Source organism: Manis javanica, chromosome 17 (genome assembly GCF_040802235.1).
Source record: "Manis javanica isolate MJ-LG chromosome 17, MJ_LKY, whole genome shotgun sequence".
NCBI classification, from domain to species: domain Eukaryota; kingdom Metazoa; phylum Chordata; class Mammalia; order Pholidota; family Manidae; genus Manis; species Manis javanica.
Genome location: NC_133172.1, coordinates 14567169 through 14683891, shown reverse-complemented (window position 1 = coordinate 14683891; position 116723 = coordinate 14567169). Strand labels below are relative to the sequence as shown.

Sequence of the window (116723 nt, the reverse complement as noted above, 5' to 3'; positions counted from 1 at the left end):
TACTCCTTTTTTTCTTTTTTATATTAAGTGCTGAGAAACTAAGTCTCTTGTGACTGCTTTAACAAATAGCTACAAACTTGGTGGCTTAAAACAGCAGCAATTTATTCTCTCACGGTTCTGGAGGCTAGACGTCTGAAGGAAGTATCAGCTGGGCTGAAACCCAGGTGTCAGCAGTGCCCCAATCCTTCTAGGAGGCTCTCTGGGGAGAAGCTGGGCCTTGTCTCTTCCAGCTTCTGCTGGCTGCAGGCCTTCCTGGGCTTGTGACCTCATCCCTCCAACCTCCAAGGCCAGCATCTTCCAATCTTTCTGTGCCATCTTCACATCGCCTTCTCCTGTTTGTGACAAATCTCCCTTTGCTTCTCTCCGATAAAGGATGCTTATGATTGTGTTAAGGGCCCCCTACATGATCCAAGATACTGTCCCCAGTTTAAGAGCCTTAATTCAATCACATCTGCAAAGACCCTTTTCCAAAGAAGGTTACATTCACGGATTCCAGAGATTAGGGTATGGGTATCTTTTGGGGAGCCATTTCAGCCTACCACATAAACTTTTTTTATTGAATCATTCAGCAAGAATTTACTGAGCACCTACTGTGTGCCAGGCATTTGTCTAGGCATTGGGGATACAGCCATGAACAAGACAGGGATCCCTGGCCTCCTGGAGCTGACAATCCAAGGTTGTACTGTCCAAAATGGTAGCTACAATCCCTGTGTGACTCTGGAACCCTTGAGATGTGGCTAGTCCGAATTGAGACGTGCTGAAGTGTAGAATACACACTGGATTTTGACGATTTAGCACACACACAGATTTAAGCATCTCAATAACTTAACAGTATTGATCACATGTTGAAGTGATAATATCTGGGATGTAGTGGGTTAAATCTAATACGTCATTAAAGTTAATTCCACTTGTCTGTTTTTAGTTTTGCTTTTTAATGTAGCCACTAGAATATTTAGAATTACATATGTAGCCTGCACTGTATTTCTATTGGACAGTGCTGTTCTAAGGGGAGGAAGACTTTATGGATAATTAACACAGTATATCATACGGTATGTTAGAAAATGATAACTTCTATGGAAAAAAAAAGATGGGGGTAAAGGAGTGTATTCATTTCCTATTGCTGCTGTAAAAAAATGATCACAAACTTAGTGGTTTAAAAAGACACAAATTTATTATCTTGTAGTTTTAAAGGTCAGAAGTCCAAAATAGGTCTTGGTGGCCTAAAATCAAAGGCTGAGCTCCTGGGGCCCAAAATCAAGGGAGGTTCTAAGGCAAAATCCATCCCTTATGTCCCTTCTTCTGCTTCTGGCTACAGAACACATCACCCTGACCTCTGCTGTGTCATCAACCTCTTCCTCTGCCTCTGACCTTCCTAGAAGGACCCTTGTGATGACATTGGGCCCACCTGAATCAAGGATATAATCTCTCCATTTCAAGATCCTCAATGTGATCACATCTGTAAAGTCCCTTTTACCATGAAGGTAACATATTCACGGACTGGGGATCAGAAGGTGGACATTTGGAGGGGGAGGGCATTATTCTACCTACCACAGGGAGAGTCAAGCAAGAGCAGTTGCAGTTTTAGGCAGGGGTGTCAAGGAGAGCCTCATGGAGAAGGTGACTTATGCCTAAAGATTCAAAGGAGCAGTATGGGTATTAGGAAAGGGCATTCCAAGAAGCAGGAGCAGCCAGTGCAAAGGCCCTGAGGTGGGCTGGTCCCTTTCCCTGGAAACCCGTCTACTTTACTGCCCTTAAATCACAAGGGTCAGAAGTAAGTGCTGTCCCAGGTGCCTCCTGCATCTTGCTTGAGGAGCAGAAAGGTCTGAAGCCCCTAATCATCATTGGTCTCTGGGCATGGTCTCTATTGCCCATGGTTCCTTAAAGGGCAGATCATCCTGTGGGGAGAGGCAGGAGGTCAGAAAGACAATAGGTCCAGCCCCCCCACCCCACCTCAAGCCCACTGGGGCAATCACCTGGGCTCTGGGTTGGCCCTGTCCGTGCAGCGTCCGCCTGCGGTGCCACTGGCGCAGGGAGGCACGAGCCTCAGAGCTGAGCCCCTGAGGTGCACGGCCTGCGTCCGGCTGGTAGTGGGCAATGTGATACAGCGCCCCAAACCACGTGGTCACGTAGTACCCAGCTAAGGACAAGAAGGGGAGGTCAGCGCAGCTCTCGCGTCTTCCCTGGTTGCCTGAGGATGCCCTGCAGTTTGCCTGCCTTCACTCCTAATGCAGGGGGAGGCTGTTTGGGGTGTGGGCAGCCTTAGGACAACCCTCTGTTGGGCCCCAGTGTTCTGGTGGTGGGGGCTCACCTTCTCCCCGTAGGTCGCCCGGATCCAAGAGCTCCATAAGAAACTCCACATCCAGCTGCGTCTCCCCAATGTGGGGACTCCAGATGAGTTCCTCCGTCAGCGCTGGCAGAAAGGCGTCGGCCCCCAGGGGTTCTGGGGGACACAGAGGACAAGCTCTGAGGTGGATGGGGTCGTGCAGTCACCTTCCATTCTAGCCCCAGAACCGCGGGCGCTGGGTGCCCTTCTACCTTGTTGGGCACACAAATGCCTCTCAGCCGATCCCCAGGCCCGCACAGACGTCTCCCGCTGGATCATGTCACCCTCTCCCCTCCGCGTGCGCACAGACGCCTCCTACCTGGCTCCCACAACCGTCAAACCACCCCACAGCCAGGTAGGTACCGCCCACTTCGTTACCTTGGTTTTCGCCGACAGCCAGGCCCGCATAGACGTCATGGCACACCGCCAGCAGTAGCGCCACCTTGCGGCGTGGGGCGCAGGCGGCGTGGAGTTGCGCCAGGCGCGCGTGGATGCGGCTCCGCAAGGCGGGGGCGGGACGCGGCCCCTCAGGCCCTGCCTCCCCTCGGAGGGCTATTTGTCGCTGCTGAAGTCGTTGCAGCTCAGGAGCTCTGAGCGTGTGGAGTCGCCTCCACAGGGCAGGCTTCAGCGGCGCCAGCACCGCCTGGCATAAGGCTGCCTCCACCGCGGGGCCTGCGAGGGTTTCAGGTGGGTGAGGGAAGGGCCGCCAGGCTGACCCAGGTTCACCTTCTCGCTCCATGACTTGCTGAGACCGACTGTCACCCCTCCCTAGCTTCTGGCCACCGCCAAATGTAGACATGGGTGTGAACACTTGTGGAAAGGGGAGTCTGGGTGTGAACACATGCATGGAAGAGAGATCATGGCAATCACACTAGTGTGAGAGGGAGCAGCGGTGAACAGAATAGGTTACTATTCTGTAGGAAATAGGCGTGTGAATGGAAAAGGAAACAGGTGTGCACACAGATGGAGAGAAAGAAGCTGAGCGTGAACAAGTACGTACGTCAAGAAAGAAATGGCAAATGGAACCGGTGGGGGTTCAGGGAGGGGTCGTAAGTTGCCTCCCAGTCCTCCTCATTACCAAGATCCTCATCCTTCCCAGGCTGCCTGCTCCCAAAGACGGCCCTGACATTGGGGTCCTTTGCTAAGTGATCCTGGAGGTCGGTGAGCAGGTGCCGCACATCCTGAAGCAGCTCTGTGGCAGGGTCCCCAGGCCGATGGGGACCCCCAGAATCTGAGGTGAGACGTGCCCGAAGGCCCCGGAACTGCTTGGCCACGTAGCTACTCCGGGCCCTGGCCAGAGCCCGGATGTGATTGGTGAGCACATCTTCAGGGCCTTCCTTCTCATCTTTGTAGTCGTCATCTTCCTCCTCCATCCCCTCCTCCTCCTCCTCCTCTACTAGGATGGGCAAAGCTGGCCCAGGATGGTGTACTTCTGGGCTGAGTGGGCCTTCCACCCAGGAGACCCGGTGAGGTGCGGGGTTCCTGGGGGCTGGGTGTGAAGAGAGGTTTCGATTCCACAGAACAGCAGCAGCAATGCACTCATCCCTCAGGGACTCAGGGCTCTGCCCAGCTAACCTGGACCATGTCTTTCTGCCGTCTCTGAAGGTGCCTCTGGGAGGTTCTGCTCCATTTGCCTCCCTCTGTGGATCTCCAGGTGGAGCTTATTCACCACGGAAAGTACCCTCCCTGAGGTGTTGAGGTGGATGCTGCCAATCTGCAGAGGAACTGGGGGGCCAGTGGAAATGAAATGTCCCAGACATCCAAAGGAAAAGCCCTGGTTCCATCAGGGTACCGGGAGATATATCAGGCTCATTGCTGGAGGAGCTAAGGCTTGGTCCCCGGCCCCCCTTCACTCAGGTCCAGGAATCGACCACACCCTCCCCCGACTACACACACTGCCAGCTGTCTCGGACCCCATCCCTATCCTTCAAACCCAAGTCTGGTCTCTGAAGTGCCACCTTCCTGAAAAGGAGAGGCCGGAAAGTGGCCTCTCCTTCCCTTAAAGAACCATGCCTCACCTGTGTGTTGGTGTCCAGGCCCTAGAGTGGGAGGAGGCAAGAGCAGCGTTCTGGGCAAAACATCCCTGAGAAAAGACAACAGGGAACTGCAATGTGGGTGGGACGTCTTATGGAAGGATCCTCCCTCTGCCCCTTGATGAATGTACCTGCTGGCTGATAGGAAGGCCAGGAGATGGAGCAGGTCTGGCATGCAAATGTTAGAGGATTCCAGAGACACACCTGGGTGTTGGGGGCAAGGAGGAGCAAGGAAGAAAACTTGAGGGATGGCAGCCTCCTCTTCCCTTGGTACTCTCTCTTCCTCAGTCTTGCAATCCCCCAAAGAACCTTCAAAGCAGGGAAATTTCTACCCCTTGGAGTCCCCATCTTTCCCTGTGTCTTCATGCTTGCATCCCACTTATGCCACCAAGTAGGACTCATTCATTAGACAAGTATTTTTTGAGTACCTATTCATTTCCAGGTACTGAGGATACAGTTGTCAAAAGGCAGAAACATTCACTGCTTTCCTATGCTTATTTTTTAGTGGAAGGAGACAGAAACAAATCAGTAAACAAATAAAGATAAGTTTTGTTGTATTGAGTGTTATGAATAAAATGGAGTGATTGAAAATGACTAGGGCTGTCTTGGCTATGGTGGTCAAAGAAGGCTACATTTCTATAGAGGCCGTAAGGATGGAGACTGAAACAACCAATCAAGGAAGAACATTACTTTGCAGGGAAAGCAAATGCAAAGGCTCTGAAGCTGGGACACATTTAATGTGCTCAAGGAACATAGAAGAGAACAGTGTAGCTGGAACAGAGTGAACAAGGGGCGGTAGATGAAGAGGTGGGCGGGGGCTAATCATGCAATACTTAGAGACCATGATGGAGGAGTTTAAAATTTTATCTAAGGATATTGCATATCCTTTCCAGTGTTTGGGGGTAGGAATGTGTATAACATCTGATTGATGTTTGAAAATACTATTCTGGTTACTGTGCTCAGAATAGATTGAGGAGAGAATGAGTGGGGGTAGGGAGACCAGAGAGGAGGCTACTGCAATTGTCTGGACAAAAGGTGATGGTGGCTTAGACTAGGGTGATGGAGGTAGACAGGACTTGGGAGATTCAGGAGATATTTTGGAAGTAAAGCTGGTCAAATTTGCTGTGGACTAGAAACTTGGAGGTGGGCTCCTTACCTCCAGGAAGCTTCTGGATCTGGTAGGCACTGACTTCCCCTGGTGAAGGTCCAGTCCTCAACACCAGGACCTGGTTAGGGTCATGTCCTGTGACCAGGAAACTCTGGGGGGATGGAGGCAAAGGTCAGCTTGAAGAGGATTTGTGCAGAGTCTGTTACTTTTGCATGCCTAGCATCCATTTGCTTTATTTTGGATTCCACACCCCAATTTTCCTTTAGAGAAACCCACTCCCTGCTCTCCATCCCTGTAGGTGGGACTCACTCGCCCAGGCCCTTGGGGTGGTCCATGACCTGACCTAGCCAATAGAGTGACAGTGCTCTCTGATCACTGCGACTGGTTCAGAGATGGGCATGTGAACCAAACTCAGCCCATGGAAATCTTCCACAGGATTTTTGCTGGAGCTCTTTGGGAAAGGCCTCCTTTTACACTGAGGTTGCTAAGCTTGTGAGATGAGGCACTGAGCTGGGGAAAGCCATCTCTGCCACTAGTAGGAGAGAGCGCTCTGTGGAGGAAGCTGTGCTGACCCATTAGTCGCCTTATCCTAGTCTACGTCCTCTTCCTTGCAAAACTCCAGCTGTGTGCAGGGCATCAATATGCCCAGCCATAGAAGATGGATAATGATGTAAGCAGTGTTTCTCACCTCTAGCGTTATAACTCCTATGTGAGCTTTTAAATACTCCGGGCTCTTCCCCTGCCTGGAATGCACACATGTGCCTTGTCCTGGGGCAGCCACTGAGCAACCATGAGAGATGTCCCAGGGAACTGCAGAGAACCTGGCCTGATGTCACTCAAGCCTCCCAACTAGAGCCAGCAGCTGCCTCTCTGATATATGAGGAAGATAAATACCTATTTGGTTAAGCTACTATGGAGTGAGTGTTTGTTACTTGCAGCCCAAAACATTCACAATTCCCCACAGTTTGAAGCAAAGGCAAGGAATGGGATGAAGAGAAATTGGTAAGTTGTCCAACATTCAGGATCCAGACGTTCCTAAAATTACTTTTACCTCTGGATTTTTCAGTCATTTGAGTCAGTAAGTAGCCTTTTGGGTTGGCCTGGTTTTTGTTGTCCCGGCTGCTCCAGGGTACCACAGGGAGGGGCAGAGAGGGTCCCTGGCGGGAGTACTCACCCCTGGTGGCCACAGCTCTAGAAGGGCTTCTGCATCCTGGCCATGCAGCTCTGGGATCTGCCACACCCCCCATGTCCTCTGCAGGCGAAGGAGTGGCTCTGGGGTCTTGAGGATCCCTAAGGAGGTCTCACCTGCTCCATTCACCTGTGATGGGACCAGTCTGGGACATGCAGGGTCCAGCAGACCAGGTCAGAGGTGGGCAGTTGGACACTGAGGTGGGGGTCAAAGGTATAGGTAGGGGCAGCACAGGGATGAGATGGGGTCCAGGGTACTATAGGGGGTGAGTATGGATGGAAGGGGCCTCTGAATCCAGGGACAGGAGCTGGGGACCCAGCCCCAGCAGCCCTCACCTGTCCCCATCAGTGGGGCCTGCAGAGACCTTGTCTTCCAGTTGGGCCATCCTCAGGATGCACGAGGCCAGCAAATCATGGTCTGGCCTCTGGCAGGGAGGAAGATAAGGCTCAAGGCAGCTCCAGCCCAGAGGTGCTATTCAAAATATTAACCAGTGTGGCAGAGACCCTGACCCACCAGAATGGATCCCTCGCTGTGCCATGTGTTAATTCTTTAGTCATTAGATGGTAGGGAGATCTGGGCTTCCCAGGAGAGAGACTAGTGTATCTTCAGGGGGATGGGGAGGACTCAAAATGACAGCCAAATTTTATCAAGCGGTGGGGAAATATTTCAGATTTTAGCAACCGGCACAGCCATACAAATGTGGACTAGCTGAGTAACACTTGCCAAAATCCAGTGCCTGGAAAAGCGCTCACCACTTTTTTTAATACAACATCCTCTCTGCTCCCCTCCCAGACCACAGAGGGGCCCTCAAATATTTGCCCCCTATGTTTTATTATGAAAAATTTTCAAACATTCAGAAAAAAAATGAAACACTTTTACAGGGAACACCTATATTTCCACTACCTAGATGCTACCATTGACAGTTCACTCTTTTTGCCTTGTCACATATCTGTCCTTCTATCCATGGGACCCCAACTCTTAAGCAGGTGGAGTCCTACAGTGGGTTATCACTTGAGGTGGGTGTTTTTTAATTATTTTCCCTGCAGGAAACCTGGGTAGGAGGAAACCAGGGTCCATTCATCCATGCAGCCACTCAATATTTACTGAGAACAGGCTCAGTACAAGGTGCTGGTGCCCTGGGGACCGGGTGATGGACAGAATAGGCCCTGCTCTCAGGTGCTTCCACTCTTGCTTGGGGCGGGCATAGCAGATGGGTATTAGTCAGCTAAACAGATCAACGAGCCCGCTGACCAGAAGCCCAGGGTTTTAGGGAGCGGGGCAGAGAGCAGGTGCACTGTCCAGGAGACAGTAGGCAGGAGAGGCCGGGGGAGGGAGGCAGGTGCTCGTCTGGGTCCCATGAGAGGGGAGGTGGGTGGTTTTGGGCAGGGCGGGATGACGGCAGCTGCCTGATACCGAAGAGAGGCAGTGGGAGGTGACGAGAGCATGCCAGCTGCTTGTCCCTGGGGACCCCTACCTGTTCTCCGAGGGGAGGCCTGGAGTAGCAGGAAGTGAAAGTGCTCCTTGCAAGAGAGGAAGTTGAGCCGGTGGGGGAAGAGGCGGGGCTGGGGGTATCTGAAATCAACCTTCCTCTCTCTTTCTGGGGCTCAGGCCTTTAGGTGACTGGGTTTTGGAGGAAGGGACCCTCTGGAGGGAGGGATGGGCAACCTAGGGGTCCAGGGGTAAGAGACACAGGGCTGCCACAGCCCCTTGCTCTGTTTTTCATAAGAGCCTGAACGTGTTCTGGTTTCCTTAGTGGCCTGAGCAATAAGCCCCTCCCGCCAGCTGCTTCCCCGGCGCTCACAGAAAGGAACATGGAGGCCAGACAGCTGATTGTTAGTGCTTTTTGTTTTTAATTTGTGTCCAATAAATAACATCATCTGCCCATCTCCTTGTGGAAAGTGGGTTCCACAGGAAGGGGGCCCAGCACCCAGTGTGGGAGTTGGAGGCAGAGACCTGGCAGGCCTTCAGGCTCGGCACCCGCAGCGAGCAAGTTGGGCTTGGAGGGCCCACGTCCTCACGCAGGGGAGGTTAGTCTTCGTCTGCTGGCCACAGGCCCTAGAGAGGGTGGGGAGCCTGGGGTGCCTGTCCTGGGTTAAAAGTTTGGAGGTATTCCTGACCTGGGGAGCAGTTAGAGATTAGGGAAGCTTGATCCTGGCCCCTGTGGGTGGTTAGAGACAGTGAGTGCTTAGAGGCGGATTGCCCCTGCCCCAGCCCCAGCCCCAGCCCCAGCCCCTAGGAGATGTTAAAGATTTACCAGGTTGGTGGGGGCTGGAGTGCTGGGGCCCCACTTTGGGGAAGGAGTGGTTAAGAGGCTGGAGACACATTCTGAGCTCCCCAGACAAGGGCTGCAAGTTAGAGGGGGCCAGTGCTGGTTGGGGCTCAGCTGTCCCCGAGGAGCAGGCAGCCTAGGAGCTGCAGCTGTCACTGGGGTTTCTCTCCGTCCCTGGTCCTGGCCTCCTCCTGGGCAGGAGGTGGAGACTTCCTGGGGGAAGCTGAAGTGCTGGGATTGGGGCTCCCTGACCCTGATTGGGCGTCTATGCGGGCATGCTCCTTCCGGACAAGATCCTCCAGCTCCTTCTGTGAGAGGCAAAGTTCACAGAGGTCAGAGATCACTGTGCCTCGGGGTCACAGGACCTGTGGGGCAGGAGTTCAGGGACTGGGCTCTGGGTGGGCTGGGGTTGCCCAGGCTCCTCACCTTCCATCCAAGAAGGTCAGCAAAGGCCAGGCAGCCCTGGTCGCAGTCACCCAGCCAGGCCACGTCCCTGTGGATGGCAGAGAGAGTCAGAGCTCCCAGGCTAGTCCCAGGCCCCTGCCAGCTCTTCCCAGTCCATGTGCCTTCATGCCCTCCCTCCCACCTTGACCCTGGCCCTTGTAGGCCCATTTCCCACAGCAGGCCCAGGCCTCACCTGTAGGCCTTCTTGGAGTTGAAATCCATGCCTCCTCCAAGGCCCATCATCATTCCCAGGAAAGGGTCAGTCTGCAGGGGAAGGGGAAGCTAAGAACACAGACCCTGGAGCCAGAAGGTCTGTGTTTCAATCCTGCTCTGTGACGTTTCTCAAATGACCTGGCCCCTCTGAACTTCAGTTTCCTTATCTGTAGAGTCGGGGCAATCACAAACCCACTCCTAGGGTTGTACTGTCAGTGGGTTAATACTTAGAAGATGCTTAGAACAGAATCTTACACATGTATGTTTTTGCCTGTTCAAGAAAACAGCCCTTCCTGGGAGGGAACCTCTGCTGGGTGTGAGGCCATGTCATGAAAAGAGTGGAGAGAGCAAGTGGGTGTCTCCTGATGGCACCTTGCAGGCCCTGCATCCAGCTAGTCCCGACTATCACAGCATTCCTGTTTTGGCTTAAGTTGCTTTGAGCTGACGTTCTCTTACTTGCTGACCTAGAAGCCTGTGGAAACTTAGAAGCCTAGAACTTGACCCCTCTGGATCCCAGAATGCCTGGTTCTGAGCCGAGGTGTCCAAAGCATTGGGATTCCCTAGAGACATGTCCCCTAGTTCCCGAGGAAGCTAGTGGGGGAGAACGGAGGAGGTGTGAATGAAAACCGACTCACCTGGCCAGTCTTCTCCTTGTTGATGAGCAGGCGTGGGGTAGAGAGGGGTGCCCTGGGGGAGGGCGGCTCAGTGGTGAGGACCCACCTTGGCTCCCCCAGGCCCCAGCAGCCCCCCACAGTCCCAACCACAACCTACTTGCTGATGAGGGATGCGAAGGGCTGCACCTGCAGGGAGGTGCCCATGATGACGAGGAGGTCCGCCTTCAGGAAGTCCTGTGAAGGGGAGTGGCCAGTGAGGGCCGAGGGGCCCGTGCCGAGGCTGGGCTTCCCCACCCTGCCCCCTATCGCCCCCACAGCTGGCTGGGGAAGCCACCTTCCCCAGGGCAGGGCCCAGGCTGCCCCCACACGGGTGGAGCACGGAGTGCTGGCAGGGACACTTACTGACTGCATGCAGGAGAAGAATCGCGCTGGGAGGTTCTCGCCGAAGAATACAATGTCTGAGGCAGAGATAGGTGGACAGACACAGAGACAGAGAGACGGTGGAACAGGGGAGGCAGACACAGGGATGGGGCGTGAGAGGACAGTCAGGAAGAGAAGGCTGGTGGGGGGTGGGAGCCATGGAGCACCTGGGACAGCTGTGGCTGCGGACCCCCCCTCCCTCCCCGGGACAAATCTGGGTCAGGGACAGAGGGTGGCCAGAGGCAGGGTGAATGGGAAGGGCAGCCTTCTTGAGAAGGGGTCAGTTGTGGGGGTTCCTGGTCCCAAGGCTCACCAGGCTTCACCACACTCTGACATTTCTCACACTTGGGAGTCACCTCGGAGAAGATCTTCTCTGGCAGGGAGAAGGGGTGGGCAGAGGAGGGGGTAAGGGCCTGCCCTGCCCTGTCCCCTCTCCCCACCCTTTCCTTCATGTCAACACAAACAGTCACTGGGGAGCCTCTGGGGGTGTTTGCCTGCTCAGAAAGGAACCCCCTTCCTAGAGACCGGCCCCTAGCTTCCCCCATCAGCCCTGGATTCCAGGGGGGCTGCCAGCCCCAGGCTGTAACTACTGAATGAGAGAATAAACCCAAGAAGGCTAATGAGCAGATCCGTGTTCTCAACTGGGGCAACTGGGTTCCACCAACCCCCACCTGGGGCATCTCGGCTCAGAAGTAAGCTCTTTCAGTGGGCCTTTGAAGGCAGCCCTATTTCATCCTGGTCAGAGAGGCCTGGTGGCTCCCAGGCCTGGTGGCAGAGAGCAAAGAATATGCAGCTGCTCCTGGGATGGGGACAAATCCTTAGGCCCAGCTGCTTCTCACCCTTGGGCTCTGTGACAGATCCGCCCCCACCCCCTCCTTACCACAACCATGCTCCTTTAGTGCTTATTAAGTGGAAGCACTGTCACTTGCAACCCATAGAACCCTAGCTTGTTCGGTCAACTTTTTATTCATTCCTTCAACAAAATATTTAGAGTACTATTTTAATGCCTGCAGTTAACTTCGCAACATTTCTGCAGTGACAGTACAGCATCTGTGGGTGATGCACGTGACACTGCTGTAAGGGAGCCACGCGGGGTAATGCCGCCCGTACATCACCCGCAGCTGCTGCACGCGGCCTGCTCAGGCCTCTTCAGCCCCTGGCATTTTATCAGGAAGGCTGCACTCCGGAGGCCCTGCTCTAGTGCTGCAGCTGTCCTTATCTCACAGACACCAGAGCCTTTGTGAAATCAGCATAAAGAACGGCAGAATTGGGTCTCCATGGGGGCAGTGCGCAGCTTCTTAATCAGCACAATGGATGTAGAAATAGGCCCTCTCTGGCATTCAAGAAACGTGGATTCGCTGATTTTTTTTTTCTTTTGTTTAACACTGCCCTGACACGAACAGGGACTCTGACTTCAGCAGGCCCTGCGTCTGCAGCCCTGGGGCCAGACCCAGCGTTCGTGCCTAACCAGACCTGCCTTTGGCTTCACTCTCCACAGACCGGGCCTGCCTGATGCCGACTGAACCCTGTGCCTCGAGCATGGTGCTGTCTGATATGGTGGGCACAGCCACATGGCTTTTACATTTTAAATACATAAAATAAAATCACAAATTCAGCTCCTCAGTCACATTAGCCACATTTCAAGTGTGCAATAGCCCCAGGTAGCAAGTGGCTGCCATATTGGATAGCGTAAATATGGAACAGTTCCCTCCATTCAGAAAGTCCTATTGGACAGTTCTGCTCTTCTTAGACAGTAGTCACATTTGCCTTGATGAGCCCCTCATATAAGATGGGTCAGAGCCCCCCTAAGGACAAAGAGCTAGGATTTCATGACCCCACAGAATAAGCTGTATGACTGGGGGCTTCTTAATGTACATCTCCTGCGGCTAAATTTGGTCTGGGACTTGCTTCCATTATAACCAGGCTATGAGATGATGTTGGGAGCAAGGAACCCTGTTGCCACCTCAAATCTTTAGGGGTTGTCTACTAAAAAAAGCCATAGAATGGGATATGGAGGGGGGACTCCATAATAAGGGTGAATGTAATAACCACATTGTTTTTCTTGTGAAACCTTCATAAAGTGTGTATCAATGATACCTTAAAAAAAAAAAGTCACAGAGCTATGCTGGACAAGAACTGGCACCCACAGTGCAGAGACCCTGTTCCTGGCACTGAGGAGTGGACCGTGGGTAACCCGTCCTGGCGGATGACCACCAGCCCCTCACCTTTCATCCAGCTTAGTGTGTACTCCCGCCGGCAGCCGGAGTTGATGCAGTGTGATGTGTAGAAGGTGCCGTGGGCCTCCACCAGGTCCTCGGGCTCCAGTCCCGCCACTCGCTCCAGGGTGTCTATGTTCTGGAGGGACAGAGGGAGGGAAGACGGTCAGGGGTGAACCCTGCTCAGGGGCAGAGAGCAGAGCGGGGAGTTGCAGCTAACAGAAGCAAGGGCACAAGGTGAGGAGGAAGGGTGGGAGAAGCAAGAAGCAGGGGGTGCCTGAAAACTGTTCACCCTGATGGTGCTACTGAAAGGGTAAAAGGTGCGGACCCTTAAAGGTAGGGCCCAAACTCAAATATCTGTGAGCCCAGACCCACTGCCACCACCAGCCCATATGGAATTCTTCTGCAAATTCAGGCCACTTTGCTTCCATTTTTTCAGAAAATTTGTTTCTGTAGGACCACACAGGTTAGTACCACCTGCGAGAAGTTGGATGAAATAAATGTACAAATTATAACATCTACTTTGTAATTGGAGCCCCTTCAGGTATGGCATCCTTGTGCAGTACCCAACCTGCACAGCTGTATGTAGCCGCACTGGCCAAGCATTAACATAAAAAAATGAATCAGGAGGGTTTGGTTTGAGTCACACTTTTGCTATTTAGCAGTCAGGTTTCTTACTCTGGTTCGGTTTCATAGATGGCATATTAATGTGCATTCTTTTAAGACAGAGATACTTTCCTTATTAAACAAGCAAGAATGTTCTTCTCTTCCACATAGACATATGTATTCTCTCATTGTTCTTAAGACATGCAGCCCCTCTGGGGCAGCTTTTGTTTGTCTGGGAGGAATGCGGCTGAGGCAGGCGCTGCTGAGGCCGCTGGCAGACATTACACGGACTTGGCCAGTCACACACAGCCCTTAGCTGAACCAACTACTGTTTCCTGGAGATTCCATGGACAGCTGCAAGGGTTCCCTTTGAAGGGCAGATGGCCCCAACTGCCTTCTCTGCTCCCTGCCAGCACCCAGCTTGTCCCCAAAAAGAGCAGACAGGAGTCACTGTTCCCGGACCCTGCAGCACTTCCCCTCCCTCCCCGCTATTAGAAATCCTGGTGGTGCCTTTGTTGTTTGTCTCAGTCTACTGCCTCCCTCACATGTAAGCAGGGTGCATGCAAGTAATTAAATAGCATTTCGCAGAACCTAAATGCCTCTGTGTGATTCTTTGATGCTGCTTTTGATAAGCCGCAAGTAAACAAAAATGAATGAGTCTGACCTGCATGTGCTGATAAGAATGATCTCCCCAAGACGTTAAAAGGCACAGAAGAACAAAGGCAGTGTGTACAAGAGGTGGAAAAAAACACGTATGAGTTTGTGTATTTGCTTGCCTAAGTACACAAGAGCTTCAGAGGAGACACAGAAGCAGGTGACAGCAGTGGGCCCTAGGGAGGGGAGCCGCAGGCTAGGGAATACGGCCCAAGGATGTCCTCTACTGAAGGATGAGCAGCAGTGGCCACGTGACGATACGCAGCGACTGACATTTGGCCCAAGTGCCTGGCAGGGAGCAGGACGTGGTGAGGAGGTGGACAGTGGCTGCTCAGCTCCGGCCAACTGCTCTCCCCAGTACCCTTAGCTCTTCCCAGTTTTTAGGAGGAGCCTGAAATCAGTATTTACACCTGAGATCTCTTGATTTGTAAACCTTGGCTCACTTTTTGTATCAAAACATTACATCCCCAATTGACATAACATGGAGGCTGGCTTTTAAAAAGCATGAAGCTGCTAGGTGGGTGTGGATCTGGAAGGGTCTTCCAGACAAGGGGCTAGGGGAAGAAAGCCAACAAATTATGTATAAAGTAAATGCCATTTATATGTTTAGAAGGATTGTCAGCTGTTCGCTGTGGAGATCACGGTGACTTGAATGAACCAGACAACTGTTCTCAAGGTTGAATGGATACTTGTGTCTTGAGATAAAAATAGCATCTCACACACATACACATCATACATAGCTTAAAAAGCACTGCATGGTCAGAAGTGAAGACAGTGTGTTTCAGAAAACTGGGTCAGTGACTGAAAAAGTGGCTGAGGTTGGAGAAGAGGATGACAAGTTTAAGACCACGGTTTTATGAAACAGAGCGGAAAATTTTTTTCCACCTTCGTCTGTTTTGTGGCATATGCCATTTTGATGATGTATGTGTAGGAAAATCCTTGTATTAAATATTGCAAGTAGGGTAGAAATGGCTGCACATTTCATACTGAGCCCAGAATGTACCCATGTTGGCTTTTGTATACAAAGAGCAGGCGGTTGGCCTGCTTCTGTGCCTAGGGGCAGGGCCAGGGGTTTTTGTCTCAGGCAGAGCTGAGAAGTGAGACTCTTGGAGCAGCCTGGATGGGCCGCTTTGTCCTGCGCCCGGGTTTCTCCTGCTGGAGCACCAGGGATCTCATCCTGCCTGCAGAGTTTAAACATCACCTCTGAGTCCAGACTCCTGTGTCGACCCATCTGCCCACATCTCCATCTCGCTGTGCCCCAGACTAAACCCCTCCCCTGTACCCGACCACCACCTCAATGAAGAGCACGGGCTCAGGCTGAGGGCTGGCCAGTGGCCCTTGACTCCCCTTTCTCTCAGGAGTTTGCATTCAACCCACCAGCAAGCCCTGCTGGCTCCCCCTTTAAAATGGACTCATAACCTGTCCACTCTCCCCCTTGGCAGCCCCCACCCTGGCCCAGCCTCCATCTTCCCCTGCTTGGAACTTGGACAATCACAGCAGCCTCCTCTGTGGTGTCTGTACCCATCTCCCCACGGCCCCCCCAGCCTGCCTGTGCCCTATGTGCTGCCAGAGGGACACCTGCCCTGCTCAGTCCTCCTGTGACACTATCTCACTCAGGGTAAAGGACAAGGTCCTCCCCGTGGCCCTGAGCCCCACATGGTCCACCCTGTCACCTTTCAGACCCCGTCCTCTCCATTCTTTCCTATTACTATCCTCCCTGTTCACTCAGAGCCAGTTTATTGAACATGCCAAATACAGTCTCCCCTCAGGACCTTTGCAATGGCTGTTCCCTTTGCCTGGAAGGCCCTCTCTCCCCAGATAATCCTATGGCTACCTTCTTCCCCTCCTACAGGTCTTTGTCTAAACGTCCCTTTATCAGTGCGGTCTCTTCAGATACCTAGCTTGCCACAGCATTCCCCCAACATGCACATGGCGCTTCTGATTCCCCCTGCCTGCTTAATGGTGTTCCAGAAACCTCTCACCATCTGACATGCCAGATATGCTACTTCTCCGTCCTATCCACTGTCTCTCTCCCCACATTCGAGTATCAGCTGCAGGAGGGCAAGGATGTCTGCTCTGTCCGTTGCCAGCAGGGCCTGACACTGGGTTGGCACTCAGTAACACTTGGGACACAAGCTGATGAACTGGGATGCCAGCAGGGCCACAGTGAGGAATTCATGCAGGCACTTGGCTTCAGATGAGCTGTTCATATCATATCTGAGCCCTGTCCCATGGATATAACTGACTCTCTGGGAAGAAATGTCAGGTTTATCCTGAGCTTGGGCTCCTCCTGGAAGGAGCAGGCTTTCCCCACCCCAGCTGCCACCACCAGCCCTGGTCAGGAGCCTTCACCCTGTGAGAAATCTGGACCTAAAAAGAATTCATTCTCCCCCTGGTGGCAGCTTCTGAGGCTGCAGGCTCCCAGTTGCCAGGTGCAGAAAGGATCAGAACAACCTATTTATATTCGTGTGTTCTCTAATTTAGTTTTGGGTTCTGAGGTATGATTTATAGCATGCATGATTATCAATCACTGTTGTGGTATATCATGTGATTTCAAAAATGCATTCATAAAACAAAGGTTGAGTGCAAACATTTTTTACAGTTTGGAGTGTGAGACCCCCAAAGTCCCACCGACTAGCCCAGAAGCCAACAATGTGAGCTGTCCTAGCCTGAGTACCCCAGGACGAGGCCCTTGGCTAAGCACCTGACATGTGTAAGCCGTGGCTCCATGGCACACTCAAAGCCTGGCTCCAACTCCTGGTCTATAAAACTATAAAAAGGTCTCCTTCCTCAAGACTCTTCTCCATCTAGCAGTCGGAAAGTTATAGTGCACTGATTTTGTTAGATCAAGTCACTAGCAAATATGAAATCTGTGGAACAAATGGTGTCCCCTCAGGCATGAAGTCCTTTCTGAGTACACATGGGATGGTCCTGAGAGTTTACTGCCACGTCACACGCCTGAGAGGGCGAAGCTGTTCTGGCCTCTCCTTTCCAAGGGTAAACGGACACTGAGAGAGGTGAAGTGACTCACTGCAGGTCACGCGACAAAGCAGCAGTGGCCCGAGCTCTCAGGCATTGTGGTGCCAGGACATAACAGCCTGCCCTTTCCTCCCAGGATGCCACAGCCCTGCCTACCTGTGTGTAGCAGCGCAGGAGCAGCCCTTTCTCCTTCAGCAGGCGGATGAAGTAGTGGCACACGGTCGGCTGGAGGGAAGCAATCGTAACAATGTAAGAATAATAGAGAAACTTACCATGGCCAGCAACTGTTCCAGGCACTGTGCCCCTTTTGCCTAATGGAATCATCACACTGACCTTGTGAAGCAGAAACCACCGAAGCCCCATTTCAAAGATGAGGAAATTGAGGCACAGGGAGGCTGACTGTCTTGCCAGAGTCACACAGCTGGTAAGCTGAGGCTCAAGGTCAGAAGAGCAAGGAACGAGGGACTAGAAGTTGGACCCAGGTACTTAGTGACCATATGATATTTGTCCAAAGGGCCCTGGAGGGGGCCTTCCCATGCGTGCTGTCTCCAAGCTTTCCTGTCCCCCTGGCAAAAAAGAGCTCACCTTGAACTGCCCAGGATAGAGTTCCTTGGCAAGGGCAAAGAAGGGCTCTGGATGTTTCTGTGGGAGAGAGTCGGAAGGCAGGTGGGCACCCAGATGCCCTGGTGAGATGAGAGCCAGAGCTGGGCAGTCCGTCCCCCACCTTTACAGATGTTCCTCCCCAGGGGAGTGCACACCTTGAAGTAGCCAATCTCAAAGATGGCCTCTGGGTAGGGAAGACGGTACTTCTCCAGGTTGGCATAGAGGCCCGTGGATGGGGAGCGGAAGTCGGGGATGCCGGCGGCTGGGGGAGGGAGAACAGGGAGAAAGTGATCAGGGGCATCGGCCTCTTCTACACCATACTGACCCTCCCAGGCGAGGGCCCAGGCATAGCTTCCCCACAAGCCCCTGGAATGGGCTCCCTCAACCTGGGGGCAGCTATAGGGGGTGGGGATACTTACATGTGGAGATTCCAGCCCCCACCAAACAGATGACCCTGCGGCCTGGAGGAAGAGTTTATGCATCATGTGACACGGTTTGTATGGGGCTAAATGACAGCACCCATCACAAACACCACCACCTGACATCTTACTTGGTGCCAGGCCCTGGGGCAAACATTTTAGGTGCATGAATGGTCCTCCCAATCATCTTGATGCAGGTGGTATTAACATCCCCACTCCACAGATGAGAAAACTGAGGCTCCAATAGGGGAAGGGGGTCACACAGTAGAGTGGCAGAAGAGCCATCAAGGGAACAAAGAATCTACTGTTTGAAATTATACCAACTTAGATTTGAGACCATGTGGAGAGAAGTTTCCCTTACTAATCAGACTGAGACAAAATACATAGGATCTTAGTGAGAAGGCTGTGGGGGGAAGAGGGGACTCCCCCAGAAAAGCTACAGGTTATTATAAAAATCTCTGGCAACACCTCATCTTTTGGACACAATCTTGAATGACCATGTACTTCTGGCATATAACACAGTCTTTCATCGTGTTATTCTCCTTTGTAATCAAACACACATTGGCCACCCTGAGTCCAGTGATTTTCAGGTGAAGGCCCAAGATTTGCCACTCTCAGCCCACACCCAGTAAACAGAGGAGGGAATAAGGGCTTCAGATCCCGGCTCTCCGGCTCCCCAGTGGGCAGTCTCAGTGCACATCAGCACGCTGGGTTTCAGCTGCCTGCTCTATAAAATGGGCATAATTACAGCGCTGACCTTGCAGGGCTGCTGGGAAAATGAATTCAGTCATGTAAAGCTTAGGTCGGCGCTCAGCACTGGGTGAACCCTACATATGCGTTTGCGATATTCTTTCAGTTAATTGTACAAAACCTCTTAAGACCCATGATTTGTATACTTTGTTCCTCCATTTTTACAGCTTTCAGAAAGGACGGGAAGATGTGGTAGGGGCTGAATCATTTCACAAGGGTGCCAGGCCATACGGAAACAGCCCAGTTGCTTCTTCAGATGCTGGTGCCTGGGCAGTTTTGCCATGCGGGACCCTGGCATCTGCCCATCAGCTGATGGATGGACACAAGTGTGAGGCTCTGTGAACCGAGGGCCTCCGGGCTGTCCCGTCCAAGGGACAGATTGCAAGGGTGATAAAGGCTGAGGCCAGCCAAAACTTTTACCCTTGGCTTCACCTCAGCCAATGGACCAGGCCTGGCTGGAGAGAACGAGCAGAGGCCATGTGGGAGGGAGTGTGTGCCTGGGGTCCAGTCCTGACTCTGCACCAAGTCACAGCCTCTCTGTGCCTCAGTTTCCTCCTCTTCTAGATCACTCCACTAAGGACCTCATAGATATAATGTGAAGCTCAAATGATAGGATACCTGTCAAGGGCTTGGCCCGTGCCTAGCAGAGAGGGGAAGGAAGGAACAAATGCTCTGTAGCTGCTGTCTGTGCTCTCTGTGGGGCCCACCAAGCCAGAAGGTGGCTGCAAATGGCTGCCCGGCCTGTCTCAGGAGAGGGTGGTGCAGGGCTGTGGGCCTGGCTGCCAGAGGAGGGAGACACCAGCAGCTGGACGACGGGGAAACTGGAGAAGACGTCCACAACAAAAGGCTGTTCAAGACCCTCAAAGGGTCAGTTGTTCTAGTTGAGGACTGCCTTTCTCAGACCCTGGTGACCTCAACTTGCACCAAGAAATTTAAGCTACATGGTGACCCAGTAAAGATGCACCTCAACACCACACTGGACACAAGCTTCCCGTAATGACACCCACAGCGGACACCAGGCCTTGTTCCAGCCATTCACAGCTGTATTAGTTTATTAAGCCTCTAATGAGCCTATGAGGTGATTACTATTATTATCATCTCCATTCCATCAAACTGGCCTGGCCAGTCCGAGCCTGGTCCTTAGTTCTGCCACAGAGATGTGACCCAGGTCTGGCTAATCAGAAACACAGGAATATGACCCAACCTGGGCCAAGGGGGGCGCTGCTCTTGCTTGAGCCACTAGGATAAAGATGCTCTCTTCAAGGGGAGCTGCTTGGTTGGCAGAACTTGACTTGCATTTTGGAGCTGCAACGAGCTATCTGGGCCCCACCACAGAGGAGGGCAGCGCCAGAGAAGATTAAGATTTTTGACAACAACATGGAAGCCCCTGGATCTAGCCATGCTTAAAGGTAGATTTTAGTTAACAGCATCAACACACTCCTGTTTTAATTTGAGCCACTTTGATTTGGGTTTCTTGTTTCTTGCAAACAAAAGGTATTGAATGGGTCAAGAGGCTATGGCTGGGAGAAGTCACCTAGGGCCCGGAGTGGGTAAGAGGCCCAGTGCGGGTAGGGGACTTACAGCGCTCACTCTGCATGTAGCGGGTCACCCCTTCCAGGGTTAGGTCATCCAGTAGACGCTCCTTTTGTGCGCCCAGGCCCAGTGTCTGGGAGAAGAAACTCCGCAGGAAGTCCACTGGCCAAAAAAGAGAGAGTCAGTGGCCTGATGGGCACTCAGCTGGGGTGTCCTGCCTCAGCCCTGGGCTCCCCTGCCTTCCCACAACTAAAGGCTCAATGTTTGGCCCAGAGAGGGGCCTCCAGGCCCCACACCACCCCCATTATTCCATTCTTTGGACATCACCCCTGGTGGTGGTGAGGGGTCTGGTGAGATGCCTGCCCTAACCCAGCCCCCAACCATGCCCCCAGGAAGAGACTCACTTTCTGCTTCTCCGCCAGCAGCTTCTCCCTCAGTGTCTGAATCTGTGTCCTGGAAGGGGTGGGGGTGGGGTGACCAGGCCCAGAAGTGGGGTTAGGGAGGGAGGGGAGGATGGCACTGGGTTTGGGGAAAAGGCTCTAGCTGGGAGGTGGGCCAGAGAGTGCGGGACGGTGGGGAGACAGGTCTGGGGACCTGCCCAGTTGTGTGCTCTGGGACAGGCTGCCTGTGCTGGGAACCTGGGCCTGCTGTACAAGGAGGAGTCTCCTAACTTTGCTTTTCTGGGTCTCGAAGCTCCTCCTCTCAGCAGTGGAGCTCCGAGGACACCCACCTCAGAGCACTATGGTGAGGAGAGATGAGTGAACCTGTACGGGGCTCTTGGAGCAGCAGCTGGGGGCAGGTCCCATCCCAGGAAGCCCTTCCTACTGCTATGAACAAGTGCCCAGGGTCCACATTGTTGCGCGCACCCCTCCTGCTCTCCAGAGTGTAGGCCTGCGCCCTTCACAGTGCCCCCGAAGCCCTCCTCACTGCCATGTCCTGTGAGTAATGCCAGTGCCAACTCCTGGGTCCTTGCCCTGTGGCTGTTAGCCCCAGTACCGCCCTCCCCGCCCCTACATGGCCTTTATCAACTCCTTCCCCCAGCCAGGCTCCCATATCGCAGCCTCGGGCTCTCCTAGGCCTTCCCTGCTTCCCTCTCCACCTTCCCTGGGCTGTCTCAACAATGCCAGTGGCCTCGGCCTGCACACCGATGAGGCCACCTCTCTGACCCCAGATCTAGGTTTCCTGAGACCTCCTGGGTGCCTCCCCATAAATGACCCGGGGCCCCTCACTCCACCCTGGGCCTCTCCCCAAAGCCTATTCTTTTTCCCGGGCCCCATTTCAGTGTGGCTTCTGTCCTCAGTCTGCCAGATACCTCTTGCTATAACGTGTCCCCTCCAGAGGGCTCCAACAAGACCACCAGGTGTAGCCTGTCCCCTCCCCTGGGGGGTCCCTGTCTCTGCCTCCTTCTTAGGTTCCCAGCCTCAGTTTCCTCCTCCAGTCTGCTCCACGGCCCCCATTGTTTTGGCCTGGCTGGGTTGGCCACTTTTCTCCATCCCAAAGGCCCTTCCCTCTGGCTTCTGTAGTCTGTTTATCTGATAGTGAACATCTATGGAGTTCACCATGGTATCAGCTCCAAGAAGGCAGGCATTTTTCATGTTTACCACTGGATGTCCAGCACCAAGAACAAGGTCTGGCACCTGGCAGGTGCTCCAGAACCTTCCTCCACCAAACAAACGATTACCTGCTGTGTGCTAGACCAGGGCTGGGCCCTGCAATGGACCTTGTTGTGAAAACACAATTTTGACCAACTCCCTCTCCTGCTTAAGCCCCTCCACAAGTTCTGCCCCTATCACTTACTACTTTGGTTCAAAGCCTTTTTTGAATAGAACCTTCCTTACAAATTAAAAATTTTAGATCAAAAATTTCTTTATTGCTTAAAAAAATTTTTTTAATTTAAAATTAAAGAATTATTTTTGCTTTACAATTTTTTATTGCCTTTTAAGATAGTATAAGCTTTGCAAAAATGTTAACCATTAGACAACGTGTATATAACTGGGGGCACTTGCCTCTAATTCCCTTACCAGCCCCGTCAAGACAACAAGAGTACAATGGTAATTACTCCAGATTTTTTTCTGTGCATATAAAACTCACAGTTTTTTTTTCCAGAAACGGGTCATACCATACCACAATGTTGCACCTCGCATTTTCCACTGAACAACGTACTATAGACCCACCTCATCCTTTTAAGTGGCTCCATAGTGTTGCATTGTAAGGATGCACCATAGTTCATTTAACCCATCTACTGACAGGCATTTGGGCTGCTTCCAGTTTTGCACTATTGTACACAATGCTACAATTTACATCCTCGAATTTCTGTCTTTGGGACTGAGGATCCCTTTTTAACATGAAACCTTTTCCTCTGACAGTGGCTGTGTTGTGGGAGCTAAGCCCAGGCCTGATGGGAAGCGCTTAGACCTCAGTGTTGCTCTGCCATGCATCTGTGAGGGGCTTTTCTCATCACTTCTACTCTGCCCTACATCTGGACAGCCACCTTGCGCCTGTGGGTGGGCTGGCATTCTTTCAGGCTGCAGACACTAGGGCTCTGTGAAAGCACTCGAGGGCCTTGCCCAGGATGCGGGAGCAACTTGGCTCAAGGGGGAGCTGGAGGAACTGGCAGGACCTTCAAGCCTTGGTGAGGCACCCTGTCTACCCCTCCCGGAAGCATCTGAAAGGCGATGTGCCAGGCACTGTGGGTTGCAAACCTGTCCCTGCTGTTCTAGCCAAGGGTCAAAGGACAAGTTACTCAACAAATGCCTCCAAATTCCTCATCTGTAAAATGGCCACAACAGGCCTTGCCCATGACAGGGATGCTGGGAAGATGATAGGAGATGATGTACACAGAGCACTGAGATGTGTTCCTGGTTGGAGTAAAGAGCCAGTAAATGCTAACCATGAATACAATCAGCTGGCCACCCCCAGCTACTCAGCTGCTGAACATATCACACTCTCACAGGCCCCAGGTTTTGCACCAGCTGTTCCTTCTACGTGGAACACCATTTCTCACCTTGCCTAAGAAAAATCAAAGGCACTCTACTAACCAGTGTTTCTGTATCTTAATCTGACTCCTAGACCAGCCTGTGGATTGCTCCAGAGAAGGGACTGGCCGGAATCTCTGAGCCCACTGAGTTTACTCTGGTCTCCTACAGAGCCCTGAGTTACTTCGATAGTCACCCTGTAGGGTCATTTTCTAGTCACTTGTTCATAAGATCTGTGAGTTCAGGGGCCAAATCGGATGCCTTGCTCTCCCATGCTTAGCACAAATGAGGTTCAGAGGGATGGGGAAGGGTGGGTAAGGAAAGAGGAAAGTTAGGGAAGGCAGGCCTGGGGTTGAGGCTGCACACCCTTCTCTGACAATCCTCAGAGCCCACCATTCCCCGGGATGCTGAACCAGGAGGTAACGCAAGGGATTGGGGCAGTGAGCTGAGGGCCCTGGGGTTACTCTCTCCCCTCTGCCACCTCCCCCCATGGTGGGGTGTGGGAACAAATCCATCTCTCTCCTTCCCTCCACCCTTCCCCCATCTCACCTGAGCCTCCTGCACCTTCCCTGCCTCGGTCTCCAGAGGGTCAGAGGCTGGGGGAGCAGACGTGGTTACAGTGCAGATTAAGGGGGAATGAGGGGCTTCAAAGCAGCAGGGGGTGGGGGGAGCAAGAAGACCCACCAATCTAGTTCTACTGGGGAGGGCATAGGTGGTTAAAAGTGGAGTAGGGGGAGGGAGGGGATGGGAAAACGCAGGTCTTATTGGAGTGGAGAGAGCTGAGACGAAAGGTGGTTAATGGGGGACAAAGAATCTGGGCAAGAAAGTTTCGGAGAGGGAGGAGAAAGCAAAGCATACAGGGCAGGGAGGAAGACAGGAGGAGTTAGAAAGGACATAGTGAGTGAGTGTGCGGGGGAGGGTTAGGTTTATAAGTTCAGGGAAGTTTAGAAAGAAGAGAAGAGCTACTTCTACTGCAAGCGCGTTTGGGGGAGGAGGTGCGGTGAGGATGATTAAGTTTAGGAGAGACACAGGAACTGGAGGGGAAGAGATAGGAGAGGACACCGGGGTCCCCTAGCGTCCTACAGTTCCCCTAACAACCAGGTACCCTTAGCAACCAGGACCGCGACAACCTAAGTCCTTAGCAACAAGGGTCCTCAGCAACCCCAGGTGCGAGACACACGCGATTGTTAGTAATTTTCAGAAAGGGGCAAAAGGAACCCTTAAAACCTCGCGACCCAGAAACCCACCAACCTAGCAAAATGGATCACTTAGCAGCGGCCCCCGAATCCCTTTTCCCCACAACCCATGCATCCCCTATCACCTACTCCACCACGCGCGCCTTCGGGCCCCGGGGCCTGCAATAAGTAGTCAGGCCCCGGCGCAGCCCGATCCTCCCACCGAGGACCCTGACTCACGGTCCGGTTCGGCCATCAGCGCGGGGCAGGAGCCCTCGGTACTGTCACCGACTGCTCTGTCCCGTGATGGCACCGGAAACAGGAGGGGCAGAGATCCGGCAGAGAACTACAACTCCCAGCAACCACCACGGCGGCACACACGCTTTGGCACGATTCCCGGAGCGCGCCCCTCTTAGGTAAGGAAGACGCGCTAGGGTTAGACTACAAGTCCCGGAGTGCCCCGCGCCGACAGCCATGTTGGTAACGGGCGCCCGGAAAATGTGAGAATGGGTAGAGAGCCGCAGTCCATCTGAATACCTTGATTGGTCTCAATATAGCACAGGGGCGGGGCATGAACTATTTGACCCACTCTGATTGGATGAGTCAGGGGTAGTGTGGGGGAATTTCCCGCAAGGCGGAAGCGCCAGAACTCCAGGTTGAGCCCAGCGACAGGCGGGCGGCCGCTGGGGCCCCTGAGGCTTCGGGGGCCATGGCCGGGGTCGCGTGCTTGGGGAAAGCTGCGGACGCCGACGAATGGTGCGACAGCGGCTTGGGCTCCCTGGGTCCGGATGCAGCAGCACCCGGAGGACCGGGACTGAACGCGGAGGTGGGCCCGGGTCTATCGTGGGCGCCCCTTGTCTTCGGCTACGTCACTGAGGATGGGGACACGTGAGTGAATCTTAAATTGTCAAACCAGGCCCTGGATCCGACATCTGATTGCCTATTAGCCTCTGATCCTGGCTTCCTAACCTTTCACTCCTAAATCTGACTTCCAACTCTTGACTTCTGACCCCCAAGACCTAACCTTTTAATAAAACCATTCTATCCAACTTTGATCCTAACCCAATAATTTCAGACCTTACTTTCTTGAACTCTGCCTGTCAAAGTTTCCACATCTATCTGTCCCCAAAGTCGATTTGATATTCCTGACCCTAGTCCTGAGACTTTTGTTGGAACTGTAGCTCAGGCAAGCTCCTCCTGACCTCTAACCCCCAAATATGGTCTTTGGTCCTTAGGCCCTGATTTATGAGCCTCAGACTTTGATTTCTAAAATTAATACTTAGCCCCTGGCTCTTAAGTTCCCACCTGAACAGTAATCTTAAATCTTACATTCAAAGAGAAATTGTTAAGTTCCATGACAGCAGGGATTCGTCTATTACATCCTTACGGAACACTACCATGTTCCCGGCCCAGTTTTAGGTGCTGCTGATAAAGAAAACAGATAAAACTTATGCCCTTGTGGAGTATACGTTTGACGGGGTTTGGGGATCGGTGGTGGTGGTGGGGTGTATATAGGCAGACAGAAGAACAGACCGACAGAAAGAAAGGAAAGGGGGGGAGGGAGGGAAAAAAGGGAGAGAGAAGGAAAGACACATAGACGTAAGGTAAGAAAGACAGAAAAATTTAAAGGAGAAAGAAAAATGTGTCAGAGGTAGTAAGTTCTTTCGAGAAAAATAAAGCTGGAAAATGAGACTAGATTATCTGCAGAGGCTCAAGTGAGGGTTGTCCCTGGGTTTTTTGTGTTCTGTTTACTGCTGAATCCCAGTGACTGAACAGTGCCTCAATGGTGAGACACTCAATAAACATGGGTCTTCTCAAAGAACCAGCTTTGGTTTCATTAATTTTCTTTCTTTCTTTCTTTTTTTTTGCTTTCTATTTCATTGATCTCTGTTCTGACTTTCATTGTCGCCTTACTTTTGCTTACCTTGGGCTTAATTTGTCCTTTTTCTAGTTTCTTAAGGTGGAAGCTGAGGTCACCTTTCTTCTTTTCTAATATAGGTTTTGTATGCTGTAAATTTCCCAGAGAACTGCTGTAGCAGTATCTCACAAATTCTGATATGCTGTGTTTTTATTTTCATTTAATTCAACATACTTTCTAATTTCTTTTTCTTATTTCTTCTTTAGCTTATCTATAAATATGTTACTTAGTTTACAGATCCTGGGGATGCTTTTTTGTGATTTTTAATTTAATTCTGTTGTGAACAGAGAACATGACTTGAATCCTTTTAAATTTAGTAAGACTTGTTTTATGGCCCAGAAAATTATGTATGCACTTGAAAAGAATAAGAACATGTATTCTGCTGCTGTTGGGTGTAGTGTTTTCTAAATGCCAGTTAGAGGTCCTGTTGGTTTATAGTTGTCCAGGTCCGCTGTATCCTCGCTGGTGATCCCTGTCTACCTAGTCTATCAATTATTTCGAGAGGGGCACTGAAATCTCCAACGACTGTGGGTTTGTCCATTGCTTCATGTATTTTGATGCTCTGTTATTAAATTATTATGCCATCTTAATTGACCTCTGCCATTATGGAATGACCTCTGTCCCTGGTATATTTCTTGCTCTGAAATCTACTCTGATATGAAAGTACTCACTCCTGCTTTCTTTTGACCGACTGGTGTTAGCATGGTATATCTTTTTCCACCCTTTTATTTTCAACCTATTTTTTTATATTTATATTTAAAGGATGTTAACTGTCAGCAGCAGCATATAGCGGGATTTTGCTTTTTCAATTTTTCCCTTTTATTTGGAGGGTGTAGACAATTCATATTTAATTTAATTATCTATACAGTTATGTTTAAGTTGATCTTATTTCCAGTTTTCTACTTGACTCATCTCTTCCTTGCCTGTGGTTTCCTTATTCTGCCTCCTTTTGGAACGAGTACATTTTGTTCCCTTGTATTTCTTTTGTTGGCTTGTTAGCTGTCTTTGTTTTGTTGTTTTAGTGGTGGCTCTGAAAGATGGGGTTAGCCTCCAGGCCAACTCAGGCCAGCCACCTGCTTTTGTATGGCTGTCATGAGCTAAGTAAGTGTGGTTCTTAAAAATCAGAAGACTATTATGTCATGGCAAGTGAAAATTATCTGAAATTCAAATTTTGGACTCCATAAATAAAGTTCTGCTGGAATACAGCCACACTCATTTGTTCACATATTGCCTCTGGCAGCTTTTGTATCACACACAGCAGCAGAGTTGAGGAAGTAAAAGAGACCCCATGTGCTCCACAAAGCCTAAAATATTTACATGGCCCTCAACCGAAGTGTGCTGACACCTGCTTTGGGGCTTGAGTGTACAGCTCTAACTTAGTATGATCCACCTGCAAGTGGGATGATGCCACTTCACATAGAGCCATCAAAGGGCCTTAGAACAGTATATTTCCATTTGTTGCCTTCTGGCCTTTCTGCTGTTGTCATGTGTTTAACTTAACATGATTTAACTTATAAACTCTTATAAACTCCACCATACATTGTTATTAATTTTGCTTGAACAGTCCATTACTTTTTAAAAATTATCTTGTAAAGAAACCTATTTAGTAAGAAAAAAAATCTAACATATTTACCCATATACAGTTGACTCTTGAACAAGTGTTTGACATATGTGTGTCCACTTATACGCAAACTTTTTTCAATAAACATATTGGGCATTTTCTGGAGATGTGTGACAATTTGAAGAAACACTTCCTTTTTTCTAGCTTACTTTATTGTAAGAATACAGTATGTGATACATGTAACATACAAAATATGTGTTCATTGGTGGTTTATATTATTGGTAAGGCTTCCAGTCAACAGTAAGCTATTCGTAGTTAAGTTTTTGGGTTGTCAAAAGTTATATGTAGACTTTTGACTGCGTTGGAGGTGGAGGGGCGGGGAGCAGTACCACCACTAACCCCTGAGTCGTTCAAGGGTCACTGTAGTCACTATTTGCAGTGTTCTCTTTTCTTTTGTATAGGTCCATATTTCCATTTGATATTATTTTCCTTTTTTGCTTGCAGATTTCCTTTAACATTTCTTGTGATGTGGGTCTGCTGGTGATATGTTCCTTTGGCTTTTGTATGTATCTGAAAACATCTTTATTTCATCTTCGTTTTTGAAAGCTATTTTTTTGCTGGGCTAAAGAATTCTAGCTCTGACAGTCTGAGTACTTCAAAGATGTTGCTCCATTTTGTACTCTTGCATTAGTTCCCACGTGAAATCTGCTGTCACCCTTATTTTTATTCCTCTGTACTTAAGCTATCTTCTTTGTTGCTTTTAAGATTTTTATCTTTATCATTGGTTTTGAACAGATTTTTTTTATGCCAGGCCTTGGTGTCTTTGTTTTTCCGTATATCTTGTTCTTGGATCTGTGGGTTTATAGTTTTCATCAAGTTTGGAAAAATTTCCTGACATTTTATCTTCAAATTTTTTTTGATCCCCCTCTGAGTTACAAATACATTAGGGTGCTTGGAGTTGTCCCCCAGCTTATTGACGTGCTTCCCGTTTGTGTTTCATTCTGGGTAGTTGCTATCGTGAAGTCTTCAAGTTTGTTCATCTTTTCTTTGGCAATTCGGAGTTTTGTTAATCCCACCCAGCATATTTTTCATTTTAGATGTGTTATCTATTTCAATTCTTATCTCTGGAAGTTCAGTGTGAGTCTTTCTTTATCATCCATGCCTTTACTTCACTTTTTGAATGTGTGAAGGTATAAATGTTCTTGTTTTTAATGTTCTTGTTCCATTTTAATGTTCTTGTTAGCTAATTCTGACATCTGGGTCATTGCTGTGTTCCTTTCAATTGATTGATTCTAATTATGGATCATGTTTTCTCGCTTCCTTGCATGCTTGATAATCTGTGGTTAGATGCCAACTGTGGTGGATCGTATCTTGTTAGGCTGGCTAGTTTTGGATTCCTATAAATATTCTCGAGTATTGTTCTGGGATGCAGTTAAATTGCTTGTCAGTAGTTTGATCCTTTTGGGTTTTGTTTTTAGGATTTGTGGGGTGGGTCCTGAGTGGTGCTGCATCTGAGGCTCATTTTCACCACTACTGAGTAAGATTTTCCTGAGTATTCTGCATAATGTTCTGTGAATTTATGGGTTTTCCCCAGTCTGGCTGGTGGGAACAGGCACTATTCCTGGCCCCATGTGAACAATGGCACATTTCTCTAATCTTTTTGGATGGTTTTCCCCTACCCTGGGGTAGTTCCCTCACACCATGCACTGACTAGTATTCTGCTACATACCTGAGAGGCTCTGTGGCCTTTCCCCGTTCAGCTCTCTGATTCAGCAAAATCAGTTGAACAGATTTGCTGAATTAACTCTGACCTGACCCTCCTGGATTCCTGACAGCTGGTTCCAGAGCTGTGGCCACATTTTGGGTCCTCTGTCCCATGACTCTAGCTGCCTTGCTCTCCCCAGACTCAGTTCCATCTCGCCTCAGGCAGTCTGCCAGGCCCTGCCTGGGTTCCCCTTCCCTGCGCTGTGTCTTAGAAATTCTCTCAAGACATTAAGCTGTGGCAATCATTCGAAAGGCTCTCCTTGATTATTTCCTGCCTCTCAAGGATAACTGTCATTCACTGCAGGGTGACCAGTGTCTTGAAAACTTCTTTCATGTACTGTATTTTTTTCTGATTTTTTTGGTGGGAGGGAAATCCAGTTCCTGTCATTTCATCTTGGAAGGAAGTAGAAGTCCTGCTTAATAAACACCAGTTGAACAGATTTGCTGAATTAACTCTGACCTGACCCTCCTGGATTCCTGACAGCTGGTTCCAGAGCTGTGGTCACATTGCCTAGCATACAGTAGGTGCTCCATGTTTGTTGAATGAAGGAATGCAAGAGTTCTTGACCTCTGCCCTCTGCCCCCTGTCTTTGCCCTCAGGGCACTGCACCTGGCAGTGATTCATCAGCACGAGCCCTTCCTGGATTTCCTCCTAAGCTTTGCAGCTGGCACTGAGTACCTGGACCTCCAGAATGACCTGGGCCAGGTAAGCCACTGTGGACAGAGTATAGTGCTTGGGACCAGGGTTCTCCGAACGATCTCTAACCACTGCCCTCTGCTTTTGCAGACAGCCCTGCACCTGGCAGCCATCCTGGGGGAGGCATCCACGGTGGAGAAGTTGTATACAGCAGGTGCTGGGTTGCACGTGGCAGAGCGGGGGGGCCACACAGCACTGCACCTGGCCTGCCGTGTGGGGGCACATGCCTGTGCTCGAGTGCTGCTCCAGCCCCGCCCCTGGCGTCCCAGGGGAACACCCAACACTTACCTCCCTCCGGGCTCTGACCACACCCCCGACACTGACCACGGCCCTTTTGCCTTGTACCCCAACACCGATTTGGAAAAGGAAGATGAAAGTGAAGAGGATTGGAAGCTGCAGCTGGAGGCTGAAAACTATGAGGGTGAGGGTCCTCGGTCACAGGGAAGGGCCTGGGCTCCCAGGCAGGGTGAGGGTACCTAGCTCTGGGCTCAGCTCTCCTGACTCAAGACCCACCCCTTTGGGAAATAACACCAATGCTTCAAAGACCCAGGATCAGGACCAAGGACTCCTGCCCAGGCTCTAGATTATTGACAATTGGTCATGTAGGACCCAGGACCCCCACATGGAGGCCCCAGACCACTGGGGACCCAGGTCAGTCACCCACAGGCCTACAGCTAGAAGGCACAACTCACGTGGGACCCCTCCCCTTCCCATTAGCCTCAGCTCCTGGGCCACACAGCACAAGGGAACTCAAGACCCAGGTTCCCAGGGATTGACAGTGGGTTCAGGAACAGTCCTCCTTAACCAAGCCTCCTGGGGAAAAATCAGCTCCCCTCTCTTAGTCCAACTACCTGGACTAAGCCCTCTCCAGAGGGACTGAGATCACCTAGGACCCAGTGTTCAGGTCACAGGTCCCTCATCTACTCAAGGGTCCAGATCCTTTGTGAAGTAAGACTGGAGACTCAGTCTCCTGGCCCCTAGATACAGCCTCCTGTCCAGTGCCCCTGGGCTCCTCATCCATAGGCCCCAGACATCCCACAGCCCAGGTGTTGGCACTGCCAGCAAGTTCAGACCGCCTGAGACTTATGCATTTGGCATGCAGGTGCCTCTTTGACGTGTCTAGGAATTCAGGAGCCAGACCCCAAACTTGGTCACCCTCAAGCCACAAAACCATCGCCTAGGGTCTTGGCAATGGGGGCCCAGACCCCTCACTCCATTGTCTGATACAAGTCTCTCTGTCCTCAGGCCACACCCCCCTCCATGTGGCCATCATCCACAAAGATGCAGAGATGGTCCAACTGCTCCAGGAGGTGGGAGCTGACCTCAATAAACTGGTGAGCTGCCCTCGAGAGGGGCGACAAGGGAGGGTTGTCCCCAGAGTGGCGCGGGGCTTCCTTGACCTTTCTGCTGTACCCTGCAGGAGCCCACGTGTGGCCGGAGCCCCCTGCACTTGGCAGTGGAGGCCCAATCAGCCGATGTCCTGGAACTTCTCCTGAGGGCAGGTGCTGACCCTGCTGCCCGCATGTATGGTGGCCGCACCCCACTGGGCAGTGCCATGCTCCGGCCCAACCCTGCCCTCACCCGCCTTCTTCGTGCACATGGAGCTCCTGAGCCTGCAGACGACGACGACAGGCCTGGCCCCTGCAGCAGCAGTAGTGACAGTGACAGCGGGGACGAGGGGGTGAGTCAGGAGAGACTGGGGGGCCCAGCTGGGGAGTCAGGGTAAACGGGCAGGTGGGAAGGGGGAGAAGAGAAATGGGGTAGCGCATTGAGGCCAATCTTGGGCTGCTGCAATTTGAGCACTCAGACAGCTGTGCAAGTGGTGCTAGGCAGAAGTTGGGGGATACCTGGGCAGGGGTGTCGGGGAGAACCCAGGCTGCGGTGGTCGAGGAATTAAGGCAGTGACTGTGGTAGAGAAAAGAGCTCAGTCATGGTGATTGGCTACAAGCAGTGGCGGGTGACAGCAGTGATTCCACAGAGCAGGAGCAGGAAAGCTCAGACTGGGGGATGGTCTTGGGCGGTGGTTCAGCTTTGGCAGCAGTGGGGACAGACCTTAGCCAGCGATGGTTTCATTGGCAAACAGGCAGCAGACTCCCTCGGGCAGGGATGACATGGCTGGTGGGGGTTGAGGCGTTAGGGTAGAGGCACTGGGAAGGGGTGGAGGAGAGGCCTCAGTGGCCGCAGCTGCTGAAGAACCGGAGGGGCAGCAGCTCTGGAGCCCTGGTAGTAGCCGTGGGAGAACATGGGTGACCTTGAAAGTGGTGGTTGGAGAACTAGGAGCAGGGAGTGGAGCTCCATGTGGGCCTAAAGGCAAGACCCAGGTCCTAGGGTAAGTGGAACTCGGGCAGCGGGCAAGGCGGCAGCCACCTGAGCCCCATCCCTGCCCCCTCTGCCCCCAGGAGGAATACGACGACATCGTGGTCCACAGTGGCCAGAGTCCAAACCGGCTACCTCCCACCCCAAGCTCAAAGCCTCTCCCTGACGACCCTGTCTGACTTAATTATTAATAGAATTTCCAACTTAATAAAACCTCAGTTCTGACAGCCAGAGACTAGACTGATGGTCACTTTCTCCATCCTCCAGTTAATCAGTGGGACACAATGAGCCATGGTGGTTTTCTTTCTGCTTTATTCACTTGGAAGGGTTGGGGTGGGCTGCATGCATGCATCGGTGTTTCCTAGGTCAGGCCGAGCCCAGCCTCTGTACCCAGCTTGGGCTTGGCCCCTCAGGCCTGGTTCCCTTCTCCCGACCCCTGCAGCGTGGGAGTGGAGCGGGGTGCTAGGGGGCTTTGGGGGCAGCAGTTCTGAGCCCTGGGTGTGTCAGGAAGGACAGGAGGTCAGAGCTCAGCCCTTCCTTCGAATCTCCTCCTCCAGTATTTCCGTGGCCTTCTTCAGCTCCTCTCTCACGTGCTCTAGCCGCTCCAGATCATGCTCCTGGTGGGACCGGACGTAGGGTGGTCAGCACACTCCAAGGGCGGGCACCTCAGTAGCCACCCCTGCACGTGGGCCATGTCGCTTCATATGGTGCAGCCAACTGTCATCCTGGTTACCGTGGACTGTGGGGACCACAGTGGTTACCCTGGAAGTTACGTTGGCCAGCGTGACCACCGGTGAGGCTTATGTGGACTGCCACGGCCAACAGCAGCAGACAGGACTAGCACAAGTGCCCAGCTCAGGGGTCCCGACCCATCTGTGAGGGGCTGGCCATTTGGGTATTGCCACCAATCCTGCTTACATCTTACTTTTCATGACTCAGTAATGAAGTCCACCTACATTCTAGTGAACCAGGCACAACAGCCACTTACCACAACAACAGTCACTTAGCCACTTTGCTCGGTGTGAACTGCAGCAGTGGCTGACCCAGACATGCCTGTGCAGCAGTGGCGGCCATCTGGGCCCCCATCCTCTCACTGTGGAAGCTGTCTTGGTCAAGTGGAGGCCTTGCTTGGGTGCCGCTACCTATCCTGGTGTCAGTCCTGGTCACCCTGACCCAGCTGTGGTGGGTCTTGCTGTTTATTGCCCAACACTGGTAGTTGTTTGGTAGAATCCCACTGACATCTGGACTGCCCCACTCCCCTGCTTCCTCTCCCACTCACCTCCCTCTCCGAGGCCTCTTCCTTCTCCTTCCGCTTGGGCTCAGCTTCCGGCTGCTGGGGATGCTGGTGGCGCGGGGAGTCCTTGTGCCTCTCTCCCCGACCTGCCTCGGCCCCCTGCCACAGGCTGTGGCCCTTGCTGAGCACCCGCACGCCCTTCACCTCAAACTGGGCCATCTCGTCACTGGCCTGCTCTGCCACTCGCTTCTGGGGCCCTCCTCCCCCCTCTAGATGCCGCTTCCACAGGCCCTCAAAGATATCCACAGGCGCCCTCTTCTTCTTTGCCTCCTCCTCCTGGCGGCGTGGGCTGTGGGGTTGCTCGTGGGTGGCCTGCTCCCACACCTTGGACATGTGGGTTCTCTCTGCTGCCTCTTCCTCCTCCCTCACCTCTTGGCTGGACCTTGCTTTCCCGGGCTCTCGCTTCTGGAAATCCCCAAGCAGTAGGCCTTTCTCCTTGGCGGACGCACAGCTGTAGGGCTCTGTCTCACACATCTCTGGTGGAAAGAGAGGACACTCTTTGTCAGCAAACTCAGAAACTGAGACCTGAGGGCTCTTCTGGGGCCTGCCCGAGGTCCCACAGGAGGGCTGCCTGGAACTGGGAGAGGAGGGCCAGGTCTCAGGGACAGTCTCTGCCCCCATCTGGTACCTCTGCAGGGAGCCCCAGGGTGGGGCTGGGCCAGGCTGGACATGCAGGCAGTGCCATGCCAGCCCAGGCAAGAGGGCTCTGGGATAAGACCAAGATACCCCCTTCCTCCATGCAGCCCTGGGTGGGGTGGAGGCTCCTGAGAGGAGCTGGGGTCCTGGCCCTCCTTACCTTTGTGGAGGAGAGCCATGCAGGGGCCTCTCTGGGCCTGCCCCAGCGTCAGCGCCTCTGTGACCACCTCTGCCAGACAGCGGGTCAGCTGGGGGTGAAGGGCCAGAGGGGAGGTTGTGGACAGGGCAGGTACTGGGAATAACTACAACTGGAGGCTTGGTGGGGAGATGACCATGGAGGAGGTTGGGCAAGGAGGGCCGGGGGCCCCGGGAGATGAGGCAAGGCAAGGGGTCCCCTCCTCACCTCCTCCTTGGAGGATCTGGGCACCAAGGGAGCAGCAGGGTCCATGGAGGAAGGAGATGGTGCTGGGCTTGGGACCCAGTCACTGTCTGGTGCTGATCCCAGCTGCAAGGGGGTCCCCAAGTCCCACACATCCCCTTCCCAGCCCACCTGCCAGGTGCCCTGTCCCCACCTGGAAGGTCAGCCCATGAGGTCTCCAGATCCACCCCACTGGTGAACTGCCCCCCGCCTGGGTCACCAAAGTCCTTGTTCTCAGGCTGGCTGCCTAGCCACTCCTCCCCCCCATTTCTGGCACTCACCTGCCCCCAACAGCAGAGCCAGGAGCAGGGGCAGCAGAAGCGAGGTGGGCCCAGTGTTGCATGGTGGGGCGTCTGTGCCAGGGTGCTCAGTGTTGTGTGGCTTGGGCAGCAGCTCCTTATAACCTGCTCCTTGGCCCCACAGGAAAGTGATGTAACCACCGTCCCCTCCCTGCTCTTAGCCAGGCGACAGCTGCAGGGTGGACAACTGCCTGAGACCCTCAATTCAATTATTCATGGGGACCCACACCCTGCACCCGCTCCCTCCAGCTCCCGGGCCTGAGCACCAGCAAGGATGGAGGGTTTCCGCAGAGAAACAAGGTCCAGTGAGCTTGAGGCTGCACTGGGAGGCAGACCTGGGTTTGAAACCAGAGGCAGCCACTTACAGACCAACCTCAGGCAATTTCTTCCCTTCCTTGGCTTCAGTTTTCCCATCTGGAAAATGGGTCTCATAAACCTACCTCCTCAAAGGGAGTGGTTGGGCTCTGCCTGAATCTGAGTCCCAGCCATGCAGCCCTGGAACAACTGCTTAGTCTAAGAACGGTTTTCTCATCTGTGGAACAGCCTGCCCACCCTGGCCCACTCCACAGGTGAGGCTCGCCAGTGAGGAGTAGGTGACTAGAAACTGAGGCAGAGCCTGCACCGGGAGCTGCGCAGTTCTGAGCCCCTTGGCGCCAGGAATTTCACCGAGTACCTGCTCTCTTCCAGATCCTGGGGGTACAGCTGCGGAAGAACTCCCTGCCCTCTTGGAGTGGACATTTGAGAAGGGGGGAGGCAGATAATACACAAATACACGTTACACAAGGGAGGAGGCAGGCTTGTGGTGTGCCACGTGATACTTTGTGCTGGGGTTTTTACTTTACTGGGAAAGCAGGGTGTTTAGGGAGGTCCTCTCTGAGGACGTGATGTTTGGGCTAAGACCTGAGCGATCAAATGGAGGCCATCATGAGATGTAGGGGAGGAGCAGGTGCACAGGCCTGAGTCAGGAATGAATGTGTGAAGCTGGGACAGCACAGGGGGTCTGGGCGGCTGGAGCAGGACAGGCGAGAGGTGAGTTGAAAGGGGCAGGGAGGCAGATCGTGTGGGGCCTCGTGGGCCACAGTGGTGACTCTCCAGAGTGAGGTGGGGCTGCAGGAGGTCTCCGAGCAGGGAAGGGCTGTGACCCGGCACAGATGTCCACAGGATCCCTCTGCCTTTGAGTGGAGGCAACGAGGCAGTGAAGAGGCTGTTGGGACTCTCCAAAGGGAAGATGACGATGGATGGGAGCAGCGAGGGGCCCAGGGCAAGACAGCCAAGGGCAGGTTCTGGAAATACTTTGTAGGAGCTACTAGAGTCTGAAGAACTGGATGTGGATGTGGTAGAAGAGGCGAGGATGCCGCAGGGGCTGTGGCCTGATGAGCTGGCAAAGCAGCCCCAGGTGCTGAGCTGGGCACTCCTACGTGGGAGGCGCGAATTCTAGCTTCACTGAGTTTGTGCGGCCACCTGGACCCCTACCTGGAGCTGGGGACCGAGGGGGGAAGCTAATGCTGAGGTTAGCGCCAGCTGCCACTTTTCTCAGAGCAAAGGGAGAGGCCCCAGCAGCCCCCAAACTCCTCGCCATGTGCTCTAGGGGTGCTGGCTCCTTCCAGCCGTGGTCCCTGCTGCCACAGACTTTCTGATGATATTTAGCTTCCCTGACCAATTTCCAGCATCCCCTGCAAGTTGGCCAGGCCCATGTCCCTTGCTCACAGATCTACAAAGGCCTTTGTTCTTACCATTTATTGGGGACTTTCTGTGAAGTGCTGAGGGAGAGAGGGATGGTGGCCTCTTCCCCTCCTTCCCCCCATCTCTATGCTCTCCAAGTCCCCAGATGTCCTACTTTCCAGTGCAGGTTGGGACCTCAGTGACAACAGCGTCACTCACTGATTCTGAAGAAGTAAGAAAGGTGGACTCTGGGGCCCAGGGGCGCAGGCATGGAGCTGACAGAGGAATGCATATGGCCAAGATGTGCTCAAGAAAACAAGCCCCATGTGTACAGGGCTCCGAGCCCCAGGAGGCGGTGAAATCCTTGCTGGCCGCTGCTGCTCAGTCTCAGCTCAGGGCTGGCTGGCCTGGAGGCCTGGGTTTCTGGGGCTGGTTGGGGCCGATGTACTGGAGAGGAACGTGGGTGGGGGCAGTGATCCGATCGGTGCCGAGGTAGGGCTGGAGGGCAGGGGGCACGAGGACTGAGCCGTCCTGGGGACAGAGCAGGCGTCAGGATGTGGCCACTGCCCCGGTTTTCCACCCTCTGCCTTTTTGGGACAATCCACATCCTCACCTTTTGCTGATAGCTCTCTAGGAGGGCAATGAGGAGGCGAGGGACAGCGCAGGCTGTGGCATTCACCTGGAAGAGAGGCATGCTCAGACCTGGGCGCTGCCTCAGCCCAGTGGCGGGGCTGAGGTGGTATGGGCCTGGGGGGTGGGGACACCAGGGAAGGTGGGCGAGGGTGTGGAACCCACTGTGTGTGCAAACTGCAAGTCTCCGGCCTCTGTGTGGAACATGATGTGCAGCCGGCGGCTCTGGAAGTCCGTGCAGTTGGAAGCACTGGTGACCTGGATGTGGGGAAGGGTGACAAGGGGATCAGCTGATGGGGGGGGATCTCCTCTTCCCTCCCTGCATCCCCTACCAGGCTAGGGGCTCACTTCACCAAAGCAGCCGCGGCCTGGCATCCAGGCCTCAATGTCAAACTTGCGGTAGGCGGGAAGGCCCAGTTCCTGGGTGGGCATGTCCAGGACTCTGCAGCCGAGGAGAAAGGAACAGCAAAGGTGAGCAGGTGGAGGGGAAGGAGGAGGAGGAGGGAGAAAAAACAGGCCATGGAAGAGAAGGCAGCCAAAAAACAGGAAAATGGAAGTTAAAAAGGGAGGAGGTGACAGTGGCAAAGGGGAAGAGATGAGGCAGGAGGTGGTGACGGAGGTGAAACATGGAGAAGGGGCCAGTGGCTAGGCCTCCAGGCTGTTCACCACGGCCACTCACCTGCTCTAACAGCCCCCCAGGTTTGTGTGATGAGTCACCCAGGAAAAAGCATTTCTCAGCCTCTCCTGAAAGCTAGGTGTCATGACTGGGGAGAGGAAGTGGGGTCACGGCCTTAAAGGGGACAGTGTGTCCTCCCTCCCCACTCTGTCTCCCTGGTGGGTGAAAAGCCATCTTGGCTGACATGCAGATGACGCTGCTCCCCTGGGATGGGAGCAACCGAGGGAAGGGGCTTGGGTCTCACTGGGGGACACTGTGCTGCCTCTGCTGTAACCATCCTGTGATCCCATACAGGACCTTAGACTGACACGCAGACACCCGACATATAATCCTAACGCAGGAAGAGGGGGCAGATGGGGAGGGAGTGGAGAACTTTAAAGACACAGAGCACCGAGCAGGCCCTCCACTTCCGGTGTCCCACCCTCCACACCTGAAGTGCAAGCCCAGCTCCGTCAAGATCTCCACCTGAAGGGATAAGAAGTCCTCCAGCAGCCACGAGCTCTGCTCCAGCCCAGGGCCCGTCACCCCGAACATCTCCACCTGGGGCAGGGCACAGGGCGCAGGTCAGGAGGCCCAGGGCTGCTGGGGTGAGCCTCCCTTCCCAGGCCTGGCTGCACCAACCTTGGTGAAGTGGTGGACTCGATACAGCCCCCGCGGCTCCTTCCCCTTGTGTGTCTCCGTTCGGTAGCAGGTACTAGAACAGACCATCCTGTGGGGAGCAGGGAGGTGGGGTCAGGGAGGGCAGAGGGAATGTCAAGGTGGGGCTAAGGTCTCAAGGAGCTGGGTGTCACCTGATGGGCAGGTCCCTGAAGGCCACGGAGTGGTCCATGAAGTAGCCTGAGAGGAAGGGGGACAGGATGGGTCAGTCAGGGCCACCATCCACTCACAGGAAGCCCCAGGCCTTCTGACTTGTGCCCTGTGCCAGGTGATGTCTGGGGTGACAGGCCCTGGGCTAGTATCAGAAAAGGTATCCCCTGGGGGATGCAACCTCATGCCAGGCATGTGGCTGGATCCTCCTGTACTGTTGTACAGTGAATAGCCTACACGACTGTATGCTGGCCCTGAGGTGGCCGAGACACCTCCAAGGCTTCCAGTGGTTCCCCTACCATCCCTCCTGCTCTGAGGACCCGGGAGGTGTTCCCGCCCGCTTCCTGCCTCCAGGCTGGTGCTCACCGGCAAGCCCCACCTCTGCTGTCCCTGCCAGGTTGAGGTCTTCAAAACGGGAGGGGTCGATGTTGTAAATTTGGGATGGGTTGGTGTTGGGTGTCATCCCACAGCCTTCCTAGGGAGAGGTCAGGGGACAGGTGACCTTGGCCTCTTCCATTTTACAGTCACAACTCCTACTTCTCCCCTGGAAGCATCTGGAATCGTGCTGGCCTCCCTGCAATGGTCTGACTCCCTCAACCCAGCCCAGAGCAGTCTCTTCAGGGGAGACAGGCTGGCCTCCCGGCCTGGGGCCCCCAGAACAGGGCCTGACACGCAGAGGAGTGTGGGAAGCAGGGGATCCTCACTCACAAACACAGCTCCTCGGAGAAGGTCTGGCACCGTCATGGGGGTGAAGCCCTATAGGGGGAGGGAAGGGGAATGGGGTGAGGAGCATGGATGGCCAAGACCCCCTCCAGGCCCCAATCTCAGGCCTGGAAAAGGACACTGTGGAATGGGCCAGCGGCTTTTCCTTGTCATCCCAGAGTCCATTCTACGTCAGAGGAAGTGGAGGAGGGCCTGCACAGTGGGCTAGGAGCTGGCCCTAAGGCCCTGGTGTCCCTGTCACTAGGCCCTTTCTGCTGGCACTTGATGGTCTCCTCACTCAGGTCATTCCACGTGGGGCAGCCGGAGGTGTAGTTCAAAAGCATAGATCTGACCGTGACCTTCCCCCTGCTTAAAGCCTTCCAGGTTCCCTAGTGCTCTCAGAAAATGTCTGCAGCCCTTGCCATGACCAAAGTCCCAGGCATTCAGCCCCTGCCAACCCCTCCAGTTTTAACAGGTGAGGCATTTCCCCACACTCCCTCCACACTACAGGCAGGAGGTGAGGTGCTCCGGCCGTGAGACTGTGGGCTAGCCGACCCCTCTCTAGGCCTGAATTTCTCCACCTCTGAAGTAGGGATAGCAGTATCTCCTACCTCATTAAGTTGCATCAATTAAATTAAAAGAGTAAAGTTAAATTGAAGAATTAAGTGTCAGTAATACATGTAAAGCTCTGAAGACAGTGCCTGGAGCAGGGGCAGCCCCTCCCCCTACCCACTTGAGCCTTTAGAGTCAGCTCCCACCCTCCCGTCGCGCCTCATACCCTGTGGACAAGCTTGTTGAGTGTGAAGTTGACCAGGCCGTGTTGCAGGAGGGCCCCGGCCCCGCGCAGGTAATAGGAGCGGTGGCCAGACACATGGGACAGGCGCCTGGGAGACAGACAGGCAGACATGTGGGCCAGGTGGCGGGGGTAGACGGGGACTCAAGGCCCAGCTGCCAGGCAGGGGGCTGGCATCAAACATTCATGCCGGGCGTGGCCCTGGCGGTGCTGCATCCTGGGCTGAGCCAGCCGCTGGGGGTGGGAGGGGAGAGGGGCTCACTTCTGACGGATGATGTCGAGTTTCTCGGCGATTTCCAGGTGGCCCCGGGGTTGGAAGGAGAAAGCTGGATGTGGACAAAAAGCAATGGGGTGAGAGGTACAGAGGCAGCGAACAGGGACCGAGGGAAAGCAGGCTGGTAAGGGGGCGGGTGGGGAAACAGTAAGACAAGGAGGGAGAGGAAGACGAGGAGGGAGAGAAACGGGAGAAGGAGAGAGGAAGGCGAAGGCAGAGCCAGGAGGGAGGAGCAGGAGGGATGGAGAAAGATGGGAAGGCAGAGGCAGAGACAGGGAGCCGAGGCCAGGGAGGGGAGGCCAGGGAGGAGACACGCAATCAGGGAGGGACGTCCCAAGGGCAGCAGCGGCCAGAGCAAGACAGAGAGACGCCCGTGTGCGCATGCACGAGCACACACTGGACACGGGGAGAAAGCCCGGCCGGGCGGGGCAGAGCCAGAGCCCGGCTGAGGCGGGAGGACGGGCCCCTGTGCGGGGAGGGCGGCCTACCTGGCTTGTGGCCGATCACGCGGAGCACTCGGGCCTGGCTCTCGTCCCCGACTGGCTGCAGGGAGATGGTGGGCGTCACGAGGGAGGTGGACTAGGTGGCCCCTCGCCCCCAGCCCCTGCCCAGCGCAGCACTCACCACCTCTGGGTGCGTGCAGTTGGGCAGCCGCAGGGCCCGCAGGTAGAACTGCTCCTCGAGCTGGGTCTTCTTGGGGTACAGCTGCGTGAGCTGCTTCCGGATCTCCCGGCCACGTGTGCGCAGACGCTGATATTGGGGATCCTGGGAATGGCCAGGGAGTGGGGAGGGTCCCTCAATCAGTGTGACCTTGACCCTCGCTGGCAGAACCTCCGTGGTGGATGTTCGTTGCCTCTTTGGACCAACATCTTGGATTTTCTTTCAGGAACCTCCCCTCACCACCACATGGCATGTCTGTGGAACATGACTCAGGCCCGGCCTACTGGGCTGGAACATTCCATCCCCTCAGCCACAGTGACTGGCTCAAAGATAGGCATGTGACCCAAGCCAAACTCCTGAGAATCAGCCCCAGGACTGTGGCTGGAGCCATCAGGGAAGCGGTCCTCTTTGTGCTCAACACTGCCTCCCTTCCCTCAGTGGGAGGAAGCTGGTCTGGGGATGAGAGGGAAGCAGAACGAAATATGGAGCCGTGACCTGGACCCAGCTACACCTGAAGCCACAATTGTAAGTTTCACCACCCTCTTTCCCAATTCTGTTTCTTGTTTCCTGTCATGTACAGCTGAGGACTCATGCCTGACAGGGCGCCTGCCCACCCTCCACAGGGACAAGACATCAACTCCCCGCAGTACCTGCTGTACGTGACTGCCGTCCTGGTTTACCTGGTAGGAAAGAGACAGAGGGGTGTTTAGGGTGATGAAGCTGGGGGTGGGGAGGAGGTGGGGGTGAAGAGCGGTGAAAGGTCAAACAGAACCAGGGGATCTGAACTCCTTGCTCTTCCAGTGCCTGGCGGGACCGTCCTCTACAGTGTGCCTCAGTTTCTCTATCAGCAAAGCTGGAAGGAGGCCAGATAACCTAACAGCAATCACACTGATAGCTCTGTTTGAGTGCAGCCTTGTGCCTGGCTGTGTGGAGGGCTCTCACATGATCCTGCTTCTTCATTACCCACTCCAGTGATGGCATCAATGTGATCCCCATTCTGTAAATGAGAAAACTGAGGCTCAGGGAGATAAAGTCTCTGAGCGTGGATTTGGAGGCTTGCAAACCAATGGCCTTTGATAACTGAACCTTCTATGATCCTGAGCAGCAGAGGGAAGGAGGCAGACCTGGGTCTGAACATTGGGTGCCCACCAGCTGTGTGCCCTTGGGCACATCTCTTCCCCCCTCTTCCCCTTGGTACTCCCACCTGTGACAGGGGATGATAACAGGACTCCCCAGCAGGGTTGCTGCACAGCTTCCCTGAGAAGATGAGTTCGCACTCAGTGGACGTTAACTGTGATTGATTTTGTGTTTTTGCTGGCTGCCTGCCTGTGATGCAGGAGTCTGAGGCCTGGCACATGCCCACAGGGTCAGTGGGAGATGAAACTAGTGTTGGGAAAGGCCTCTGAGCGGACAGGTGAATCCCACCTCTCCCACTTCCTAGATGTGAGACTCCAGTGCATTCTAACCTTTGTAGGACCTCAGTTTCCTCAGCTTGTAAATTGGGTCTGTATCACTCCTTCCTTACAGAACTGGTGTTGAGGATTGAGGGTAAGGAAAGTGCCTGGAACAGAGCCTGGCACACAGCGATCACTAAAAAATGTCACCTATTACTTTTATGATGGCTTTTCAGCCCTCTGTGGCAGATGCTGCTGGCTGTCTAAGCCAAGGCCACCTGCCCCCCTTCCTCTGCTCCCAGTTACCCCACTGGGTTCACCCACCCCAGCCAGCCTGAGGTCAGGAAGTGTGGGCCCAGCCCGAGGTCACACTCTGAGCAGCCCTAAGCTCGTTTCAGTAACTCCTTCTCTCCTGCTGATGACAGGTGTGGTGTGGGGTGTCTTGTGTGGGGACACGAGAGAGGACTCTGCTGGCTGCTTCAGGAAAGGTCTCCCTGCTCCTGAGAAAGGCACTCAAGCCAAATACGTCCTGTTGTCTGCCTCTGGCCGAGTCAGAGAGGAGACACTGCACTCTAGCAGCCACCTTGAAACTGTGAGGGGGAAACTGAGGCTGAATCTACACAGGGAAGCCCTGCCCACCTGGGACCCTCCCACTCACCAGCAAGTCCCGCACTGCCTCAGCCACGGCCCCCTTCTCCTCCTCCAGGCTCCGGATCTGCTCCCGCAGCTGCCTCAGCTCCTGCCATGTTGCAATCTAGGGGTGGACACAGAAGGAAAGACTTGAGTGGCCACTGTCCCCTGCCCCTTTCTTAATGGAGCCTCACCCCAATGGCCACCTGGACTTGCAGTGGGGTGGGGCAGACCCCTACGGCTCGCCTTCCCTTCGGTACTGGGAACCCCTGATATTTAGGGGCACATGGCTGCCCAGAATTAAGTCACCCTTATTGGCCTCCCTTGCAGCTACTTGTGCGTATATTCCTAAGGTCAACCAATGAACACGAGAGGAAGTTGTGTGAATCCCAGGTCACCTCCTGAAAGATGAGACCCTGTCCTGGACTTTCTCACTCACCTTGAAAGATGGACTCTGAGGAGAGCTAACAGGACAAAAGCCTAAGGAACACAGAACAAGAAGATGAAGGACCTGGGTGCTGAGGAACACGTTGCTGAGACCCAGCCAGCACTTGCCTTTTGAGGGAAATCTCTATCCTATGCGGCTGTCATGCAGAGAACCTGCGCTCTCCTATGAGGGGGTCAGGAGGGGTGACAGAGGCCCGGCACGCCCAGGTCTCATTTCATGGACACACCTACTGCCGAGGATTACTCTGTAAGACCAGACCCCTGGGCAAAACCCCTCTGTCCTCTCTGGCTGCAGTTCTCCCTTAAAAAAAAAATGGCGCAAATCACACTGTCCACCTTGTCTGGGGCTGGAAACCAGAAGGGGCTCAGTGGGCCACAGGGGGCTTTGTGACCCACTGGGTGGCTCCCTCTGCAACACTGCACACTCACCATGTGCAAAGGTGACTCCAGCAAAAGCATCTCCCGCCAGATCTGCTCCTCCTCCTCAGAGACAGCCCCACCCCCAACCCCAGAGCCCTGAGCCTCCTACTGGATGCCACCCCAGCCCTGCTGGCGGACACCGCGTCCTGACCTTTCTGCCTCATGAACACCCATCAAATCTGCCCTCACCCCACCCCCCTCCTGCCCCACCCCAGATCCTGTCATCCCCCATGAGGGTCCCTGTGCCAACCTCCGGGCCTTCGGGCTCACTGCCTCCAATCCAGCTAGAGATCCTACCCAATCCCTCTCCTGCATGAAAGCACCTATGGACTCCCAGGGCCCCCCGGAACAAATCACAGGCCTTGCTTATTGCCTGCAGAGCCATGTGCCACTTTCCTCTTCACGCTTTATGCCCTGAAGAAGTGTTTTTGAGGCTTCGGGACAGGATCCATTAGTGGGTTATTAAAATAATTCAGGATTCTAAACCTAACTTTCTTAAGAAATCATGGTAAAAGACAAAATTTACTATTTTAAGCTACTATTTAAGTGTACAGTTCTGTGGCATTAAGCACATTCACACTGTTGTGCTGCCATCACAATTACTGATCTTCAGAACTTTACCTTCCCAAATTGAAATTCTGTGCCCATTAAACACTAACTCCCCACCCCCCCACCCACAGCCCCTGGCACCCCCCACTCTACTTTCTGTCTCTATGAATGTGACTGCTCTAGGGATCTTGTGTGACTGGAATCACACTTATTTTTACTTGGTGCAATGTTTTCAGGGTTCATCAGTATTGTAGCATGTGTCCGAATTTCATCCCTTTTTAATGCTAAATAATATTCCATTGTACATATATACCACATTTTGTTTATCCAGTCATCCATAAGTGGATATGTGGGGTGCTTCCACCTTTTGGATGTTGTGAATAATGTTGCTATTAACACGGGTGTACAAGCCCCTGCTTTCAATTCTTTTGGGTATATAAACAGAAGGGGAATTGCTGGATCATGTGGTAAATTGTTTTAATTTTTTGAGGAAATGTCATTTTTCTAAAAAAATTAACTTCTCTGGACCTCAGTTTCCCCTCTTGAATAAAATGGGGAAAAATGATGGCATCTACCTCATAGGGTTGTTGTGAAACTTAAATGATGGAGCTGCAAATATGTACTAAGCACTTAGAACAGGACCATCCTCAGAACCCCAGTAAAGCCTAGAAATATGGTGACCCTAGTTCTAGGTCCCCAGCATTAATATTATATATGAATGCCAGCTCTTCTATTCTTATTATTCTTATAATTATTCCTTACCATCTTATTTTCAATACCTGGAACACAGTAGGTTCTCCCTAAATATTTGTTCAGTAGAACAGATATTATTTATTAATTAACCCTATTTCTAACTGCCTGCAATCTGTTGGGCAGGTACAGGGCTCTACCTCCCATCCTCAAAACCCCACCCCGACCCCCGGTCTTATTTGCATTCCAGTTTCCTTTGTGGCCTTAGGGTTGGCCCGGTATAAGGTCAGAGCACAGAGGACGCTTGCACATAGTAAGTTCCTTACGCAAAGGAGGTACTCGGCACGCTTTATGGAACAGGCGCACAACTGGTGTCTGGATAGTAAGGCCTTAGCACTACGTGGGTAACCAGCACATCAGTGGATGCCGAGCACACCACCTGTTAGCTAAATTGAGCAGGAACTAAAATTCCTGCAATAAGTTCGCCCCCTGCTGGAAAGAATCTTGCAAACCCAGTTAGGCCTCAAGCCCGCGGGCCAGCGCAGGCGCACTCACGATCGCGGGCAGGTCGTCCGGCTGCAGCGCCCCCTTGCGGAGCTCCAGGGCGCGCGCGGCCTCTTCCGGGCATGCGCACAGTGGTTCCATGTCCAGCTGAGGGAGCGCGCTGTAGCCCTCGCGCGCGTGTTCGTACAGGAGGTTGCGGTCCTGTCTTTCCGTAGCGAAACTTCTCCTTTGGCTCTGGCTGTGAGCGCAGGCACCTCCGAGCCGGAGCCCCCGACCAGCCACCCAAGGCCATAAACGCCGCGCTATGGATGCAGCCATCTTGGACGAGGGACAACGAATCTCCCACCCTTCGTCCCACCCACTCCGCGTATAGACCAGTTGCAAAGCAGCCCCCTGCTCGGGACAGGCCAATCAGACACTGGAAGGGATAAACCCCTCCCTGTCCCTCAAAAGTAGTCCAATGAGAAAGGTTGGTAGAGATTGACTCTGTCACTGATCAATCGTCGTCTGTGCCCCGCCAAAGAAGAGCGCGCGAGAGGCAGAACCAGCCAATCGTTGCCGGGAAACCTGTGGAAGGGGCGTATCTGAGGTCGGTGAGGTCACTGGGCCCTAGTGCTTCAGCCTCCCACCGAGGCTCTCCTTGGTTTCTCTTTACCGCCTGTCTGCGGACAGGGGACGTTGGGTCCTTGAGAACCTACTCGGAGCGAAGCTGCATTTATGGAGGGGCTTTCTGTTAGCAGCGTGCGGAGCTGTAGCTAGAACGTCGGGGGAAATTCTTTAGATTTAACCAGAAATCTCTGAGGACGGGAAGGGAAAAATTTAGATCCTAGCCCGATTACGGCCACTTTCCCCACCTCCTTTCTGAGTCTCTTGTCCCCTAATTGCGTCTGTGGAGACGGCAGGATGTCCTGGTCCGGCCTTCTCCGTGGCTTCAACACGTCCTTAAGTTATGGTAAGTGAGGGCTTGAACCGTAGAGACGAGGCTGAATGAGGGTTATCCACCCTGAGACGGCAGCCCCGCGGGAATCGGGGTTTTTAATCGCGGGTGGATACACCGCGGGTTTTGGCACAGTTTAGGTGCCGGGGCAAGAGGTGGGATGTAGTTGCATTGAGGGCTTCTCTGTCAGGTGGGTACCAAGAGTCTCAGTCAATTACTTATTTCTCCATCAAATACTTAGTAAATACTTCCCGTGGGTGAGACATTCAAGGCGTTTAAGTCATTCATTCAGCTGTTTTTTGTTAAAGAGCCTGGTATGTGCCAGACACTGAGAGGGACTTTATGAGATTATTATTACGAACTCGCGCATTCCACTACCCTCAAGTGCCTCTCATAGGCCATTCCTTTTATGAGGCATTTAATTCACTTATTCATCCTGCAAACCTTTATTAAGCCCCTTCTGCTTGCCATTCACCAAGAGTCACAAGGCTGGGCAAAATCTGGGAGACCTTGACATGCATATGTCACGGTGGCCTCTCAGGCACAGTGCTCAGGAAAGAGATGTGATTATGGTGTCCACCATACAGATGAGGACACTGAGGCAGCGGGAGGTGGAGAGTCTTACTCAACGGCACACCGCTAGGAGAGACTTCTAGGAATTCCTAGTCTCATTCCCTTCGAGGATTCTGCTGTAACATGTGGAAATGGACAGCAGGGCCAAGATAGTGAGGGGGTATGAAAGGGCATTTGTGCTAGTAACAGAGAGAAACGATGCACCTCAAAGCTCTGGACTGGGAGCTCGAAGGGGGCATGGCCAAGGGCTGCCTCAGTTAACCAGTGTGTCTGCCTTTTTGGGGCCAAGACACAGTACGTGCTCAGTGAATGTTGAAGAGAATCCAGTTGTCTTTGAATCTTCTCACATCCTACATCCATCCTACATCCCTGTGAGCAAATCCCATCTGCCTTGGAAATATATTCCCTCCCTCACCTCTTTCCTCTTACTGCAGCTACACGGGTCTCCTTTCTGTTGGCATGTTTGGGGACATAGGCTGGCCCAGGGGGAGCAAGGAGGTAGATGGGGGATGAGGTCAGGGAAGTAATGGGGGCAGATGGTGTGGGGCCTCTTGGGCCACAGAGAGGACTTTGGCTCTTACCCTGAGTGAAGTGGCACTCTTATAAGAGGGCTCTGAGCAGGGAGGGACCTTGTCTGACCCAGGTGTCCCCAAGGGTCTCCCTGGCTGCATGTGGGGAGCAGACAGTAGGAATAGGGAGACCTGGGAGGAGTAGGACACAGGAGGTGAGGGTGGACAGGACCAGAGTGGAAGCAAGTGAAGGAGGGAGAAAAGGGTCTGTTTGGAAGTTCAGCTGACAGGATCTGCTGGCAGGTTGGAAGTGGGTGGGACAGGAAGGGGAGGAGTGACAGCTCCCAGGAACCCCGCTAGCGCTGCTGTGGGGATGGCATGAGTTAACATAAGTATGTGCATAAAACTGGACACAGCACAGGGTCAGTTTCTTTGCTTTTATTATGTCTAAACAACATTAAAATTAATACCTTACTTGCAGAATAAAATGAGTTAGGTATATGCTTAAAGTAGAACCTTTCACATACTATTATCCATTCATTGGAAAAATAACCCCCCTCTCCCCTCTGGGTCGTGTCTCTCCAGGCCTAACTCTGGCCCCCCGGCTCTGCGCCACCCGCCCCATGGCCACCCTGAACCAGATGCACCGAAAGGGGCCTCCAAAGTGGCCACCTTCAAAACCGGGCCCCACCGACGGACGGCCACAGCTGAAGGGTGTCGTTCTGCAGACATTCACCCGCAAGCCCAAGAAGCCCAACTCAGCCAACCGCAAGTGCTGCCGTGTGCGGCTCAGCACAGGCCGCGAGGCTGTCTGCTTTATTCCCGGAGAGGGCCACAGCCTGCAGGAGCACCACGTGGTGCTCGTGCAGGGTGGCCGCACCCAGGACCTGCCTGGGGTCAAGCTCACTATTGTGCGCGGAAAGTACGACTGTGGTCATGTCCAGAAGAAGAAATGAGCACAGGGGCGCCCTGGGCTGGGGTTCACACAGAACAGGAACCTTCCTCTCTGAAGCCCTGTGATCTCCTTGGGAAGCTCTTCCAGCTATGGAAGCACCAGACCCTGGGTTCAAATCCAGCCGCCTTCCGTCAGAATCACCCAACAGCTCATAGGGATCCTGGGTGTGAGTTAGAAAAAGACACCCCTTTGTCAGCTCCCTTGGCTCCCATGTATAGGGGGCTGGCTTGAGGGACCTCATCTGCTGGGACAAGGCACTCTGTTGGGAAGGGGTTGCAATAAACAGACACTCCCTTCTCCCTCTTGTGATGTGTGTCGTGAACTTATTTTGTGCGGTATTTGCCTTCTTGTGCTCTTGGCCATTGGCATCCCCTTAGGGCCTCAGTTCCCTGCTCCAGAAAATAGCTCCCCTCTGTATCCACATGTTGGGTTTGGTGAGGAGTAAATCAGACACTATGCACATTGTGTGCGTGAATGGATGGCTGTTCTCTCTTCAGCATTGGAATCATCTGGGTAGCACCGAGGCCCAGTTCTTTGCTGCAGGCCAAGGGCCTAGGCAGGGAAAGCCCTGTCCTCGAGCTTCCTGGGAAAAACAGCAGTGATGTTAGTGTCAGTGTTGAAGGACATGGAAAGGATTGAATGGGGCCTGCTGCTGCCTACATGGGGGCTGCTGTGTTCTGTTAATGCTGAGACTTGTACACACACACCTGGCTTCAAGTCCTGCCTCCACCTCTTTGTTGCTTTGTGACTTTGGGTATATATCCATATATATATATATATATTTGCCTTTAGAGAATGCCATGGTTTTTTATTTTTTATTATTTTTATTTTGGTATCATTAATCTATAATTACATGAGGAACATTATGTTTACTAGACTCCCCCCATCACCAAGTTCCCCCCACATACCCCATTACAGTCACTGTCCATCAGCGTAGTGAGATGCTATAGAATCACTACTTGTCTTTGTGTTGCACAGCCCTCCCTGTGCCCCACCCCCGACATTATACATGCTAATCGTAATGCCCCCTTTCTTTCCCCCCCACCATCCCTCCCTTCCCACCCACCCTCCCCAGTCCCTTTCCCTTTGGTAACTGTTAGTCCATTCTTGGGTTCTGTGATTCTGCTGCTGTTTTGCTCCTTCATTTTTTTCTTCTTGTACTCCACAGATGAGTGAAATCATTTGATACTTGTCTTTCTCCACCTGGCTTATTTCACTGAGCATAATACCCTCTAGCTCCATCCATGTTGTTGCAAATTGTAGGATTTGTTCACTTCTTATGGATGAATAATACTCCATTGTGTATGTGTACCACATCTTCTTTATCCATTCATCTACTGATGGACACTTAGGTTGCTTCCATTTCTTGGCTATTGTAAATAGTGCTGCGATAAACATAGGGGTGCATATGTCTTTTTCAAACTGGGCTGCTGCATTCTTGGGGTAAATTCCTAGGAGTGGAATTCCTGGGTCAAATGGTATTTCTATTTTGAGAATTTTGAGGAACCTCCATACTGCTTTCCACAAAGATTGAACTAATTTACATTCCCACCAGCAGTGTAGGAAGGTTCCCTTTTTTCCACATCCTCGCCAACATTTGTTGTCTTTTGGATGGCGGACTTTGGGTATATTTGTGTCCCCATCTGGGCCTCAGTTTGTTCCCTTGGAAAATGGCACCGAGAGTAACACCTCACTTGATCGCATGCTTGGCCATGTTTGATTTTAAGATTTGGATGCTGTGCTTATGCCACTGGACTCTGGAGCCCAACTGTGGTGCGAGTCCTGCCTTCCCTACTTCCTGGCCAGGTCACCTTGGGCAGGTCATTTAAACTGAGGTGTTTCTTCCTGGGCTAAATGGTATCGCTAATGGTGCCTTCCTGCGAGCTGGTGGGAGAACTGAACTGGCACAGGAGCCCTTCAGGGCATCTTTGTAGCCTGTCTTGGCTCTCAAAGTCCACTTCCATCTTCCTGCACGGAGCTTAGCATACCTTCTGAAGTTCCCATGATTTTAGGAGGCCTTTTAGGATCAGAGCTGGGGGCAGACAGTGCATCGATTGCAGACAAAAATCCCCCATTCAGCACTTCACATTTAGCGCCAGTTTTATTGCCCAGCTGTGCCCAGCTGGGAAATAACAGGAGACACAAGGGGAGTCAGAACAGGGAGCATTCCTCCATGGCACCCCTTGCTCCTGAAGGCTTGGAGTGCATGTGCCAGTGGACCAGAGGGTGGAGAAAAGGAGTATTGCCCAGCAGCAGGTAAGATGCCCCTGAGGCAAGGGCAGGAGGTGGGGGCGAGGGACATGGTTTGGGAGTCAGGGGTCCTGACAGAAGCAGCACCAGTGTAGCCCAGAGGAGAGGCACTGTGGGCAGTGCTGGAGACGTTGCCTAGGCCCCCACAGTTGCATCCCAGGGACCCCCCAAACAGGGTTCCCTTTGATGCCCCTGTTGTCACCTCAAGGACAGGTGACCCAAATGACCTCCATTCCCTGCAGCAATTGGTTAACTCCAGAAATACTCCAACAGAGTCACTGTCCCAGACTGCCAGCAGCTTCTCACTCTGTTAGAAATCCTGGCTTAGCCTGTTCTTTGACTCCGTGGACCAGTTGGCATCCACATGTAAACAATCTACAGGCAAAGTAAATGTCTCTGAGTTCTCTGGCCCCCACCCCCCTGCTCTGGGAAGCTGAGGAAGCTGTGGGCAGGTTGGGTGGGTCCCTGGTTTCTCACACGGCCTGGGACTAATGTGCTGAAGCAGCAGTAAGTGGGGTTCCCTGGAGGCATGCTGGGAACGTTGTAGCATGGACCCAGACTCCATTCCTTTTTATAGCGGCACTGCAGGACTCTGGCATTTACTCTGAGGGGTTACAAGTAGGGGAGATGTGATCTGACTGACTTGTTAGTGGGATCTTTCTGGATGCTGAATCTGTGTGTTTGGTGGTGGGGTGGGCAGGAGGAGAGATCAGGAGGTTCCTCTGATAACTGAGTTATGACAGTATAGGCTTGGGTGCCAGCCTTGACTTGAAGCAGGACCTGCACACTGTAGTGTGACTCTGGGGTGCTTAACTGTGCCTCAGTTTCCTCAACTCTATAAAATGAGGATAGAGCAAGGACTTTGGTTCACTGCTGCACTACCATCAACTAGAGCAGGCCCAGCACACAGTAGGTGCTCAATCAATGTATGTTGGACAAGTAGGCTATTGTGTTAATGAAATGAAGAGGTAAAAACAGGGCCTGGGATGTGATAAGGGCTTAGTGGTCACCAGATGTTATCATGAGAGATCTCCAGGGGTGCTGAGAGCTGAGAAGGAGTCTAGGCAGGGTGAGAAGCTGGGTGTGCCTTTGAGCAGGTCAGGGGCAGTCTGCAGGGTGGTCTGGACCCACCTGTCGGCGGCCTCTCTCAGTCCACCGCAGGGCCAGGTTGGGTGAGGCCAAGAACTTGACCACTTCATTTTCATACACGTCCAGGAGGCAGACCCGCAGCCGATAGATGCAGCTGCACTTCTCTCTGGTGCCCCACCTGCCAGGTGGCGGTGAACCTTGACGCCCTCGCCACCCAGTCAGTCTGTGGGTTGATAGGGAGGGAGGCTGAGGGCTGGGCTCTCCTGCACATTGATGAGGGCCACGTATGGAGGAGTCACGGCCTGGGAACCTGAGGGGAGGGGCATGGTGCTCCTGGGGCAGATTCTGGAGGTTTGGGGTCAGATGCATGCATGGGGCAGAGGAGAGTGGGAGAAGGATGGTTCTCTGGGGCAGAGCAGAGCTTGGAGGAAGAGGAGCCTGGCTCTTTCTGGGGAGGAACCTGTGGATAGGAATCTGGATACTGTGGGGTAGACACAGCTATTGGAAGGGGCCAGAGCCCCACGGAAGAAGGAATTTCTTTTGTGGAGGAGCAAGAACTTGAAGGAAGGGCCTAAGGCTTTGTGAAGGAACATGGGTGCTCTGGGGAGGAAGATTCATCGTAGCCCTGCAGGCTCTGAAGCCAGCCAGTGTACCCGTCCCAACTCTGCCTGTCAGAGCCTTATATTCTCGGGGGAGTGCTCCCAACCCTTCTGAGGCCTTCAAGGGCATCCCCAAGCCCTTAGGGTCAGTGCTGTGTGTGGGCGATGGGGATGACGTGGATGAGGATGGACGCCTTGTTTCAGACCAAGCCAAGCCAGTCAGTGGCCCCCAGGTCACCAAGCCTGGGGCCTGCTGGGAGACGGCGGAGGGCAGTGCCCAGAGGTGCTCTGCACTCATCAGGGCTCCACCCATCCCTGGCTCCGCAGCTGTGCACATTGCTTCCCCTCTCAGCCTCATATGAGGGGGCATAGTAACAATGGCCATCCAGGGGCTGATGGGGATTAAATGAGCCCCTTCAGCAGAACTGCCACCTCCACCACCATTGCTGCTGCTTGGGGGCACGTTGCCATTCTTCACTCACCAGTCAGCCACATAGATCTTGATCTGGGCACTGTCCAGCAGTTCCTGCCACACCCTCTCCATTACCAAGTCCACAAGCTGCCTCTTGAAGCACCATCTGGGAAGGGAGATGGTGGGGGGCAGGGGGTGCAGACGGTCACAGCCCAGAAATCACCTCTTCCAAAAAGCCTCCCCTGACAACCCTGTCTAAAGCAGCCCCCTGGGGCTTGCTTTACTAGACAAGATGTGTGATGGGCTGGCCTCTCACTTTCCTTCCACCATTCTCCACCCTGCTCCGGGCTTCAGGCGGCTGACCTGTATGCAGGCCTGCCCCTAATATTTGTGGGCGCCAGAACATGAGTACAAATGTAGGCCCACAATGAGCAAGGACGCTAGTGCTGGGGCCCTAGGTCTAAGGATGTATTGCCTGTATGGACTGGCCTCTCTTACCCTCTACTTCCTGTTGGGGAGCCAATGGGAAGCTCCAGCAGGAGATGGGAGAGAAGAACATGAAATCAGGCATTTATCCTCCTGGCTCCCTCCCAAGGGATCGCCGTGGGACTGCCGTGCCTCTGAATGAAAGGGCAAAGCTCCATTGTGCCCTCTCCTCATAGCCCTCTCTGTCTTGTGTTTCACTAACTTCCTCCTCCCTTTAACTGTCAGGCCCAGAGGTGGTAATAACTCTCCTCACTGTTACTAGCCTGGGGTCATGCAGTAACCCTTGCTTGCCTGCACCTTTGTAAACAGTCCTCCCCTATCTGAATATGCCATAATAACAGAAACAGTATAGTACTGGTGGAAGAATGGATAAGGTGACTAGTGGAACAGAACCGAGTGCTCAGGGACAGACTGAGGAATGTATGGGAACTTCATAAATGATAGAAGCAGCACTGCCATTCCATGGGGAAGGAATGGAGTCTTTATAGATGGTGTTGGAAAACTGGCTCAATATATAGAAGGTGGGGGGGGGAACTGGATCCTTACCTAAATCTGCATTCAAAAGCAGATTAAAGATCTAAAGGTGAAAGATAAAACTATAAGGTTACAAAAGGAGATTATAAGAGAGAATTGTTATGATCTAAGGGTAGGAAAGGACTTTTTAAACAAAATCTCAAAAATAAATTCTAAGCCAAAAAAGAGAGAGAGAGAGATGGATTTGGTCACAGGAGAGTAACAACAAAGAACACCATGGACACAGTTAATACAGATGATAGAATAGATTTCCACAATGTCCAGGATGGACTGACATCTAGAATATAGAAGGAATTCTTGTGTATCAACAAGAAGACATCAACCCTAACAGAAAATATGAGCTGGCAATTTACAAAGGAGGGAATCCAAAAAAACTAACGAGCACACGGAGAGGTGCTTCACTATTAGTAAATCAAAACATGCAAAATAAAACACATAAGGGGGGGAAAAAAGAAAGGTGGCATTATGATTAGCGTGTATAATGTCGGGGGGGAGCACGGGGAAGGATGTGCAGCACAGAGAAGACAAGTAGTGATTCTACAGCCTCTTACTACGCTGATGGACAGTGACTGTAAGGGGGCATGTGGGGGGGACTTGTTGAAGGGGGGAGCCTAGTAAAGATAATGTTCCTCATGTAATTGTAGATTAATGATACCAAAAAAAAAATAAAACACAATGAGATATCATTTAATGGCAACAACTAGGAAGCTGAATAATGCCACATGAGAATAGTTGACCGTGCAGGGAGAGGAGAAGAGAAATGGGTATCGGGTAAGAGGATAAAGTAAATCCACCAGCAAACTGTTCTGATGTCTTCATAGCACTTACCGCAATCAGAAGCTCTGAAGCCAGATTACCTGGGTGCAAATCTCAGTGCCTCATTTACTAGATGTTGGTTACCCTCTGCCTCAACCCTACATCTAAAATGCAAATGAAAAGAGTAGGTTCCTGATCTTTCTGAATTTTCCTTGTATCTCTGGCATGTAGAATGGTGCCTGGTACCTGCCAGGCCCTCAACAATATCTGTTGATTGACTGAATAAATAAATGAAGGAGAGGATGAAGGGGGATGAGGGTGAGGACAGGACATTACAGAAGTGGCCCCCTCTCTACCTGAGGCCTATGCCTCAGTACCAAAGGCCACTCACAGGAAAGAAGTCAGGAAGCAGGTCTGAGAAGGAGCCCCAGGCACCAGTAAGTTCTTTTCCATGACCCAGCCGTTGCCGCCGTGTGCCACCTCCAGCCTCTGAAGCCTTCTGTAAGTAAGGTACAGTAGGGTTGAAGACAAGGGATTCCACCAAATTGCGCTGCCCTCCAGCTTCTCCCTGACGCACTCCGCCTTCTCCCCTGGCCCTGCCTCCCAGGCACGGGCATTACTGGTCCCTCCCCACGACCATGCCCACTCAGTCCTGCCCTTCCACCCAGCTCCTCCTCAACCCCACCGTGCCCCACGCGGCAGGTCTGTCTCCCATCTGTCTCGCTATCAGCTCAGTTTTGCCCCCACCGCCCCCGGCTCCCACTCCTTCAACCACAGCCTCCAATCTCCTCCTGTCTTTGCCCCACCCACTCTCTTTCCCCTCCCACAGGTCCTCGGTGAGGCCGTATAGCTCTGTGCAAGCCCCGTCCCTGTCAGCACCTAATCGGCTTCTCCCCGGCTCCTCCCTCTTTAGCCACGCCCACCTAGCCTACAGTGAGCATCCAGTCCCGCCCGTGGCCCCTCCCACTCTCTCTCCCAACGGTTTTGTTTCCCTCCACTGCCGCAGCCCTCGGCTCCTCCCACCCGGTCTATCACCTTCCAGACCCCTCCTGGCCTCGCGCCTCTTTCCTCGACCACGCCCCCTGGCGGCCCTGGCCCCGCCCTGGCCCCCACGCTCTCCGCAGGAGTTAAAGATGAGGTTGCGGCCCAGCGGTACACAGAGACAGTAGCGCGCCAGGGCGCACAGCGGGAACTCCTCCCAGCTGCAGCAGCCACAAGGTGGGCCCGTCCACTACGTCATGCCAGACGCGGCACACTGGGCGGCAGCGAGTCACTAACGCGTGCGGAGGCACGTAGCTTAGCACCTGCACGAGCAGCTCCGGGGGCAGCGCGTCCAAGGCTGTGGGCGGGTCTGCGGGCAGCCGCTGCCACGATTGCCGGGCGCCCATCTCCGGCCTCCAGAGTCCTGCAGGTTGAGAAGGGTCGGCAGGTCAGGGCGGCTTGGCCTCTCTCAATCTCTCTTCCCAGGACACAAGGTCCCCACAGCTTGACTGTGACCTCACCAGCTCCAATGGACGGTCGGAGAACTGCCATGGCTGCGAAAATCGGGCACCTAGTTCCTGCCGCCTGGATTCCTCCGGAATCAGCTTCTCCCCACCTTTCCCCCTTGAGCAACAGACCCCTGGCCTGTCCGTGACCACCAGGACTGCTGACCCTGGCTTCCATCTTTGTCTGGCACATTGAGGCCGAGCACTTCATATATATGACCATAAGCACACTGAAGACTCAAGAGGAAAACCCACCGAGGAGGAAACCATTTCCACTTCATCCCCCGACCTGTGCCGACCTCTTGGGCCTTTGGAACTCATGAACTATCTTCGGCAAAATCTGTTTTCTCAGTTTCGTCACTGAACATTCTTGTCACCTTGCTCTAATCGGAACCAAGCACTCATGTGGCCCTTCGAAGTGGGTAAATCTCCTTGCTCCTTTCCAGGCCATTCTCCCTCCATCTTCCCCCAAACCCTTCAGCTGTGAATCTCATATCATCAGAGTAGATTGTTCACTACCCCACCTCGCGCATCGCCTGCTGACCCAGATCACTACCCGTCACTTCTCCATTTTAGCTCTGGGCTCATACCACTACTGCTGTTCCTATCAACATTCTTGGTGATTTCTCTATCCAGGTAGGTGACCCTTCCTTTTGCCACCCCCACCTCTGTTCTCAGAGCTGCTCTCCTCTCAGCCCCTCCCTGCCATGGTCACAACTATACTTTGTCTGAATAGCTCTTCAGGACCTCAACCATAGGCATCTTGCTTGTCACCCATCACCTCCTCTCTTTCCAGCTCTTTTCTTCCAGGGCCTGAGACCCCACAATCCCTCCAGCCCACTGTGATCTTCCATCCTTTGTGCCTACTTCCTTTTCACTGCTCCTCACCCCCTCAAGTCCTCATTTCTTCCTAATTCAGTTTCAATTCCTTGGCTAATTGTTAAAAACATTATTTGCATTACACCCTTGCCTCCTCTGGCTTCCTCCTACACATGACCCCGGTTAAATCCAGCCCTCTGCCTACCCTGCACCTGTGCCCACAGTTTAAAATGGCTGAAGAACACACAGCTCCACTCTGGTCTCACTTCAGGTTTGAGAACTTGAGCCTCAAGCCCCTAATGCTGCCGGCAATCAGATTACATTTCTCTTATCCACCTGCTGTTCCTCTCGATAGGTAATCCTTTCATACCTTCTTCTCTGTCCCGGAGCCCATAATATCTCCTTCTACCTCTTCACTCTCCCCTTGCTTCTTATTTTGCAGAAAAAATACAAACGATGAGAAGCAAACTTCCATAGGCCCTACCACCCCATCTATCACCTCCCAGCCTTGTGCCTACCATGACTGCCCCCTAGTAAGTCAGCTGTCCACTTGTGGCCTGCTTCAGGCCGTGCCTCACAGTGCTCCCCTCTCTGCTGCACCTTCCCTTCTCCCCCTCTGCTCTGGATCCATTCCCACAGCCCACTCACAGTGGCATATATCTTACCTGAAAACAAACTTTCTCTTGACTCCACCTCCCCATCCAGCTACATCCTCATTTCTCTGCTCCTGTGTATGGTAAACCTTCTTAAAAAGTTGTCTACACGTGCTACCTCCATATTTTCGATTCTTGTTCTCTCTTAACCCTTCTCTAATCGGGCTTTGCTCTCTTCTTCACCCTGAAATGTCAAGGTCATCAGTGACCCTTTGGTGTTAAGCGAAAGTGAGGTCACTGTTCAGTCCTCACCTTGCTGGACCTGTGAGCAGCAGCTTCTTCACTTGGCCCTGGGGCAGCACACAAGCTCTGGACCCCTCCTATCTGCTTGGCCAGCTCCTTGGCTGTTCTTTCTTCCTCCGTCTGATCTTGCAGTGTCAGGGATTGGTCCTTGAACTTCCTCTTTCCTCCAGTAACACTCACTCCCTTGCAGATTTCCACCATGTGCATCAGCTCTCACCTGGATCATCACTGCCTCTCTGCTTCTTGTAAGTAGCCAGGTCCAGTGTGAACACCTGAGTCTGGTCTTGTCCTTGCCCTGCTCACAGCCCTCCTGTGGCTCTGTGTCACCCAGGGGAAAGGCAGAGTCCTTCCTGTGACCCAGCAAGTCCGCACGATCTGCTCAGTCACGTCCCTGCCCTCTCAGCTCCCTCTCTCTGTCCCTGGCACACCAGCCTCCTCACCTTGGACCCTTTGCATGGCCTGTTCCTCCATCTGGATGCAGAGGATTTCTTTGCTCACCTCCATACTTCAAGTCTTTGCTCAAGTGTCAAGTTCTCTATGAGACCACCCTGAGCCACCTTATTTACCATTTCAGAACTTCAAGGCCACTGCCTTCTCCCTCCTCCCTTTCCTTCCTTTGTACTTTTCAAAAGCATTTGTCACCTCCTAAAACACCATGTGGAAGTATTATAATTTACTCAATTCTCTTCTCTATCTGTCTCCCTAACCACACCATCATCACCAGGAGAGCAGAACTGTTGTTCATTTGCATACTGCATACTAGTGTCTGATAGGCATTCAATAAAGTGTTCAGTAAAGAGATGTTACATGAATGAAGGAATGAATCACACCAGAGATCCACTCCGCAGATGAGGAAACTGAGGCGTGGTGAGGTGAAACACCTTTATTTAACAAGAGCTCAGTGATGAACTCGAGACCTATTGAAAAACTCATCTCATTCCTGTCTTGCCAATCGGTTTCAGCCCCGGAAAAGTATGGATTTAATGTGACCAAAGACATGAGAGTAAAAGATTGTTTGGGTGAACGGGTTATACCCAACTTTATTTCCATGGTGGCAGGTCAATCACTAAAATCCTGTTCACTCAGAGCAAGTCTGCGTGCAGCAAGCCGGTGTCTGCCTCTGGGCCTCTCAGCCCACACAGCTGTCCTCTGGGCTTCTTGGCCTTCACAGCTGTCCTCTGGCTCTGTCCTCAGCCCTGCTACCACTCCAGTCTCTGCTCTGCTCTCCTGAAGCCTTGCAGCCGTGCCACCGTGTTGCCCAGAGCACAGGGCAGGGCTCTTTATATAGAGTCAATAACGATGCATTGCCCATACATGCGTAGTGAGCTAGCCAACTGGGGTCAGGTGAGAATCCTGGCCACAGGAACCTTCACTTTATCCACAACTTCCCTGGTGGTGAATGAATGGGGCCTAGGTCCAGCCAGCCTGGGTTTGAGTCTCTGCCATGTCCCTCACTAGTTATATGACCCAGGGCACATCATTTAATCTCTTTGCACCTCAGTTGTCTCTACTGACAATAAGGATGTTAATAGTACTTACTTAATAGCATTGTTGTGAGGATGTAATGGGAAAGCATGTAAGAAAAACTGCTGGTGTCCAGGAAGATGAAATTACTAAACACTAAATTATGTTAGTTGCCATTATTATTACACATCATAAAAAATGCACAACCATTTAGCTATGATATTTTCATCTGGTGACATTTATTGGGCCCTTATTAAGCCACCATGCTGAGCATTTAAGCTGGATCATCTCACTGAATCCCATCATCTTGTTTAATGGACAAAATGATCATTGGAGGTTGTCCTAGGTTAAGAGGCTTCAATGAATAATCTAGTGCTTGTTAGGTTATCTAATGCTGGTGAGTATTCATGTCAGCTGTTATTATTTTTAAATAAATTGATTAAGGTCTTTCAAGAAATAAGCCTCTATTAGGCAAGTGGTCTGTAGACATGACAAAAAGCCTGATGCCCCCTTCACGCCACTGTAGAGTGACTGAAATTATCAGACAGGCTTTAGAGGCTAGGAGCTGCATTTCCCCAGGTGGCTGCATTAGCAGCTAGTGGCAATTTACAAGCAAGCCCACCAGTTTGCCTGTCATGGACACGAGATTCACCAGAGTGTATGCAGTTCCCTGGCTTGGCTCTCTTTAAGAATACCTGGTCATGGCAAACGAGGGATCTCTAAAGCTGGGGGTGGTCCCCTCACAAACAAGAGCAGCCAGACTTCACCGAGGAGCAAAAACCTTCAGTGATGTGCTTTAGGAGCCCCGAGTATACAGAGTGCTTGTTTGGGACAAAAGCTCAGCTGAGGGCCCTGAGGGGCCTCATAGCCACCATGTCCACGTGGCTGGATGCCAACTACCAGCTGGGTCAGCATGCGACATGTAAGGCATGGCACTGCTGGCTGCCAAGACATTTGGGGGGGCAGTTATTTTATTGGTTGTCACAGTGACTGGGGGTGGCATTGCTATTCCATTTCCAAGGACCCTTGATGCTCTGGCAGACCGTATCCTCCCCTAGTGGCTACAATTAATATATCCTATCTGACATGCTCTTCCAGGACTTGACCACTGGCCACTGACAAGTGGAGTCCACAGCCCTCCCCTCGACCCGGGCAGGCCTTTGTGACTGCTTCAACTTTCAGAGCACCGCAGAAAAGACATGGTAAGGGATTTCGGACGCTGGATAATAAAAAAGGATACAGCCTCTGCTTCTCTCTCGGTTCCTGTGCCCCAGAAGCCCTGAGTCCAGGGGTGTGCTGCTAAATATTTAACTACTAGGTCTCTAGGGGGGAAAGGATGAGTCTGGGTTTGCAGCATTTGCTGATCTCTGCAGTGTACGATCCCCTACCATGGCTGATTGCAAGCCACCAATGTGAAGCCCCTGAGCTGGGGGCTCGGGAAGAGTTGCCCACAACCTGCTCTCGTGAGCTGGTGCAAGCGCCTGAGTCGGCACCTAAGTCTGGCTGCCCTGAAGCCATCATACTGGAGAGACCACACGAAGGTGGAGAAAGGCTTGAGCCCAGCTCTTTCAATCTCCCCACCCTAGGGGCTTGGCATAGAGGTGAATATGCCTTCAGAGGCCAGCCGCTGATGACAACCCCATGTGAACTCTAAGAAGTCCATCCTCAGAGCCATGCAGGTAACACAGTTGTTTTATGGTTATTGTTACTGTTTGAGTCACTACATTTTGGGTGGTCTGCTATGTGGCACCAGCTGAGTGGAACAATGCTCAGGGACCTGCATTGTGTGGGACGGGCACTCCCCACGAAGAACTGTCCCAGCCCAAACGCCAAGAGCCGCCCATAAGAAACAAACAAAAGTGCCCCAAATATAGATGCAGACTGAGGTGGGTTCAAATTCTGAGTCTACCCACTTCCCATCTGTGTGATATGGGACCAAAAATATTTATCTTTTTAGCCTAATAAACATAATTCAGGAATAGTGTATTTTTTGGTTGGTTTTTGTTTTTAAACTATGCTTTATTTAAGTACTGACCACCCATTTTGTTTTTTATAATCAGAAATCTACTTGGCTGCTTCTACTTGTTGCCTGTTGCATGGAGCTAATTCTCTTTTGTCTCCATTTTTAAAATTGTGGTAAAATTCACATAACAGAAAATGTACCATTGTAACCATTTTCAAGTGTCCAGTTCAGTGGTATGAAATGCATTAATAATGTTGTGCAACCATCGCTACCATCCATCTTCAGAACTCCTTTTCAGCCTGTAACACAGTTAGTTCCTTGTCGCTCCACCCCTCCTGGCCCTGGTAACTACCCTACTACTTTCTGTCTCTAGGATTTCAAGTCCTCTAAGGACCTTATATAAAAGGAGTCATACAGTGTTCATCCTTCTGTGACTGACCTATTTCACTCGGCATAATGTCCTTGAGGTTCATCCATGTGTAGCCTGTGTCAGAATTTCCTTCCTTTCTAAGGCTGAATCATATTGCATTGTATGGATGGACCACATTTCATGTATCCGTGGATGCAGGTAGCATCCATGTTTTAGCTACTTTGACAGCTGCTATTTTTGTTGGTATAATACCTTTATTTCATTTTATTTAAAAATGTGGAATCTTGGGCATCTTGAGATTATGGTCAATGACTCATTGATTCATGATGAAAATATGTGAACAACAACAAAATTCTCTGCCAGGAGAATCTCAGGCACCATGAAATTCCTAACTGGGCAGAGATACAGCCATTTATAAAGCTTTTTTTTTTTTCCTGCGGCTTCATCTGAGGTAGGGCTCTGTGTGCCTGTTTATTTGTAAAAATTCATCAGGCTACACCGTTTGGGAGCTTTCTACCAAAGGTTTACTAAAAACTCCAATAGCAATAAATGCAGAGATGGTCGCCCCAGGAATGGAACAAAAAGAGCCAAAAGCCTCTCCCCAGAGTTATCAAACAAAACACAGGACTATTTTTAAATGAAGACTTTGTTTCTCTCTCCCCAGAAGTTCCTCAAATTGTGTACAGCCAGAGACCTTTTTATAGTGACCAGAACATTTTGCACAAAAATACCTTATGACTCAGTGATGATACTGCCGACATTGGTCTGTTTGTTGGCCGGAGTGTACTTACACTGACTGTTATTTTACTATTATTTTTTATGGCTCTGGGGATCGGGGGCTCACATGCTATTGTCATCAGGTGTTGGATGGGGCTGGGTCCTCCGAAGGCTTGTTCAGGCCCCAGTCTAGCACTTGGAATGGGGAGACCAAAGCTGGAGGGCTGCACAGCTGGGTTCCTCAGGGTTCTCTTTGTCCCCTGTGGTCTCTCTAGCTACAGCATCCTTTTCCCAGGGTGTACGCTTTTTTTTGAGAAAGATGAAATAATATAATTTCATTTTCAAGGCTCATGATTCATTACACTGTCTCCCTTTTATAGGGTATTAACAGGATTAATTGTATCACTTCCAGTTTTGTTCATTTTATCTTTATTAATTTTAGCCATTGACTTAAAGATTATTTCTATTAATTTCATCAGCTAATAATATACTAGAGTGACTGATGTGTCACCCTTATATATTTGTACATGTGTGTTTTTACTTGATGTGGTATTTGTAGCATTTCTGTATTTGAAATGTCTTTTCACTGACTTTTGGTTTTGCTTTATGAATTTGGGAGACTGGACAAAGCGTCACTATACATAGGAATATTTCAGTATCAGGCTAAAAAATCTGTGGGTCTCCACTTCTTAGGGGTCAGTGTTTATTAACATATAATTATTCCAACTTTTCTGTATGTTTGAAAATTTTCATAATACAACCCCAGGGAGAGAAAGACCCAATTGTCAAAGATTCAGTAAAACCTATTAGGATCCTTGTGAGCTGGGCAGGGACCATTTGAGTCTCCAGGACCCTGGGCTGTTGCCCCAGGATAGGTGGTGGTCGGGAGCTCCCCCTACAAGGCAGGTGATCTGGGTTCAGTTCAAAACCCAACTCTGCCACTTCCTGCGCAGGCCATCTCTTAGGTATGCTGACCCCTTGGTCTCAGTTTTCTTGCCTGTAATATGGGGATAACTATTGCTTCTACGTTAAAGGTTTTTTTGTGAACAGGGCAGGGCAGATATCCCTGAGCCATGCCCGGGACTCAGGGAATAAGACCCAATGGTAATAAAACAACAAATGTTTTCACTCTTAGGATGAGGATTTAATCATCTGAAAGAATTAAGAACCTAAAGTGAGGTGCACTCTGTGGGTTTACCTTGGAAGGGGGGATATGAGAGAGGGGAGTGGGCACACATGTACCTCACTGCCCCCTCTAAATTCTGCCAACTACACATAGCACCCATGTTGAACATGAACTCCTCAGAAAGAATAAGTGAGCAAGCCAGCAAGCCAATGCCAGAAATGATCTCCACTAACAAACCCCGGAGAGCTATGCACCGCAGTGTGAGCTGGGGCACTTGGGTGCATTTCTGCTGTGTGTGCACATGCACATGCATATCTTTCCCTTCAAGAGCCCTGGGTCCCAGAATGGGTACCTTTTTAAAAATTACTTTTATCGTTTTATACTTTGAATCCAATAAAATGCACACATTTCAAGTGTACAGCTTGAGTTTTAACAACTGTATGCAACCATGGAACCATCATACAACCAAGATAGGGAGCATTTCTCTCTCTCCAGAAGATTTACCTCGTCCCAGTCAACCCCCACCTCCACCACAAGGCAACCACTAATCTGTTCTCTGTCACTATAAATTAGTTTTCCTTTCTAGAACTTCGTATAAACAGAATCGTATACTGTGCGGGTAATCAATTTACTGCTTCACAGCTCCAAGTTGTAAAATTGGAGTTTGGAGGTTTTAAATCTTTGTCCTTCGCCGGCTGACATGCTAAATTTTTCCAGTAGAGGGAGCCAGAGGAATGCCGCAGGAGGAAGGGGTTTTGCTTCCAGCTTCCAGACTTGGTTGCCCCAGGGCAGGCAGCAAGTGTCGCCAGCGTCTGGCAGTCAGCGACGCCCCCACAGCCAGCACCTTCCCCTGGCGCCCACCTCTGTTGGTTTCCTACCTGTGTGCTTCCGGTGAGACCTTCCCTGTGAACTGCTTTCCCTAGCATCCTAGAGGACAGACCTCTGGTAAGTTCAAGAGGGTGACATTCTAGCAAGTTCCCCAGGGGCAGCACCACGGGGTCTCCTTTGCTCTTCAGTGAGCTTTGTCCAAGCATTCTCCGAGATCAGGGTCCGTGGGGCTGTCAGGGACAGCCGGGGACTGCCGTCTTCCCCCAGCTCTCTAGATCTTACAGGCTGTGGCTGTTCTTTGTATTTGCTATTTCTATCTTCTTTTTCTTCTTCTTTTTCACTTGTAAACAACAGAAACTAATTTCTCACAGTTTTGGAAGCTGGGAAAGTCCAAGATCAACCCACTGGCAGATTCAGTGTCAGGTGAGAGCCCACTTCCCGGCTCACAGATGGCCATCATTGCTGTGTGTCCTCAGGTGGCAGACGGGGCTGGGGAGCACGCCGGGGTCTCCTCCACAAGGGCACGGATCCCATTCATGAGGGCACCTCCCTCATGACCTAATCACCTCCCAACACCATCACACTGGGGCTTAGGATTTCAACGTAAGAATTGTTTTAAAAATTGAAGCCTCGTTGATATTTCTATATTCTTTAGGGTTCTCTTACTTCTTAGTAGCTAACTCCTTGATTCTAATCCCATGCTATAATTAACAATTCTGTATATTAAGCATTCTTCCTTCAAATTACTGTGTGGTTTCAGTCTCCTGACTGGGCCCTGATGGACACATACGGCACATGCTCTCTGGGCCTTCTTCCCTGCAGCATAACATCTGTGTGCTTCACCCACACTGCTGCATGTATCATTCAGGAGTTATTCCCTTTTCATAGTTGAGTAGTATTCCATTGAACAGATTAACCCACAGCTTGTTTATATACTCACCCTGATGGACAGTTTGGGGCTATTATGAATAAAGCTGCTGTGAACATTCACGTACAAGTGTTTGTGTGGACACACATCATTTCTCAAAAGTAAAATACCTAGGAGTGGGATTCTTGGATCGTATGTTAAGTGTATGTTTCACCGTACAAGAAAATGTCCCATCATGATTGTGCCATTTGTATTCTCATCAACAATGTATGAGACATGCAGCTGCCAGCACCTGGTGGTGTCAGTCTTTTTAGTTTTAGACAGAATGGCTTCCTTTTCATGCTTTTGGGAGATTTTCCTCTACCTGACATTTTCCCTTATTAATTTTAACTCTTTGCTCTTGAACCATAGTGCTGGTGTTGTTTCTAACCTGCCACAAATGGTTACATAAAAATCATCAAAAGACAAGATTAAAATTATTTGCTCTCTGGAATTATTTGTGTGTTCAAAGATTCGGTGTGGCTTCCTCTTCAAGAAGGCAGACTGAGCTATTGATTATCAGGGCTTATACTAGCCTACAGGAGATGCTGGCTAGATTTTTTTAAAAGGCACCCTTTCTGGGTGAATGCAACATGGAGTACATGGCCCGTGGAGTCAGAACAAGGACTGGATCTGAGTCCCATGCACAACCCTGGCTGGCCTCATGTGTGCCTGGTCCTGCTGGACGCTCTGGAAAGATTATCCCAGGAATCCCAAGTCCAGATGCCTGTAAGAGACGCACACTATCCTAATTGAGGCTGGCTGGGTGGAAGAAAACGGAGTGGTGGAGATTCTGGAAACCAGAGAGTACAGCTCAGCCTGAAGGCTGTGCCAGTACTCACTCTGGCTGATTTACTGCCAAGTAGAAAGGAGGGCCCAGTTTGGCCACATCTTCCAGTTTTTCAAAAAAAACTGGAAATCCCAGTTTTTATGTGAAATCAATTTTTAAATGTTAGCAATGCATCAAAAAAAAAAAAAAATGAAAGCACCATATGGGCCAGATAAGACAGATCTGCAGAGCCAGGAACTGATTTCACACCATAAGGAAACTGAAGCCGGGAGAGGTAAAATGACCCTCGTAAGGTCACACAGCAGTCAGAGGTGCAGTGGGGATTGGAACCTGGGCAACCCAATCTCCCTCCCAAAGGCATTGTCTCTGTGCACAGCCAAGGAACTACAGAGCAAAGTGAACAGGAGGGAGACCGTCAACAGAATGACATGTGGACACGTTTCTGAGAGACAAAGGCAGACAGAAGTGTGGGGGCTAGGACAGGGCTCACAGGAGGTGGGTGGGACAATGGAGCCTCGAGGCCATTCCCCTCAGAGGCTCTGGCCCACAGTCAGGGGTCCGGAGGGGCCTGGGCTGGGGTGGGCGTGCAGGTCGGCGTGCAGGGGCAGGGTGAGGACAGCAGTCAGTCCATCTCTGAAAAAACTGTGCCTCTCGGCTTCCTTCTCCCTCTTCTGCCTCTGCTTTGCCACACAGACCTCAGGCTGTCCGACACTCACACCCAGAGAAAACAAGGCAGTGCTGGGTGACTGTTCTGTAAAGAAACTGTATGAAGCATCTGGGAAGGGCCCAGGCTGCTGGCATTCCTGAGCACTGCCCTCCCCATGGGGCATCTGGGAGCGGGCACCCGGCAAAGACCGGCTCCCTGCATGCTGACCCTAGCGAGCGGGGCACCCGAACAGCATTCTCAGTCATCCCTGAAACTGGCCAGAGGGGCCAGCAGGAGAGCACGCCCAGATCTGTAACAACCCCAAATCCCATATCAGTGACTTAAAAAAAGGGGCCCAGCCCCTCGGTTGTTAGAACATGTGATTGGACAAGGAAGGATCACTGGATGCATCAAACTAGCCGTCCCAAAGAGAAGTGATCAAGTCAACAGGAAAGCTAACGCTAACTGACCCCAGAGGAAACAGAGACCATTCAAAGGGCCGAAAGAACATAAAGGAAAAGAAAAACCCGAATTAGTAGACTTGCAGCTGACTTCAGGCTTCACAGGTACGTGACCTGTGCATACGAGCGTACACTTAGAAGGGCTCCATATTTGTTATACAGCTCTCCTTTCACTAACTTGAAATTCTTAATCTGTTTGGAACAAATGGCCCACATTTTCATTTTGTACTGGGTCCTGCAAATTATGTAGCTGGCCTCGGTACACTTAAATTTGAGAAGATATTAAAAATAAAACAACAACAGGATAGTGTAAGAGGAAGGACGTCTTCAAGAAGAAAAAGAATTCCAAGAATTAGATTGGATGAGTTAGAAACAAGGAAATGCTTCCCTCAAAAGGGAAAAATTCAAGCTATGAGAAACTACAGGGAAAAAAACCCACCTGTTTTAAGAAGGTCATGGTCCAAATATGATAGACACTAACTGCATCCATGTTATGTCCATTTGACAAAGTGCAAGAAAAATGAATCCGTTTGATCTGGAGGCTAGGGGCATTCTCTTTGCAGTAGGCCTGTTGATGTTCCAGGAAAAAAGATTGTCTTTTATTTTTCTTCGAGATAATTGACATACAACATTGTGTAAATTTAAGGTGTCCAACCTGTTGATTTGATACACTTATTACATATTGCAATATGATTACGCCTGTAGCATTAGCCAATAGCTCTATCATGTCACATAATTATCATTTCTTCTTTGTGATGAGAACATTTAAGATCTGGTCTCTTAGCATAAAGACTGTCTTTTCAGCAAATGGTACTAGGAAATCTACATGCAAATCTACATTAGGCCTTTCCCTCACATCACACACAAGTGTCAACTCAAATCATTGACCTAAACCTAAGAGTTAAAACTATAAAATTTTTAGAAGAAAACCGAAGAAAATTTCAAAATCTTGGGTTAGGCAAGGATTTCTTAGATACACCACCAAAAGTATTATTCGTAAAAGAAAAAATGGATTAAGTAAGCATCATCAAAATTTTAAACTTCTGCATTTCAAAAGATACCATTGAGAAAATGAAAAGATAAGTTATAGATTGGTAGAAAACATTTGCAAATAATGTATCTGATAAAGGACTTGTATCCAGAATATGTAAAGAACACTGAAAATTCAATAATAACCAATTTAAAAGTGGACAAAATATTTGAATAGACATTTCACCATAGAAGATTATACAAATGACTAGTAAGCATACTCAGAGATGCTCAACATTTTTAGTCACTAAGGAAGTGTAAATTCAAATCACGAGACACTACTTTGTGCCCACTAGAACAGCTATTGTTGAAAAGATTGGTGAAGACTTGGAGTAACTGGAACCCTCACACACTGCTGGTGAGAAGGTTTAAAATGGTATAGCCGCTTTGGAAATCAGGCAGTTTCTTTAAGAGTTGAACATTAGAGAAGTTAACATAAATTTACCATGAAACCCAGCAATTCTACTACCAGACTATCTACCCAAGAGAAATGAATACACATGTCCACATACAGACTTGATTGCAAATGTTCACAGCAGCATTATCTATTTGGAAATAATTCAAATATCCATTAGCTGGTGACTGGATAAACAAAGTGTAATACATTCATACAATGGAATACTGTTCAGCAATAAAAGCTATGAAATACGGGTACATGCTACAGTATGAATGAACTGCAAAACAGTCTGCTAGGTAAAAGAAGCCAGACACAAAAGACCACATATTGCATGAGGTATTTACATGAAATGTCCAAAAAAGATGCATCTAAAGATACAGGAAGATCAGTAGTGGATGGGGCTGGGCATGGGAATGGGGAGTGACCACACATAGGTACAAGGGATATTCTGGAGGTGATAGGAATGCTCTCAAACTGTGGTGAGGGCTGCATAACTCTGTAACTTCACTAAAAGTCACTGAATTGTACACTTAAAAGAGCTGATTTTTATGGAATGTAAATTACACCTCAATAAAGTTGTCAAAAAAATCTCCTGCACACTTTACAGTTAAAGCATGTAAGCCTTAAATGTGGTAACAGAACAGCCTGTAGATGTTATTAACCTTGACAGTGTGCAAGTACTTCTGACAAAGGATGGGAAATGCAGGGTGGGGGGAAGGGAAGCTCAGAGGCTTGGCTCACCTACTTCCTATCATGGGAATTGAAAGTTGCCAGAATAAAAACTAGAAATGAGGCATAAAATTTAAAGTTACTGAGGTAAAAAGAAACAATCTTAAAAAGTAAAATTCCTAAAAGAAAAAAAAAGAAAAAAAGTAAAATTCCTTAAAATTGGTGCAGCAAGGAAGCAGGGCAATACCTACTCGGCTAAATAGCATGTGTCACAGCAGACAGAAATAGATGGTTCTGAAGTTCTCTATTTCTCTCTTATGTCCTTGTCATCACCTTCTAATTACCCAGCTGCCCTCTGGGCCACAGCATGTGTGAAGCAGGGGGCTAAGTGACTTCTGCTTTTGGTATCTTCTAATGTCAATGGAAGAAGCATCATGTGTAGTAGGGATTGTGCTTTTATTTTTAAAAACAGCCAACCAGTGCAATGTCACCATAAGTTACTTAAAAGTGCCATCAGTGAGAACTCACATACAATCCTGATGGGGGTATAAACTGATGAAGCCATTTTGGAAACTAGCTGGGCATTTTATACTAAAGTTGAAAATGTGCCTGCCCCATTTCTCTTCAGGATGATGAAAATATTGTAAAATTGTTCGTAGGGATAGCTGCATGACTCTGAACAAACTAAAAACCATTCCGTTGCATACTTTAAATGTGTGAATGACCTGGCGTGTGAATTATATCTCAATAAATCTATTGCAAATAAAAAAAATTCATTTGGCTAAGAATTATTAGGTCTAAATTAAGAACAAACTGCTCAGGTATCTGCATTTTTATGCATTTTCACACAGTCTTTGTGGTTTCTACATTTGCTAATCAGATGTCATCCTAAAACTCAAATCTGATCAGGAAACAATATTGAAAATACTTGAATAGACTTCCATTGCTTTAAAAGTGGTTTGCATCCCTAGCTACCCATGAACCATCCTAAACCTGGTCACAGGGATTAAGAAAACATTCTCAAGGTATTATGCTCATTGAAATAAGCTGGGCAGAGAAAGACAAATACCATTTGATTTCACTTATTTGTGGAATATAAAAATAAAGCAAAACAGAATGAACAAAACAGCAGTAGACTCAGACACTGTGAAGTGACTAGTGGTTACCAAGGGGGAGGAGTTGGGGGGATAAAGGAGCACAATAATTCACAATCACAATGTAAGTTGGTCACGGGGATGATAGTACAGCGTGGAGAATATAGTCAATAATTCTGTAACATCTTTCTATGTTGATAGTAACCACACTAGAGGGGGTGAGGATTTGATGATGTGGCTAACTGTTGAACCACTCTATTGTACATTTGAAACCAACATAAGATTGTATATCAGTGATACTTCAATAAAAAAATTTCTAGATGGATAAAAAAAAAAAAAAGAAAAAGAAGAAAATGTGCCTGCCCCATGATCCAGCAATTCGACCCCAGAGACAGCAAACACCGGCTCAAATATGTACGGCAGCACTGTTCCTGAGAGCTCTAGCCTGGAAGTGAGCAGATAGATGCCCATCCACTGTGGGGTGTATAAATAAATGAGGGTAGTCATGGAATGAAATACTACAGATTAAAAAAAAAAAAAAGGGAGTTAATGACAAGCACCCACAACAGCATGAATGAACTTCAAAAGCATAATTTTGGGTGAGAGACACCGGACACAAAAAGGCCCGGAGAGTGTGAGTCCGACAGTAGACAGCCTGGGTGCCTTGGGCAGGCCTGGTCTATGCCTGTTGTCTCTGGATAATTAACATAATTATTAATAGTGACCCCTATTCCAAAATTTCCTGGTTTAGATGATAAATTATATACCCACGCCAATGGTTCTACTCTTAGAAAGTTCAGAAACAGGCTAACTAATCAATATTGCTTACAGAGGCACACACAGGTACTAAAGCCAGATGAAGAAAAGCCAAGCAGGAAAATGAGTATCATAAAAGTCCGGATGGCGGTTCCCCCCCAGGGAGGGAGAGGGCTGTTAGCCAGAAGGCATACACAGGGAAGCATTGGGGGGCTGGCAATGTTCTCGTCGACCTGGGTGCTAGATACATATTTTGTAATTATTTGTTAAACTGTACATGTGCTTTTGGTACTTTTCTGTATGGATGGTTTTTTTTGCAATTTAAAAAAAACCTACTCCTATCAGTGAACACCATGATTATTTAGGCCAAAGAAGGAAATAGCCTAATTTGTCTCTCAGTGCAAATAATACAGCTCATTTGTCAGGTGCTTTCTTTGTGTAAGGCGCCCTGGAAAATTCTTTAAGTGCATCATCTTATTCCCAGGAGGCAGCCCTGACAATTCTGGGCTAGAGGGCATCAAAGGGCTAGTGAGGGACACTGGTTTGGGGAACTGCTGGTTAACAGCCCACAGAGGAGGTGGCGCTGGGGAAGGGCTAATGTCGGTTCTGTCAGTCAGCTCCTGGTTAGCCCTACCGCTAACTCCAACTTTTTTATGACCTTGGGAATGGCTCCTGTCCACCATCCCCAAATCCCAAAGCCCTGAAAACCACAAATGTTTCCTGGACCCACTTGGTGGCTGAGCTGACTCACAGTGATGGGAGGTTTTGTTTATCCCACTGAATATGAACATGCATGTCACACAAGAAATATCAGAGCGTTCAATTACCCAACACTCCCCAGCCCCACTAAAGGGATCTTAGTAACGTAGAGAATGGGTTCCCTATTACTTGCCACATTTTCAAAAAGTCTGGATTCCCAAATGCACTGGACCCCAAAAGTTTTAGAAAAATACTGTGCACAGTTAACAGTAGGACTTCTGTGTCCTATCGTGGACTTCTAATAATCTCCAACTCTCATGGCTATGGGAAAATTACATGAACTCAAGGCCTGGCCCTCGAGAAGTGTGAGCCACCATTGTGAAGGCTGTTACTCTGCTTAGCAGGTAAGTCCAGCCACAGGAGTGGAGTCCAGGGCGCATCTCTGTATGTTGGCATCCCATAGTCATTGAAGCCAGGACTATGGGAAAGTGGGCCTAGGGGAGGCGTTAGGGGAGGAAACAGGTCAGAAATTGTACCAATGGCAAGATCAGAGACATCTGGTGCCTTTTAAAAAGGAAAAAGAAAATGCCAAGTTCAAATCTATCTCTAGAAAAAAAGAATGGAAGGAAGGGCCCAAGAGCAGTTATGTCAACAACAGTTACCCAGAAGTGAGCAGAACATGTAGTTAAGAAAGATCCTTCACAAAATACTAACAGCTACTGTTAACTGCACACAAACTGCTCTAGGCTCATGGGAAGTGCTTTCTAAAATTTCATAGGAGTCTCACAAACCACCTATGAGATAGACCCCGTTGCCAAGCTGGGGAAACTGAGGTTTGCAGGAGGGAAGCAACCCCCTCAGGTCACCCGACAGGCAAGTGCAGACCTTGGGTTTGAACCTTGGTGTGGACTCCAGGGTTTGTGCCACTGTGCACATGTCTTCATCGCTTAATTTCTAAATGGTCTTACTTTATTTTCCCTAAGTTTTGCTATAAAAATTTTCATCATATAAAAAGTTGAAAGGATAGTAAAATGAACATCTCTATATGTTTCATAATTTGCCATGTTTGTTTTCCTCTCTCTCTTCCCATGAACTCTTTAATACTTCTTCATGAATCTTCTAACAGAGAAAAAGGGCATGCTATAGGTTTACAGTACCAGTTACCACCACTAAGGGAAATCCATTCTGCCATCTAATATTCACTCGATGAACATTCCCCTCATTGTCCCAAGAAGGTCTTTTATAGCTGTTTTTTCCAGACCAGGTTGGAGCCTCACACACTCCTGGGGGCCCATGTCTCCTTCACCTCTTTTAATCTAAAACACTGCCCCTGCTATTTCCATATTCTTAAAGAGACATTACTATTAGCATGGGAAAAAAATCATTTCTATTTGATTTGTGAAGCATATGTATGACTTGATTGGATAAAAAAATTAGTAGTTATGACTTAAAAAAATATTTTTAAAGCCTATTCTCAGCCAGGCCTTAGAAAAAGGGGAGTCAACAGATCCTATATATATTTAATAGAACAAGAAACACAAGTTTAGGAAAATTATTTCTGTTGCTGCAGATGATGAAAACTGTGTCCATCTATTTTTAGGATTAGTGGACAATATCTAAAAGTTGGTAAAGTAAGAAATAACTATCCAAGAATTTGCTTTCAAGATTTGGAAGTAAGCACCAGAGAAGTCAAAATCATAAAAAACTTAAAACAATGCACCACGGTGATCACAGGTCACTTCTGCCATTTCTGGAAAGTCACTTAATTACAATGTTAATTGGCTGCAGGCCAGAGCTGTTGTTTAAAGGCTTGTTGTTTTTAATGCAAAGCTCTGTCTGTCCTATTTATCTTCTGTTCTTGTGTCTTACTGGGACATTAAAAAAAATGTTATTTATTTTAAAAGTAGGTTCCTAATCATGCAGCCTTTCAACATCGGGAGTAAATAGATGCTGTTTAAAGTCGAAGGAGCAGATAGGGCATTAAAAAATGTTACTGAACCCTGCAAAAGTTAACTTTACAAGATTTAAATTGGGAGGAGCAGCCGCAGCTAAAAACAAACTCCACAAGTTGCTAAATCAAGACACGGCGCTCTAATGCTTCCGATTCACAGATTCGGCAAAGGGGCTGCCAGGCAAAAGAAAATCCCGATCTGGTGAAAGTGGCCGGCCTCTCCCTGGCTGCTGTGCACACGGACTGGTCCGCAAGTTTGGGGTATTTATTTAATGGCGGCCTCGCCGCCCCGCAGCCGATGGAGGCGTGGGCCTTAGGGGACGCCTTTTAAAAGCAAAGCCCTTTGTGCACCCTCTGGGGCTTTCAAACGTGCGTTTGGGAATCTCTGGATTTACAGAGGGGGCAGATGTTGGTTGGGGCAGCAGAGGACGCGGATGGGCCCGGGGCCGGGGTGCAGCACTCCAGGGGACCCGACCCTCCGGGGGGCCGGGGGTCTCCCAGCTCTGAGTAGGACGGGACACGGGTCCCCACCTGGGTCCCTGCCTGTCCCGGCGCTCACCTGGCGGCCCGCTCGGTGGCGAGTGCGGGCTAAGATCTTCTTGCGCACCCTGCTCTGGGAGGCAGTCGGTCCTCCCCTGTGGCGTGGCGGCTCTGCGATCCCATCCGGGCGGCGGGCGAGACGCGAGACCCCGGAGGCTGCAGGGAGGAGGGTGGGGAGGGCCCGGCTGCCGCGACCCGGCGGGGAGGAGACCCAGCCCGGGGCCGGGATCCGCGGGCCGGGCCCTGGGACAGCCTGCGCCTCCGCCACTCGCCGACCTGCGGCCCCGCGCGAGTTCCAGCTCCCCAAGCCTCCCGCTGTGGGAACCGCCCTCGCTCCGCCTGCCCAACTCCTGGATTCCCCTTCGGACCTCCTGCCTACAGCAGCCTCCGCTATTCAAAACGGCTCTCCCACCAGTCAGTGGTTAAACTGAGCCTCCGACGGGGCCTGGCTAAGTTATTGTCCACAGGGATTCTCCCAAAGTCACAGGTGTCCCTAGGGGACAGTCTCAGCAGCCCCGGCCTGTTCTTAAATTGAACCTCTCTGCCGCACACTTATCTGCCAAGACCAGACTGTGCCCTCCTCTTTTAGACGCCTGCCCTATATTACAGACAACTGAATTAATCCGAGGTTCAGGACCATAAGGATAAGGCCATGACCCTTTTCTCCCTAAACTCTGTCCTTGGGCCTTCACAGTTCATTCTGATTGTGCTGATTGCTCACAGTGCTGTCCGGCAATCCAATATGGGAGATCTCCTTGCACACTAATTGAGGAGGATTCTTGGCTCTGATAGAGAAAGAATTCAGAAACAGGTCAGACAAGTGTAGATAAGGAATTCATTAAAGCTAGAGAGTAGCAGTGAACACTTGCAGCTGTGCAGGCAGCAGAGAGCGGGGAAGATCAGAGGGGAGGAAGGGGAAGTTCATTGAACTCCTGCTCAGCATAAGGTAGATCCTTTGCCAACTCCTGAAGCCAGGGTCACCTGGCATCCAGTGTCCACTTGGTTTGCACAGCATGGGAACTGAGCCCCTACCTCTCCAGGATTGGGGTGAGCCTCAGAGCTCTGGATGGAGTGAGATTATGTTCTGAGAACTTCCCAAAGCAAAGAAAGGAGATTTTTCTGGCAGGCTTTCAGACAACCGTGATCATACAGCCACAGGCCCATTCAGGTCACCAGGGTAATGGGAACTTGCAAGCCCAAGTTCAGTAGTCCTTCCCTACTTGTCTGAACTAGAACTGAGAGTGAAGACTAGTGCTTAAGACTGGAAAATTGAATGAAATAGCAAAGTGACAAAGACATTTACCACCAGTGGTAGAGGTTGGTAAATTCTTGTTTTTACCATGATAGAGAGTTCTGGGAAGACGTGCAATTGGCTTATGCAACAAGGTTTTTTTAATAAGACAGTACACGCTCAGGAGTGTAGGCAGCCTCAGAAAGGAGGCACACTTAAAGGTTTAGGATTTGAGTTTTTAAGGATTTCAAGAATGGGGTAAAAGGCCAGTGGGACATAGGCTTGACTTGTGGTCTCATGATGTCTATCTCTGTAAGAGACATTATATCACCATCCATAGTCAGTCCTTTAGATATTCTGTAAGATAAACTTAACACGAGCAATTTATTGGTCCTGTTCTTCTTCTTTAAGATAATGATAACCCTCAAGCAGTGGGGATATACCATTTAGTACTGCTGCCCTGCCTGAAGATAGGGTCATTTGTTGGCCAATTACCATAATATTTGTTAGGAATCTTACCTCCTAACAACCTGGCTTTTAAAATGGAATATTAGGCTTAAGATGGAGTCCCTCCTGTTCTTACATAATAACTTACATAGCCAACAATATCTTGGCATTTTTCATAATAGACAGGAAAAATTAATCATGATGCTTGTCCCATGTCCCTGCTTACCTCAAAGGGACCTCGGTGACTGACCTTAGACATTCCAGAGCCAGTTTTCTGATAAGGAAAAATTCTGAGGTGTCCTAGAGTAAGTGGCATTAGGGTTAGAGAATGGGGGAGAGAGACAGGGGAGGTAATCAGTCAACAGCTAACCACAGACTCCATGTTCCTGGATGAAGTCATTTTAACAGTAATCTAGAAGGTCCCAGAACTGCTGTGTGCCTCTTGCTGGTGGACAGTGTCTGACCATCATCAACAACCAATCCAGGGGTTTTCTCTTTGTAAACCACTTTACAAAGTGGGGGTGGGGGGACTTACCCCACTTCATGTTAGCCCATCTTCCTGTCTATAGCCAATGTCTATTTAAACAACTTTCTTTCCTTGAGACCTCTTATAAATATCCCTTTTTTCTTGAATCTGGTGTATAAGTTGTTTTTGTTAACTGGCCTTCCTGCTGGTGAAGCAGAAACTTCCTGTCCCAGGATTCAGTCCTTTTTGTTAGCTAGCATCCGTAAAGGCTCAATAAACCCTTTTATGTCGGAGTTCTCTAGGTCTCTAGAGTTTTTGATTTGTTACTTTTGAATGCCAGACCTCCCAGTCACCCCAGCGCTGGCTCCCAGCAGGCATTGTGCTAATTTCTTTATATGCATGACCTCACGGATGCCTCTCCTGAGGAACTGAGGCCCAGAGATAAGTAGTCAGTGCACTTGGTGCAAGTCACTTGCTTTGGGGTCACATGACAGGTAGGGGTTTGGGCGTGGGTTCCCCAGGCCCTGGCTGTGGGAAGCCTCAGTGAGGCACCACAGCGTCATGGTGAGGGTGGCCTGAGATCATGGGCGTGCAGCACTGAGGAAATGGTGTCTTTCATTTGTATCAACTGCCTTTGCATTTTCTATTGTGGGTTGTAAAATGATTGTATTACTGGTAACATTTTCAGTATACATCCACACACAGTCCCTTATCTGAAAGGCTTAGAACCAGATGGTTTGGATCCCGATTTCTTTTTTTTATTAATTTCAGAAGGCAATAGAATGCATGTACACGATGCTCTGCAATATTCCCAGCAGGTCAGGGCAGTATTCCACGATCATGTGATATTTCTGCTCCAAAGCATATATAGAGGAATATACACTTAGTGGAATGGAAGCTATAAATAATCTGATGTCAGCTCAGTCAGATCTGCGGCTTGAAGAGTTTGAAGAAAGTTTGTGGGTGAGGAATAATAGCAATGATTTTTTTAAAATTGATACCATTATTAAGCACCTGCTGTGAACCAGATGCAGACTACCTAGATGATATAAGTTTGTGGGCACTAAACAGTTTATTTTAACAGATAAATTAGAAAAAATACAGACGGTCTCTGATAAAAGAACTGATCATCGAAGATTGGTAGGACCACTGGTAAACGCTGTTGAGGAACAGTCTGGTCCAGAATTATTGCCCAGCAGATAGATGACTTACTCATTACAAAGGGAAAGAAAAACGTACCAACGATACGTAGTTGGGGGTGGCAGGGTGGGGGGTGGAGAGGTGTTCTGGCAGACACCCTCCTAACTAAGTGACTGAACAAGGGCCACCAAAATAGAACAGTGTGACATCAAATGTCGATGTGACACTACAGGAAGTACACAAAATTGCCTGTGCAAAATTCCTATAAAAACAACAAAACAACATTAAACCTACATGTCATAATGAGGAAATAATCAGACATTGAAAATGGAGGCTATACCCAAGATAATCAGCCAGAACTTTTCCAAAAAGACACCACGAACAACCAAAAAGGAGAACCAAGAGATGAGCAAATACAGTGCCGCACCTTGGTGGGGTCCCGGACAGAACGTTCGCTTTGGGTGCCCTCTGGCTCCGGCCGGGTTTCTTTCCCTGTGCGTTGGTCCCGGCTCAGTCCCTACCATTCTCAAAGGCGGGTGGGGGGCGGGCGCGAGGCTGGTGTCTGCGGGTGATGGGGGAGTGCTTTCGGGTCTAAGTGTCGGGCCCTTCCTGCCAGGCCCCTGCCCTGATTGGAACGTGCATGGGAGCTGTGTCCAGGTGTGGGGCTCACCATCGGCTGGCTCACCTGTGGGTAGGGGAGAGGCCAGGAGCCCCACTTCCGCCTACCCCCACCCCACCCTCAAGTGCCAGAATGTGCTGTTCTAATTTGTTTTTTTTCAGAAGCCAGCACCCTAGTTCCCGCTTCAGGCTGTCAGAGAGCTTGGTTTCTTTAAGGAATTGCCTTTATATTTTCTTTTAGTTTTTTTTTTTTTATCTTTCTGTCTGTGAATGTGGGGTGACCTGGGCCCTGGGGAAGGGGGCGGAGAGGGTCCCGGAAGCACGGACGATCATTAAAGCGCTCTTGTCTATCTTTTCTCATTCCTACAACCCAGGTCGTTCTGCAGCACTCTCCTGAATGCAGTGACCCCCTCACCCCGATTCACGTCCCCAAGCCTCTACCTGGTTTGTCTGCCAGAAATGCACCGGAGTCTCTCCCGTGTGGATGCCACTGTGGCAGGCAGAATAATGACCCCTAAGGCTGTCCACGCCCTCATCCTTGGCACCTGGGAAGGGATTTGCAGATGCCATTAAGTTAAGGATCTTGAGATGGGGAGTTTATCCTGGATTATCTGGGTGGGTCCTGAATGGAATCACAGTGGTGACTGTAAAAGGGAGACAGGAGTCGTCCGAGGGATGGCAACGGGATGACAGAGCAGGAATTGGAGGGATGCCCTTTGTAGATGGAGGAAGGAGCTGTTGGCCACTTGCAGCTGGAAAAGCAAAGGACAGGGATTTCCCACTCAGTGCCTCCCAAAGGAACCAGCCCAGCCAACACCTTGACTTTGGCCCAGTGAGACTGATTTTGGATTTCCAGACTCCAGAACTGTTAGAGAATAGGTTTTGTTGTTTTAAAACACTAAGTTTATGGTAATTTGTTACAGCAGCAACAGAAAACTAATATAGTCTCTCTCCTCATCCCTTTGCCTTTGTAAATTGATTCCCTTTTCTTTCCATTACTTTGTACAAATGAGTGTGCATAGGTGTCCTCGAGGGGCCGGACTCTATCTCCTGGTGACACCTCTATGACTGAGGCAAGTCACCTTGTTTTACACCTTGTCCGTTTCCTTGTGGCACGAGGGTCTGACAATGCAGAAGGCACAGGTTGGCACCCTCCAGTTTATTTCGGGCCTACGGATATGTTTTGTTTAGTTTCCAGGGTTTTAAAGTTTCTCATTGTATTTATTTTGAATAACATGCTGTACTTACTTTGTATAAAATCTAAAAGTATAAAAAAGGTGTCCAACACTAATCTGGTTTCCACTGCTGCCCTCAGCTACCCGTTTTCCCCTCAATACTGACATCTTTGCAGAGATTTTCTGTACATATACAAAGAATTTCACACAAAGACATTTTAAACAGTAACATCTTACAGACCCCCTGCTTGACACTTTGCATTTATCATTTAATATAGTCCCGTGATCTTAGCATATCATGACAAAGAGAGCTTCATTATTTATTTTCAGCAGCCACACAGAAATGTTTTTCTCTTGTCCCTTACTGATGGAAATATAGGGTATTCCCAATATCTTATTACAAACAGAGCTGTCATAGACCATGTAGGTCATCACATTACACATTTCTAGAAATGGAGCTGCTGGTCAACTGTGTGCTTGGCTATCATTTTAAGAGAACAGTAACAAGTGTGGCCGAGGATGTGAAGAACCTGGAACCCTCATATTCTGCTACTGGTGAGGATGTAACGTGGTTTAGCTGGTTTGGAAAACAGTCTGGCAGTTCCTCAAAAAGGTGTACATAGAGTTATCCTATGACCCACAATGGCCCTCCTAGGTGTGTACTGAAGAGACATGAAACAGATGTCCACATAAAAACTTGACCACAAATGTTCATAGCAGGACTATTCATATTAGTCAAAAGATGACAACAACCAAAATGGTTATCAACCAGTGAGCAGAGAAACCTAATATGGTGCATCCATACCATGGAATTATGGGAATGGATTTATTCAGTCATAGAAAGGAATGAAGGGCTGACACATGTGACAACATAGATGAACCTTGAAAACATTATGGTAAGTTAAAGAAGCCAGACCCACAAAAATCCACTTGCACTGATTCTGTTTATAAGGAATGACCAGAATATGCAAATTTCTAGAGACAGAAAGTAGATTAGTGGGGAAGAGGGGAATTGCAGAGAAAGGGAGATGATAAATATTCTGGAATTAGGTAGTGTTGATTTCACAACACGGTAAATATACAAGAAACCACCGTAGAGAGTCCTATACTTTAAAATGATTAATTTGTATGTGAATGGTCTCTCAATACAAAAGTGATCCTGAAAAAAGGTAGGTGCATACAATTTTCTTAGCTGTTGCGAAATCACGCATTACTCACCAGTGATGTATGTGAGCAACCATTTTTCCACGCTGCTAGATTCTCTAACAACCCTGGGGCTTGTTTATGGGCAGGAATGCTAACTTATCTTTGTTCCTTAAAAAAAAAATCATTCAACAGTGATTCTTCTAGATTTCCCTAATCATTTAAACCCTCCTTCCAAATGCAATCACTTAAACCCTTCACACATCTCATCTCAGATGCTTGCAAATGTTGTAAATACCTTAACGAATAGACAAGCAGTCCTGTGATATTTCAATAGTTATAAAACTAGTTACTGTACTGACACACGGCACAGAGGTGCTGATACCATGGATTTAAATTTGTTTCTTATTTTTGCCATTCAGTGTGCATTGTTCTTCCCTGTTGGGAGTGTGATTTTACTTGCCCAGTAATCAGGGTGACTTCCCCCAAAGTCTCTGAGGATTCAGGGGTAGTTAGAACCAGTTTCAGGCTGGGCAATGATTTCAGGCCCAGGGATGATGCTGGGTGGGGGCGCCCACCACGGCAGCCCACTGTGGTCATTGCTCAGGGACTGTCCACAGGATCGGCCCTGCACAAGCAGACCAGTTGTGTGTATGGCCCAGCTGTGCTTCCTGCTCTGAGCCTTGTGTGCTCTGAGTATCTTCTTACATGGTGCGGGCTAGGCTTCTTGTTCTGGGCAGGATCTGTTTCTATCCAGGTGAATCCAAAGCACTTCATCAGTGCGGCATAATAAAACCCCCATGTTTTTTATTGTGGTAAAAAAATACATAACACAAAAGTTGCCGGATTAGCCTTTTAAGCTTGGCATTAGTTACATTCATAATGCTGTGTGACCATAGCCATTCTCTACTTGCCAAATTTTTCATCACTTTAACACAGAAACTCTGTAGCCATTAAGCAATGATTCCCCATTCCCTCCTCCCCCCTGGTAACCTCTAATTTACTTTCTGTCTCTATGAATTTGCTTAGTCTAGGTAGTTCATAGAAGTGGACTCATGTAATATTTGGTATCTGGTTTATTTCACTTAGCATGAGGTTTTCACAGTTCATCCATATGGTAGTGTGAATTACCTTCATTCCTTTTTGTGAATGAATAATATGCTGTTGTATGGATGTACTATATTTTGTTCATTCATCAGCTGATGAGTGTTTGGTGGTGTCCACTTTTGGCCGCTGTGGATGAAGCTGCTGTGAACATTCACCTACCAGTGTCTGCTTAAACCCCTTTTCAGTTCTTCTGGGCACATACCTAGGAGTTGCAGAGTCATATGGTTATGCTAATTCTGTTTAACTTTTGAGGACCAATCACACTGTTTTCCAAAGAGGCTGCACCATTTTCCATTCCCGCCAGCGATCTATGAGGGTTCCAATTTTTTTACAGCTTTCCCAGCACTTATTTCCCCTTTTATTGCTATAGTCATCCTAATAGATACGAAATGGTATGCCACCCCAGCTTTTATTCAACCATTAAGACCTGACATATCAAGCCCCTGTATGTTTGCTCATTCAGTGTGTTATCAAATGTTTTAAATCTTTGTCTAAGAAGTGAAAAGTGGTAATTCACCATATTCTTTTTTTTTTTTTTTGAGAGGGCATCTCTCATATTTTTGATCAAATGGTTGTTAACAACAATAAAATTCTGTATAGGGGACTCAATGCACGATCATTAATCAACCCCAAGCCTAATTCTCAACGGTCACCAATCTTCTGAAGCATAACGAACAAGTTCTTACATGGTGAACAAGGTCTTACATAGTGAATAAGTTCTTACATGGTGAACAGTGCAAGGGCAGTCATATCACAGAAACTTCCGGTTTTGATCATGCATCATGAACTATAAACAATGAAGTCAGATATGATTATTCATTTTATATTTATACTTGATTTATATGTGAATCCCACTTTTCCCCCTTATTTATTTTATTTTTTTAATAAAATGCTGAAGTGGTAGGTAGATGCAAGATAAAGGTAGAAAACATAATTTAGTGCTGTAAGAGGGCAAATGTAGATGATCCGGTCTGTGCCTATAGACTAGGTATTAATCCAAGGTAGACAAGGGCAACAAAACATCCACGGATGCAGATTTCTCTCAAAACGGGGGATGAGGTTCTAAGCCTCACCTCTGTTGATCCCCAATTTCTCACCTGATGGCCCCCCTGCGACTGTGCCTGTCTTAGGTTGTTCCTCCCTTGAGGAATCTTACCCGTCTCTGGTTAACCAGCCATCTTCCGGGGCCATACAGGGAAATGTAAAGTTGGTAAGTGAGAGAGAAGCCATATTGTTTGAAAAGGTTAGCTTTTTACTTCTTTGCAGATTTATGCCCTGTGGCTTCTATGCCCAGCATTTCTCTTGAGGTATCTTTACCACTTGGAAGAATTATGATACTCGGTAATTTTCGATATGAGGCACGAATTCTACTAAAAGGTTGTAATTAGGAAGGAAGAAGAAAAGCTATAGAAGTAGCAGACGGAAGAAAACATGGGAAGTAATTCACCATATTCTTACTTTGGATTTCTCTTGTGATGAGAAAGTTGATCATTTTCCTTGTATTTAAGAGCTACTTGCCTTTCTTTTCCCATCATTTGTCTGCAAATCAATCTGCACCCACTTTTCTGCACTTACTGGTCACGTCTTGGTTGCAAACATGGAAAACCACAGGGATGATGTCACATAAAAATCTAATTTTCCAGCTTCTCTTGTTGGTGGAAAGGCCTGGCAGCCCTGGCCGACACCCTCGGGTGGCAGGAAATGGCTGGAAGAGACACATTTTGTAGGGTACGCCATCTTGAGCTGTCATGGTCCCCACCCTACACTGTGGTATGCCTGGGCCCATCGCCTGTCACAGTACCTACCTGTCCCTGTGGGCATTTATGGGGGCAGTTCAAACCACTTAGCCTAGAGCCTGGCCCAGCAGACCACCATGTTATAAGCCCTTAGAAGACAAAAGAAATCTCAAAAACAGAGCTGGCCAATCTTAGTGATGGTTGGAAGGGGCCAGTTAATCCATTAGAAACAGCATGTCAAAACTCTTCAAGCTGTACACTAAGATTTGTGTTATTGTATCTACCTCAATTTAAAAAATTAATGTTCTATAATTATTGGCTTTAAAATCTTATGTGCCCGGTGCTGGGCAGAGGGCTCTCCGTACATTATTTTTGAAGTACCTTTTGAAGTACGTACCAATGTTGTCCTGACAACAGACAGAACAGGGAGGCACTCGGATCTGACCCGGGAGCCGTGGGCACTGTCCTGGGCTGACCCATCTACAGCATAAGGACCATGGTTACCCTCAGATACCCCTGTACCTGGGCAGAAGTTCACTAAGGCTTTGTGTACACTGAATCTTGTAAATTGATTGGCTGGGGTGTTGGCCCCTGCTTGAACCCCCTCTGCCGTGCTCTTGTGAAGCTGGCCCACCCAGCAGGAGATGCCCTGCTGAGGCAGGCAACTAAGGATGGCAGGTCACCTGTGGGTGCCTGGATGCTGCGGGGACCCTCTGAAAACCATGGACTCAGGTCATGCCTGTGGACAGAGTACTTCCAGGGGAACACTGGCCTAGTTTTCTCTATGGCGGTGTTTGCCAAATATCAAGTGTCTGGAACCTGGATCTCTTTTGAAGATCCAGGTCTAGGAAGAAAGGCAGCCAGTCGCTTTTGTCAAGCTGGCCAGCAGAAGCATCAGGAGCCAGTGGGGTGCCAGAACGCTGCTGGCTCATGAGAAGAGAATTTGAAAAGAAATGTGTGAATTTAGCTTCATAAACAATACTTCCCTCGGGCAAAGAAAGGGAAGAGTAGTGTTTACATAACTGATGGTGTGGGTGCTGGTGGTGGGTCATCCTATGGCTGACTTAACGGAGAGAATAGGTACTTATTAACAATTGCAATATGTTTTTGGAGAAAAAAACCCTAAAAACATGTTCCAAGCACACCAAACTATCATTTGTTATCATTGATATCATAAAAAATCGTTAAAATATGTTGGTTATCATTGATGAGAATGAGGTTAAAAAGAAAGTGTTGATAAAGATTGATTGAAAGATTATATGAGGGTTTGAGATTTAGCTGTTCTAACAGAGATCCAAGTTAGAAGTTTATTTTATTGTTCTCCCTATTTCTCTCCTGATGAAATGGCTCTGCTCCATGAAGGCACTCAGGGACCTGGGTTCTTCTGGGTGCTGGTCTTGTCCCCACTACCACACCCCACATGACCATGCCTGGCTGCAAGGGAGTATGGGAAATGTAGTTTTCTTTCTGGAGTGGGGTTGGGGTCTTAAACCCATTAAGACTGTATTACTATTGTATTAGTTAGCTACTGCTGTGTAACAAATTACTCCCCATCCCACAAGACTTAGTGATTTAAAACAACAAACATTTATTATCCTACATTTTTGGTGGTCAGGAGTCTGGTGCCTCTGGCTCAGGGTGTCTCCCGAAACCCTAAGTAAGATATTGGCCTGAGCTACAGTCATCTCAAACCAACCAGGGAGGCCTCTCTTCCAGGCTGACTGGCATGCTTGCTGGCAGGCCTCAGGTCCTTGTTCACTGTTGGCCAGAGACATCAGTTCCTGGCCATGTGGGCCTCTCCACAAGGCAGCTCACAGCGTGGCTTCCCTCTAAGAAAGAAAGTGAGTAAGAGACTGAGAGAAGGCCAGCAAGACAGAGGTCATAGTCCTTTTGTAGCCTAATGCCAAAGTGACATCCATCACGTTTGCCATTCTCTGCTTGAAGCGAATCACTAGGTCTAGCCCACACCCCAGAGGAAGGGATTGTGCAGGGCATGAACACTGGGAGGCGGGGGTCATCGGGAGCCACCTCAGAGGCTGCCTCCCACAACTGTGGACTGAGGGGAGGTGGATTTGGGGGACAATTAATGGTAACGGAAGTCAGTAACTTATACAGGTAAGGGGGTCAGCTTCTACACCCTAAGCAAGGACAGAGTCTATGTCTAGTGATTGGGTATCTTTGGGGGAGAGACATCTGTGCATGGAAAAGACCAATTACCTCGTGTGCTTTTTTAAAATTTTGAAAAATTTAAAACTTAAAAATTGACACACAATTGATTACTGTTTTAAGTTAACATTATGTATTAAAGCTACCAATTGAAAACTAAAAACACCATCTTCCTTAAGCTTCAAAATACTACTTCTAATTTTTATTCTATTTATAAGTGTAGCAAATTTTAACAGTCATTTTCAGGGAGGTCTTTGATTAAAGTTCAACCGATTCCAGTTTCAATGTCTTCACATCCCATTTAGAATCTCAGTTAATTAAATTGCCTTAAATGTTCTGCTTTCACAAATTTAAATTGTTTAATATTCTTTGGAAGCTCAACAGAAGCTTCTAAGAAATGAAACCTTCCCAAGTACTTAACTCATAATAAATTGCAATAGTATTAAAATTTTTTATACATTCCGGTACCATTTACACACTTAGAAAAATTCTCTTTCACATTTCCGTGAAAAATTTCAAGTCTAAAATAATGAGTTACTCAATTATGCACTTTGCATCGGAAGCCTTACATTTTACAGGACAGATGTCACACTGTCTCCTGTGCCAAATTCTCTGAAACACTACAAATACTTTAAATACCAAATATCCCACTCAGATGATTCTTAAACATAACACAGAAGTATTAATACTGTGGGTTTGATGGACTTTCTCTATTTAATTATAAGCCTTGCTTACACTTGGGCATTAAAGGACACTCTTAAAGAAAATTTTATTAGCGAGGTGAGACTAATTCTTGACAAAAGACTTGGAACTGGAACAGAGCTCTGACTTTCTAGTTATGAAAGAAAAACCACTGAGCCCTTTTATAAATAGTTGCCATAACAGGGGGCTTTGTGGCTACAAAGTTTTGGGCCTCTGGCTTGCATCCCAGGTCAGGGTGTACCATTAACTCACTTTGTACTACTTCACAGCCAGTGAAATCAGAGGAAGTCTGCGGTGCTGTGAGGTCGCTCCCAGCTGGACTGGAGTCAGCTGGTCTGTCCACTGCCCAGCTCTGTTTTGCATTCTTTCCCCGGTCTTGCTTTCTGGGCTGATCACGAGCCCTGGAGACAGATTAATGACATCCAGTGTGTCGATCGCTCATCATCCCTTTGCCTGGCTCACCTCCTGGCCAGGCTGAAGTCAAGGTCATGACCCAGAGATGAATGGGGAGGTCCTTTGGGGATTGGAGATCAAGAATCTGGAGATGTCCTCTTGATGTATCAGCTCCCACAATTGTGTCAGTAGAATGCGGGGAGGGTGCAAGCAGCCTGAAATTGACCAGCCTTGGGGGCACCAGGGTGTGTGGCCACTGAGCTCAAGTTCTTAAAAACCCCAGAGGCCCTGTGAGCTGGAGGAGGGGATGGATGCAAGGACCCACGTGGGGGGAGATCAGGTAACAGGCTCTGGGGGGCTGGAGGGCGACAGCAGAGGAAGGCTGGCCAAGCAACTTCAAAGCTCAGCCCTGCTCTTCCTTCTGAACAGAGGGGCCTGGGGAGCCAGAGACATCAGCCCAGGGACAAGCACCTACCCGGGCAGCGCCTACTTTGTGTACGGCACCCTCTCAGGGTGGCTGTCTCAGAGCAGGACGAGTCATGACGGGAACTGAGACTGGTTCTGCATATATTTTGAAGGAAAGAAGCAGGGTTTACCATTGGATCTGATGTGGTGTGAGAGGAGCTAAGAGACAGGAGTCTAGGACGAGGTTGGGGTCTTGGCTCTGAGCGACTGGCTGAACAAAAGGGCTTTTCCTGAAGAAGGCGGGAGGAAGAGGTTGGGAGGCACGATGTCTTCCTGGATGTTGCAACCATCATCTGAGTAAGAAATACCATTTTCTGTAACAGCCAGTACACAGATAGGTAGACAGAATTTCTTGCAGCAATATTTTCCCTTACTGTGTATAGTGTACCTTGATGAATCAGTTTTTTATTGTCGTTCTTTAATAAGAAGTGTTCATCATGACTTATCACTACATCACAGCCTGAAATTTGAAAACCACCATTCTGGGTTCTACTTCCTCAAGACTTATCTTGGGCTTCTTACTATCTTGGAGAAGTCCAGGAGCCTGGGCTGGCTGACCTGGGAACCGTGGGGCACCGCCTGGGGGGGGGCGATGATGATGGCTGGGAAGACCAGGAGCAGGTGGAGGTGGGCGCTGAGAATCTCTCTGGGGATGATTACACCCTTAGGGAGAAGTTCAAGGAAAAGGCAGCTGGGCCATTGTAGGAGAGTGACAGGGACAGGCCCTGCTGGGCAATGAAGAAGTGTGAGTGGGGGGCACAGGCTGTGGGGTGGCACCTCTCTTAGCCCTGGTCCTGCCAGGCCCACCACACCCGTGACCTGCTGTAGGTGAGTGCCCAGCCACTGCCCCCAGAGCCCCTGGGTGGGTCCAGCCACTCAGTTTTACCATCAAGGGGCCCAGCTGTCCCTCAGCCCATTGGCTTTCATACTCCAAGCAGGTGGCCTCAGCTGAGGTCCTGTAGCCTTACACTGAGGCAGGAAGAAGAGGAAAGGGAAGGCCACCCACAGACCTCCCCTGCCCAGAACTGGCCACACAGCCACCTTTTCTGCAAAGGACCCAGCAGAGGGGAACAGTCTGTTACAGCTGGTGCTCTCCAGTTCCTCTCCGGAGGCTGGCCCATTGCTGCGCTGAGAAGAGTATCAGCAACCTGTCAGCCAGGAAGGAGCAAAGGTCAGCAAGGAACAAATCTGCCACAGTGGGACTGGGTGACATCTATCTTTCATAATGGCATGGTGTGGCAGGGCCCGGTCATTACTGCCACAGGCTTAGACATGCTCCATGCGCCCCTTCAATTATGGGGAGGTGAGGAGGTCCTGAGGGGGAGCGGAAGGGAGGAGGGCATTTGATAGGGGATATCCACCAGCCTGTGTGGGGTACTTTAATACCTAAACAACCCATGTGGCTGACAAAAGGGCCGTGCCCCAGAACCCCATGAAGTCAGTCAAGAGCCCAGGCCCCTGCCGCATTTGCTCTGAGATCCCCTGAGGATGCTCATGAAAGTGGAACATCGCCGTCTCGCACATGAGCAACAGGCTCAGAGAGGGGAACTAATTCAAGGTGTCCCAGAGGGTTCTGGCAGCGACTGGGCGCTCAGCATGTCCTCTACACCACATGCAACAATAATTACAGTCATCTAACACTGTCCCTCTGCACCGTGCTCTATGAAGACGCAGTTAATATGCAGGTATACTGTTATCTAGGTAGATACGGCACACAGTGTAGGCACAGAGTAACAGGTAGATACTGTTATCGGCACCATTATGTACAGGAGGAAGCTCTTAGAAATTAAGTGGTTTACCTAGGGCAGTGGTTCACAACTGGGGAGACTTTCCCCCCCTCCCAACACCCGGGACAGTGACAGAGACAGGGGACATCTGGCAGTATTTAGAGACAGTATTTAGGGGGGAGGAGATGCTATTGGCATGTAGTGGGTAGAGGCCAGGGATGCTGCTAAGGATTCTACAGTCTCCAGGAGAGCACCTCACAGCCAAGGATTATCTAGAATGTCAACAGTGCCAAGGCTGAGAAATCCTGCCCTAGAGAGGCATGTCTGAGAACGTTTATAGCAGCACTTAGTAAAAGTGCCAGAACTGGAGAGAGCACACATGCCTGTCAAGGGGGGAATAGATACACATAATGGACAAAATTAACCAATAATAACTACCTTCATCCAAGTGGGTGAATCTCACATAAATGTTGAATGAAGCAAGCAGGTCACGGGAGGATATGCTTCCATTTACATGAAGTTCAAAAGCAGGCAAAGCCATGCATGTATATGAAATACATGAATACAAAACACTAAAAAAAAAAAAGAAGAAAACCAAGAGATTATGACAAAAATCAGGATATCGATGATTTCTGAGGAGGATGAAAAGGGAAGGCTGGGGAAGGGCTCACAGCAGGTTCCTAAGGTACTGGTAATGTTCTGTTCCAGAACTTAGTTGATGGACCCAAAAGTACTTATTTTATTTTTGTTTAAAAATAAACACGCATAGCACACACCCCATTTTTGACATGTAGGGTTTCCCGGGCAACAGACTCTGAGCTGGAGATTTGCAGCACAAGCAGTGGTTTCTGGGGGGTGCTCTCTGGGGAGCGTTTCTAAGGAAGAGAGGAGGAGGGTGGGCTCAGGGAGACGCTGATGCGGTTGCCACAGGGGCCTCAGTTCATCCTGCAGGAAACCTGGAGCTGGGATGGCCCTTCTGGGTTGCCTCTAACTGAGGCGTGCAGCCAGGCTTTTGTTGCCCTTATTGACCAGATCTAGACGGTGGGCTGCCCCGGGGAAAAGGACAGAAGCTTGAGCGAGAAGGTTCTCTTCGTTCAGCTGAGGGCATTGCCCGGCCGCAGGCTCAGCTGTAAGCCATCCTGCAGCTGGTGGAGAGAATGCCCCCGTCCTGAGGAGGCGCTCTGGGGTGGCGTGCTGCATATTATAGCATTCCTTCCACTTTCTTCTCACCTAGGACAATTTCACAACAAAAATATAAAAGAAAATCTATTGATGTAACACACCATGTTAACACATTAAGGAAGAGAAAACACTGGATGAAATTCAACACCCATGTATAATAAAACTTTTGTGAGCCACTAGAGATAAAAGGGAATCATCAGCCGTGATAGAAGGTGCCTACCAGAAACCTGTAACAAGTATCCGAGTTAATTAGAAAAATTCCCTGTGAAGAACTAAGAAAATATTTCAGCAGGTCTGCTGGATATAAGATTAATGTACAAAAAATTAATAGCATTTCTATAATAGCATTAATGACCCATTAGAAAAGAGAATTAAAAAAAAATATTCCATTCTCTCATACAACAAAAAATTAAGGGGCACAGCTCAAATGCCAAGAAAAGATGTCCAAGGTCATTTTGGAGTAAATTATAAGACTTTATTAAAGAGTAACAAAGCTGACCTAGATGAGGAGACAGCTACCGTGTCATGTAGTATGTAAAAATGAATGAATTAGACCAGACACAAAAGGACAAATACTGTAAGATTCCACCTTCCTGAGAGGCCTGGACTAGGCAACTTTATAGACAGAAAGTAGAAGAGAGATTACTAGGAACTGGGGGGAGGGGAAATGAGGAGTTTTTGTTTAACGGGTACAAAGTTTCTATTTGGGATGGTGAAGAAGCTCTGGAAATAGCCGTGGTTGTACAACATCATCAATGTACTTACATGCCACAGATCTGTACACTTCAAGATGGTTAAAATGGTAAATTTTATGTTTATTTTACCATGATAAAATAAAGACACTCAGAGTAATGACCCCTGAGGAGATATGGGAAAAAAAATTAAATATACATAAATCAATATGGATGCATGAAAAAAATACATTGTGTAAAAAAAGCAAGTTACAAAAGGTACATGAAGTATGACATTCTCTGTGTTAGGATTTGGGTTTAGCTGTTTGCAATAGACAAAATCATAGTAACTTAAATGAGATATAAGTTTACTTCTCAGGGAAAGTTCAAATGTAGGCTGTTCAGGTTGGGCATGAAGCCTCTGCCATGGTCTAGGATCTAGGTTGTTTCTGGTGTATTTTGCCAACCTTAGGATGTGGCTCTTGTCCTCATGGCCCACAGTGTAGCTCCTGCCATCACACTGGCCTCCCAAGAAGCAGGAATGCTGAGGAAGGGATAGGAAGGGCATACTTTAGAGTCACCTCTCAGAAGATGCACACATCACTTCCCCTTACATTCTACTAGCTGAGCCTTAGTCGCATGGCCACACTTGACTTGCCAGCAAGGGAAGCTGGAAATGTAGTTCTTATTCAGGTAGACTTGTGACCACAGATACTATGGGGAGAGTGGACATCGGGGGACATTGAGTAGTTAGTCCCACACCATCCATGACAGGGACTGCTAACTTCATCAGTTTCCTTGATATCCATTTTCCCTTTCTTCCTCTTAGTCATAAAAGCCCCCAACTTTCAGCTGTCCACCCAGCTACAGGCTACATTTCCCAGTCACCCTTGTAGCTGGATGTGGCCATGTGACTAAGTTCAGGCCAATGGGATGTGAGCAGAGATACAGTGTGCTACTCCTAGTTCATCTTAAAAACAAAGCTAATTTCCTATCCTTCCTCTCCCCCTGGATGGGAGATAGCAATTTCAGTATCTTCCTCAGACTAGAGATGGAAGGCACGTGTTAAAGACCGTAGAGACGATGGGTCAAGATTCAGAGCCATCTACCTGCCCCAGACTGCCCACCAACCTGAAATATATTAAATGAAAGAGGAACTTCCCTGTTGCTTGAGGTACTGTGTTTTAGAGCCTGTTGCAACAGACTTGCTTGCATCTTAATTAATATAGGAATTGAAACCAGAAGTGGGGTTCTGATATAAAAAATAAAACACTAAGACATGTGGCATTGTCTTAGTGATGATGCAGCAGGTGGCAAAGACTAGCCATTGCAGGAGGGGAAGCTGGTGACCTTTATTACGCCACGAGGAGACATTTTGTAGAATGATCTTTGATAATTAGGTTAGCAGGCCATTGTTCACCTGAGCTCATAGCTCTAGGGAACTGGTTGGAAAACTCAAGAGTATTGGTGTGTATACTGCCCCTTTGTACTTTTCACGATATCCTTATAAGAGAGATGAGTTCAGGCAAGAACTGGTCCGTTTGTAAGCAAAGATGGAAGGAACCAGTCTCTGCTAAGGCATTCCTCTCTGCACATGTCTTGTGGTCCAGAATTGCAAGATTCCAGACACTTGCCACCTACCAGAGCTGGAAAAGCTCACACTCCGTGCTTCTTCCATTCAGACGCCTTCTCAAAAGCTTTCATGCAATGTCTTCATGAGACAATGGAAGGCAATCATATGGAAGATGTTGGCCTCACACCCAAGTTATTGATTCAGATGGCTTCAAGGTCACAGCCTTTCAGTGAGGGAGAGAGGCTCAGCCTGCTCAGTCAGAGAGATAGATAAAAAGGAGATTCTGAGTATTTCAGAACAGTAACTACAAGAGATTTTGGGGTGTGGCTGTATTCACATAGAACTGAATGGGGAACTATGACAAAATGTCAACATAGCAGGCCTGAGGAGTCTAGGTTTAGGAGGGTTTGCTTGCAAGACTGACTTGGCTGACATCTGGAAACCTGGCTTTTGGAAGTGTTTCTACCATTCCACAACTGATAAGAGAGGTTTTACTGTGGCTAGACTATTTGGGCAAAGAGTGTGGTTTATACTGAGTGCAGCAGGTACCTAATTCCTAACCTCTAAGAAAATTCCAGAAGGAAAGTAGCCTAAACCATATCATTTACACAGCTCATGTACCACACAAATCATGGATGCAATGAGGACAAAAAAAAAGCCACTTCTGGGACATTCTTGCTAAAGACACATGATCTGAATCTATAAGGAAACATCAGACAAAGCCAACCTGAGGAACATTCTACAAAGCAAAACTAGCTTATAATGTTCAAAACTGTCAAGGTCATGAAAGTGAAAAAGAGGCAGCGGAACTGTCCCAGATGGAAGGAGACTACAGAGACACAACAATGAGAAGCCATTGCACGTGATTTTAACCTGGATCCTCTTGCTACAAAAACACAATTGGGATGTTTGGAAAACTTGAATGGAATCTAAAGAATAGAGGTACAGGGTTGGGAGTCCCCAAGACCACCCCCACATTTGGAGGTTTTTTAGGACTCATGGGACCCAGCATAAAGTTGTACTCAGCAAAGATTTATTACAGCAACATACCAAGGATACACAGCGAGATCATAAGGGGAAAAGATACGGGGGATGGGGGCTATCTTATGCTCTCTCCTCCCATGAGGGGTCACAGAGCACAACAAAAATGCAGCAATATGTGTGTGATGTTTCTGCCCAGGGAAGCCCATTAGAATTTCAGCATCCAAGGTTTTTACTGGGGGCTGGTCACATAGGCACCCTCATAGGCTGGTCACATAGGCCTAGCATGTACCAAAATGCCGGGCTACAGGAAGGAAGGCAACTGTTCAGCATCAATCACGTTTGCATAATCCCGCTCAGCGAACCACCCTTATCAATCAGGGAAGGATGGGAACACTCTGGGTGCCAAGCTCCCCGACGCCAGCCAACGGCCAGCCTTGTGAGCAGGCCCTTCTAAAGAGAGCTGTCTCAGGCCCGCTCTGCTTTTTCTGCAGTCCACTCCATTGACCCTTGGTCAGGGCATCTTTACAGCAAAATTATCAGTAGGACCTCACAGGGCAGGGTGAGACCAACCTGCAGTATTGGCCTCAGCTTTGCTCCCACGATCCTGGATTTAGCCAATTAAAGCAAATTCTATTAATCAAAAAGGTCTATCTTAGAAAACCAAGTGGCTTCCTCAAGTTTCTGTGTGAATCTTTTTGGCAGGACATGTGCTGGTCCAACAGGACAGGTTACCAGGGCCCCCGATGTGGCCTCCCACCCCAGGGCTGCCAGTGGCTCAGTTCAGTCCTTGCTTTCCAAGGTGGTTAGCTCCAGTTTGCTTTTCCGTGACACCAATTCAGCCACCTGATGAACATGGACAACACCTGGCCGGATTTAGGGCCACCTTCCTGCTGCCTCGTAGGTGTGGCAATTGGAAGGCTAAACATGGCAGGTAGGCCCAGAGTTTGAATTCAGAGCAGTCCAGCAGCTTGGAAAGGCAATATCAGACATTCCTCTTGTGTTTTTAGTTGGGGAGAAGAAAACTTCCATGAATGGTTCTGAAGGACAAAATCACTAACGTCTCTCCCCCAACTCTGGCATCCACCCACAAGCTGTTTTTGTTTTTCCTTTTTTGTTACAAGATCAGCATGGTTGATTTAGTAAGCATAACTTTGCATTTTTTTCCCAAGCATTTTTTCAATTGAGGTAAAATTCATATAATACACAATTCACCATTTTAGCCATTTAAAAAATGTGCAATTCACTGGCTTTTACTACATTCACAATATGGTGCAACCATCTCCATTATCTAGTTCCAGAACATTTCCATCACTCCATAAAGAAATCAGTACCTATGAGCAGTCCCTCTCTATTCCCCCCTCTCCTCATACCCTGGCAACTACTGTTTTCTGTCTCTGTGAGTTTGCCTATTCTGGGCATTTCATATAAATGGAATCATAACAATATGTAGCTCTCTTTAATTGAACAGAGTGTTTTTCAGGGGTCATCCACATTGTAGAGCGGATCAGTACCTCATGCCCCACCATTACTTTTCATGGCTGACTAATATTCCACTGCATGGATGTATCTCATTTTGCTTATCCATTCACCAGTTGATAGACATTTGGAGTATTTCCACTTTTTGGCTAAAATGAATAATGCTGCTGCAAGCACTCATATACTAGTTTTTGTTTGAATACCTGTTTTTAATGCTCTTTGGTATGTGTAGGAGTGAAATTGCTAGATCAAATGGTAATCTATGTTTTTACCTTTTTGAAGAACTGACAGACTCTTCAAAGGGTTCTTTTGGCAGTTCGGGACCCCTTGCTTTCCAAAGGAGCTGCACCATTTTACATTCCCACCTGCAATGTATGAGGATTCTACTGTCTCTGCATCATCACCAGCATTTGTTATTTTTCATGTTTTTGCTTTTAGTCACCCTAAGTGAGTATGAAGTGGTATCTTATGGTGGTTTTGATTTGCATTTCCCTAATAACTAAAGATGTTGAATCTTTTAGTGTACTTACTACTCATTTGTATATCTTTGGAGAAATGTCTATTCAAGTTCTTTGCCCATTTAAAAAGGTGGGTTATTTTTTGTTGTTGAGTTGTAAAAGCTCTTTATATATTCTGGATACTAGGCTCTTATCAGATATGTGATTTGTAAATATTCTTTCTAATCCTGTAGGTCATCTTTTCACTATTTTGATAATGCCTTTTTTTTACTGAAGTATAGTTGATATAAAATATTATATTGGTTTCAAGTATGCAACACAGTGATTCAACACTTACCCACATTATTAAATCTTCACCCCAACTAGTGCAGTTTCTATCTGTCAACATAGAAAGATGTTAAAGAACCATTAAGTATATTCTCCATGCTGTACTACCATCCCCATGATCAACTTATATTATGATTGAGTTGACAGTGCCCTGTGTTGCACAGAAGTTTTTAACTTTGATGAAGTCCAATTTATCTACCTTTTTTTCTTTTGCTGCTTGTGCTTTTGGTGTCATATCTAAGAATCAATTGCCAAATCCAAGGTCATGAAGTATTGCTCCAGTGTTTCCTTCTAAGAATTTTGTAGTTTTGACTCTTACATTTAAGTTTTTGATCCATTTTGAGTTAATTTTTGTATACGGTGTGAAGTAAGGATTTGAATTCATTCTTTCACATGTGGTTACCATGCCATTCTTTCCCCATTGGATGTTATTGTCACCCTTGTTGAAAATCAATTGACTGTAGATGTATGGGTTTATTTCTGGACTGTCAATTCTATTCCATTGATCTATATGTCTGTCCTTATACCAGTACCACAGTTTTGATTACTGTAGCTTTGTAGTGAGTTTTGAAATCCGTAAGTGTGAATCCTCCAATTATGTTCTTTTTCAAGATGGTTTTGGCAATTCAGGACCCCTTGCAATTCCCTGTGAATTTTAGGGCAAGCTTGTCCATTTCTGCAAAAAAAAGTCCCTTGGAATTTTGAGAGGGATTATACTGGTTCTGGAGTTCAATTTGGGGAGTATTCCCATCTTAACAATATTAAGTCTTCCAGTTGATGAACATGGGGTACCTTTCCATTTATTTAGGTTTTCTCTAATTTATTTCAGCAATGTCTTATAGTTTCTCAGTGTACAACTCTTTATTGTACAATAAATTTTTTCCTAAGTATTGTATTCATTTTGATGGTATTGTAAATGAAATTATTTTCTTAATTTCACTTTCAGCTCATGATTGCTAATGTAGAGAAATTCAAGTGATTTTCATATGTTGATCTTGTACCTTGTGACTTTCTTGGATTCGTTTATTATCTCTAATAGCTTTTTCTGTGGATACTTTATAACTCTCAATTATTTAAAAATTCTCACACATACCTTTAATCCAGAAAGGCTGGATGCAATCAGGGGCAAAAGCATTTTCACAGAAAGACATTTTATACCACTTAACTAGAAAGACACATCAGAACCAGGAATGGGTTAGTCAGTATGAAATCCTGAATTTTCAACAAGTTTCAGAATCATTTTCTACAACCCCATACCCCTTTTGTCCTGATGATTTTCCCAGTGATAAACATTTTTCCAGTTGATTAACATCAACAGTGACCAATGCTGATGAGGATATGGAGCAACAAGAACTAACACTTTTGCTGGGAAATACAAAATGGTCCAGCCATTTTGGAAGATAGTTCAGCTTCTTACAAAATTCAACACACCCCTCACATATAATCTAGCAAACAAGTTTCTCGTATTTACCCAAATGAGTTGAAAACTTATGTCCACACAAAATCCTGCACATGCATGCTTATAGCAGCTTTATTTGTAACTGCCAAAACTTGGTAGCAACCAAGAGGGCCTTTAGTAGTGAACATAGAAAGATGTTGAACAGAGTATTTTTCAAGGGTCATCCACATTGTAGAGCGGATCAGTACCTCATGCCCCACCATTCCTTTTCATGGCTGACTAATATTCCACTGCTTTTCAAGCCATGAAAAGCCATGGAGGAACCTTAAATGCCTATCACTGAGTCAAAGATGCCAGTCTGAAAAGGCTGTACACTGTATGATTCTAACTATATGACATTCTGTGAAAGGTAAAAACATGGAGACAGTGAAAGACCTGTGGTTGCCAGGGGCTGGAAAGAGGTAGGGATGAACAGGTGGAACACGGAGGATGTTTAAGGGAGAGCAACTATTCTGTGTGATGCGTACACGTCATTACACATTTGTCCAAACTCCTTCAATGTGAGGTGAACCCTAATGTAAACTATGGACTCTGAGTGATTATGATGCGTCCTTGTAGGTTCATCAGTTGGAACAAATGTACCCCTCTGGTGGGGGATGACAGTGGGGCAGGCTACGCTGGACAATCAACAGACACTAAGGGTCAGGCATTCAATTTGTAACAGGCCTCGTTAGCAAACTAAGAACTGTTTCAAGACTCCCAAAGTGTATTTGCCCATAGAATTGGAGATTGCCTCTCTTTTCATATTCTCTTATTGTCCCAAAGGCATCAATAGGCCAAAATTATAGCAAGAATCATCATTTACAGAGACTTGTTCTGTTTCCAATACTCCAATTGGTGGCAAAAACAAGGGAGCGTGACACACATGCACATGTGCACACACACACACAATTGTTTTTGGATCTCTAGTGTATATTACATTACAAGCATACATTTTATTGTTCTGTGTTCTTTCACCAGCTGGTCGGTCAGGTACAGCCACAAGAGGAGACAGAAGAGAGGCGCAGGAAAGCCAAGTTTATTATCTGTCCTATAGACAGAGGCGTGTCACACAGAGTCACATGGGAAAGACACAGGGTGGTCATGAGACAGGAGACAGGACGGATGGGACTGCTTAGGCCAGCCTCTACTGGGGTGTCCTCAGGAAAGGTAGGGCAGGGTGAACAGCAGGCTGTAGTGGCAGATCTGCATAATTTCTGCGGCTTTGGGCTTTGGACTATTGGGGTGGTCCCTGGTTGCCTGGCACCTGGCCTTTGAATTGTTAAGGCAGAGAAATATTGCCTCCTGCGATGCCTGAGCCCGAAAGGGGTCTGGCCCTGGATTGGTTCGTTTGCGTATCAAAGGCATGCTGGGCTGGGCTCTCCGTGGGTGTCTAAGAATAGGCTAGCCCTGGGCGGGGCATCTCTCCACTGCCAGAAGGGTCCTTGAAACGATCAAAGGTCATAATATACAGAAAATAAACATATTTAAATACCCACAATACATACATTGATCAATTTTATCATACATCCAGATAAAATGGTCATAAAATACAAAGCCAAAGCCGTTTTTCCAAATTTCCCTTTTTCTTTGAGGTGTAATTGACAGACAACGTTGTATCATGAACTCCAGTTTTTCTTGTCCTCAAATCACATAAGTAAATTCAGCACTAACAGGGTTAACATCAGGGCTGCCAAGCTCCCGGGTAGAAGAGGTGGGGCTGAGGAGGTGGAATGCTGTTTGCTTTTTGCCTTTGGCTAATCTAAAGCTTGGATCCAGCCCTGGGAATGGAGTTAACCTTTTTTCCTCCCCCTTAAAGGAGAGAGCAATACAAACTTCTCACCTTTTGGGGTCACCTAAAGCCCACCTTTGGGAAATTTGCCCCTTTTCTCCTTTTACCTGGAGGAGGCATCAACGACAAATGCGTTAAAGTTTACTGTCTTTGGACCACCAAACTCATTTCTGGCAAATGTTCAGGCACTTTCTCCCCAAAGCACCATCAGGCTGCTGTATTTCCCTCGCTTCAGCCATGGCCGAAGTTGGCCGGGGTATCCGGAGAGCCCACCCCCAGGGCCTGGACCTGCTGCTTTAATTGCGCAAGTACGGCTCACCTACTAGAGCAGACAGCCCAGGGTGACTTATGGCCATCTGGCACCCGGGTTTCATCATTTCCCACCTCTCTCCCCTTTCCCCCAAATAACGCTGCAGCCATTTTATCAGTTAGGATCCTTCCAGCAGCCCCACCACTACCGCCACTGCGTATGTGTCTGTGGTCCCAAGACTACCCCATGTCTGGATTTTGCCAGAAGGACTCGAGGGAATTCAGCATACAGTTGCACCTCTCCTGAGATGTACTGTGGCAGTACAGGGGCAGTGAGGGCGCGGTTGGGTCATAAGGGAAACAGGCACAGGTGGAGATTAGAAGAATCCATGTGTGGGTTCCTTGTGTCCTGTCCCTTCCCTGAGGGGTCACGTGGAATATACTATTCCAGCCACAAAAACATGGCAACATATGTGTGATGTCCAGGGAAGCTTCTTAGAGACTCAGCTGCCTGGGGGTTCACTGGGGGTTATGAGGCACCCTCTGCCTGGCATGTACCAACATCCCAGACTCTGAGGATGAAAGCAGGGTTTGCTGTAAGCCATGCTGTTTGCACAGTGAGCCTCCCTTAACAGTTAGGAAATGGGAAACTTCCAAAATCCAAGTTCTCAGATGCCAGCCAAGGGCCAACATGGCAAACAGGCCTTTCCAAGGAGAGATGCCAGCCACATTAACCCTTTCCTGCACAGGCAGTGATTGAACCAGTGTGACCACCATATTTTGATGGTTGTACTGTGGTTATGCAGAATGTCCTTATGTGTAGGAAACACACACTAAAGAATGTGGCCATGATGTTGATGGAGCATTGAGTTGGGAATACACTACATGTTTCAGAGGAAAAAAAAGCTTTTTGTGCCACACCTACAACTTCTTGCTTTGAGCTTGTTTTCAAGATAAAAAGATAGTTGACCCTTGAACACAGGTTTGAATTGCACAGTCCACTTAGATACAGATTTTTTTCACTAAGTACGCTGGAAAACCCTTTGGAGATTTGCGACAATTTGAAAAAACATTTTTTTCTCCAGCTTACTTTATTGTAACATTATGGCATTTAATACATGTAGCAAATATGTGCTAATCGACTATTTATGTGATCAGTAAGGCTTCTGGTTATTAGTAGGCTATTAGTAGTTAAGTTTTGGGGGAGACAAAAGTTATATGTGGTTTTCAACTGTGTTGGGGGATAGGTATTTTGCACTTTTGACATTAGAAGTTAAAATTTAAATTCCTAACCCCCATGTTATTCAAGGGTCAACTGTATATTTAAAAAATAATAATATGGAAGATGGGAGAATCAGTGGGGATGTGGATTGGGGACAGGCTCAGCTGAAGACTGAAATTGACTGTTACTGAGTCATAGACACAGAGGTTATAAAACTTCTAAAATTGTTTATATTTAACATTCTCTGTAACAAAACAAAACAAACCCATCATCAACGATGCCTTCTAAATGGAAGGGGAGGGTAATGACATGGAAGATGCTTAATATTCATCTACAACACTGTATTTCTACACACACACACAGAAAATGAGAAATGCACATAACCAAAATCAGTAAGCAAGCACAAAGATTACCACCACCCAGAGGTCACCAGTGCAGTAACCCTGTAATGCTTTAGTTCATATTCTTACTCTGAAAAAATATATAGAGAGAGATTCAGGAGGTAATCCAGTATATAAATCAAGGAGCTATATAGCTGCATAATTTAATTTTGCATATATATATATATATACACACACACATATGCATATGCACACTATAATGTATATGTATATGTATATGCCAAAATTAAATCATAGACATGCCTTTTTTTTTTCTTTCCAGACAATGGTCCCATCTTTCCCTTCCAGTAAATGTTTATCTCATAGTCTTCATATACAATTTCCCCGAGTAGACCCTAAAATATCCCCTAGAGCCCAGCTGTCCAAACCAGGACCCTATACTTGGTCATGACTCTTAGGGTCTGTTTCAACTTGCCACCATCCCTTTTTATGATACTGGCAAAACATGCCACCTCTTGGTGCGCCTGGCTGCTGCTTCGCTGGGGTTCTGCCTGCTCTTCTGCTCCTCCCTGTGTTTTGTGGTTACTGCAGGGTGGGGCCGAAGGCCTGACCCTTTCAAGGTGAGGCAGTTCAGGGTAGAATACACTAAAGGCAACGGCACAGTCCACCTGTGTCACACAAGGAAGCCTAGAATATCGCACTAACCCACAAGCAGCAAGATCAGCCATGACCTTAGACTGGGGTGGGGACCGCCTGATCCTGCCACCGCACGGCTCTACCTGACCCGCACGACGAGACAGTCATGTGTGGTATCACTGTGACATTGTACCCACACCCACCCACTGCCTAATGCCTTTAAGCCTGATTGATAATCTTTGAATCAGTCATTTTCTACAGGCTTAGGACATACTGTCCTAACTCTTCCCTTTTTCTGATGTAAAACACCTTCTATTGTTGTTTTCTTTTGTAGGGCTCTCCCACCTTGCCTGGTACAATTTGAACCAAGTAGTAACCATGGCAGTAATATTTTATTTCTATTAAAAAGATCTGAGGCACCTTAAATGGTTTTCTTGGCTTCACTGGAGATGGCTGGTAATTATAGATTTGCTTTGTTTATGTCACCGTATTCCTATTATGTTAATATGTGTGTGCAAATTAGTTAGTAGTTTAAAACCTATACATACTTAAGGTACTATACAAGAAGATATGTCAAAGAAATAATCAATCCTCCCAAGTTTCCTTCATATGCTACATCTATAGCTTTTCTTCTTCCTTCCTAATTACAAACCTTAAATAGAATTCGTGCCTCATATCGAATTTACCGAGTATCATAATTCCTCCAGGTGGTAAAGATACCTCGAGACAAGTGCTGGGCATAGAAGCCACAGGGCATAAATCTGCAAAGAAGTAAAAAGCTAACCTTTGCAAACAATATGGCTTCTCTCTCACTTACCAGCTTTACATTTCCCTGTATGGCCCCGGAAGATGACTGGTTAGCCAGAGACGGGTAAGATTCCTCAAGGGAGGAACAACCTAAGACAGGCACAGTCGCAGGGGGGCCATCAGGTGAGAATTTGGGGATCAACAGAGGTGAGGCTCAGAACCTCACCCCCCCTGCTTTGAGAGAAATCTTCTGCATCCGTGGATGTCTTGCTGCCCTTGTCTAGCCTGGATTAATACTTAGTCCATAGGCATACACCTGATCATCTGATCATCTACATTTGCCTTCTTACAGCACTAAACTATGTTTTCTACCTTTATCTTGCATCTACCTACCACTTCAGCATTTTATTAAAAATAAAAATAATAATAATAATAGGAGAAATGTGGGATCAACATATAAATCAAGTACAAAAATCAAATGAATATTCATATTTGACCTGATGGTTTATAGGTCATATTGCATGATCAAAACCGAAAGTTTCTGTGATGAATGCCCTTGTACTGTTCACCATGTAAGAATTTATTCACTCTGTAAGAATTCGTTCACCATGTAAGAACTTGTTCGTTATGCTTCAGAAGATTGGAGACTGACGAGAATTAGGCTTGAGATGGATTAATGATTGTACATTGAGCATTGACCCCCCTATACTGAATTTTATTGTTGTTAACAACCATTTGATCAATAAATATGAGAGATGCCCTCTCAAAAAAAAAAAAAAAGATCTGAGGCACTTCTGGCAAAATAATACATTTATTATGTATGATTAGCAGGTAGATGTTGCTGATATATTAGTCTCTCAATGTTTTGAAAAAAATTTCAAAATAAGAAACAAAATAATTTTATATACCACGCAATTACAGGGGTCCTTGAGGAACAGGGTTGGGCTCAGGGGACAACCTCACTTTTCACAGAAGTCAGAGTGGGTGGAACCATCTACCTTCAAAAATTTTCTGAGCTACTTGACTTTCAGCTGTGAGACCTGGTCCCAGCCTGGGGCCTCAGGAGGTTAAGTCCACCACCCAAAGTGGCTGGAATTTTCCGCAGCCATAAGGATGAGATTCAAGTTCAGGAATGACTGGAGGGCTTCCCTGAAGGGGCTAATAAAGCCCCTGAAGCAGAAACGGGAGGAGACAGGGCAGAGGAGGAGGAGGGAGGGTAAGGAGCCCTCTCCAGGGCCAGCCCTCCCGATGCTCCCACGTGAGTCTCCCCTCAGTAGAACAGGGGCCATCCTAGAGCAGCAGCAGCAGGTAGATCTGATGCAGAAACTTTCTTCTAGTAGTTTTCAGAACCTGAAGACGGGGCCCAGCAGGACCCTCAACTGGACCCAGGAATACCTGGGATTCCAGGGAGGTATAAGCTCTTCATTAAAGAGAAGTCCTGGCCAGTGGTCTGAGGTCCTGGAAGGCACAGTCAGGTTGTTTTGCAAGGACATCCCTCAGCTAGGACAGACGGATCCGCAGGATCACACTGCTGTTGGTCACACGGGCTCCATAGTGGCCAGCCCAGAACTGTGTGTCCTGGCCCCAGTGTTCAAAAGACACAAACCGGATGCCCCTCTTGATGTTGGAGAACACATGGGTGACCTGCAGGTGGAGGAAGAGGTCAGCCCCCTTGTGCCATGGCCTTTCCCCCAAAAACTGAGGCTGGGCCATCTGGCAGATAGTATTTTCCATAAATGGCTACAACAATGTCTCCAGGTCCACACATTCTTCTAGAATCATGCCGCACCTCAAGCGGTGGAGGCTAATTCCCATCCCCTTGATCTGGGTGGGTTTGCTTGTAACCAAGATTGTGGTGGAAATGATGCCAACGACTTTCGCCAAGTAGCTTCCAAGGCTTGGTGAGAAAAGACAATGATGGTTTCTCCAGAATGTTCATGGTAGCACCCTGAGCCACCTGAAAGCTGACATCCTTGAGACCACCATGCTGTGAGGAAGCCCACATAGCCCAGGCACAGAGATGGGAGATGCTAAGACTAAATGGAGAGATGCTTGGCCACCCGACCCCCAGCCCGCCCTTCAGCTCCAGCCATTGTCTGAATACAACTACAGTTGACCCCGGCACAATTTAGGGGCTAGGGAAGGGCCGCCCACTCCTGCTGGGCAGTTGAAAACCTGCATATAACTTTTGACTCCCCCCAAACGTAACTAGTAACAGCCTACAGCTGATTTTATGGTAGTAAATGATAAAACAGACTAGTCTCTACATACCTAACCATTTAACTTTTTTGTTACTTCTAGGTTATGTTTTTGTCTGAGGTTTTCAAATTGTCTCAAACCTCCAAAACATTTTCCAGTGTATTTATCAAAAAGAGTATGTGTGTAAGTGCACCTGTGCAGCTAAAGCCCATGTTGTTCAAGGGTCAGCTGTACACAAGAGACCAGGGGCAGACGCCCCCGGCAGAGCCCTACTCACAGAAACCACAAGCAGCAACAGAACGGCTGCTCTTGATGTCAGGCCACTGAGTTTTGGGGTGATTTGTTACACAACAATAGGTGACCACCACAGGCCTCAGCATCCTTTCCCATGTCCCTGTCAGAGACTCACCTGGAGGCAGACATTGTTGTTCCACTGCTGGATGGGATCAGGTACAACAGAAAATTTATCCAGGACGATCTGGTTGGCATCCAGAAGTTGGACAATTAGCCGATACATACAGCCACTATCGTGTCGAGCTCCCCACCTGTGGGAGGAGGAAGGCTTAAAAGGCTGGATTTGCCACCCCTTCTCTTTAGGTGTCAGCCTGTCCCACCTGAATGACCTCCCCATGTATGCAAATCCAAAAATGGCCCTGGGACTGGCACCTGCGTCTCCTGGGAGTGTGGCCCCACTGCAAACCGAGGAATCAGAAGCTGTGTTAACCAAGTTCCCTCGCTGGTCCCCAGCTCATCCATTTTAGAAGCAATGAGTGAGAGCAGCACTCTTCAAGGTCCCTTCTCCCATATGAAGGTGACAATGAAAATTTTTCATTCTACGTTTAAATGGTAGCAAAAGAGGTAATTTCCGATGTGTATAGTGTTGACATTTTATTACCCAATTTTCCTATCAGTAATTTAAAAAGATCCAGGGGACTCTAAATAAATGGGTGATTAAAAAACACCCAGTGTCTATCAATGATAAATGGATGAATTATAAATTCATTTAATGAATACTATACAGTAAGAAAAGTGAGCCAGGCGCAACTACATATGATTATGGATGAATGTACAAACATATTGAATGAAAGAAGCCAGATACAAAATATATACTGCATGACTCCATATACGTATACAAAAAAATAGACAAATTTCTCCACGAGAACAGGATTCAGGATGGTGTCTCCCCTCATGCGGGTAGTAATAGGAAAGCAGCCTGAGAGACTTTAGGAGCTGGTAACACAAATGTGTCCACTTTGTGATAATTCATTGTTGTACACCTGAGATATGTGCACTTTTGCTGTTAGAAGTTAAAATTTAAAAACTTAAGAGTAACAGGCTATAAAAATGCATGAACAGTATCTTCTTTTATAGACTTCCTATCGTTCCACTTCTTAGATGTCCATTCTACTTCTCCTGCAGAATTTTATTCTATTGTAATATTAATGTATTTTTATGTTCTTCTGACTTTTTCTGATCACCCTTTCATGCAGCTCTGTGCCAACTACATAAAAAATATAAATAGAAATGTAAAATTTTTCCTGTGGCCATAAAGCCCTGTTAACACTTTTTCTTTTCGATTGAATTATCACCCACTAGTGCTTCCCAGGCTTTGCTGCACGTTAGAATCATCTGGAATGTTGAAAAGATACTGTGTAAAAAAGAATTTAGCCTTGTCCAAAGGTATGATCTTTGCCCTCAGCAACTCTTGGTAATCTCTGGATTCCTGGAATATTATGCCTGACAGGAGTCTATGTGCTTAACATATAACCCTGTCTTATAAAGATGGGTAAATTGAGGCACACTGTGGCTTGCTTAGGGCCACAAAGCTGCAGAGCCAGGGCTTGAAAAAGGAGGTCTGGCTCTGGAATCTAAACTATTAGCCAACTATCCTATATTGTCTCCTCCTAAGGCAAGGTTTATGTCATTCACAGACAAGACTGAATGGTCCCAAGTCCTCTGTACTGGATCCTATCTGGAATCCTGCACTCCCATTCCCTTTGTGGCAAGAATGGTTCACAGTGTGTACTCTGCTAACGACTATGGTCTGGATTCAGTCATTCATCTCCCTGAGTTTCAGTTTCTTCCTCTGCAAGGGATTGCTAGGAGTCCTAAATGAAGTCATCCATGCAAAGGTCATGGCGCCTGTGATCGGTGCTTAGCAAAGGGCTCTTTTTATCATCACACTCACCAGTCAGAGACACAAATCTCAATTTTGCCACTATCCAGCAGTTCAGGCCACAAACCCTCTTCCTCCAGATCTAAGATCTGCTTCTTGCGACACCAGCTAGGAAAGAGGGAGAAGGGTTAACTGAGAACAGGCAGGTCCTCCTCACCCCGGCCCTGGCCCTTGGTGGGTAGGGGCATTCACCTGAAGGAAGACACGAAGCAGGTCTGCGAAGGGGCCCCAGGCACGGTTAACCTGTTTTCCTCCACCACCCAGCCGTCTCCGCCGTGCTGCACCATCCACTTCCGGAGGCCTTCTGTTGAATAAACAAGGATTCCTGCCCCAGTTCTTCCCGCCGGCGACCCAGGCGGCTCCGCCCAGGCCCAGCCCCCTACAGCGGACGGTCCCGCCCCCACCCTCGGATCCCTCCCCGGGCTCCTCACCTTGGCCGCAGGGGTTGCGGATGAGGTTGCGTCCGATCGGACTGCGCTCGCAGAAGCGGCCCAGGAGGCAGGGCCTGGCCTCGCGGGCCGGGGGCAGGCAGCTGCGGGCGAGCGGCAGCAAGGCGCCGTGGTCCCGGGCCAGGATGAGCAGCCACAGCGCCTGGCCGTCCACCAGGGCCCGCCAGCCCCTGCACACCCGGCGGCAGCGCCCGAGCAGCGTGCGCGGGGGCACGTGGCTCAGCACCACCAGGAGAAGCTCGGGTGGCAGTTGGCTCAGGTCTAGCGCCTGTTCGGGCTCCGGGTCCGGCGCGGGGACTGGGGCGGGCCGGCCCCTGGAGGCCCAGGTGCCCATGGGTCCCCAGCCCGGCCGAGCTGCGACAGCGGGAGAAGGGTCAAGCGTCTGGGATTCGCAGCTTCCGCGGCCCCGCCCCTGCCGGCCGCACCCCCAGACTGCCAGCTTCAACCCCCCCACCGCCCAGCCACGTCGTCCCCTGTCCCTGTCTCCCAACTCGTCCTGGCCTTCCGCGCAGCTCAGCCCCTCCCCTGCCGCGTGCACTGGCACGTGCTCTGCGGCCCGCAGACCCGAGTCCCACCTGGGATCTTACCAGTTTTCTCCCTCGCCTCTCCCCGCCCCTCCCCTCCGCCCTGTCACTCGCCCTCCCCTCCCTCAAAATAGCCAGCCCCCCCCCTCCGCTCGCCCCTCTCTTCCCACCGCTAGCCCCCTCCGGCCCGCGCAGTGCCCCCTGAGACCTGCCCGCCCCTCCCGGCCCCCGGCCATCCTCACCCGGTCCCCTCCTTCCTGCTGTATTCGGGCGGCGGAGTAACTACCCAACCGGACCTGACGCCGCAGACCGGAGGGAGGGGGCGGGGACCGCCGGCATCCAGGGTCTGTCACATCGGCCCCTTGGAGTGTCCCTACAGGCTGTAAGACGTCTAGCGTTGAACCCCTGCTGTTGTTTTGGTCAGGCATCCTGGCTGTAGGCCCCATATACGTTCTTGTTAATTCTTGTTAGAATTCCCATCCCCTTTATGGCATATGGCCGTGCATCTTACCCCCGCCGTTTCACGGGAGAAAGGCTCTGGCAGGAACCAAGTGCATTTATGTTGACTCCAAAGAAGAATATTCTAACCAGTAATAACGCCCGCCAACCTTCCGGAGCATTTCACTGCCAGTCAGGGTAGCAACCTCCCCAGGTAGGTACAGCTACATCCCCACCTCACAAGTGAGAAAACTGAGGCCATGGTCACAGTAGGTGACAGAGCTGGAATTTGGATCCCTGCTTTTAATCTGTGTCAACTCTAGTAAAAATAAAATGCAAGCCACACATATAATTTTAAATATCAGCAAATAAAAACAGACCTGGATTCTTGCCCACATGGAATTTACCTTCTAGAGGGAGAAACAGAATAAGGAAATTACGCAGCGGTGGGGAAATAAAATTTCCTGCCAACCCCCCAAAATCCTCTCCACAAATGCAGAACAGAACAAAGTAGTTTTATTATTGAATGAGCGGGGCCCTGAAGACCAGTAGACATAGCATGTAAATGGTATAGTGTTAGAGGTGATGAATGCTCTGGAAAAACAAGCTGGGGGCATAAACAGCCTGGGTCAGGAGACCTTTAATTCTAAAAGATGGATTGACTAGGACACTGGCCTCATTTCTTTTCAGTACACACATTTGCACTCAACTTTTTACTGTGGAGGTTTTCAAAAACATACCCAGAAGTGGAACGTTAGAAGAGCACCCAGCCCCAGCAGTTAACTCCCGGCCAGTCTATTTTCTTCTCTGCTCTTACCCACTTGCTCCTCCAGACAATTTGAAGCAAATCTTAGACATCACACCCTTCTGTCCAGAAGAATACATTATTTTTTAATGTGATACATATGTTAGGGGGATATTTTTGATAAGGAGATTGTGAAAATTGATTATGACCCAATCATATGAGTTCAAAAAACGATTAAAAAAAAGTTTAAAACTTCCAGTAGGATAGAAGGGCAGGCACTGATAAGTCAGTTTCTCTTCTCATTCCTCAATTCTCCTCCTCAGAGGCAGCCTCTGTTAATTTCTGGAATTACATAGCACCTGTACTCTGATTAAAAATAAAACCAAATATAAATAGGTTCAAGAAGGGCCTGTCACCTAGCAGATACCGACTAGGGAATAATGGCCCCTAGGAGGGTGGTGGTGTGCAAAGCACCCCAGGGGCTGCTTGGGAAAGTTATGGGGGCATTTTGGTGTCACAGTAATGGGGGGTATCATTGGGAAGCCATGCATAGGACAGTGCTGTCCAGCAAACTATCCTGGTCCCTCCTCCTGTTCAAAATCGTCTATTCTCAAGTAGGAGGAAAGCCAGTCCCCTTGAGCCTAGAAGCCCGTTCCATTTCCTACATAAATGTAAAGTGTTTTCCAGACACTGAATTATCTGGGAATGCAACTACTGGGTCAACTGGAAGATTGTCCTAGGCTTGGGGATTTTACCAAATGTTCTCCAATTCAGAAAAGCAGAGAATCTCTTCATCTAGGCAGTGCTACCTGTGGGTTTTATGGAGTGTCAGGGATTCTACACGGAGGGATGAACATCCTGGGAATATATTCAATCCCCTGTGGAGATTTTAAACATGCATATTTTGAATCATCAGGTTTGCGTGTGTTAAGAAATCCCTGGGGGACTTCTGAACATTATAAATGATAACTTTTGCTCTTTTTACTTTACCTTTACACTATAGTTAAGGTGTCTTGTTAACATTTTAAGAATTATCTGTGGAGGTAGGCTTCATTATCTAAGATTTCACTTCAAAATAGTAAAAGGCAGTTTGAGAAATTATTTGCCCTAAATCAGGGGGTTGGCTCTGACAGTAGCAGGGAGCGCAGGGGAGGGCTGAGTGGAGGCTTCAGGGGCATCTTTCCACTGGAGGTGCTGGTGGGACAGGGAAAACCCGTCAGTCCGGTTTGCAGAAGTAGAAAACAGACTATTTGTGCATCTCTAGGAGGTGGGCTGCAAATAACTGCAAGGGCATCAGAGGCTCCACCCCATCAGCGTCTCTGTCTCCCGCTGTCCTGCGCAGAGGCCACTGTTAACAGAATTGGGGCGGTCTGCATGGCTGTGTTTTGATTCCAGGAAACAGAATTCGACAGCAAATGGGCTCTTTAGGTTGTGGGGAGGCCGGAGGGAGCAGGTCAACAGTTAACAAACCCCTGCTTTCAGAAGGGCAGTAAAGAGGCTGACTCCCCAAAGGCTGGACTTAAGGGGTAATTAAGCTCCTTCCCCAGGGTGATTCAGCCCCAGAACAAGTTTTTTCTTTCATGGGTGGGGGGAAGAGAGGAGAAGACAGACGGGATATCAGTGTAAAACCCTCTTGCTAGAGCTCCCCCCTCGGCCCAGCCTTGAGGGGTCAAGGGCGTGAAAAACAAAAGAGCCACAAACCCCACAAAAGTTCTTTGCCCTAAAGAAGTAATTCTTTCTACTGAAGCCTCATTTGGACATAGTCAAGACCTAAGAAAAATTTCATCAAGGAGGAAGGGCCTGGAGGGAGAGCGGTGGAGAGGAGGGGTCTGCAAATATGCGAGGGTGAGGAAAGGGATATGGGCCTGGAGGGAGCAGAGGGGCTGCCTCCTTCCAGAGTGATCCATCCTGTCTGCAGCCTACAGGACTCTTTAGCTGGAGTAGCCACAATAACAGACCAAGCGAGCATTCCTGATCAGAGGGTTAAAGGGGTCATGGCAGCCAATCACATCTCCCATGCATTGTAACCAGTAACGTCACTGAATGCTGGCAGCTGCCCATTTAGAAAATATGATTAGCAGGTAACTCCATATATTAAAAAATAGATTAATTCCTTAAGTATGACAATGGTATTTGTTTAAAAAAGGAGAAAGTCCTTATCTTTTTGAGGTGCAGAGATACATACTGAAGTATTTTTGGAGGAAATTATATGAAGTCTCGAATTGCTTTAAAACTATCCAACGGAGGGCTGGGTGGAAGTATAGGGCAAAAAGATTGACCACAAATTGCAATGAATGCATGAAAAGATGCTCGACCTCCTTAATCATCAGGGTAAAGTAAATTAAAACCATCACCCACCCACGAAAATGACTAAAAAATCCAAAAGCCATAAACTCAAACAAACAGCAAAGTGTTAGCAAGAATGGGGAGCGAATGATTGGAACTCTGTTCCATGGTTTGTGGAGATGTGGCCCTACTGTGTGGGAAAACGGTTTGGCAGCTGAGTTAGCCTAGCCAAGAGGGGCAATCTCACTTGGGAAAAGTAAACTTGGAAGGGAAACCTGACTGACATGGACATGGGAGGCCAGCAAGGGGAGGTCTCATCCCCACCAGCCTCCGAGGTTGCAGACCTAATGGGAAGAGATAGGCAGCTTACAAGTCATACAATTTCAGCCACTCAGCAGGAGGAAGGAAGAGTTTCTGTCTCCCACAGCAACAGCCCAGCCAATGAGAGACTGTCACAACTCAGCTAATGAGAAGCCAAGAAACGTGGCAATTCCAGCTTACTACAATGGACTCTTTTTTTAGCTTAGAACAGCCTTTCCAACTCTGGTATTTCTTTCTAGAAAAGAGTGTTCCTCCCCTTTGTTCCCAGGACTTGCCTGTGGTTTTGCCATAGCTTGCCTGTCTCACATTGTAATTCTGTGCTACTCCTGAATAAACTCTTTTTTGCTAGTAAATTAACTCTTATTTTTAAGGTTAACATACTCCTGGGTATAATAAATGCGTGCATGTAGAACTAGGTAACTAGAATGTTCACTGCAGCTTTATTTATCATAGGCTCAGATGGAAACAAACCAATGTCTACCCACAGCAACTGGATAGATCAATATCATGCAGCAACCGGGCGGGGGGTGGGGGTGGGGGGGTCAGGTACAGCCACTTCCAATCACAGGGAAGGACTTGAGGAGCCTAAGGTAAAGGGAATAATCCAGACACAAAGGAGCAAGTGCGGTGTGATTCAAGTTGTGGGTTGCCATCCATAGATGATTCTGTTTCTATGGGAATTGTTTGCCTTCCTTGTTATCTGTGGTGCATGCCGCAGCTCACTAAATCTAAACTGAGATCTGTTTTTTGTTATCTCTACCCCCTCATTGCCTGGCGCCAAAGAGGACTTGCCCCAGTGACCTGGAGGCAATTACATTCCTGTAGGAATGCATGTTAATCATTGTGTCTAGAAACTTGTTAACCCACTCAAGAATGTGATGCCTGGTCAATAAATATGAGAGGTGCCTTTCCAGCACCACTCTTGAGCTGGTATGCCTTGAGTTCCCTGGCTGGCCTACTCAGGTCTTCGGTATCTCATCACGTCGCCTCCTCTATCTGCGGGTTGGAGACGGGGAGGAGGCCAACACAAGTTAACATAGGTCAGGAAAGAAGAACCCATCAGTGATGTTGAAAGTCTGGATTGGTAATTAGCCTAAAGGCACAAGAGGCCAGGTCTGATTCATTTCTCAGCCTGATTGCTGGTATTAAAAGGAAAAACACAGGCTCAACATGGGGGTACTTCTCTGAGGCCAAGTCACCAAACTGGGGAGTACTGCTCTACCAAATTGCAGTGTCAGGCTCTTCCAGGAGTGGAATTTTAAGCCAATCAGTTTGGAATTTCCTGATTCCTAGTGTAACCTGCGTAAGACCCCGTGCTCCTCCTAAGGGAGGGTGACCTCACTTGAAACAGTGCCTCATCTCTTCTCTGGCTAGTAACTTTTTGCCCCACCCTCCTTTCTATGAAAGCCTTCCATTTCGTACAACTCCTCAGAGCATTTCTCTACTTGCTAGATGAGATGCTACCCAATTCATGATCTCTTAATAAAACCAATTAGATCTTTAAGTTTTCTTGGTTGAATTTTGCAAATTTTGTAAATTTGACATTTTACCACATTAAGAGCTTTTGACATTAAAATAATTCCTTTTTTTTAATGAAATGAAAACATTGAGGTGACTCAGAATAAATCTAACAAAAGATATATAATACTTTATGAAAAAATTGATAAAGCTTTATTAAAGGGCATTAAAGAAGAGTTAAATATTGACACACAAGAAAACAAGATCTACACATAACGAACACAGGCTAATTCAAAAGCATGTTTTCCAGGCAAACATGAAGTTTCAGGCTGGTGAGTGTAATATACCATTTCCATAGAACTTATTAACACATAAAACATTGCTACCTAATAACTGTGGGACAAACATAACAAGAAAGAGGAGGAAATACCTCAAAGTGTGTGTGCTTTCCAGATGGTGGTTGGGAGTAGGAGAGGGATTGGAGGGAGGGGGAAGATGTAGAGCGTTTGGTTTGTCAGCTAGGATTTGAAACCTGGCAGTCTTGGCTTCAGAATCCACACTCTAACAATTCCACTAGGTTCTGTGCCAAGTTCATGGATTCTTAGTGAAGATGGGCCAGGAGTTTAGGGCTCCTGCCTCCACCTGGCCTAGGAGAGCCTGCTCCTGGCTGAGACTGCTCCTTCATCCCACATTGCCCCGACTGGGCACCCTGCACTGTGGACCAGGTTCAGCTGTATGTCTTTGGCAGGCTGATACCCTCTCCAAGCTTTGATTTCTCATACTGTAAAATGGATGGTAGCAATATATAAACTAGGGTGAATTGAGAGGAGTTGATAAAATAGTGTCCCTAAGACTTTCAGCCAAGTGCCTGGGATGCAGGGAACGCTATTATTGCTGGTGTTATTACCATGCTCCCTGAGGGGAAGGGCTCAAGAAAGCTTAGCGACCCTCCAAGGACAATCCAGGCAGCCCTTGATCTCCCCACTCACCTGCCAGACCTAGAATCCCCGCCAGAAACCGATTTCTCTTGGGCAATGACCACATTCACGCCAGCACCATTTCCCTCCACTGAGGTGGTGCAGTGCAGGGCTTCAGAGCACCAGAGTCACATGCCCCCAGCACCACCCCTCCTGAGCTGGGCAAGTCACTTGTCTTCTGTCAGAAGCTCAGTTTCTTCCTGAATTCAATGTGAACTGTCACCTTTACTTCCGGAGTTAGACAATGATTTCCTGACGTGGTCCATAACTGTCTTCATGCAGCAGGCCCATGCAGAATCTAGTTAAAATGGAACTGTGACCCTATGAGGAAATGCTGCAATTCACTCATGAATTCTGCAAGCATTTATTGAGCTCCGACTATTTGCCAGGCTGCAGGCTAGGCACTGGGGACACAGCAGCCAGTGGGACCAGTAAAGCATTTACTCAACTGGAGTTGAAAACAGACAATAAATAAGTAAAGATGAAATAAATAGAATATAGGAGGATGGCAAATACTATGGAAAAACTAATAAAGTGGGGAAGGAGGATGGAAAATTGGGTTTCAGACAGGGCAGTCAGGGGCTGACATTTGAGCTGAGATCTAAAGGGATTAGGGATTAAGTCCTGTCAATATCTGGGAAGGAAATACTTTCAGAAAGAACAGCAAGTGCAAAGTCCCTGTGTTAGGAACAAGGAGCAAGAAGGCCTGTGCGGCTGGGGAGCAGAAGGAGAGTGGTAGAAAATGCACTCGGAAGCGACGGGCTGTCTGTGGGGGCTTTGTCTTTTTCCCTCAGTGAGATGGAACCATGAGGGCTCTGAGCTGGGGAGGGATGTGACCTGGCTTAGGTGTTCACAGGCACCCTCTTGCTGCATGTGGGAACAGGAGGATGTAGGGAGAGCACGGAAGGATGCTGCCAAGATGCAGCTGTCCTCAGAGGAGGGTGGACTGGACTAGGGCACGGGAGCAGAGAGCAGTGGGCTGTTCCTGCACAGATTCTAAGTGGACCAGACAGGATTTGCCAGAGAATTGGGTGTGAGGTGCAGAGCCACGCTCTGGTGTGTGCGGCCCCAGGCAAATTTTTTTTGTGGATTTCCTGTCTGTAGAGATGATTCGATTGAAAATATGTTAACAAAAATTCCTGGACTCAAGTGAAGTATAGTGATTTGCCAAGGAAGATAGAGAAAAGTGGAAAGAGGAGGTACTTCGGTATTTCCTTATCATTCAACCACTGCCCGTGAGATTCTTCAGAGTCCAAGTGCTGTCTCCTCAGGTCCTTCTGGCCAGATGTGTCATTTTCAGCCCATTTAGGCGGCCTCATCATGGCGGGAGGGGGCAGTGCTACTGTTCTAGTCTGCTTATCTCCAGTGCCGTTTATTTAGTTCTGATGACATCCTCACTCATGAACCGCCTCAGGCTCTGGACCCTCTAAAAGGTTTTACTAGGCTTCATTGAGGATGGCCACAAACATAATTTGTAACCAGAGAATGCAGAGAAACGTGAGCAAGAATTTCCCTGGTGGTGTTAAATGGCCAAGCTGGGAATTTCATAGCATAAATGTAGATGACCTCTTCTGAACAGCTGTTTCTTTTATCTTTTTTTTTTGGTATTTATTCTTTCAATTTATTTTCTCTCTATGTGTTTATGATTTTTTTTAGCGTTTTTAAAATTAAGGTATTGTTGATATACAATCTTATGAAGGTTTCACATGAGTAACATTGTGGTTTCAACATGCACCCATATTATGAAGTCCACCCCCCCCCCACTGCAATCACTGTCTATCGGTGCAGTAAGATGCTATAGAGTCATTACTTGTCTTCTCTGTGCTGTACTCCCTTCCCCATGACCAACCTACATTGTGAGTGCTAATTATAGTGCCCCTTAATCCCCTTCTCCCTCTCTCCCCAACCCCTTTCCTTTGGTAACTGCTAGTCCCTTCTTGACTAGCTGTTTCTTACTCTTTAGGCAATAATCCCTGCCTTCCTGGGGTCTGTCAACCTTGACAGTGCCCTGGCCTTACACATACCCCCTTCCCCCACCTCCCATTCCCCAGCGAGGATGCAAAGCAAGGCGAGTGGTCTCCTGTCCCCCCACACAGATGAAGACTGACCCAGGGCAGCATCTACTCACCCACCACCTGGAAGGAGCCGTGGTGTTGTGGAGTCATGGTCTCGATAGCCCCTGGGAGGAAAGAGGCCTTAACATTTGCTGATGACTGAGAAGGGGCTGGCCAGTGCTCTAAGCACCAATGTCTCTTCCTGGTCGCAGGAGCTACAAGCATGAGAAATAGTTTGTGTAGTAGAAATAAAAGGATCTTCACAAACATCAGAGAATGGTGTAGATCACTCCTCTCAGAAGGGACATAGCCTTATTATAAATCCAAGTTTACTAACTAATTAGTCTCTTGAAAATTCAGGAAGGCACAATTCTTAGATTAATAGGCCATTTAGATCAGAAGCACCAAGTTTATATAATCTGCATTTTGATCAGGAAGCATATGGTGGATTTTGATGATGCTTTATTTAGACTTGCAAAGGAAAAACCCAGATTTTCCTTCCTGTGCCGGC

General features: G+C 48.9%; 8 protein-coding genes and 1 long non-coding RNA gene across 31 annotated transcripts; 3 read left to right on the top strand and 6 right to left on the bottom strand.

Annotated features, from left to right (window-relative positions):
- Positions 1-1155: 1155 nt before the first annotated feature.
- On the bottom strand, positions 1156-8356 carry RINL (Ras and Rab interactor like). 3 transcript variants are annotated; one of them, XM_017657728.3, is made up of 12 exons: positions 8128-8356; positions 6989-7124; positions 6639-6798; positions 5513-5615; positions 4488-4560; positions 4342-4406; positions 3899-4048; positions 3402-3812; positions 2702-2995; positions 2309-2440; positions 1974-2137; positions 1156-1895 (listed from the first exon to the last, which is right to left on the bottom strand). In XM_017657728.3, exons 2-12 carry the CDS (start codon positions 7036-7038, stop codon positions 1839-1841), a joined length of 1659 nt encoding a protein of 552 aa, XP_017513217.3. In that variant the 5' UTR covers positions 7039-7124; positions 8128-8356; the 3' UTR covers positions 1156-1838. The 3 variants fall into 3 exon arrangements, with proteins under 3 accessions (XP_017513217.3, XP_073082013.1, XP_073082014.1); XM_073225912.1 differs by having other exon boundaries at positions 6989-7077; XM_073225913.1 differs by lacking the exon at positions 8128-8356 and having other exon boundaries at positions 6639-6716; positions 6989-8106.
- Positions 8357-8480: 124 nt separating this feature from the next.
- SIRT2 (sirtuin 2) lies at positions 8481-24896 on the bottom strand. Of its 3 annotated transcripts, XR_005062183.2 has the most exons (17): positions 24764-24870; positions 23898-23944; positions 20778-20826; positions 20422-20535; positions 18091-18132; positions 17827-17933; positions 17654-17710; positions 17225-17293; positions 12839-12968; positions 10927-10986; positions 10596-10651; positions 10351-10427; positions 10215-10266; positions 9560-9630; positions 9349-9415; positions 8908-9230; positions 8481-8811 (listed from the first exon to the last, which is right to left on the bottom strand). XR_005062183.2 is itself a non-coding variant. In XM_037021560.2 (16 exons), the coding sequence occupies exons 1-16, from the start codon at positions 24777-24779 to the stop codon at positions 9075-9077; spliced, it is 1170 nt and encodes a 389-aa protein (XP_036877455.2). In that variant the 5' UTR covers positions 24780-24870; the 3' UTR covers positions 8481-9074. The 3 variants fall into 3 exon arrangements, 2 of the variants coding, with proteins under 2 accessions (XP_036877455.2, XP_036877456.2); XM_037021560.2 differs by having other exon boundaries at positions 8481-9230; XM_037021561.2 differs by lacking the exon at positions 23898-23944 and having other exon boundaries at positions 8481-9230; positions 24764-24896.
- Positions 24897-25148: 252 nt separating this feature from the next.
- Positions 25149-33012, top strand: NFKBIB (NFKB inhibitor beta). Its single transcript, XM_017657732.3, has 6 exons — positions 25149-25411; positions 30367-30472; positions 30554-30884; positions 31709-31797; positions 31884-32144; positions 32863-33012. Exons 1-6 carry the CDS (start codon positions 25233-25235, stop codon positions 32956-32958), a joined length of 1062 nt encoding a protein of 353 aa, XP_017513221.1. The 5' UTR covers positions 25149-25232; the 3' UTR covers positions 32959-33012.
- Positions 33013-33074: 62 nt separating this feature from the next.
- CCER2 (coiled-coil glutamate rich protein 2) lies at positions 33075-36958 on the bottom strand. 3 transcript variants are annotated; one of them, XM_037021650.2, is made up of 4 exons: positions 35113-36958; positions 34870-34957; positions 34059-34549; positions 33075-33541 (listed from the first exon to the last, which is right to left on the bottom strand). In XM_037021650.2, exons 1-4 carry the CDS (start codon positions 35155-35157, stop codon positions 33509-33511), a joined length of 657 nt encoding a protein of 218 aa, XP_036877545.2. In that variant the 5' UTR covers positions 35158-36958; the 3' UTR covers positions 33075-33508. The 3 variants fall into 3 exon arrangements, with proteins under 3 accessions (XP_036877545.2, XP_017513224.3, XP_017513225.3); XM_017657735.3 differs by having other exon boundaries at positions 33075-33396; XM_017657736.3 differs by having other exon boundaries at positions 33075-33396; positions 35409-36958.
- A 196-nt stretch (positions 36959-37154) lies between these two features.
- Positions 37155-46623, bottom strand: SARS2 (seryl-tRNA synthetase 2, mitochondrial). Its single transcript, XM_037021649.2, has 16 exons — positions 46316-46623; positions 43683-43778; positions 42281-42310; positions 41595-41735; positions 41459-41513; positions 40959-41022; positions 40682-40787; positions 39910-39957; positions 39568-39676; positions 39186-39231; positions 39016-39103; positions 38825-38934; positions 38067-38160; positions 37884-37976; positions 37702-37767; positions 37155-37619 (listed from the first exon to the last, which is right to left on the bottom strand). Exons 1-16 carry the CDS (start codon positions 46580-46582, stop codon positions 37476-37478), a joined length of 1557 nt encoding a protein of 518 aa, XP_036877544.1. The 5' UTR covers positions 46583-46623; the 3' UTR covers positions 37155-37475.
- A 244-nt stretch (positions 46624-46867) lies between these two features.
- On the top strand, positions 46868-49542 carry MRPS12 (mitochondrial ribosomal protein S12). The gene is made up of 2 exons (XM_017657737.3): positions 46868-47216; positions 48869-49542. The coding sequence occupies exons 1-2, from the start codon at positions 47168-47170 to the stop codon at positions 49237-49239; spliced, it is 420 nt and encodes a 139-aa protein (XP_017513226.1). The 5' UTR covers positions 46868-47167; the 3' UTR covers positions 49240-49542.
- A 746-nt stretch (positions 49543-50288) lies between these two features.
- Positions 50289-75124, bottom strand: LOC108395453 (F-box only protein 17). Its single transcript, XM_073225915.1, is given in 8 exon segments — positions 50289-51863; positions 52620-52755; positions 53659-53754; positions 55756-55846; positions 55849-55863; positions 56478-56563; positions 56565-56769; positions 74993-75124. Coding segments are annotated over 7 exon segments (663 nt in total). The 5' UTR covers positions 56753-56769; positions 74993-75124; the 3' UTR covers positions 50289-51812.
- Positions 56776-61894, top strand: LOC140847060 (uncharacterized). 2 transcript variants are annotated; one of them, XR_012126666.1, is made up of 3 exons: positions 56776-57273; positions 61129-61232; positions 61617-61894. It is a non-coding gene; the product is annotated as an uncharacterized lncRNA (long non-coding RNA). The 2 variants fall into 2 exon arrangements; XR_012126665.1 differs by having other exon boundaries at positions 56776-57487.
- A 10476-nt stretch (positions 75125-85600) lies between the features above and the next one.
- On the bottom strand, positions 85601-108004 carry FBXO27 (F-box protein 27). Of its 16 annotated transcripts, XR_012126557.1 has the most exons (10): positions 107392-108004; positions 107153-107264; positions 106973-107068; positions 105194-105329; positions 91810-91886; positions 90266-90364; positions 89928-90061; positions 88804-88910; positions 87894-88055; positions 87157-87305 (listed from the first exon to the last, which is right to left on the bottom strand). XR_012126557.1 is itself a non-coding variant. In XM_037021668.2 (8 exons), the coding sequence occupies exons 1-7, from the start codon at positions 107741-107743 to the stop codon at positions 87163-87165; spliced, it is 1050 nt and encodes a 349-aa protein (XP_036877563.2). In that variant the 5' UTR covers positions 107744-108002; the 3' UTR covers positions 85601-85865; positions 87157-87162. The 16 variants fall into 16 exon arrangements, 9 of the variants coding, with proteins under 9 accessions (XP_036877563.2, XP_036877564.2, XP_036877568.2 ...); XR_005062211.2 differs by lacking the exons at positions 87157-87305; positions 87894-88055; positions 88804-88910; positions 89928-90061; positions 90266-90364 and adding exons at positions 90677-90719; positions 92984-93164; positions 95648-95740; positions 96171-96211 and having other exon boundaries at positions 107392-107989; XM_037021668.2 differs by lacking the exons at positions 87894-88055; positions 88804-88910; positions 90266-90364 and adding an exon at positions 85601-85865 and having other exon boundaries at positions 107392-108002.
- Between the last annotated feature and the right edge of the window lie 8719 nt (positions 108005-116723).

What these genes read in the sequence shown, in the direction of transcription:
- NFKBIB (XM_017657732.3), top strand. Translation starts at nt 25,233, where the DNA reads ATGGCCGGGGTCGCGTGCTTGGGGAAAGCTGCGGACGCCGACGAATGG. An exon ending in TCCAGAATGACCTGGGCCAG is followed by an intron (nt 30,473 to 30,553) that starts GTAAGCCACTGT and finishes CTGCTTTTGCAG; the next exon opens with ACAGCCCTGCACCTGGCAGC. An exon ending in GAGCTGACCTCAATAAACTG is followed by an intron (nt 31,798 to 31,883) that starts GTGAGCTGCCCT and finishes TGTACCCTGCAG; the next exon opens with GAGCCCACGTGTGGCCGGAG.
- SIRT2 (XM_037021560.2), bottom strand. An exon ending in TCCTGCGCTGCTACACACAG is followed by an intron (nt 12,969 to 17,224) that starts GTAGGCAGGGCT and finishes CTGTCCCTCCAG; the next exon opens with AACATAGACACCCTGGAGCG. An exon ending in CTGACCTTCTTGGATGGAAG is followed by an intron (nt 9,231 to 9,348) that starts GTGAGGAGCCTG and finishes TGCCTCTCACAG; the next exon opens with AAGGAGCTGGAGGATCTTGT.
- SARS2 (XM_037021649.2), bottom strand. Translation starts at nt 46,582, where the DNA reads ATGGCTGCATCCATAGCGCGGCGTTTATGGCCTTGGGTGGCTGGTCGG. An exon ending in ACGGCAGTCACGTACAGCAG is followed by an intron (nt 41,736 to 42,280) that starts GTACTGCGGGGA and finishes GGCCATTCCCAG; the next exon opens with GATCCCCAATATCAGCGTCT. An exon ending in GAGCTGGGCTTGCACTTCAG is followed by an intron (nt 38,161 to 38,824) that starts GTGTGGAGGGTG and finishes CCTCGGCTGCAG; the next exon opens with AGTCCTGGACATGCCCACCC.
- FBXO27 (XM_037021668.2), bottom strand. Translation starts at nt 107,743, where the DNA reads ATGGGCACCTGGGCCTCCAGGGGCCGGCCCGCCCCAGTCCCCGCGCCG. An exon ending in CCGCAACCCCTGCGGCCAAG is followed by an intron (nt 107,265 to 107,391) that starts GTGAGGAGCCCG and finishes TTTATTCAACAG; the next exon opens with AAGGCCTCCGGAAGTGGATG. An exon ending in GACAAGAGCCACATCCTAAG is followed by an intron (nt 90,062 to 91,809) that starts GTTGGCAAAATA and finishes TTTTTTTTTTAG; the next exon opens with TGTTTTGTATTCATGTATTT.
- MRPS12 (XM_017657737.3), top strand. Translation starts at nt 47,168, where the DNA reads ATGTCCTGGTCCGGCCTTCTCCGTGGCTTCAACACGTCCTTAAGTTAT. An exon ending in CAACACGTCCTTAAGTTATG is followed by an intron (nt 47,217 to 48,868) that starts GTAAGTGAGGGC and finishes GTGTCTCTCCAG; the next exon opens with GCCTAACTCTGGCCCCCCGG.
- RINL (XM_017657728.3), bottom strand. Translation starts at nt 7,038, where the DNA reads ATGGCCCAACTGGAAGACAAGGTCTCTGCAGGCCCCACTGATGGGGAC. An exon ending in GCCTTCCTATCAGCCAGCAG is followed by an intron (nt 4,407 to 4,487) that starts GTACATTCATCA and finishes GTCTTTTCTCAG; the next exon opens with GGATGTTTTGCCCAGAACGC. An exon ending in AGGGCCAACCCAGAGCCCAG is followed by an intron (nt 1,896 to 1,973) that starts GTGATTGCCCCA and finishes CTCTCCCCACAG; the next exon opens with GATGATCTGCCCTTTAAGGA.
- CCER2 (XM_017657735.3), bottom strand. Translation starts at nt 35,157, where the DNA reads ATGGACCCTGCTGCTCCCTTGGTGCCCAGATCCTCCAAGGAGGAG. An exon ending in CCAGATCCTCCAAGGAGGAG is followed by an intron (nt 34,958 to 35,112) that starts GTGAGGAGGGGA and finishes CTTCACCCCCAG; the next exon opens with CTGACCCGCTGTCTGGCAGA. An exon ending in AAGAGGCCTCGGAGAGGGAG is followed by an intron (nt 33,397 to 34,058) that starts GTGAGTGGGAGA and finishes CGGTCCCACCAG; the next exon opens with GAGCATGATCTGGAGCGGCT.